We start from the raw sequence: 118,268 nt of genomic DNA on the forward strand, positions 1-118,268 counted from the left end.
CCTCAGAGGGCAGGGGATTACAGAGACGCTGGCCACTCGCACATTGTCTTCATGACTTTCCTTTGCTATATCAGTCAGTCTCCAATTAACAGGCTGCATTGTGTGCAGGATTACAGAGGCGGGACAAGCCCCACACTGGCCTACAGAGAGCTCTCAACAACTGGCACAGGCCTTAATCCGACTCGACATGTGCTGCAAAGGCCAACCAAGTGGGAATTTAAGCAGGTATCGCGTATCGCTGCCGTGGAGGGACTTGAACTCAGGAAGCAGCACTTGAGTGGAGGACTTGAGGAATGTGGACGAGGACCAGCTTGAGTGTTGATTTTGTTTTTAAGCCAATTTCACTGAATCCTGTACGGTTGTGTTTGAGTTGGATTGGCTAAAAGATTCATTCATTTGACTGTTTCTCTTCAACATTTAAACATTATGATTTTTAGCTGAATCCGAATCTTATTTCTTCATAATTCTTTTATTGAAAACATCAAGATCAATCACAGAACTTTTTTATTTTTATACAAGATTATATCATTTATATGCAGCATATAAACAAATATCAAATGGTTTTCTAACACATAATAAGCAGCCTGTCAAATGTGAATATTTTTGGTTCTTTTTGTCCTCCATGATAATATACTAAATATCTTTTTATTTTTTTATTGTATCGACAAAATAAGACATTTTCTGACATTTTAAAAGGCCAAACAGCCATTTGTTTGATAAAAAAAAACAACAATGGACATATTAATGGTTTATTAAAATAATTTCTTGGTGGTCATAATGGTGTATAAGAGTGCAATAAAGGATAAATAAGGATCATTTTCTTAACTGATTGCAGAAGCAACAAGGAGCTGTCAACTGCAAGGTTAGAGAACAAATGATGGTAGAAAAGGTCAAACAGTTTGAAAAAAAAATAAATGGATTTCACAAACATTCAAAATGAAAAATGACATGACTAAAACCACATTTCTGTATTTATGATGGTGATTCAAAATGCCCCAATAACTGCCAGGGTTATTCAGTTTACACAGACACATCCATTTATCAAATGAAGTTTAATTTGCATCAAAGTGAGTCACGGCGCTCTGGAAAAATACAAAAAAACTGCAAATCAGGATGCAAATGACGTACGACCTGAGGCACTGACAACTCAACACTGGATACCAGATGACCTTGTGTTCAAGAGATTTTAGGTCTAATCTCTGCAGCAGACTTTAAAAACTACTAGTTTTACATGTTCCTCCTAATATTTTACTACTTAAAGACATTTTGGTCTGTATCTGAATAAAAAAAAACAAAAAAACTCCACTCCAGCCTCGTATGAGCTGTGGGTTTGTGTGTTTGTTGTCACCTTGGTAAATTTACTGTCCCGTCTGTGAGCTGAGATAATGTGGTTAAAGCTCTCGTGGTTCAGTCTTGTTGGCGGCTGAACCACCGGATCGTGACAAACTCTTCCCACCGGAACAGAAGATGACTTTAAAATACCAGGAAGGGAAAGAAGAGGCGCTTTTGAGAAAGTCACAGTGAGCAGGAGTACAAACACAACACAAAAAAAAAAAAAAAAAAAAGAAAGAAGAGAAGAAGTGAGGAAAGGGATAACCATAAATCCCTCATTGGGAACGTGCTCCCTCTGACCGGTCGGGGTGATTTTATACAAAGGAGGAGGCGAGGTGTGAATAACACGAGCGCTGCCTCCCTCCCGGGACGCAGCTGCCTCCCCCCCACTTTCAATACAACTACAAGGCACGCCGACCGTCGCCAGATAGCAGAGAGCCCAGCATCTGTTATGACGTCATAATAATATATATATATAGAGGATGCTAAGCGTTAGCTCCCGTTAGCTTTATGAGACTGTTGTGTCAAAATATGTCAAACTTGTTGACCAAGCTAAACGTTTTTTATTTTTTTTTTACAGTTTTATTGATTTACCTTTTCCTTTGACGTGCTGTAGCAAAGCGGCTCAAAGTACTTGTTTCGGTTGGTATTAAAATGTCGGACTGATGACGATGATGACGAGTCTCCTCCGACCCCACGCGCATCAGCTCAACATCTGGGTTATTAAAATAACCCAGCAAAATTTTGTTTTTAGGGTGTGACAACTGTGTAGCCACTAGTTTCTTTTAAGGTTTAGATTTTGCATACAAAAATATGATAATGTTAAGACGCGTACTTAAAGGTGGAATTTAATTTAAGCAACTATTTGAGGATCAAGGGTGTAAAATTATCCAATGTCTCACAACAATGATGGAAAAATGTGAAGCAGGATTTTTTTATTTTTATTTTTTAATTTTTATGGAGCTTTATGGAGCTCTGTTACAAGTTCATTGTTTAACCGTCCTTCACACAACTTTACCTTTTTGGTTCTCTCTCACTGCTCCATTTGTGTTGCTTTTAGCGCAAGGCAGCTGTTTTCAGTTAAAAAAAATATAAATAAAATATAAATATAAAACACTATACACTGCCTGCTCAGCATAAACAGCAGACAGACGCAGTTAGCATTTATTTAGTGAACACAGATAAAAAAAAAAAAAAAAAGCCATAAATTTAACTCGGGAGATGGTGGACACCAAAAATGGAGATAAAAAAAAAAAAAAAAAAAAAAAAAAAAAAAAGAGTAAATACTGGTTTAACATTCACAACATTCACACCAACTTGACTCTAAATGCAGCATGTTGCGTCATCATTTCTGGATGTGTAAATAAGCAACCGTTTACTTTCCGCTCCGTCTCTGGTTGTCCCGCTGCTCGGACGTAAATGGAAACTACACGCAGAAAACATTTCAAACATTTATGGCATGCTTTGGAAAAAAAATGCTCGTCAGGCATGGAGACATTTTCTGTATTTACTAAAACGTGCAACACCATTTTGTGTTGATGTTCGACACCAGCATTGCATTTGGACCTGGTGTGAGAACCGGAAAGGTCTCATTCAGAGGGGCCGAGTCCGCCCCGTGAATCAGGCTGGTAAAACGGGCGCATGTTTAAATGCACGTCTGAGGTTTTAACTCTCTCGTGTGCCTCCTGGTCGAAATGCAGCTGTTTGGCATCGACCAGGCAGAGGAAGGAGGAGAGCCTTGGTGTGACCACCTGGCAGAGAGCCCAACCAGACTCTCAGGAAGTGTGTGTGTGTGTGTGTGGGGGGGGGGGGGGGGGGGGAGGGGGGGGGGTAGGTCAGGTCAGAGGGGGCAGGCACTCCCTCCCTCTCCATTCAGCTCCTCACCTCAAAGCATTAGTAATGCATTCCTCCAGTCCAGCAACAAGCAGGGTAATTCAATTTCCTCAACAGTGAGACCGTGTGAAATTTTATTTGCATCTCTGGATCTCTGTGTTGGACTCGGTTGTAAAAAAACAAACAAAAAAAACCCCCTCCTCTCCCTCCGTCATGCTTTCTTTGTTTACTGCTTTGTTTAGTATCGCCCCAACAATAAACAGCAGGGAGCCCAGCAGATTATATAATGTCTGTTTGAGCTTTGGGACTAGATATACCTGAAAATATGAGACGAAAACTACAATAATTGACAGAAAAAAATTCTGCAGTTTAAAATCTTGTGAGTCTTTTAACGAAAGATATGCATTTCGACTGACTGATAAACATTAAATATGAAGAAAATAGTAAATGTGGTTTCAAATGTGTTAAAACACAAGGAGTTTTACAAGACAGAAGTCTCCCATTATCAGTTTCATCCCTACAGACTTCCACATTAGCGGTCCATGCTTGGGGTGACAGCAGCTGGCTGGCGGGATGAAGGAAGTTGACAAAACCAGACTGGTGTCCCGATGTTGACACTGACCCCTCGCCTGCTGTCGGCTCAGAGAGGTCACAAACACAAGGCCTCCTTTCTGTGAGGCTCAAAGCGATCTGCATCCGCTCTGTCGTACGAGACAGAAATAAATACAGGCAGACTCAGAAATCTGGCACATTCTGTACAAAGGATAAGAAATACCGATTCTACAACTTTAGGAAAATGAGTTAAATATATTGAAATGCCTGGATGACATTTTCCATTACCATGTACGCTTCACCGTGCATCTTCCAACCCGCCTTTGTATTCTGAATGTGGGCTTTTAGCAGCTAAATACCACCTCAGTGTTCACTAGCTATTCACTCACCGTGTCTCTCTGCTGTTTGGAGCTGAGCAGGTTGCGTACTGACGGTTTCTGGAGCCTCTCTTCCAAAAACAGCTTCCTGTGGTGGCTGATACAACTCCAGAAAAGAGATGCGAGTCAAAACAATAAAGTTGCAGTTAAACAATTAGTTGAACGTTGTTACGAGGCTCAAGTAAAGAAGATTTCTGTGATAAACTGACATCGTTTTAACATCGTTGTTACTGTATACAATATTGATTACAGCCGCTTAAATCCAACCTGGGTTAAACTCCCGTTGACCTTTTGTAAAATGCTTTTATCCCGCTCACCCTGAACTTCACATGACAAATTTAATCTGGAAACGCTGCCTTTGTGTTACTAAAAATATCACTTTTAAAAATAGTCAAATTTCATCTCTTGTGTCTCTGAAATCCTGATAAGCTGGACTGTATATGATTGTTGTAAATTTAGAATGTGTTTTTTTTTAAATAAGAATGTATTTCCAATTATTTGTTTAAATAACTAATACAAACATTTAAGGCAACATTAAAATAAACTTCACATAGAACTGTAAAAAGCAAAAAACAGCATTTGCTGGAGTGCATGGGTTAAAAACTATTTTTGTGCCGTATCAAATATATAAAATTGTGATATATTGTACTGATTCACTCACAAACATTTGTTATTAATGCAATAGCCTATTTTAAAACACAAGAACATGATGTTAAAAATCAAAAGACACAATTGAACAGCCCGTCTGCAGTAAACCAGGGGAACAGCAGTGCAGTTCTGCTGCTACCTAGTGTCTGACCCGAGCCAAGATCTAAAACCAGAAAGAAATCCAACGAGCTGCTGCGCTACAGTTAAGGTTTCTTTAATTTTAAAACACAGCATTCAAGCTCAATATAACCACAGCTTTTACATGTACACAACTTAAGAGATTGCAAAAATGTATAAAATTAAAAAAAAAAAACGGATTACATCTAGTGATTTTTTTCCACCAAAATAAAAACAATGAAAAATTGGGAGTCTATTTACCATATTCACATTAATGAAGCAACACGTTGTGCTTGCTACAATTCTAAACTGAAAAAAAAAAAAAAAAATCTACACGCAAGTCAAAAAGAAGAATGCTTAAAAATGTGAAATAAGCTTTTTAAGAATTTAAAAATGTCAATTTCAGCAATTTTTTTTTCTTCATTTTGTAATTGTTTATCATCTTTACAAACAACAAAGAGAATATGACTACCACCCAAAAGGAGAAAGACTGCATCAGAGTAATAATGTTTAACAAAGTCAGGCTCATTTTCTCATTTGATTGATTGCTCGGTCAACCAGGAGCTGTCAACTGTACAAACTGAAGCAAAAGACATTTATAAAAAAAAAAAAAAAAAAAAAAGAGAGAGAGAAAGAGTTGTACTTCACTTGTTGGCACAATCTCAACATCACCTCTTGTACTGGTCACAAAGCACGTCTAAGAACAGCACGCTGACGCAGCAGAAGTACAAACATGTCACTCCACATTTTGAAGGTTGGTCATGCTTCAGGAACAGGAAAAGGAGCAGATACCCTTTGGGAGAATTTCCAGATTAGAGCCGAGTTGTCACAATCCCTTCACAGCATCCACTCACTCTTTTCTACTTCTTATTATAAATGCTAAAACACATTTGTGAGACACTGCATTGCCAATGCACAAAGTTTCTCCTGGAAATTCTCTTGAGATGTGAAGTTTCTTTTTTCAGACATTTAGGATTCAAATTCCTGTTGGGATATTTCTTTCAAAGAGGATGCTCTCTTTTGTAAAGAAGATCTTTGCTGGACAGAGTCAAGGATATGTGTGAGAGAGAGAGTGTCTGAGTAGATTCACAGTTCTGTTGAGGAAGATGAGGCTTAGAAGGAACACGGAGAGCATAACAAGCAGTTAGGTGAAGTCAGGGCACTGCAGATTATCTTAAGGTTGCAGAGGACAAAAATCGCACACCCCTCTGCTTCACCGTCGTCTGTAAGAAAAAAAAACCAAAAACGTTTATGCTTCCAGTAGTATAAAAAAATTCTCTTCTTTGTTGAACTCGCCAGTTTCGTTCCATTTTTTTTTTTTGATGAAACGTCATGGACCCGTTAGCTCATCGTTGTCCAAATCAAGTCACAGCTTCACATTTTACAGTCACTGCTGTGGAACAAGGGCTCAGCACACTATTTAAAAAAATTAAATAAAATGCCACAGGAAAGTAACAGTGTCCCGAGAAGAGAGACGATTTCTGTTTCAGACGACCGTAAAACGTGCAATTCTGCAGGAAAACTGGTCTCTTGACATCAGGTTTAAGACTAAATGCAGTCGACCGAGTGTGTTGTGGACACGTACAGTAAATCAACATTAACTTTAGAGATTTTGAGCTGTAAAACTAACCTATACTACGACACAGGTTGATCCGTGTTGGGCGTGTTACGTGAGGAATTATGTCCTTCTGTACGTACGTGTAAGGCATTTCTCTGAGCCTCGGACAGTAATGACAGAGTAGTACAGTACTTTACAAAACTAAAACAAGCAGTAGTAATCAGTGTTAGTCGACGAGCAACGTCCACAGACCTCAACACTGCAGTGCCTCGTGAGATGTGCCACTGTGCATGTCGTTGTGCGTTCGTGTGTAAAGAGGAAAAAGGAAAATTGGAGTGCGAGAGTCAGTTCAGGCTCTGTCATGTCAGAGCGGCAGTTTTTTTTTCCCTCCTAGCACCAATGAAGATTCCTGTAAAAGTAAACATCAGCCGAGGAGTGTGTAAAATCGGAGAAGTATCTGCACTCCTGTCGCATGAGATGAGATTTGATGGATGTCCTCAAGTTTTGCTTTAACCAGCCAGCGAAAAGCACGAGTGTTTTTTTTTTTTTTTTTTCTATTTTAAGTTAATGGTGACGAGAAGCAGTAGACTGAAGGAAAAAAAAAAAAAGATCTGACTGATGAGAGACTGGAGGGCTGAGAGACTTTAGAGACGTTAGAGCGGCAGACTGGCAGGAGTCCGGTGGGGGTCTAGCGCGCCGCAGGGCTGCTGGGTTCTGGTCGGCCGCTGGGTTCTGGTCGGCCGCTGGGTTCTGGTCGGCCGCTGGGTTCTGGTCGGCTGTTGGCCAGGTACTTCGCCCGCATGCTGGAGGTGTACTGTGGAGAGAAACACATAATGATGCATAGCAGAAAAATGTCATAATTTCACTTCTTACAGTCAAAAGAGTTAAACACAAGTAGAACAAACACAAGGTAAAATCACTTCTGTCTTTGACACAACACTTTCAAACAAGTTCCATGTAGGATTTTCTCATTGTCATGTGACCGAAATGCAAAGATGCTGTTTTTTTTGTTGTTGTTGTTCTTTTTCGAGCCCAGAATAATGTATCTGTTAAAACAGAAAACTGATTCAAAGCGCTTTGTCGAGTAAAACAAGATATCCTGTCAGAAGCAGCAGTGGAGGAGCATAAAAACATCCAGGCTGGACGTGCGCAACGGAGCACGATTCATTCACCAGATCAGAGAAAATCCCACACAAATTACCTTTCAGACAAGTTACTCTGCAGCGCCGGAGTCTAAAGGGATATCACGTGATTCAAATACAGAAACAACAAGACAGAAACAGCTACCGGAGACGAACACATCAGAGAACGAGGAGCTGCATAAACAGAAACCAGCTGTAGTTTAAAAATCATGTTTTTTTTGTTTTTTTTCTGTCAACCTTCGTGCACGTTGGCAATCGGACATTCAAATACATTTAGGATGCACCCATGCATTTTCTGAATACAGGTGGTTCAAGCAGAACAAAAAAAAAAAGAAAAAAAAAAAAAGGCTGCATCTCAGTCCGGTGGAAACACTACGTTGACGTGAAATAGATTTATGTCGTGATCACGCTTCAGAGCCATTTGGACAGCCTGCTGAGAATGTTTGCACCGAAACGCCGCGAATTACCTCACGCGTTGAAGACAAATATCATAAGTCGGGGCTGTGTAACTAAAAAGTCTTTTCATTCTCGATTTATCGAAACGTTATCGTCTCTATTGTAAATATTCTACAATAATAATAATAATATGTCACAAAATAGTGCAAAGTACTTGTTGTAATTTCCCACAGTTCAGGTCCTAAAAACTAATTTAGCCAACAGTGCGAAACCCAAAGATAAATATTTCAGATTAATTGTTGTAACTGTTTTAGAATATTTATTACATGGGTGTGAGTTTACAACTCGTATTTTGGGAAAATAAAACACTAAGCTTACACCCTCGCTAAACTGACAATTTATTGTGAAGGATTCTGCTATTCTGGGGAAACAAGTTTTATAGGCGACTCTGAAACCTCACATTTGTCATGACAAATTTCAAATGAGTGTTTTGACACCGAGTAACATCCATATTCACAGAGACCTGCCTCAATCATCCCTACGTTTATCAAGCTACTGACCACTGCAGTAAGGATTGCGGCTCATTAGAGGATTAATACATTAACCGACGGGTGGATTTGTCGATACCATCAAATGCGGTGGTGAAAAGACAGCTGAAAATAAGGTCATACCTTCAAGTAGTATTTTCCCTGCTTTACACAGCCATTACCTAAATCTTAAAGGCTTTAAAAAAAAAAAAAAAAAAAAAATACAACAGTGTCATATTTTACACTGGTAACCTCCGTGAGTTCACCTTCAAACCCAAGAATCAAGACGAAGCAGATCCACGTGATCAGCGAAACGGTTTAAGCTCTTTATAATTTCATGCTGACTTTGTCATTGACTAAAAGGTCAGGGTGAGTCTCAGGGCGTTGCAGCGTCATATGTTCCTCCCTATACATCTGTGGTGCAAAGGCGGGGGGGGGGGGGGAGGCGGACATGCAGCCCGGGGCCACAGGAAACAAACATCAGGTGAGACACTTAGCAAGAGTCAGGACGGAGGGAGAGTGGGGCAAATAAAGGGAGAGTAGAGCTGGGAGTTTGGGAGGTGGTACAAAGGAGGAACAGGCCAGCAGGTGGAGGAGGCGGGCATGTTTTGTACCTGTTAGCATAGCAGATGAGGTTACCAAAACGATCTTGAACTCTCCGAAGGCTTTAACTGCCAGCAGTGACCGCTGTTACTGTCGGCGGCAGTCAAATACAACTGTATGGATTCGTAGGAAAAAAAAAAGAAAAAAAAAAAGAAAAAAAAAAAAGAGAGTATAGAGAAGATGCATGAAGCAGTGTCGAGGTCCAGGCAGACACAGAGACACCAGGGAGAGCAGCATCTCCAGTGGAGGTTCAGGCCAGGTAGGCAGGAGGGAAAAACTGAGGTTGGCTCATGATACAAACTCTAACATCGTCTCAGCATCTCGTTTCAATTAATCTTTACTTGGGGGGGAGGGTAAGGGGGGGGGGGGGGAGGGGGGCAAAGACTCATAGACTCAGTTCATCACCTGAAAGACGTGTCAGTCCACCAGACAAAGTTCATACAGAAAAACAGCATCACAAATATGTATAGTGCTGCTTGAATAGTGCAATTTGGTGTCATGAATTTTGCCTGATGAAGCTCAGAGGACCAAAACGTCATCGACAAAGTGAGCACAAAGGATGCAGGGTTTTGTTTTTACTTTTTTTTTTTTTCCAACTGGCATCAAGTAAAAGACAGAAAACAATGTCATGTAAGAGATATATTATGTCAGGTGACTGTTTGACACTTTTTCTGATCCATCCATCAGCTTTACCATCTTATCCTTTTAAGTTCATGGAGGGGGTGGAGCCTATCCAAGCTGATACTGGGTGACAGTTCACCAGTCAATCACAGGGACGAACACACAGGGGCACACAACCGCTCATGCTCACATCCACACCTGTGGGAAATATAGTGCCGCCAAACAACCATCTGTCAAAACTTTAATGATCCACAGAGGGGAATAAAATGTTTTTGCTTCCCTTCCATAACAAAAGGCCAAGTACAGCACGACCAGAGCTGGGAGAGATAAGGAGGGTTGAGGCTCAGAAACAAGAGCTCTATACAAACAATGACCTTTAAATTCTAAAAGGCTTGTCCCTGTTCTTAAATTTCTGTTTCTCTGGCTTGTGAGGAAATAATAAGGTCTACTTATTAAGCACAGCGATATGAAATAGGGACCACAGTTTAGTGTAGTTAATTATTGCACTTTCACAGCAGGAACTTCTCCAGAACCTTTTGCCGAACTCAGGAACTAAACCTAATGGTTTCTGGTGGTTAAACCAAAGTTAGACTTTGTCGTCTGCTGAAACAGCTTTTAAAAACAAGAGAGTGTGTGAACAAGCCGAGCGCTTGAGTGGGCGAGAGAAAAGGAGCTGCGGTTTAGAGAGGGAGGGAGGTGCAATGAAGAAACAAACCAACTAAAATTAAACAGAACAATTTGCTAATAGTTTCCCCACTGTTATCTTCTAAAGTACAAATAAACAACCAATAAACAGTCAGTGGATCAGCGGCTGTGGAGACAGACGCTCGGCAGTTTTCAGTCCCTTTCCACCTTTTTACGTCCACTTTTAATTAATTCATATCAATATAAACAATACGACACTGCCATTGTTCATTTGAATCCATCATCAGTCTAGTTTCTTAATCCTGATGTTTCTTCTGATACGGTGGGAACCCGTTCTAGTTTAGTTCCTGAGTTTAGTCTCTGTGGTTCCAAAGAGCCTGAAATTATATTTTTTGGCCAGTAATGACTGAAAGTCAGTCCCTCAACAAAAGGCTGCCAAATGACCCAGAGGTGTTCCTACACTTGTGGGAAGTGAAACACTTACCGATGGGGGAGGAGACTCTCGTCCAATCAGAGGCGTGTTTTCACAGCGCGAGTTCTGGAAGTTGGCGTTTTGGGCCCTGTTGAATAAAACACACAGTGAGATCAAACACAAGCACAGTGTCCGTCCCAAAACACTGTTTTTGCTGGTATGAAACAATATACTGCACTCAATGAAACTCTTGCAAGTCAATTACCGAGGCTTCACAATACAGAGCCAGAAGCTGAGGGATAACCCCCGCCCCACATACACTGAGCTTCAATCATGAGTCAGAGTGGTTTGGGTTTCACAGGCATCACAGCTGGAAAGCAACAGCTGCATCTGCTGCACACAACATGACTTTCTATAGGAGAACTCAGCTTCTCCCTGGGGACGTGTGAACCGGCTCCTGAGCACATGAAGTGTCTGATATCGGCCTAAAATGTGCAGAAGTCGAAACTAATAAATGATCTCCCACTTCTGCCTTTATTTAAGTGCAGCCTTGTATTGAAATTCACAGCGGTTTGTCGCAGTGGCGTCTTACATGTACTCTGTGACGGGGGCATTGCTGACGGTGTGGGCTGCAGCAGGAATGGAGGTCTCGCTGCCATAGCTGCTGCCACAGCTGTACAGGCTGGGCATGTGGACCCGGTACAGGTTGTCATGGTTCTGTCTTCCTCCGTGGCTCAGAGACTCGTCCTCGCTGTCCTCGTCGCTCCTGCAAGCAACACACGCCGCTGTAAAACCCACCACCAGAGGGAACCCCTGTTCCATCTTACTGGATGACAAAGGAGGATAAAAATGCCACGTGGTCACGTTTTTTTTTTTTCATTTATCCTCAGTCACCTTTTGATTCAATCTCACCACTGCCTCAGGGGAGAAAACAAGCATTATCTGCTGTTTGAGGCAAAGACGAAAATAAGAATAATCAGCCGTTTGAAGCAAAGAAGATGCAGTTTTCCACAGACTTTCATGGAACTGAACAAAAACTGGAAAAACTAATATATGCAATTTCTACTAATTTTGTATGAGCACAATAAACATTTGTAACCATCAAATAAAAGCAGTGAAATTCTTCTTCAGAAAAAAATTGTGATTTCATCTGCTTCTTTTCAAACAACAAAGCTGCAAGACAACAACGATGCACTGAACATAGTCTGTCAAAACACAGCAACAATGACACCGACACCACGGAGCCTGTCTCCCTCTAGTGTTCATAGCAGCAACAGGCTTTTTGCCTTCATAACTAATGCATGACATCACGGAATCACAAAGAGTGCCCTACACAATACGTTCATTCATATCGGCATAGTAAGTGCCCTGTTAATTCATTGATATTAATAGCAGTTTTGAAACCTTTGAAAACAAAACCTAAATCTTGATAATAACTTTGGAGTTCAAGCCGTAATTCCAGATGGGGTAAAATAATTAGCTGGAAAGCATCATTACAACAGTGTAACGGAACAAGCCTAGCAGGGACCACTGAGAAAAACAGACTGGCGGTGTGTAAGCCTTTGCTTCCCGACAGGAAGCCCCAGCTGAGATCAAACTGATGAACATGCCCCCCAACGATAAGGAGGGATCAGTTAATTATGTGGAGCAGCTGAGCCGACGGCTGTGGCTGGGAAAACCGCTTCGCTCCTAGCTGTCCTGCGAACCTTATCAGCTGCTAATAGGACAAAGAAATCAGAACGATTTCACCTTTCTGCTGCGCAAAAACGACACCAGCTCAGCCAGTGGTCATGATAGATTTAGGCCAACGTGGCACAATTAGGCGGGATAACTGGAAGTAATCTTTTTGAGGACGCAGCTGTAGCCTTCTGGATTCGTCCTTGTGGTAAACACACAGCCGCAAACAAACATAAGTCTTACACAAAAAGAATAATGTTTCCATGTACGTTTTTTTTTTCCTCAATCACTTTGCTTCGTTCCAATGCCGTGTAAAGATATGAGGGCTAGAAGGAAATGCTGTGAAACCATTCATAATTAATGGGCTTTTCCTCTTAAATTATTTCTTACTGTATACACGGTCCTGAATATAAACTCGGCTTAAAAGCATTTGCGCCGCTTCCTGCGTGGCTGTGAGGTGGAGCGTGTGTTACCGTGCGAGGACAGTGGCTGTCTTACCGCTTGCCCCGCCAGTTGTGAGGCACGCTGCAAACAATCGAGGTGAACATGAGAGCGGTGATGAAGGAGAAGAGCAGCAGGTAGATGAAGCCTTCCAGTCCGTCATAACACAGTCCCGTCATAGCCTGGACGTAGTCCTGCAACAAAGGGAGGGGACACTTTTATTGCCGAAGTTACAGAGAGAGCAGTTCACAATCTAACGTGGAGGATTTTTTTTTTTTTCAACAAATGGAAGAGGGAAAGCGCAAAATGAAAAGCAGAGGTTGAAAAGGGTCTTTAAAATGCATCCACTGTGATTTCTCATTTAAAGTAGGTCAAACCGCTGAGCTCACAGTTGGCAAACGAGAGGGAGAGCGGTGCATTTCTACCTCGATTATGAAAAGAAGGACTTCCTTCTACATCATTATGACTGACAATTTCCATTCTGCATGCGCTGCACAGCAGAGAAAGACTCTGTGTTCTGCTGAAGACATATCTACTTTTCATGAAATAATTGTGGCGCTAACAGGGTAGCTGTTCGAGAGGGGAGGCAGACAAGAAAGCAACAAGAAAGTGCTACAGTTGCATGTGTGCACTTGGAATTTGGAAGCGACTGAGGGCCAATCCTCCGGAGCACAGCGAAAGCCAAGTACTTGTCATTCGGCCAGTTTCATAAATGGTACACAGCCAGCAGTAGTTGGACAAGAACTTGCATACAGGAAGGAAAATGCAATTCATGGTGACAGGTGTAGTCAGCTGCACAAGCACAAAAGACGGGCTGCTTTATACAACTAAGCTGCACTACAAAGATGTCACAACAAATCATTCCCACTGGCCCTTTTTTCCATCAGACATTGAGCCACCCTACAGTAACAATGTCTCAGTTTGTAAGTCTTCTCGTCCCTGCTCACCATGTGCAGGCTGCGACAGTCCACCAGCGCAGTGAGCTGATGCAGGCTGATCTCTGTGGTGTTCAGTATCCCCTGGATCTCCTCCAAACTTCCCTGAAAAATCAATGATGGAAATCACATCATTTACAATGTCAAAAACGGCTTAACTTGAAATCCTGCCCAGGGCACTTTGCAAACAACCAAGCGAAACAAAGAAAGTGGAAAAACAAAAGAAATCAGTGCAATTCTTATGGTCTACATGACAAAAATAAAACTAATGTAAGACTCCTTAATGGTTTAAACACTCCTGAATGAGATGATATGAACAAGTGGAAAATAAAAGCATGAGAAAAGTAAACCAATTTTTTTCTTGTGGTGATTAATTCACTGATTGGCCATACATAAAACATTCAACAGGGATGCGTCTCTCATCAATATACAGCAGTACACAGCGGCTAGAGCCGAAAAAGCAGATTTTAATGTATAATACATTTTAATGGACCATCTGCCTTTTTTTTTTTTTTTTTTCTCTTCTAGCTCCCGTTTCAGCTCTGGCAGAAAATACATCTGATTGACTGATAAAAAAAAAAAAAAATTAAATTAAAAAAAAGTTTCCACAACCTCAGCAAATTTCTCTGCGTGGGTATGTGAAGTGAAATATGCCTCTCTGTGTTCCCAATGTCAGCTCTCATTTAAGCCTCTGTCAACACAGTGTAAGGACCAACTCTGGACAATACCGCAGCGCTGTATTGACAAGGGCCAGTGAAAGCCTAATGCAGCTAAATGGACAATAATGCAGGTCCAGGGTGGGCTGTCAGCAGACCTCTGTGTGGACAGGTGCACTTCACTTATCTGCAGGTCAGCCTGGTCCCATTCACTGGGATACTTTGTCCTCACAAGCGGTTACGGCCACCCTGTAATGTGTTATTTCTAGTATATTGACGGGGCTGGAAACATACCTTGGTTTGCTTATATTCTCTGGTGGCAGAGCGTAGCAGTTCAGACACATCGTCCTGCATCTCCACTAACGCTTTGTGGCTCCCGGAAAGCTTCTGGAAAAAAAAAATGAGAGTAAAAAAAAAAGAAAAGTATGAATACTATAGCAGCCCAGCGCATCTGAAAAGATTTTCCATTTTTTTAAACCAGGACCAGAAGCCTTTAGTTGTCACCTGCTTTTGTAGTCATGTGGGCGTCTTATGAAATCACGCTGACAGTTTGTAGATATGAGCTTAAAAGGCTTATATATTGTACGTATAGCTTCCTTTTCTTTACAGCAGGACTAACAATAGATGCCTGAGCTTCAGCAGCACTCAGAAGTTGTAATTTATTCATGTGGTTTAAAAGACAACATGTCGGTAGAATCCATGAAAGCAAACCATAGATTCGCAGTAAAAGTGGCGTTCTACTTCTGTATATCTCTCGAGTCGAACACGTGCACTTTGAAGCGGACACGTATATCGCCATCGGCACGGAAAAGCTGCTCGGCATCAGTTTCCCTGCTGGCAGAATGGGAAGCTTTGTACTGTACACCATTGGAAAACATTCCCTCTTTGAGGCAATGGGCGTGACTCATCGTGCCCACTTGCATTCTTACTAATTACAAAGCCATACATCATGCAGGGAACATGTCTGTAATATTGTGTCTGCTGAGATTGGTCCGTTATAAGCATGACATGGTTTGATTTAACGTGTAAACAAATGTAATGATACATAACAAACCTGCTGGAAGGGGTTGGTTTGTTCCAAACTGCAACTAACGTAGTACGTCAGGATTTCTGAGAGAGAGAGAGAGACAGGGGGAACACAACAGGAAACGTTCACATGAAGGGCTACAACTGAAACAATCCTTTTTATTATGAAATAATCTGATGATTACCGTGTCTACTCAATTAATTGTTCAGTCTATGAAAATGTTGCAACTACTCGGAGCCCAACATAATGACGTGAAAGCGCTTGTGCTATTCAAACAACAGGCCAGAAACACACACGCAAAAAAAAATCCAACTTAATATCATATATGACAAAGAAAAGCAGGGAATTCCTACAAATCCCGTTCTAACCAGCTGTCACGAATACCCGACTTGATTGCGTCAAAGAACTGAGTCTGGAAATGGTCTGATTGCTGTTCATTGTGTTTATGGACTGATTGTTAACTGTGTCTGTCTGCTGTTCTGTGCAGGGCAGGAACTGTACAGTGGGTATTTTGTTGTTGCTGAAAACAGCTGCCTGTTGCAGCTGAAAACAATATGCAATCTAAGTGGACAGCGCGAACCAGACTTATAAAAGTTGTACGTGGAATCTTTACTATAAAGCCACGCTGCATTTTCAAGTGATGATTCTCTGGTTCAACACGGCAGGAAAGCGCTTTCACACTTTCACATTGTTTCCATGCTGTCGTTTGATATGTAATCATAAGAACAATTTCTTATAGCCACTTAAAAAAAAAACAGTTATGTCTTTTAACTCTGGTATCTCTTATTTTATGTGTCATTTTGTTCACGGGCCCCGAATCACTGGTTAAAGTCACTACAGTTTTTTTTTTTTTTTTTTTTCATTTTATGTTCTTGCTCTGTCATCTTGTGTTTCCTGCTGCCTAGTCAGAGACACTGCTGCTGTAGATATGCACCTGTGGAGCTAATCCCACGCTCTGAGGTGAAATGTTCCAAAAGAATAAAGTTCACACGTGCTGTAATAGTATGAATGAATGCGTTTCTCACTTGCAGGCGCAACGCTTGAGCATAAACAGAAAACGTAGTCAATGAGAGGCTCATGTATAACCCTTCTTACTGCACGCAGCCTCCTGGAAAACAACACATCAGAGAAGTTGCATCATCTCTGGAGCTATTGTTAAATTTACAGCATGACCAAACTTGGAGGGTGCCCGCATTACACCATGGACCAAAGAAGATTGGAATTAAGGTTTTGGACTTTTCACGTGCTTTTACTAGCCACTTCAGTTGGTTGAAACTCAAGGCAGCGAGAAGGAGTCGATGAGAAATCCTTCATATGTGAGCGGGTGACTCACAAAGCAAAGCTGTACGGCAACGTCCACAAATACAAGCTGTGAGAACACCACCACGGACCTGACACATGGTGTTAGTGACGTACAAGCTCACTGCTGTGTTGGGGAGCTTTTTTCTTTTTTCCACACACAGCTGAGCCGGAGAGGAGGATTTCCGGTATCATAAAAGTACATATCGCTCCCACAAATACACCCACACCCACAGAAATATCAGGAAGAGCATGTTTCCTGATGTCTCAGGATGAAGCTACTGATGCCTCATCGTGGGATCAGTTTATGTGTCATTCGGTATCAGCTGTGTTGACAAGCAACATTAAAAATAAAATTGCTGACAGTATACAATAATATATAACTCAATTGTAACCTAAATGATGAAACAAAAATAGATTTCAGGACGGAGTTTCATGCAGTTCTGTTGGCAATTTTCCACAAGGCAGAAAAAGAAAAATTAATTGTGTTCATGATTGATTGATGAATCATCAGAACAAAGGACGAGACAGTTTATGATCAGATTGTTTGACCAGTGAGCTGCTGCACCAGCCTACAGTCACAATATACTGCAACTTGTTTATTGGGCAGCGATTTTGGCTTCAAGTCATCGCACCAGGTTGGATTTTTGGCAGTCAGAACAAATGCAGTTCTAACACCTGATCTATCAGTATGTCGTTATCAGAGGTTTTCCAAACATGGATAAACTGCAGGCTACCAAACTGAACCAGCAAATATGCACGAGAGAAATCAACCTACTCCAAGCATGCCGAGTGAACAGATTCATAGATGGAGTTGTATTGATCGAGTTACAGTTTATGACTTCGAAAAATCGTCATCATTTGTAAAGCATCAGAGCGACAGAGACACAATAGGACAAACTGCACAGATTAAATTCTGCTCTCTGTTTGGACTCAGACCCAAACATCTGACAATGAGGAGAAAGCAGAGGAATACAAATTAACAGTGATGGATGTTAAAATGATGCATGTTCAGTAAAAATATAAGAGCCATCGAGGGGAGGAAACCAATAAATCCAGTGTTGTAAAAACACACTTTGTGGTACCCCGAGATTTCTCAGGATTAATTTCAGGACGGCAAAATATACTGGAAAGGAATCTCAAAGGCTGATGTGGGGGAAAGTACGACTAACCGAAAGGTAAAATAAAACAGTGTCTCGCGTTCTTTACTCTGAGCTATGCCTAAAAATGAATTTGCAATATCACCATAATAGCAAAAGATTCTTCAAGATTATTTGAACTGCTAAACAGTTAATATGTGCTTAAAGAAAGACCCCCCCCCCCCCCCCCCCCCCCCACACACACACACACCAGCCTCGGGGCCAAATACAGTGTTAGAGCGGCAGCATAATACAGCTCAGTGCTGTAAGTCAGCGCTCATTGTACAGATTAACGACACAACACCGCGTTTACAGCTGATGTCCTGATTCCTGCCTCAGAGCTGGGCTAGCTTCTATTCAACAATCACCATATTTCAAAGACGAGAGTGGGAAAAGACACATTTTGGTGAGTTGATGTTGAAAAAGAACATCATGTGAGCAAAGAGTCCTCCGTGGTGTTTTTATTTCTAAGCACCATCCTCTCAATTCATTTTTACAAGGACTTAGGAGGGATGCAGGAAATATATTGTGTCTCTGATCCTCTGCTCCACTGCTCTTATCTCCCTCATACTCTGCTTCACACACACACACACACCCACACACACACACACCCCAGGCACTCTAGGTTTTTTTTTTTCTCTCTTTCACGCATCCCATCATGGGACAGATTGGGCAATTACTAAAATGAGACGTGTTAGAGAGGCTTCTGTGCTGCTTAATAAGGCCGCCCGTTGACCTTTTGACCTCGCTGCAGTAGAGGCTTTTTTAAAAATTTTCTTTTTAAATGGGCCGTGGACAAGACCAAGCCCGGCCCTTTTGAACAATGTCGTCTCGCCGCTGCACAATAATCACCAGGACGGGAAATTAAACAATTCAAGCTCAATAGAATTTGAGATGACTGATATTCACCAGTTTAAAGAGCTGATTGAATCTTTACCACGCGATGCTTATTGAAAGGAATCGTACCTTGATTGACGACTCCATACTGGTGCGCCACTTTGGTGACGTACGTATCGGGAGCAACACAAAAGTCGCTGGAGGTCTAGAAAAACAGGAGAATAAAAACACAGCTGCAGTGACATCTCTGTTACATTCTCAAGTCAAACAACTTCACAAACACAACAGTACCGTCATCTTTGATCTAATGTGCGGGTAATTGATTGTGGCTTTAAAAAGGAACAATGTGACAGGCTGCCTCAATCTCAGCTGAGAGCAATCATACACACACACACGCACAAAAAATATTAAGCACATTTTAGGTGTGAGCAGGCTGACTCATCTGCAGGGGAGGAAATCCTCCACACGGATATTTAATTTGCATAAATAAAGATTAGCATTCATTGACATTTTTCATCCTCCTGGAAAATATTCTTAAAAATGTCTGTTTGAATTAAGTCATAAGAAAAACAATCAACAGAAATTCTGCATTTATTCTGGATTAAGCCGTTTTTGTATCCTCCACGAGGCTGCCAAATTTGCTGATTTCTCCTTCTGCGCAATAGAGCTGCAATCTTATGGCTACAATGCTAATCCCAGTTCTTTTGCTCGTGATCGGAGGTCTTAATCACCATCATTAGTGGTGGGGATTTCGAGAAAAAGCTGAGTGACCAGAAAAATAAACAAATCTGTTCACCGGAACACACGTCTGCATCAAATATGACACCTGTGAAACTTAATTAGTACAACCAGTAATTGCAGTTTCAACCAAAGGCTTCCTGTACTGTATTGCATCCCAAAGGTGTTTTATTTTTATGGTCACTCACTGTATAATACTTCACATTTTGCCGAGACTCTTTAACTTATTAGGCGAAATGAATTGCTGCTTCGCAGCCACATCCCGCAGACACTGGCTGTGCCCACAAAAACCGTATTATCCAATTACAGGCGATGAAGTGTGCCGCTCTACCTGGAAAACAGGATCATGCCCGGATGGAGACACTTACCGCAGAGACGGCCAACTCCAGCCCCAGAGAGATCCAGCTGATTACCAGAGCCACGACACCAAACAAGCACACCCTGAGGAGAGCCAGAGGAGGTGAGGACAACCTCTAATCAGCGGTGTCGTAACATTCACATGTGTGACAACAAGGTTACGAGCTTGATTATTTAGTGGGAAGTGTAGAGTGTAAAGCCAAGTGGACTCGATTTCTTGTTTAATCTCCAAACTGCAACTGTTGTTGGTTGGACAAAACAAGACAAGACTTTGGGCTGTGGGAAATTGTGATGATTGTCGTTTTCTGATTATAACACTATCAGGAAATACTTGCATACAAATAATCTGCAGAATTATCTGTATTTAAAACAATTTTTTCTGACTTAATCTTAAGAACAGAAGGAGGGAAGACGATAGAGCTCAGAAACAGAGTAAGGCAGATTACATAAATGATTCGATTTAGATGCAGCAAAATACTGATGTGCTCGAAAACATGTTGAAAAAGGAAAAAAACAAACTGAATGACCATACATGAATGTAGGCAATCATTACTTTGAGTGTAGCTTACTATGTGCAGCTTAACTCATGTCATATTTGGCATTGAGACGCTTTTTTTTGCCTGAATCTGCCAGCGCTGGATAAGATGATTAAAAGTGCCCAGAACTAAATGATAAGAAGGGTTACGCTCGTGTCATTTCCTTTGGAGGACTTTGCAGAAGTAACAGTATTGTATTTAATGTCCGTGATGCGTAAAAAGTCTATAAAATAAAAAGACAGCAACTAACAAAATAAGGACAAACCTCTCCAATTAAGTATGTCATAAAGTGTCATTAGTAATTATCAAAATACCGATCTGATCATGATGATTATGCGAAATGAATTGTGACCGGGCTGAAACTTTATAGAGCGTGAATTTATCCTGACTAAACTGTGATGACAAAGTGGCCCTGATGAGTTGGGGAACTCGAGTGCAGTAATTGGCTCTCAGCTAAAATTATTTTCTGCTGGCAGAATTGTTTTCCCTCAAGTGTTGTTGTGACCGTAATCTGGTGATGAGACTCACCCTATAAGTGTTCCCTTGGAGTTGCGAATGAGGCCAAAGAGCACCAGAAGGCAGATGAGGACGTCAAACAGTAGCAGCGACATGTAGCCCAACCACCTGTGAAGGCAAATGTCATTATCAACGAATGGCCGAGAGCAGCACTGCAAACCATCGCTCAGTGAAGAAAGAAGGAGTCACATTGATCTCAGCTTTTACAGCTTTGTTGTATAACATTCTAACGTGCATAAAAAAAATGACAATTAAGAGGACAGGTTTATGCTTTTTTTAAGTCCGTGTTAAAATAACACTGAAGCCTATTACTACAGCAGGCTGGCTGTAATCATTCCTTAATCAATAATCCCTTCTTAACGCTCAGTACGTCCAATGTCAGTGATGAAGGGCCACATCCACAATCACTGTTGCGTGCAAAAATACGTTCTAAGTTTATGTGACTTCATCAGTCTTTTTGTTTTCAGACTATTGTTGTGAGACAGACAGCGAACCTATTCATTAAATATAGTTCGTTGACTTAACTCACAATGCAAACCCCCCAATTTGTGTCACTTCTGGAAACTCCATAAAAATAAAAAACAATCACTGCGAGTCATTCGGTCTGCAGTCTCACTGGCATATTTATGATATAAGGCTTACATGTAAGCAAACTCAACGCAGCCCAGAGGGACTACTGTCTTCAATATAATCTAACAAACTTGGAAACTCAATGCAGGCTTGAGATTTCTGGCAACTCAGCGACCCATTGATGTGCTGAATAAGAACGAGTAATTACTTGTTGTCTGTGTCACCTCTACTTCCTGCTTTAGATTCACTAAGACGTGTTAATGCAGAAACACATCCAACAGAGCAGCAGCGGCACAACATTGTCTCACTTGGCAAGACACTTTTAAAGCTTTCAACAATATATGAGCAACAGTCCAAGGTGTGTCTGCATAAAAACTTGAATAAAGAGATGTAGCATTAGAAAAAGAAAAGTCATAGTCAATCTTTCTGCGATGCTCGCATGCTTTTTAACACTGCTGCTGCTGTCATCGCCATTATTAGTGAATGGACTCCACTATTACAGTCTTACCTGTACCAGTCGAACAGCTCAATGTTGACAGCCAACTCTTCCAGGGAGATGCTCGTGTTGTCCCAGAAGGGAATCTCCACCATCTGTCTGACCAGCTCATCCAGCTGGCCCTGCAGCTTTTGGATGATGGACAGGTAGTCCGCATGCTGCGCATACTGGGCCTCAAGCTGTTGCAGATCGTCATCGACTGTCTGGTTCAATGAGGATGTGCTGTCAAATACCTAGAGTCAACACAGGGCCAAACTCGGTCAGGATGGAGCTCGGAGACGGAGAGAGAAGGGGGATGCCCTCCAGAGCTCTAAAGAAACCAGGGATGCTCATGGCAGAAGGAGCCATGAATTATTTAAAAATGTCGGTATAATTCGTGGTCTTACCAGATTCTGCATCCCAGTGATTGTGCGGTTAGCATGGCGGAGGGAATACGTCAGCCGGTTCACTCCATCACAAGTCTCGCCGTTCCCATAGAAACCGACAGCAATGCCAGCGCTGAGGGGAGACAAAAGGAAGGGAGGGGAGACAGGGTGGTGAGGAAGAGGGATTAGCTAAAAAGACAGAGAGAAGACAGAAGTGAGCGAGTGAGGGGGGGGGGACAGCTAGGCAGGGAGAGAGGCGTGTGAACTCGATATTAACCCTGTCACTTCAGACCCCGGTCAACAGGCTCCTTTCAGCTGCAGCAGAAAGACCCCATACAGAACCATGGAAACACAGAGGAATGGACCAGCTATTCCCAAAACCCCACACTACGGCTGACAAAGGCTGTACTGAGGCAGGAGAGCAGCTCTCATTCGCACAGACAGGCCTAAAGTTTGCAGAAAAACAGCTCTGGCAACTGCATGGGCAACGGTTTCAAAAGGTGCATCAATAAATACCAAAAATATTCACAATTAATTGCTTGGAATTCACTCTAGTCACAGTAATATTGCTATTTTTCTCCCCTTATTTCAGTGACAAAAATAAAGTCGAAGAAAGGCTCAGCACCGATATCTCTTCCTGCTTTGCAGCGGCTGGTCTTCTTGGTAACTCCCATCCTATGCCAGAGAGGATTTTATCAAGTGGAATGATGATAAACGAATCACTTCAAGCTCAGTCTGACAGTGTTCAGCAAACAGCACTCAGTGAATCAATGGGTTTCCCCCTCTTCCTGGAGGCCTGCTAATCTCTTCCTCTCGCACTCTGCAGTGTGAAAAAGGTGAACAGGAGCAGCTCCACCGCAAAAAACAAACCAAACTTCCCGCTGTGACGTGAGCCTGTGGAAAGTCCACACTGCTCTTGAGTATTTGGGGAAAAAAAGCTGAGAAAACATTAAAAAGTCAAAATAAACCCTTTTTCTTTAAGTGGTGAGGTGCTCGGAGCAGCGATGTTGAGCACATACTCGCTGTCCATGAAAAAAAAAAAAAAGCAAAGCAAAGCACAGAAATTGTCTGATCTCTCCAACTTAGTTTTTCCCTGCTTTCACCAAAACACTTGTGCGTGGGTACGTACAAGCGCACGCACGCACGCACGCACACAGACACAGACACACAGACACAGATACAGATACAGTGATTGTAATGCAGTTCTTGTACTCATCAGGTCCCCGAGCTCTTTGTGCTACCCTGAATCAACTGTGATGGCTCTCCGGTGGCCCATCAACCAGAGCAGCAAAACAGGAAGTTAATACTGCGCTCAAGGACAGAAAGCATGAGCAGATGGTAAATTCTCACACTGTCTTCTTTATAAAACAAACATAACATAAAGCAGAAGCCAATCTGTATATAGAATTCATATTGGGCCTGAAGTATGCAGACGAACAGATATGAATTCCTGCAACACAACTGTTCTTTCCCAGCTGGAGGTTTTTTTTGTGATCCAAAATAGCAGTTTTATTTGAAGACTATGAGGCAGTTTAGACTTATTTGGTAAACTATGTACAAAAAAAATGTGGAGGCCATCTGTGGGTGAGAGTCCTGCCTTAGATGTTCAGTTTAAGGTAATAAAGTCCAATTGGGTTTATCACTGAAAATTTGATAGAATAAAATGTGATATATTTTGACCTGGGATCTTTTTGTGTTGTGGTGAGGTCATATGATGTCTCTGCAAGCACATAAAAAATACTGGTTGGGGGAGGGGGGAATGATGATGAACAAAATTACAAAACGGTGAGGATTTATTGAATTCTTAACTACCGTTTTATCTTTTATCTTTATTACAAAGTTCCTGAAGGGGTTGGTGGTTGGTTGGGTGTGTTCAGGACAACAAAAGGGCAGACAGTTTCAGAAGAGCTCTTGCCTCCCTATAAATGATTGTTATCAGTGTTGACCACGTAATTCACATTTTCAGCTAATAATAGTCAGTTGTTGGCGGAGGTCTTGCTTCTTTTATGTCTGCATTTCTAGTGTCAACAATACAAGTGGTAATGCCGCCTGCACAAAACGCTTACAGTGTGCGTCTTTAAGATCATCCCTGAGATACAGTTCCCTCAATCTCTTTGTTGATTCACTGGCAAGAAAACCAAAACACGACCTTCCAGGGAATATAAACCCTGCAGGAGACTTGTGGACAAATAATTCGGCGTGCATGTGGTGAAATCTAAACACTCAAAACATCAGGAGGAGTTTATACATCCTGATATCATGAGAAAATGAATCATGGCCAGTGTTTTAAATGAAAAGGACATGTCACCAAGCTTGGGGATCTGAACTCGGGGACTGAATCATCACCACCGCAATCCTGTGTATAGGCTCACCTGCAGACGAGTGTAGCGATGATGACACACCAGGCTGTGCAGCAGCAGTCATCATTAGGCTGCTCCTCATTTTTGTTCCGCCGGCAGCACAGACAAATGGAGTAGAAGAGCAGGAAGAGGAGGTCCAGAGCCAGACAGGCAAGAGCCACACCTCCCAGCAACAGGATGGACTGTTAGACAAAAGAACAGCGTTATGGGAACTTCATTGCTTTTTACTGCTTTTCACGGCAACAACAATGGAAATAATGAGTCCCACAGCGGGGAACCACACAGATAGACTCAAGAACTGAACTCCGAATATGTTACTTTCTTATCCGCCTACAACCATTTTTGTGATCTTTGCTGTGGGCACTTTTGTCGAAACACATCTGAATTTTGTCCTTAATTACCCTGAAAGTAAGTTTTGTGCACAAGTGCGATCGTCCTGGAACATCAGAAGAGAACATCTTTAAAACCAGCTGCCCCACTTTCCCTGTTATTTGATGAAGCTCTAAACAGTCTGTTCATTTAACGACTACAAATAAAGAGCTAATTGTGGACTTGATCGCCACAAGAGAAATGCAAAAAAGTAAAATGCTCATTTGAAGTGAGAGAATTACACAAACGCCGAGTGGAAAGTAAAGAGATAAATAGTCTCTGATCAACTCTAAAAGGAAAACATATAATCGTCTTCATATAAACCATTGTGATCACTATACCACACCGCCGGTATTTCAAAGCTAGCAGTATATACAGTGATGGTGAAACTGCTCAGCTACCAGCAGAGCTTCATATGTAGGTCAGACAGAGGGCCTCTGCGTTCACTGTACACTCCTGAGGATTCATGGCTGGAGGGGAGGGGAGAGGAGGGGTGGGATAGGGGGGATCGGGGGGGGGGGGGGCAGATTTTCATCCACTTTTGTTTTGTGAAAACCCCAGTGTTGTTCTATTTGTTCAGTTTCTTCAACAATGCAGTGAATGACACACCCCGATGTCCTTCACACGACAGTGAGTGAACCCAATCTCCACTGGACAAGTGAACAGGGCCCAAACCAAAGCCTCAACCACACAGTATTTGGTGAGACGATGATACACAGAAATGACAGTCATAATGCATATTCATTTTGGTGCGTCACTTCCATAACATCTGTGGAAAGTGTAAAAGTGATCAATTCAAAGGCAGTCGAGCTTGCGTCATGAGGACGTAGCGTCATAGTGAGCAGCATTAACAGCTCAGCCATCTGGACAAGTCAAGACTTCCCCCGAAGCCTAAATGGGAGCTCAGCATTGACAATAATTAGCAGCCTGTGAACACAGAAGGTTAATAGTTGTGATTTATAAGCTGGCCCAATGATGACCTCTTGTGCATTGCTGTTGTCAAGATAAATCTGGGAAAGGAGTGTGTGAGATAATATGATCAGACAGCTGGATTACCTCTGCATTACTCTAGTCAATTCCTGATTAATATCCTCATAAATGTTATTTTACACTGAACTTCTAGCTGTGCACACTGGGTGCCAAACACACACACACAGCTGCAGCCATTATCTAGCTAATGAACCCTTCCTGTATCCGACCAGGAAAAAGCACCCAATAGTATGTCAGAGAGCTGGACTATAACAACCATGTGGTGGTACAATCATGCCCTTTTTCACCAAATTAACTTAAATGCCACATTATATTCTTCAAAAAGCTCATTTTGTCTGAAATACAGTCCATCCTTCCCACTAAATCAGGAATTACGTAAAGAAAGCCGACAGCAAATATCCGACACCTACACATGTTAGTCTAAGCAAAACAAGGATGTGGGTCTTTTTACATCTTGGGTGCCTTTCATTTTCACAACTGAACGCCCACACACGATTTAGCACATCGCCATAAACTGCAGATGCATGTCTGGAACATCTTCCTGTTTTTCAGGAACCATGATTCACTTCTCGATTTTTACAAATTCACGGAAAAAGGGAAACGGAGTTATCTTGTGACTGTATTTGCAAAAAAAAAAAAATCCCCCCCCCCGTGTCTGCAGATTTTTCACTTGTGTTCATGTCTACCCTTTATGTTACTGCCTCTTCCTTAAATAGTCTGAAACCAACATGGTAAACACATACAGACTTCCTTTTAAAAGCCACAAAAGATTCAGTAATGACGCATTTTCAAACAGGAGAGACGTAAACAAGGTCCACAGCTTCTAATACCGCTGGTACATTTACCTCTTTACTGTCAAAATAAAGAAAAGCTCGCCATCTTCATACCAGACAACACAAAGTTCACCATAAAGTTGGATGAGCTGTTTCCGCATAATTTAAGGTGACTCAGTAAGACCCAACTTCTGACAGCATAGCTTTCACAGACGCTCAAAGATTTCTCTTTGTTGAACATGAATCCAAAATGAAGGCAATGTAAACCTAAGTTAGTGCTGTGCCATCTGACACTGAAGACAATCACTCTTCTAAAAGAAAAACAAAACAAAACCCTGCACCACAACAAAGGATGGCAGATCAAAAGATGAAGCAGCACTCGGCCAAAGATTCTATTTAATATTAACCATGCGAACAAATGGCATGCTGCTCTCCCCTCCCCCAGTCTCAGGCTGTGCACAGTCCTCCTTGATCCTTGCCACCACTTAAACCTCCTAAATTTGGGGTGTTTCAGTCGGTTTATTTTTTGCCAAGGCAAATCAGAGCCTCGACGCCCCTCCTCGGTGAAACAAACAGTGATTACGAGCGGATTGTGAGGGGAAAATAACATGTGGGGGAAATGTTGACGTAGGTCAGTTAAGGTGTCTTGGATCACATTATACACAGTGCCAGCAGACCTGAGAGGCTGGGAGAGTTTCAAGACACGGACATGACGGCTACACACAGATGGTGGCTTGGATCTAAAAAAAAAAAAAAGGTGAAGAGTGCAGACAGGTGCAGACAAGTCAGCTGTCACCAATAAAACTAATTAAAAAAAAATATATATATATCTTAAATTTAAGGGCTGCAGACCTGGACTGATTGCACACAAGCCCTGCTCATTAAGTTTAGTTTGAACTCAAAAATGATACTGAAACAACCATTTGATGTTATCCTACCCTCGCTCTCGGTATGTCTGGGAATCCCAAATAAAAATAAAAATAAAAAAAGGGTTAATATTTACCTGTTGATATGTCCAGTCCTCCGGTCGGAAATCACTGGTCGTCTGCTCGAATTTGAAGTTGAAATGTGGGAGTCTGTGCAGCAGGTTCACCCACCACGGTGGAGAGTAGCTGACCACCGCTGCCATGGCGAGTAAAGGTCAACCGAGATCCCCACTCAGCAGAGAAGCGAGAGAGAGGATGCTTTTAAACTGTAAAACAGGCAAAAAGGGGAAAAAAAAAAATCCACTTCATACAGTCGGTCTGTATCCGGCATGAAAGACAAAAAAAACAACAACAAAACAAAAGCAATGCTGATCTAGCACAAGGAAGCTAGCTAGTTTTTAGACTTAAAACCCGGTAAGAAGATGTCAATATTTACCTAAATGGCAACTTAAAAGCGAGTTGCCATTTAAAAAAAAAAAAAAAGAAAAAAAAAAAAGTAAGAATACACGTAACTAGTAGAACAGCTCGTCAACTTGACAAACATTGACGTAGCTCGTACCTTAACCAGTAGCTATAAGTTTAGCCGAAGCTAGTTACCTTGTTAACATGTCAACTTAACTGACGCGAACGTTGTGTCGCGAGCGGAGACCTTGCTGTGACGTCAGCGGTTAAACTCGCGAGCGCAGATTTAAATTCAGTTTAAAAAAACAAAAACAAAAAAAAAAACATATTCCGCTTTTTTCTTTCTTTTTATTTTAAAAAGCTAGTTGTACCCGTTATGTAGGTTAGCTCCCGGTAAATCCGCTAACGTTAGCCCCCGGTTTAGCCGCTAGTTAGTTCCGTCCGCCGAGACTCGGGCACGAAGGCGAATAACAACAAGAAGTGTCTTTTGTTCCTCTCGACATTGTTGTTTGTGGGCTTTGTTACATCTTTGGTTTTGGATGATTCACTTCACTTCTCTTCTCTTCTCTTCTCTTCTCTCGCGGTCTTATTCAGCTCAAAACCGGCCGCTCCGAGTGATTACATCCATCCGGTTTACAGTCGTCGGTGGGGGGGGGGGGGAAGCGCAGGAGACCGGAGCCAAAACACGGCGACCGTTCACGACAGTCAAACCCAGCTGGCAAGCGAACCCGACCCGGCCCGCGCACAGACCGTCTTAAACCCGCACGCAAAAAAAACCAAAACAACAACGACCCGACGTCGCCATCCAGAGGACGCCCTTCGTGCCGAGCCGGTGAGGCGTTCAAGGTCGCGTCGGAATTTATTTTTAACTGCTTGTTCGGCTGGTTTATCAAAACCAGGTGGTGAACACGATTAAGAAAGAGGGGGGGGATTTCTGAGATTTGATTTGGGATGAAAGCATGGAGTAGTCTCAACACGCAGTAGTAAAAAAAAAAGAAAAAAAAGTGACATAGCAACCATAAACAGGTAAATTAAGAAAGTTGTTCTTTTTTTTGGTGCTTATTCTGTAATGAAGTTGCACAACTTCATTTCAAAAGTGTGACAACTATTGTGCAGATACTCAAATCGCAACATTTGAATATCCAATTGGACAAGCTGTATTTACCTATAGAGATGTACGAGGAATAGTTGAAGGTATCATTAAGCTTGAAGAATAAGGAACAGAAAGTAAACCACAATTAACTTGCACAAGTGAAACCAGGAAATCAACAACTGTAAATAAGATAATATTTCTCATGTTATGTTTTGGTGGGATTGAAACTGCGTTATTCGTTTGACTGCTGCTGACTGAGGTACTGGGACATAAGCACACATTTAAACTTCCAAAACTATAAGATTACAGCAGTATCATGGCATACTCTTTAAATAGCAGTTCATATAAGTGTCAATTTATATTGCTCTGCTCCGGCCTTGGACTTCACCCAGCGCTCACTATAACTTTAAGAAATAAATGTCTTGCTTTTTCTTTTCTGCAGGAAATCACATGGAGGTGCCCTTGCGCTCACATGACAGTCTGAGCCATGGCAGGAGAGATCAATGAAGGTACAGTGCTTAAACTTTTTTTTTTTTATATCGTCGTTTTAAGACGATGTCGCCTGCTTATTTCCTTTAGTTTGTACTTCTTTGTTATATTTTTGCTCAGCGGTTGCAGTATTGAAAACGACGTGTTTGAAGTGCCGAGATTTCTGCTCGCTTGAAATCGCGTTGTGAACTAACCACTGGGAACTTTTGGGTACATTGTGATCAGAATGATGTTGCTCCATCTTAAAAGCCTTCACGAGCGGTTTATTTTTTAATTTTTTTTTTTACCCACCTGTTTATTCTTCCTTAACATCGGATGAGCTCCAGAAACTGTTATTATTTCTGGTAAAGATAATGTCAGAGGCGAAAAGTGTTGTTGGAAGTCTTGATGCCTTCCATGAGAAAAACTGTCACTTGGGCATTGCAATACTCACACAAGCCTCTACTGATTTCACCTGACATTATCTTTCTTATTCTTACCTACCACACACTTCTGTGAAACTCTTTTGATATATTCTGAATTTCTATGTTTTGACTTCTGAAAATATACAATTTGAGGGAAATCTTAAATGATTCAGAACAAAAGAGTAAAAATTTAGCCCGTGTTGGGATGACACCAAGTCATGTGAGTAGTCGTATAAAAGGTGAACAGGTTGTCATAAACTCGGCACCAATTTAAAAGTATGGTCATATATTGAAATGAAGTTTGATTATAAGTATCCTGCTGATAAAATATTTCTCATATCTGGGTAATTGTGATGCCATGTAGCTGCTGTTCCTTTTTTTTTTTCAGGCTCAGTTCCTGCCTATTACAGGGAAGTGCACGAAGCCATTCACTGCCGGACAGATGAGAGAGTGCAGGTGGAAGTTTTTCATCGGCTGCTCCAAAGGACGGATCTCTCTAAGCCTGCTCTAAACCAGGTAAGGGCTTCACACTGTGACACATCATCAAGAAAAAATGTCATCAAAATCTGTGTCTATATGGACAATATTTTCAAATAAGTATCGCTTTCAACTTTTTGACTTTTTAATGGGTTTTTGCTAGAAATGGCTCAGTATATGACATAATGGATGCATACGCCCGTCCATCCTCTCACTCATTATACCCACATATTAGCTCACATACACTCAAATGTTAGAGTTACATATGGCTGGAATCTAGAATATTTACTAAATGGTGAGTTGAAAAGGCTTCAATCAAAGGGATACATAAATAAGGCAAATATACTTGCTCAAATATTAGTTTTAGTTTGATAAAACATACTTTGTGAATTACTGTTAGGAGAAACAGATAGAGTAGATATTGGTGTATTGTCATATCCACAGGAAGCAACTGGAACAGAAGCTTTGAGTCTGTCAGATGTCTTTTTTTGTTTGTTGCTGAAACTGTACTTTAATGGCACAGCAGATCAATATTATGAAACTACTGTGTAATGTGCGTGGAGTGTTTCAAAGCCAGCTCATGTTTCAGTAGAATTTCCCTCTTCCTGACCTTTCATCATTTTTCATCAGAAAAAAAATTTCCCCTCGGGGATTAATAAAGTAAATACCTACCTACCTACCTACCTGCCATCATATTGTTGGCTTTGTGTCCAGTGAGCGGTTTTTTTTTCTTTTGTGCATGAGGAATGCAATGAGACTAAAACGTAGTGACCTTCAGTTCGTATTATCTTTGTCCCTCTCAGATTGCTGAGCACATTGACTCCACGGACGGATTCCTGAGCAAGTTGTCGTTCTACAAGGCGCTTGCTTTGATTGCTCTCGCTCAGCAGGGAAAGCAACCGAGCCCCAAACTCTTGGAGAACTGCATACAAGGTAGGTGACAGCGGTACAGTGACAGCGCTAAAGCTTTTGCTCAATGAGTAGCTTGGTCATTCTTCAGTGTGTCCAAGGGCAACGTCAGCTGTCCCTCTGCTGTTAAGATATTTCATGTGTGGATGGCAAATATCACTCTTTTATTGTATCACTTAAATGCAAGGCGTCATTGTTAAAAGAAGTCCTCTACGACAGTTTAGCACTTGAATATACCCACCTGTTGTTTTCAGGGAGATGCTGTATTCTACAAAGGGACATTTGGGGATATTTAGAAAAAATGTTGTAGCACAAAAACACAATTTTCACCGCATATGTTTTGGTTTCTTACACAGCAGAAGAAAAGCTACTATTTTGATTGAATTCAGCCTCATTTTGTTTCATTTTATTTTGGTAGGGAAGCCTCAGCTATGTTTAAGTGTTGCATTCTTTCACTAGTCCCACAGTGGGAAGATGATAGGGGCGAGTTTTATGGTTTTCATAGAGGTAGCTATTATGCTGGCTGGAGTTAGATTCATCCCTAACCTTCTGTGACTATTTCAGGCCCTCTCTTGTTATTTCAGGTGTGGCCAGTATGGCAGCTCGTTACATGCCACTTCCTCCTCTGCACCAGAACAAGTTTTCTGCATTTTGTCGTAGTACATTACAGTCAATTCATGCCTTTCTTGGAATGTCCTGGAAGGAAGCAATGAATAACCGGTCACATGAATACTCTGCACAATACTGGAGACAGATAGGGTGAAACGCATAGTGCTCAGTTGAAAAACAGAAAAGTGGTTTTAACATTAGCATTCCACACAGTTGTGAAATTCATGTGCCCTCCAGATGCACGGAGAACAAATATTAGACGTTGGTTCTGGTTGTGTGCTCGTCAGAGTTACCAAAACCTCAGCTCGGGGAGCCGAGGGCATTGAGCACACTGAGGATGCAGCCGGCGCAGGAGGACACGCTGACGATGTCGCAGACGCTGGACAAACTTCTGACTCGAGACACGGTCCAGGTGGAGCTCATACCGGAGAAGAAGGGCCTGTTCCTCAAACATGTGGAGTACCAGGTCACCAGCCAGGCAAGGCATCCCATAAAACCTGCCACACATAAATTATCGTGTTGGAATGAGATCAAAAGCAACCAACTTGTATTTATCTTTATGTGAAAAACTGTAGATTTATTTTCATCCAAGGTACTTTCAACTAAACAATCCCATGCAATTTACATGAAGAAAATTACTATGTAAAGCCTGCCTTTGCGCATTTCGTGAATATTTTCTTTTTGATTTTCAGCGTTATAAAATATCAGTTTACCGACGTTATACTGATTTTGACGTCTTCCATGAGGTCTTGCTTCAGAGGTTTGCCTACCGAGTCGTGCCGGCATTGCCACCTAAAAGGATGCTAAAGGGAGGTATGTTACTCTGTGTGAACGCTGCTGTGTTTTCTCTGTTCCCTTAGATCATTCATTTTTGATTCAATATTATTATTTTTAAACCTGATTTTAGCCTTGAGATCGGTGATGGAATTATTTTAGTTTAATTTCTTTACTGAAAAGCTGGCAAACATGTACATAACCCGAGGCCCCACTTGGAGAGTGGGATTTTTGGGGGAGGTTGATAAAGAATGAATGTTCATGAATAAAATGTTCAACTCCCGCAGGCCTCCTGTTGTTTTAAACCCAGTCATTGCAATCCATCAAAGTTATTGCCTGAAAGAAACAAAGAAACCAGTGGGGCATAAAATGAGCCTATTTGAGCTCACAATGACTTATTGTGGCTTTGGAGTGATAATTATGTCAGTTTACACACACTGGTGAGTCCTCACAAAAACACTCGATCAGACACGGCCTCATTTAGGTCTTAATCATGTGTAGAATTTGGTCAAAAAGGTACAAGTATGTGTGAATCCGCCACCCTGTCGTCTGAGCTCTTCTTTTCTAATTCTGCTGGTGTGCATTTGACAACATCAATTGAAGCTAAACGTGTATTTGACATTAGTTTATGTTAACCGTCTGCCCCTCTTATAGTTTATTGTCCTTGGCGTTCCCGCTCAAACTACTCAATCTGTTTTTCTGGCACATTTTTCTTCTCGAATTGAAATCATTCTTTTGTGTTTTTCCACAGTCCTGGCCTCCGTCTCTGAGCGCGAGTTCATCGAGGGCAGGAGACGCGCTCTTTGCAGATTTATTAACTTGGTGGCTCGGCATCCCTTCTTCTCCGAGGACGAGCTGATCAAGACCTTCCTCACCTTCAGCAGCTCCGTACGTAGCTTCTTCATCTCGCTCTCTGGTTCTGCTGTTGCACAATAAGCATGATAGTCACGATGACTGACCCTGCAATGCATCCTGTTTCAGCTGTGTCTCTGTCTTTTTCCACTTGCCCGCTCCTCACCCCTCTTCCCAAACAGGATGTTCAGACTAAGATGCGTGACACTTACAAGAAAACGGGTGATGAGTTCATGACCAACAGAATCGCAACCCAAGCAAAGGTTTGTCACAAATGTGTGATGACCAAATGACGTACTTCTAACAAATAGTGCTCTCACATGTTAGGACTCTTACTCGTATGGCGCTGGAATTTGAACAAGGTAGTGTTGTTTCAAACCGCACACTGCCGCTCTGTACTGACTGTAAATAACCTCAGCATGTGAATACGTTACGTGCCAAAATATGAACAGCTTCAAATATTTTAACCAGTTGTTGTGGTTTTTTTTGGTGCCCCTTTGTTTAACACACTCAATAAACACACTGATGGCTTCTGTCTAGCAGCAGAAGTGCAAAAGAAACACTTTTGTGTGGTGTTCAGGAACAGCTGCAGCTTCTTCAGATGCTTTAATTTGCTTGTCGGTGGTCCCGCCCCTTCCTCTATGCAGCCAAGATGGCGACCATTGAGTGTCAAGAGTTTCACACTTCTTTTTTGGTTTTGAATGCATCATCCTGGTACTTATGGTGCCCTGCATGTTCCTGTACTTGATGGTGTCAATGCACTCAAAACAGTGAGTGTTAGTTAACAACTACTCCATTTGGAACACGGCATAGGTCTACTTACTCTCTTAAATAACGACCTGCATTTGAACATCCAAACATCATGAAAGAGCTTTGTTTTTTGCAGGAGTATCTCCCAGCTGACATTCAGGCTCAGTTCTCCACAAGCAGAGAGCTGATTCGAAATATCCACAACTGCTTCCACAAGCTGCGGGACAGAGCGGAGAAAATGGCAGAGCGCTCGAAGGAGAACGCAACTGATCTCCTCATGTTTGGCAGAGAGCTCAGGTATTTTATTATTATGGGTTTAAAGTTAGTCATCCTCCCATCCAGAGTCTTTTTTTTTTTTTTTTTTTTTTTTTCTTTAATAAGATTCGAATCCTGTTGTGTTGTTGTGCTTCTTCGTGGCTGTTAACTTGAAATGAGTTTGGCAGCTAACACGCCACAATATTACATTCTATCTCTGCGATAATGTTGTTTTTCGGCAGCACGCTGGGCTCAGACGCCTCGTCTCTTCCCTCCCTGGCCTCTTCACAAAGCACCTGGGGGACCCTGCGTGCGTCTCTGAAGAGCCTGTCGGTGGAGTTCGCCGTGCTGTCCGATAAAGCTGCTCAGCAGGTAGAGCCCTCAGTCTTTCATGCCCGCCACCTGCTCTGCTGTGTTTGTCCAAAAAGCGACAGTGAGTAATAAATGTTGTTTTGTTGATGTCTTCAGGGCAGACGGGAAGAAGATGATGTTGTGGAAAAGCTGAATCTGTTCCTTGATTTGCTGCAGTCATACAGAGTGAGTGCATTTCAATTTTTGTGTTTTTTTTTTCCTGTGCTCATTTAATCCACCTCCGACTTTTTGTGACAAGTAATTTTAGTGTTGTCTCCCGTTTTCTGCGGGAGACACAATGAGGAGTTGTATAGTTACAGACAACCATGGATCATTTACTAACTAAATTCAGGGGATTATGTAAGGTTAAATTTTAACCTAACAAGTGTTTCTCACTTGAAAAGGTAGCTTTTAGTCACGGGTGGAGTTTTCACATTTAACAAGGCGACTGGTGGGTAGATAAAGTGGCATTTCCCAAAGCTCCTATTAAATCTGTCAACTGCAATATGGTAATATTATAATTCAAAACAATTCTGCCACCGCTGGCTGTGGTGTGCTGCCCTGCCATTATGAGGCAAATAAAAAGTGGCTATGTTGCCTGCGTTTTCGCCAGGATCTCTGCGAGCGCCACGAGAAGGGCGTGCTCCACGAGCACCAGAAAGCTCTGCACAAGTACGGCATGATGAAGAGGCAGATGATGAGCGCCACCGTGCAGCCCAAAGAGCAGGCGTCTGTGGAGCAGCTGGAGTCACGGATTGTTCAGGTGAAGCATTCGCTTTCGGTTTCTACTTCACACGGTTGTTGGTTACGCGCTCACTGATGAACTCGTTTATCCCTCGGTGAAGTAAATGCTACGTTGACCTGAGTGTTTCTGTTACAAATCCACTCCCCTTAAAACACACAGTGTGCTCATATCTTGTGTGCTCGCTCAGCTAGCCATGAACTCACATTTTCTTATAATATACTGACTCCAAGCATACAAATCACACATGGGTACATTTGTCAATGTGCTGTAGACGCTCATATCCTTGGTGGTTTTTATCTTGAGACTGCAGTTCCTCTTTGTCTTTGTCTGCATTTGGCATGTGGGCACAAATTTCAAGACCATTTTACTGAATATATAATACTTTAATTTATTAATACTGTAGTTTTCTGATTGAGTCACCCACAGTTTGGCCTCAGACAATTTTTTTTTTTTTTTTTATCTTTGGAGGACTTTTGTAAGTTCACCTTTTGTAGCTGTTTTTTCAGCTGTAATTCAGTCTGTTTCCATGAATTGAGATTACATCAGCAGACATTTCCGTCACTGAGTTTCTGTTCCTATGTTTTTTTTAAAGAGAATTTTATCACAAAAACCTCCAAGAATTTTTTTTTTACTGAGTTTAGGCAATTTGAAAATTAACTTGTAGATGCAGGTCCAGAAACTGTTTGCTGAAATCTTAACATTGATTTACAAGAAAGCCATCGGTCAACAACTGTGGGATCACAAAATATCCATTCTATATTAGTTGGGCTACATTATTCAGGAAATTCACGTCATAAAACAAAGATATTGGAAATTCTGACTGGATGAAGGTCCCAGATGAAAAATATCAAAATACAATTTACCTGAGTAGGAATATAAATTTATGCACCAAATATCTTGTCAATCCATGTGATAGTTAATAAGACATTTTACCAGAGATACAAATTTGAACCTCATGGTGGTTCTGGAGTGAAACATCGATCACCCATATCAGTGGGATTCATCCTCAGGGGAACATAACTGTACAAAACGGGCTGATTAAAATGACCAGTAGTATGGCTAAAAACACATAATGGTAATAGTAGACGAATATATCGGATACCTTTTTTTCTGGCTGGTGTTTTTTAATGTTTGTAAAGTCTGTAAATTGTGCCTGTTTCACATGTTTGCATGATTCAAGCTGCTTTGGTTTGGCTCCAGTGAAAGACACCAGTGTGGATGTCAGCAGCGAGGTGACGAGGATTAAACAATAGTTCTGTTTTCAATCATATCTAGAGCCAATTAAAATGTAATTAAATGATTTGTGAACCTCTTTTTGTTTTGGCAGTGAGAGCAGAGCTTTATCAGCCTCATCTTAACTCCCGTTATCATTATTTAACTCCACGACTTGATTATTTACAAAAGTAAGATTAGTTAATGGTTTCCTTATCTGATGTGTTTTGTTTCTGACTGTTGCCGTCATTTAATTATAATCTCCTCTTGTGGTTTTTCATTCTGATTACAGCAAGAAAACGCTATTCAGACCATGGAGCTGCGTAACTACTTCTCCCTGTTCTGCCTTCATCAAGAGACGCAGCTGATCTTCACCTACCTTCCAATCACCTCGCACATTCTCGGGGCTTTTGTCAACTCCCAGGTCCAAGGACACCGAGAGGTGAGACTGCATGTCTGGGAATAACTTTTCTCCAGACCCACATCTACGTCGAGGAGGGTCACATCAGTTTGAAATTGGGTTTTGAAGTCCAACAAAAGAACTAATATTGATTGATGATATCAGTAAATGGTTCATCTTTTCTCCCAGGATTTGAGCTAGCGTACATTTCACATGGACAAGCGAATGTCTTGTATACCTTTTTTCTTTTTTTTTTTTTATAAATACAGTGAAGCCAACAGTACAGGGTATATTCCTGTGGTTAGATACCTCTATCTGATCCGGTTTATTTTTCACTGAAATCCCCACACATACTTACATTCATAGAAGATCTCAAGAGTTTTATAGACAGGTTATTTTTTGCTTTCTTTCCAGATGGGAGCGGTGTGGAATGAACTCCAGCCAAAGCTCGGGTGTCTCTTTAATGGAAATAACGGATTGAAGGCTCCCATCTGAAACCTAAACACACACGCGCGAGATGAAGAAGAGAAACACTGCCACTGATGAAGATCACAAACTGGGAAATAAAAAGCTCTGTGAGCTAAAGCAAAAATGTGTAATGCACAACTTTTCCATTCCATTCAGTAAGAGTTTTTAATTCGTTGTTTCTAATGTTTTGGGTCTGATCATCAACCAAATCACCTGCAAGGGACAGCGGGATCATTTCATGTCATGTTATGCTCTGCTTGATGAGGATTGACTGTCCTTCTCAGAATCAGCTTTTGCAACAATCAACCAGGCTGGGAAGTCCTCTAATGGGTTATTTCAGAAGGGATACAAGGGTGACCGTATAGTCATGCATTTGAACTAATTTACTAAAGCACCCGTTTCTAACTTGTAAAACGTTTTACACACGAAGATAGTTGAGACCAACTGCGAGGGAAAGAAAGTTTGATTTTATTTAAGGATGGGATTATTTTAAATCTCCAGTCCTGAATATCTTTAGACCAATGTCATTTCTCATACAGATTTTAGTTCATCAGGATGTGTACCAGCATACTTTATATACTTTTTATGGACAATTGTGCTGTTTTTTTTTTTTTGTTTATTGTTTACTCTTATGCAAAGCAACATCTTAGCTTTATCTGCTTCAACTGTTTGCGATACTCTATTTTATTCTGTAAGCTATTTGAAAGGCCTGACCTCAGACTGTGGGATACTGCAAAGTCCAGGGATTTGAGATATAACGGTAAAATGACAATGTCAATATTAACACTATAAGCTATTGATTTGTCACCAAAGATAAATCTACCTAAATGCACTTGTGTGCTGTAAATTATGAGGATTTCTACATGGCTTCAATTTAAAAATGATCACCTTTATTTCTTCAACTTCACTAGAAAATTTGAGGCCATATCATGCTACACTAATTCCTCTTGTTTATCAGGACAATCACAGTTTGGATATTGTTGAATTATTTTTCCCTATATATTCAGAATTTTCAGATATTTATGTACATTTGTGTCTGTACACATACATTTTATTGTAACATTATATATTTTTGATTTAAAAAAAATTAAATAAATCAAAGGCACAATTTATGCTGTGGTTAAAAATGCCATCTCACAAACTGCCACCAACAGATTTAATCTCAAATACACTGAAATGACAGATACCAATAAACAAATCAGGATATGTGCACATACTTTAACATGTATTTTTGATGAAAAAAACCAAGTATGAAACATTTATTTTGGCATCAACTTGATTTGGGAATCAAATAAAGCTGCACACAATATGAAGCCCACTGAAATTAGACCTGTAGATATTGTAAATATTCCACTGAAGAAATCCTTGTTGAATTCTGTCAAATCAGTTATTGTGAAAATAAAATGACAAAATGGATATAGCTTACAGTACACTGCTTGCGTTGATTCATTTGGCATGACGTATAAAAAAAAAAAAATGACTTCAGAAGATTTACAGAAAAAGGGATTAATGTCAATTATGTTACAGTCATACATCATGTAAACACTCTTCATGCACAGGTGACATCGTTCCATTAAATCCACAGGATCTTCTGGCATCCGCCCAAACATGAACACTAACTGTGGGTTGTCACCAGAAGGCGTGGTCCACGACATTAACACCGTCAGCAGCTGTCAGGTAACTTCACATCAGAGCTTCTCCACCTCCTCCAGTGAGTGGTTGAGAATCACATCGTGACCCTGAAACTTGAAGTATCCAACAAATTTCTTCTTCTGGAGCATCAGAGGGAACCACAGGATGTCATCAGCCCACATCTGACCGAAAGGAACTTTGTCAATTTCAAACCACTGAGGCTTCATTTCTACAACAAAATTAAAAAAAAAAAAAACAAGGAAAAAGACAAAATAAATAGTCGGCCTACAGAGAATGAAACATCTGCCTCATTTTTTGCCACTTCTCAATTTCTGTCCAATGCATAATGGTAATTAAAATAGTTCATGCTGCTGGGCAAACACACTTGTGATCATTTTTACTGCAGTGCGGACAAAAACTCTTTAAAACTCCACTCCCGCTTTATCTTATCTGTTCCCTACAAATTTAATCGCTCACATAAACCACTTTAAATCAACAAACCTCAGACTTCGTTAATCCCCCAATTAATTATGATTACTTTGAGGTTTTGGTTCTCATCTTGTGAAATCAGTGTTAAACCCACATCATTCCGTTTTCTCTGACTTTCCCTCCGCTGGCTGTTGGACTTCCCCTCCCCTCCCCTCCCCTCCCCTCCCCTCTCTTTGCTTCGCTGCAGATGTCTGACTGCTTCAGGAGCTGAGGTTTGCTGTGCGTCTCTGGACTTCACCCAGCTGACCTCGGCTAAACTCTCAGGAAATACAGACAATTCACCGCAAGCTCCTCCTGCCGAGGGCCTCTGCTCTCTTCAGTTTATTTACAGTCGTTTAAACTCGACCACTGAGAGCCCACCTATAGATCCTTCCCCTTCACTAATATGTACTACTCGCTCAGAGGCACATCTTGCGTTGCAGTCGCTGCGCCCGGGAAGCAGTGGTGGAAACTACGCCGCTGTGAGAAAGTGATCGACCTCCTCCTGATTTCCTCTATTTTTGTGTGTCTCAATTTACGGTCAAGCATGCAGGTGACGGTGTGAAGCTGTGGGGATTGCAACTAAATTGAGGGAAACATGAATAGCGCTCTACACTCCTGAAGGAGTATATCAGGTCACCAGTCAGTGACTTGAAGCTCAGGTTGGCTAAGCTGAACACCGTTTCCACCCAAGAGAAGGTGGATATCTGAGTGTTCATCTTGTCAACAGACTGCACAAAACAAGTAAAGCTGAGACTGCAGAGGAAGAGACAGAGCAGACATGATGTTGAATATCTGCACCATCACAGTGCAAGATGTTTCCTCTTCCTTGTATTTTTTCCACTAGGTTACCATTTTCTAAATAAATCCTACCGTCCGACTCCGTCGGCTCTCCGTTGTAAGCGTCGGCTCTGAAAATGTGGACATCGAGGAGCTCCGTTTCTCCGACAAATTCAAATTTGATGTTTCCGACCTTCTCCAGCGCGTCCACTGTGAGGCCACTTTCTTCCTCAAGTTCTCTAAAAGGAAAAAACAACAAAAAAAACAACCATCAAATTAATTTTTGATGATATGTATCTTAGAAATAAGCTCACAGTACACTTCACACAGAGACTAAAAGCAACTAAAAATGGTAAAGTGATGATATCAGTGTTTTTTTCTGTCCTTCTCTTTACTCTTGCATATCTGACACACTTATGTTTGTGGTTACATAGAAATAGACACATAAATTCATCCTAAAATGGAAAACTAAAAGTTATGTCTTGGGAATTTGTTTTTTATTAATGCCTGACATAATACCCTGCAAGGCTTTGATGTGATAGTACGCACTGTGGAGATAATAAATAGATTCGGAATCAGCTACCTATTGTCAAACTTTAGTTTTACCCTCAAGCAGCTCTAAAAATCGTTAAAGTAAACAGAAATGTGAAAGCCAATAAAATGCTCCATATAAATTCTTGAAATAATCCCTTATTTCAAGCATTTTATATTTTGTATGACTCGTTACTTGTTTGTATTTAGGCATGGTCAAAAAAAAATATCTTCATCATATCATCAAACTGCACGACACCAAACAGCTGTCAGCTGTTATCCTTGCAAGCTGTCTGCTTCACACAAAGTACTTGTCTAAAAATGACTGGAAGTGTCCTCGCATGGAAAACAAGTGCTTTTACCTCCTGGCAGCATCTTCTATGGTTTCTCCGGGCTGAACTTTGCCCCCGAAGCCGTTCCACTTCCCCACTCCAAACCCCCTCTTCTTCATGCCCAGCAGCACTCTGCTCGGCTGGACCACCAGAACCAGCGTCAGCAGCTTGGAGCTCGGCATCTCAACCTGACTGACGGGAAAGAAACGCGCAATTGGAAACACTGTACAGCTTTAGCGACAAATTGCTGCAATCTAACCTGAGAATAATTTCTGTGGTAACGTCATTACCTGCTCAGATGAACTGTGACTTCTCGAAAAGCGAAATTAAATGTTGGATAATGACCAAAGAAAAAACAATAACTTTATTGTACAAGCACAGTGGACTTCACGTTGAATGACTCCCGCGTTCAGCTCTGCAGACGTCGTCACATGATGCGCAGATACGCAAGCGTATGGATTGGTCTAATTGACGTCAGACTGGGTTGACGGATTCAACCACATGCCTGCAAGATCAGTAGAACTTTCTCGGGGTGTCACATTGAAATACGTTCGACTAGAAACGACAGAGGGTTCGTGTAAAATAAGCACACGTGTGATTTGGGATGATTCACTGATGATAAAAAAAGAAAGAAAAATGGTTTATGTCAACATTTTTATACATTTTGGGAAACAGCTATTACATTTGGTCATATACACATCATGAACACATGCATTTGAAAAAGTTTCCTCATTAGAATTAATATACTGAGAAAGGTTGCAAGCATTTTTATTTTTAATAGATAAATTCCATTAAAGCCCATTTTCTCAAGTGATATAAAGGAAGCTAAAGCAACACTGGCTCTGTTTTTACAAAAAGTCCAAAATAGAAAATTACATGCAGTGATTTTATTGTAGTTGTCCAGATGGCATGAGATGACTGCACGAAAACTGTGTTAGAACTGTTTTCTGTCTTTGTGATATCGGCCTGAAAGAAACATAAAAGTCACAGGTCGGAACTATTGTTGTGTCAGTCTTTGCAGTGAAGGGACGCATATAGGACGGATGTCACGGACCAATGGGAAGTTGTGTTTCCACGCAAGCGCAGTTGAGCATGCGGCACACATGACCCTGCACAGTAAACAATGTGGCCCTTTTCCTTGCAGAGGAGATATTTACACTCCTCGTTGTGTTTAATGAAGAAGCTGAAGGGTAAAACTTCGGCGGAGCAGCGCTGGCTGCAGCGGCAGCTCAAAGACCCGTATGTCAAAGCTTCTCACGCCCAAAACTTTCGGTGCCGAAGCGCCTTCAAGCTGCTGGAGATAGACGACAAGTTCAGGCTGCTGCAACCTGGGTACAGCGTGGTGGACTGCGGGGCCGCACCTGGAGCCTGGAGCCAGGTGGCTGTCCAGAGGGTCAACTCAACCGGAACAGGTGAGAGGAAGGTGTCTGCCCACACAGTTGTTAGTTAACAAAAAACAACAACAACTATCAATAATAATAATAATAATAATAATAATGTAAAGCTTGTGGTTTTGGCAAAAAAAAAAAATGGTCAGGGAGGTCATGATTCAGCTTTGAGTTTAACATCTGAGATTTCATTGGGTGATATTTTGATTCCTCCATATTGGTTGGTGTTTCTGTTATTTTGCCCGCTTATATAATTCCAGGCATTAAGTCAGTGACCCATAGTTAGAATGGGCTACTAAGCTGCTGGTTTCCAAAAATGATCTTTTATTTATTTGTCAGTCTTTGAAAATGTAACATATCTTCTCTTGCTTTTTAAAGTTTGACAAAAGAGCCCCCCGTAGAAATCGTAGACTAGGTGAACTACACATTGGGGAGCTGTAGCTCTCTGTAATTAAAAGGGCACTTATGTGACTAAAGTACCCAACATTAACATTTTGCTCAACTGTCATATTGTTTTTTTTTACTCTCTAGTATGACAAGTTTTTATACGGTATAAGTATTGTTTCTCTATATGCTCATCTCTGCTCCAGTCATCTAATATGTGTTGTGTTGTTGTGGTGCTGTATGTAATTTCAGTTAAGAACAGTTTACAAAAGCTGCAGTAAGTCATATTGTTTAATGTAGTCATAATCCTTACTGTTATATTAATATTTGAAAAGAAAATGTTTCCACTCTAAAAAATAAAAATAAATATGGACAGTAACTTTTTGATGGCCTCCAAACGTGCAGGGAAAATCTCCGAAAGCCACATAATAAATACATGTAATGTAAAGTATGCAGTAGACGACACAGTTCGTGCCACACGTCTGTCTTGTTTTAGTCTATGTAATATAAACACTGTATTCTTTAACTGCTAAGTGAATTTTTTTAAGTGTACTGGTTCAGATTAATTTGTGTTTTTATTTTTCTGAGGTATAGTGTCAATATCAACAAGCAGACACCTGCAAGAATATCCAGCATGTCTGTGTTTATTCTGATCAAAGTTGGGTTGTTGTTGCTCAGTGATGCATCTGTTGGTGCAGATTGATTGCAAGAATCAGCACTGAATTCCCACGCAGCAAAAACCTTTACAAAAATAACAGCAGATGCAATCTTGATGTTTTTCCACTCTCATTAACGGTGAACTTGCTGCTTGGAGACAAAAATGAATTCCAAGAAAACTTGAAACACTTTGATTGGCTGAAATATAAAATGCTAATACCAAGTATGTTAACATATACAAGGAATTTGACTCTGGTTGTAACTTTTCTCTCAACGTGCAAAAAACTAAAACAGACGGACATAAATAGACATATAAAACATAAATAGACAGCTAAGAATGAAATTATATTTAAGAAGGAAATAGATTAAAGACAACTATAGTGGCTTAAAAGTGCAAACTAAACCACGAATTAAGGATTCGGCTCATTTCCAGGTTGGCAGTTTGCGTCGTTGTTCTATTGGCGACACTGAATTTAATCATCCAAAACCAAACCGCTGTACTTTAGAAGTTGTTTCTTTAAAAAATTTCAGTTTGTCACTTTAAAATCAAATGTTTTTTAACGGATAAAATTTGTGTGAATAGACTGTGATGAACATTGAGGTGTAGGAGGGAAATAGACTGACCTTCACAGAGATTTTCATTATTCTGCAGGAGCCTAATTTTAACTCAATTGAGCGGTCATATGTGAAGCATGATGGAAGTAACAGACAAAGAGATTCAGGTGGTCATCTTTCCTATTATCCTAGATCCAGAGTTATCCCGCGGTGCGGTTGTTGGCATTGATCTGCTGCACGTACCTCCTCTGGACGGCGCCCACTTCCTGTCCAGTCACGATGTCACGGACCCCGCCACACACACCAAGCTGCTGGAGCTGCTCCCCCACGGCAGGGCTCATGTCCTCCTGAGCGACATGGCGCCTAACGCCAGCGGTTTCAGGGAGATGGACCACGAGAAACTCATCACCATGTGTTTGTCTTTGATAGACTTGGCTGAGAAGATTTTGCGGCCCCAGGGCTCTCTGGTTTGTAAATACTGGGACGGGATCCTCACTCACAAACTCCAGGACAAACTCTCCAGCGTGTTTGGTAGCGTTCGGACTTTAAAGCCAGATGCCAGCAGGAAAGATTCTGCCGAGAGATATTTCCTTGCTAGAATGTACAGGAAGTCAGTAAGGTGATGATAATTGTGTTTTATTTTTCTTATGAGGGTCAGATTTACTGAACTGATCAGTGGGGAAGAGACTCACCTTATAGCTTTCATCAAAAGGTGGCACTGTTGAGGCACCAGTAAGGCTCACTGCTGCAGGCACAGACACATTAAATACTGTGATGCAGTTTTTTTTTTTTTTTTATCTCTGCAAACTTAAAACAGTAGCACCAGTGAATCCGTAATATGTAAACCTATGTGATATTCCTCAAGGCTCCCATTTTGTGTTTTCTCTGAAGTTATTGTTTGCCCTGAGTTTTTGTTTTACAACCTCAGTTTGGTATTTGCTTTGTTACAGAAAGTAATTTGCCAGTGGTGCTCATGCTAATAATTTGCACTGCCAGCCATGTAGAAATATGTAATCATTCTCTCATTGAGAGCTTATGAAGGGACAAGTAATGCTTAAGAGTCACATACAGTATGACTAATGGGAAGTGGGATGATAGTGAAGCTTGGCACGCACGCAAGTGTTGTTGGGCTCCGCTCTCTGACAGTGCTCATTTCCTGGGAAAATGTTTTTCAGCACGGTAGACAGATTTTCTTTCACAATTCTTCTTTAAATTGCTGCGTCAAACACTTTTGTATGTTTCTATGCTTTTTTTCATGCCTATTTATTTCTGGTCTGACCAGTTTAGAACCGCCGGTAATTAAATAAAAGGACATTTTAAAGTTGTATATTGAGTGTCACTGAAATCTGTATGCTGTAGGCATTCACAGAATAGAGCTTGCCAACATTATCTACCATGACATGCACATCATTGTTCTTCCCCCTTTCTGTTTTTGTGAATAATATACAACTTTTAGTGCGCACTTTATGCTTTTATCACAGTGACATATATATATATATATATATATATATATATATATAGAGAGAGAGAGAGAGAGAGAGAGAGAGAGAGAGAGAGAGAGAGAGAGTTGCAACAAAGACTTCCCTGCTGGACATGTACCAGATGTTTCTGTTCATGGTTGGTACCCTCAGGCCAACACCGCTCCACCATGTAAAAATAGCTCAATACCAACCAAATGCAATAATTAACAGAGTTGCAGGGTGGGTGAGTTATTTCAGGTGCCCCTGATTTTAAAAGAAGCTGGAAAACTTCAGCGTAGATCAGCATGAAAATGTCCCGGTAATTAATCAGTACTGAAGATGAAGTCCAGAAGAAGTAATTGTAAATCTTAAATTCTGAAACATTCAAAAAATTATGGATATAAGAAAGTAGTTACAATTTAGATTTCCCTTGTATCGCAAATATTTCCAGCGCTCCCAAATTTGTTCAACTGAATGCACGCTCCATTGAGCTTAACTGGAAATGTTTTAATTATTTATAAAAAACAAAATGAAAAAAGACTCCTTCAAATTACTGATCAATTACGATTATTATTGAACTAAAATGATTCTTAATAGATTTTTAAAGTCAGATCATTCTACAAAATGAAAATAAAAAGCCTAATCAAGCCTAAATTTGCATTTATGCTGCCAAGGAAGAGATGAGTCACATGAATGAATTAATAAGACTGCTGTTTGGCCTTTTTGTCTCGGGAGTGATGAGTAATACAGTTTGAACTGAAACATTCATGCCTCTTGGTAGAATTAACTGCACAGAAGGGGGACCGACCTCTAAAGTTGATTGTTTAGCATGAAAGGCAGCAGCCGCGCGTGTTGATGAAGCTGATAGCGAAAGATGTGAACAGATGACCAATTTTACTTCTCATTACTTGCTGATTATTCAACCCTTTGCTATTTAGATTTGAATTATTCCAAAATTACTGTGGGATTTATGGAGACCCCATTGGAGCCGAGCAACCGGAGCTCCGGATGAATGATGAGTCACTCAGGTTAATTCATTCTTCTACGGCCAGCTGCAGGTTCACATGTAAATATTAGTAAATTTAGAGAGGAAAACAGTCGGAGAGACAAATTTTTGAATCAGATTTGGCGCTGAGATGCCGTAATCACCTAATCTACCACATAAACACCTGTTTGACCTGCTTTGATTTGTTTCTATGGACTTTAATCACTCACTGCTACTCAGAATATCAAACTGGACACATGCTAATATCACTAATACAACACCATATTTGCTTTTGATTACCATTACTATATAATCAACATATTTAAATGGTAAAAAAACTAAAATACCATAAATTCCTTCTCTGTTTTCCGAGGTAGTGTACGATCAAACTACAAGGAAGAAGATGAGTACAATTAGTAGCGTCACCCAATACTTCCTGGAAATGTCAGTGTATGAACAGTCTGGGAGAAAAATATATTTTTTCTTAAAGGTTATTGTGAATAAAATTGTGTTCACATGAGTTACTTCTGAATACATACATACATACATGCACCTCCTCCCGTGCGCTCTGACATGATTTGCTCTATTGTCAAAGACCTGTGGAAGAAGTCAAAATAAAAATTTATTTTCAATCAGAATTGATTTGCACCACCAAATCCACGCCGTTATAAAAACTGTGTCTCCCGGACTCTGGAGGGACTTAGAAAATGTCATTGTATTGAGATGCAAACTAGCAAACGATGTTTATGAGAGGCAATAAAACTCTGGGTACATTTTGTAAAAGAAGGAAGGTTTGCTTTTTGAAAGTCGTTCTGTCTCACGGATAAAAACAAACATGGTCTCTGATATTAACACAGTGGAAGTGTCAAATTGACAGGAAATTAAAGAAATGGTAATATCATTTCTAACCATCGTGCCATTCATTCCTTTGGCTGACCTGTGTTGCCAAAATGAATCGCTCGTCTGACAACATTCATCATCCGCCCAGCCTGTCCCTGAATGTTAGCAGACTGAGCCAGGCAGGCATTCACTGACACAAAGTAATGACATGCTATTATGATGATAATTTCAGACCATCTTCACAGAAAAATGAATCTGAAATCTACGGATTGTGTGATGACTGCAACTCTTTTTTCATTGGTGCCACTTTCAGTTTATGATGTCAATGTTTTGGCAACCCATTTAACGTAATAGAAGTTTCTGGTAAACAACTTAGTTTCTAAAATAAATGTGGGCGTTGAAAATGAAGCATGCAATTAAAATATTCATGCCTGTTCAGATATGATATTGCAGCCAAAGTGCATCTGTGCATTTCACATAATATAACATTTTAAAGTCTGCCAAAGAAAAACAACAACAAAAAAAAAAACTTGGAGGTATTTTGTTTCTGCCTGTCTGGCAGTATCGCGCAAAAGGACACATGTCTGCGAATAACAAATCTGTCTCCCTTGAACTTTGTATTTTCAGGGTTGTGGCAGTTTTGCAGAAAAATGTCAGAAACATTATTGCAAACAGTGTGACGGTTGGCTGTGGTATCAGGGTTAAAACAACACGTGAAAAAAAAACAAAAAAACTCAGGCGACCAAGAACAAAGTGCAGGATTCAGTGGCACCATTTTGCATCCCCATATCTACTGACATTTACTAGGCAGAGCGGAAAATGGATGCAGATGGAAACTGAAAGCTAATAACTTCATATTATTGCCAGTATAAACATCCTTTAGGTAATTTATCTGACCCATGGCCCTACTTTTTCAAGAAAAGTAAAATGTCTGCCAGCATGGACAAATGATGTGTAAACTAATGTGAGGTAAAAGGAGGAAGAGGAGGATGAAGATTCATGGTGTTTGTCTTGATTTTTATCCAACATGTATTTAAAAAGAAAATCTTAAGTAGCATAAATTTGTTTCTGTCTCATATGCGGTTATAGACTCTTCCACACATTCTTGTTTCTTGCCCCGCCTCTGCATGGATAAGTGCAACACTTCATGAGCTGATGAAACATTATGCCCCAAAATGGCAGCTCTTAAAAAAAAAGAAAAAAAAAAAAGATCTTCAACACAAGTGTAGCTGTAAACCTACTGGAGCTCATGAATAATAATGATTCATTATTGCCATCAGCTATCCTTTCAAAACCTAAAACCACTTATGAGTCTTTGCAAACACTTAAAGCATCTGAATTGGTTCGATATCAGTATCATGAGGTTCCTATGAATCACTTCCTAAAAAGGAAGGCAGTGACAGCTCTGGAGAGGCTCAACTCTAGATTAAAAAGTAGGTTATTATCTAAACGCTCATCCAAACAAGGTCTGTGCTGAAATATTGGCAAATGCCTTGTTATACAAGTCTAAATTTGTGACCACAGTTAAAGCGTCATTAGGGAAAAAACTGGTCATTGGTTCAGTGACAATATGAACAGATGCAACATGAAGTTGTTACCAGTTACCAGGCTCAACAATACGGGGAAGCTGCTGTGCAAATCTGCAAGCTTAAAGCGCAAACAATATGTTTGAAATCTTTCTTTCAGCTTTAGTCTTTGTAACGTTCAAAACCCAGGACTTGGCTGAAGTGCTGGGACCACACAGGAGAGCTGATAAAATTAAAAAAAAAAAAAAAAAAAAAAAAAAATCCAAATCTTTACTTTCTATCCAGAGGTCAGTAAGGCAGTCAGAGTAGCGAATAAAACCAGAATGGAGGAGGCAAAAGACAGACATCTAAGAATGGGCAGAAAGGTCATATACAAGAACAAAGTACAAGGAAACCAATGGAAAACCTAATTTGAGGGAGGATGAAGACAATCTGGCAACTGGGAGGTGGAAAGGTTCGCATGTCTTCACACACTTGACAAGAAAACACAGCACAGGTGGACAGAAATTGGCAGGAAACTGAGCAATGGCAGGATGTACACGGCACCAAGGGTAGTTGACTCACAAAAATCAAACAGAGTCCATCATTATAGATTACTGTTTTAGGTTTGAATTTCATTTCATCTAGGACACTAAAAATGAATTAAAGTCCTTTCATTGTATTTGTCTTAATATTGAGATGTATACGAGGCTTCTCTGAAAATCCAACTCATTTCAAATCATGCTGTTCTCATGCTTTACCTTTTTGAGTAAAAGGTGTCTGACATGAAAAAGGAACACATAAAGAAAGAGGTTTCCAAGATTTTTTCAACTGGAATGCATCATCAGACAAGGAATACAGTAACGTGACATTATATGATGGATTTCATGTGAAATATGCACAGATCCGTTATGGATGACCTTTGAGGGACTCTGACCACCTCTATCTCCACAGATTATTCCACATTTGTCTTTTTTATTCATGACAACAAATCTGTCCATACAAGGTGATACATCTGAAGCCCTTTACATACATTTCTTTCTTTCTTTTGTCGATGCCAGGTCAAAAGCATCGATGTTGTGACATTTCTGAAGTGCTTTTGTCTTTACTGTTGTAATGAATAGTCGAGAAGTAACTGCAAATGATGGGAGAGATAGAAGGAATGTTGTGTAACAAAGGTCAGATTTGAGACGCACACGTTGCGATTACATGGTCAGTGTCTTAAAATCCCCAGGCTGCAAATAAAATGTACTTGGCTGGACAGGGATGCATCAATTTAATCATTATTTCACATGTCTGTTGTTACACTGTGTTTAATGCTTTGAGGGTATTTTTCCCAACTATGAAAAACAAATCGTTTTTGTGGCTGTTCACGCTTATGAAGGTCTTATGGTGAATCATCAGCATACTGAAAAATATAGCAGCATACTTATTTTGTCTTCTCTGAAACAGAGGAGACAAAATAAGTATGCTGCTATATTTTTCAGTTTCAGTATTCTTTGCAAAGATCAGAATTATTGAATGTAAATTTAAATTTTGTTTTCCATTTAATTAACTTGTCATAGGACAGGTGGGGAGCTGTTTTCTAGGGATCGTGGGGCCAATCTGTCTGCTGGTGGATAGACAAATGAGAAAATACAACTGGGATTGAAGGATGGGCAGAAGACAGATGGTGCGATGGCTAATCGTACGACATCTTTCTTCAAGTAACTGTTTAGGGGATCTTAAATTATCTGTATTGTGAGTTAGAAAGTGTAGAGTGGTCTGAGTTCTCCTAAAAAATAAGAAAAAAAACCCAAACAAACACAAAAATAGCTAAATAAACCACTTTTTTTTTTATTACTTGTTAATACAATTTCTCCCAGCTATATTTTTTTCATTTAATGTTGAAAAATGTTTCAGTTTTTGGGGCAAAGTCACATTTGTGTTGCAGATTATGTAAATCTGCTCAATTGTTATTATATAAATGAAAAATATTTATCAAATCCAAGACTTTGAAGTAAAATTCACCCACTTAGCGTCTCAGGTAATGAGTAAAACCCCGTGGATTACTTAGAAAGAAGAAACAGGGGAGTCTTTTGGAGTGGGCCTGCTCATTAATCTTTTTAAAGATGCTGAAGGCAGGACTTGACATGGTTGTACAGTGGGTGCCTCTTGGGTTCACGTCAGCACTGTACCGAGAGTCGGTTGTGCGACCGGAGGCGCTGTGTTGGGTTTTGTTTTTCTGAAGCAGGATGAAAAAAAAACAAAAAACGCAGCAACAAAAAAACAGATCGTATGAGCTGTCTGCGGGCTCCCACTGTTCGCCACTGGTTGTTATGGTTGACATGTCTCATTCCTGGAAGGTGCAAAACTTCACCTATTGGGGGAGTTGTCATTCTACCAGCAGGAGAGGAAGACAACACTTTTGGCAAGGCATCTAAAGCTCTCTCAGAGTGGAGAACAGCGGGAGGCTGATGAATGTAGAGGAAAAACATGTCCTCATTGTTATGCAAGAGGACTGAATTGTCGTCGTTATAGGTGCTGCATTTAGCTGATTCAAGCTGTGATTTCAAATATTCATATAATTTGCAAATATCTTGTGTTAATTTGAAGGGCTATTCAGTTTCAGGATGGTGTGGATTGTCAGTATCAGTGTTAAAATACAAACAAACATTTCACTCATGTACTGATTATAAAAAGCTACAATAGAACTCAAATATTTAGCTTTTATTCACTTATTTTTCAACTGTTTCTTAAATATATTTATCTGAAATGGTGCAAAAAAAAAAATCAATCCAGTGTTCGTCTCCAGGGAAAATAGTCACCTGGGATTTCAGAAGATACTCTGCATGTGTACAGTGGCTGCTCTGAGATATTTCTTGTTTTGCCTAATTGCAACAGGAATCTGCAACAAAAGGCTTTGAAGTGAAAGAATCTGCTTACGAGGCACTCACTACAATTAATCTGCAAAACAAGGAAAAGACGCTTTAGATTCGTTTACTTTTTTATTTTACAGCTTTTACTGAAACCGAAAAAAAACCCAAAAACATTCAAACACATCAATACAAAAGGTATGAAACGAGTCGACTGAAAGATGGATGTGTGCAGCAACCAGGACCGAGTCAGGTCTTCGGTCAGGAGGCGGAGAGAGGTGAGGGGCGGCCTGATGAGACAACGAGCAGCAGCTGAGTCCCATTAACTCTCTATATCTGTCCCTGTCCTTGTGCACAGTTACAACCTGTCTGCGCTGCCTCGCCATATGGTGGCTTCATCTTTCACTGTATGGGCTTTATTTTATGAAAATAATCTTTTGCTCCCTTCCCCGTGTTTTCATTTCTTTCTCCGGTGCAGGAGAGCCTCAGCGGGAGACGTTTTGAAAACTTCTCCATTGTGACAGGGCTCGCCTGCCCCTGCAGGAGGAGCAATCCCTTTGTTTCCCACTTTATTGTTCTGATTTTGTTTCAGAATTGCTCTATCAACCATTTTCCTCAGCCCGCCGGTAAATGAATGAACATCTCTTGCGATGGACCTTTTGGTTTCGGGGAAATATAAGAAGAAAGAAAGAGCAAAAGTCCTGCAAAAAAAATAACATATTGCTTGAAAATCAATACCTCTGGTATGTTGGGCTTGTTTCTGTGGGCCTCTTTTCCAACTGTGCTTGAGCAACATGGCCGAGATTGTAGAAGAAGGGAGAGAAGAGGGAAATCAAGTTCATTGTTATCAGATTATGAATATTAAAAGATACATAGGACACAACTACATGTGTAACTTTTGCTTGTAAAGAGGCAAATGAGGAGACTTATGTGTTAAGAACTGCATCACCCATCAGTGAACATAAGTGAACCTGGACAAAGACTGAAGTTTTTCACACATAAACGATATACTAATTCTCATAGTACACTAGTTTTGCGGCTTGTATAAAACAGTATCAGCATACATAACTTTTTCATTCTGACAAGAAATGATGTGTGATGTTGGATATGACTTAAACTACGACTTTAAAAAGCTTCTAACTTAAAAACATCAAAATGTTGTCCATTGAATTTAATATGTAAATTTTTTGTTATTCTGAGTTTATTTTTGAGGTGTTTCACCACCACCCACAGTCTGTTTTATATTTTCTTCAGCTGTGAGCAGCTCCTCCATTTCCTTTGTGTGGGAGAGGAGTCCATCAACTGCACTCAAACATCTTCTGTATTTAGCAGGCATGATGTCTGCTTTCAATATCCTTTATTTTGTCCCTTTTGCAGCGGAAATTCAGCGTAAACTCATCATTTCTGTAGAGACTCATTAAGTCTTATGGATTTGGGACACAACCTTGTGTATCATTGCCTGTTTAATGTTTTATTCAAAGTGTTTCTCACCTGGAATATGATGCTCCTTGAGCTGCAGGAAAGCTCATTTATCCAAATGCCTCACAGTCAAAGAAGTATGTTTCAGTTGGTACCATTTGAAACGTTGTAGTTTTAAGGGTGTTTATGTGTTCACTTTATTTCTTGGCGCACAACTACCGGGGCAAAGTGACTTCCTGGAGTCGTGTCATCAGCAAGGTTGCTAGGCAACCAGTGGAGAAGCTGCACAGAAGTGTTGGACTGACAAATAAATTGTTCGCCAAGAAGTTGCAGCACAGGAAATCCCTACAAATCACAAATTGTGGCTTCTTAATTTCTGTTTTTATCTGTAATCATAAATTTGCTTGTAAATAGAAATAATGTCAACATCCAAGATGTATTGATATGCTTTATAATACAGAAATGCCCGTAAAGCAGGAAAACATGTTAATTACACCAAGTGTAAGGGATACAACGTGATACACAGTCATTTTTATTCTCGCATGACCAACCCTCAAATCATACGCTGCGTTGAGCTGTTTGATGACGTGATCGTTCACAAGTCATTAACATATGTTCCGTTATATGGTGTGAATGCAGCATAAGCCAGGCTAATGGTTTTCCATCTCCAGCCGCATGACACGAGAGTGGCACAGTCTCATCTGCAGAAATCAAGTGAGTAAGCAGATTTCCCTAAAACGTGGTTGAACTATTAAAAATCTCCTTTTGAATCAGCCACTCACAGCTCGTCTTTCCACAGCCTGTCCTGTGTGGAGGTAGCTGAGTGGGACTCTAAGAGCATCTGCATTCCTACATGTATGTATGTGTGCATATAGATCACATGCCAATTAGTGCTATGGATTTGTCAGAGAAAACAGCAGGAATTCAGCATTTCTTACATATTGATAAGACTCTCATCCAAAACAGGCTTTTTTTTTGTTGTTGCCCTGTTTAGTCCTAAATCAATGTAAAGATTTGTAATGCTCTCAAAATAACATTTCTGTTATTCAGATTTATTTCCAAGCATATTAAGTTTCACCCCAGCACTATATTATGGTATTACAAAAGGCTTCCCACTCTATGTGACTTTCTTGGTTCCTCCAGAGCTTAAAATCTGTACCAACCTCTGGTAGGCCGGTTGTGTAACTGCCTCATCACCATTGCTCACATGCGGTGATGAAAAGATTATGCTGGATAATTCCCTTGATAAAGTCTCAAACTAAAACTAATGGAACCTAATAGTGAAAAATCACCATTGTCAAGGCAGGCAAAATTATATCATTTTGTATCATCACCACAATAAGTGCACAGGTCACTCTGTCCTTGTCTTTCTCTGCCATCCTTTTCCCCTCCAAATAAACAGACTCTCACATGCGCAGCAATGAAACACACAGCGTCTGCGAGAAGCTTATTTATTAGCATTAAGTGATATGTGATTCTCATTCAGCATGCGATGTGTTTATGTGTATAAATGTTTCTGAAATGAGCAAATGGAAATAATTACATGTCCAGTTTTCCAGGAAATTGTTTATTTTAAGGTCTGGCTTTGATGCTTTTATTCTCCTGTTCACTGTCCTTTCTGGTTGTGTTGATTCCTTTGCTTTATGTAATCTAAGTGTGCTGCAATTTTTCCCAGGGCCTTTTAATAAACAGACTCTCACCTTGGTTAGATAAAGGCAACATAAAAAAAAAAAAAAAAAAAAAAAAAAAAAAAAAAAAAAAAAAAAGAGTCTCCAAAAAAGAAGTTTGAAATCATTTTATACCTGGACACACCACAGGAGGAGATCTGTTTGTGCTAGTAAAGGCAGCTTAGCTCACAATGCTTCATCCCATAGTCAGATCAGTCTTTATAATCAATGTTTCTAACCAGCAGTGTGACCACAAATGCTTCTTGCCACTTAGAGTATGAGGTGCCAAGAGTTGGCTGAGCCAAGTATCTTCTCCTCAGTTGGACTCGAGACATGATGAACAACTGTGTAATACAATTTCCTGTTCTTTTATTGGGTTGGTTTATGCAGCAGGTGCAGGGACGTATCTGTCATTGTGCTCCTCAGGGTGAGTGCAAATACTGCTTTGTAGGAGGGGTCTGATTAATTATTCATGAGTGGGCTGCTGTGACATTGCGTTCATTACATAGGAGTACCTGCATTATATTCATAATTAATTCTTATTTCTTAGTCCCGCTGCTCTACTATAGATATGATACAATGAATATTAAACATACGATATAACTTAAACATAACACTGTTGCTGTTGGACTAAGTTCTCTTTTCCACGGAAATGGCACAGCTCTAGGGATGTCCAGATCCTAACTCTCAGCAGCAAACTGTGAAATAGCCTTTTAATTATCAACTGCAAAACGTTCACCTGGACTCAAAAATGAACTGATTAGAATTTGGTGGTCAAAGGTCACTGTGACCTAACAAAACATGTGTGTGCCCATAACTCAAGAATTCCTATGCTACCAAAGACACAATTTCACAGAATTGTCTAATGAGGTAAGTAATTACAGCTGATGTCCAAAAGGTTCAACTGAGTATGAAGTCATACTGTTCTAAAAAAAACACTTTACTAGCCATTATTCAATGCCATAGCAAGCTACATATTTTTTATGGCATTATATTTCACATCTTAAAAGAGATTTCAGACAGGTTAAAACTCAGTTTTGAACAAATTGTGTTTAGCTCTTAAGGGCAGATTGGATGGGACAAAATTTGGCAGACATCCATCACAGTTATAGGATCTTAATGATTTTTCATTTTGCAGCCCCAGCAGATCACGGCCTGCTGCTGGAGACCACAACTCTGATTTGTCCAACACCTGGTTTATCACCAAATAGTTATAAAACTGATAACATTCCCATCAGCCTCACCAAGTTCAACTTTGTGTTTCGTGGTAAATTGCAAATGTTGACAAGCTAAACATTTGGTGGTGAACATTTTGTGAAAAATTTCCCCTTGGGGATTAATAAAGTAACTATCTATCTATCTATCTATCTATCTATCTATCTATCTATCTATCTATCTATCTATCTATCTATCTATCTATCTATCTATCTATCTATCTATCTATCTATCTATCTATCTATCTATCTATCTATCTATCTATCTATCTATCTATCTATCTATCTATCTATCTATCTATAAATCTATCGCTCTCTCTCTCTCTCTCTCTCTCTCTCTCTCTCTCTCTCTCTCAAATAAAACACCTGCTTAAAATTTTCATTGTCAGCACATTACCCGCTGACGATAGATAGCAATTCTCTCAAGCCATGTCAATTGGCACAGCCTATCAGAGCTGCTGCTATGGCTCCTCTTAATCTTGTTTCTACAGCATCTTTAATGATGTCAACTTTTGTAAATTTTCATATTTATTGAAAAGTTGATTAAATATTTGTAATTTTTTAACCAACAAAAAGTAATAATTGTGAGTTTAAATGTAACCCTAAAAATTAACAACATGAAGACGGCAGTATCTTTGGTCACTTTGTTGTTGTGGTAATAACCACAAAAGATTTATCTCAGTGGTTAAAAACTGCAGTACGTTGGCTGCTTTTCTTTTAAGTCATGTTTGTGTTAAATCGACTGTCAGGAAAAAAGTATTTGCTGCATTTTGTGGTGTTCATGTGGAACAATTGGCTGTTTTTCTCAACAGGAGATGCTATTTGAATTTGAATTAATGACAACAAAAATCGACTAATGAAGCAAAAGATTTTGACCTCTGCTGGGAGAAGACCTGTTTGTCTGTCTGGATAAATGATCAGTGCAGGTTTGCTGTCAGTTTGCTCCGACAGACTTGATGGCCCGCTGCTGGAGGCCACAACCCTGATGTTTTGTCAGAACGTTGAAAAGTTAAATCCTTCTCCACTGCTGGAAAAATGGTCTTGTAGTGAGTAAGTGTGCAGTAATACATCTTTTCATTTCTGTCAGACAATTTTTAAATATGGCTTCAGTAAAATAGCATGATAGTAATTGATGAAAGAAAATTATTGTTTTTTTTAACCAGAAGCTAGTCTTTCTTCCCAGCCTCTCCGGCTACATCCATCTATCACAGTAACTGTTACTGACAATCGCTGTCAATGCAGCAGCTTAACAGTACTCGTGAGATTTGTGGCTCTGTTGTTTCAGCTAGAAGAGAGAAGAAGGGTCCACAACCGCACAGAAGAACTGGATCATTATGAAGTGAGGTCAGTCTGAAAGTCATGGGAATAACACGTCTCAATCCTGAATGAGGGTGGACTTTCTTTTGAATGCAGAGCTTGTCAAAGTAATTGTGCTGCTTTATTTCTTCTCTTTCACAATGAGACATTCATCAGTTGAAAAAAAAGACCAAAAGCGTGAGATTCAAACAGAACGGCGTGCTCAGAAATGGGAACTGCAATACAAGATTAAAGCTTTCAATTAAATCAAATTACACTGATTAAAAAAAAAAAAAAAAAAGTATGAGGGCCATTTTGGCTGTATAATATTGACAGTAGAAAAACCATAAGCAAGGTTATGATATATACTATTGCCATATGCCTGACATTTCTGTTTTTACATTATATAGCGTGCATAAGGAATTTACCACATAATCTAGAATCAGCATGGCAATACAATAAATTATTATGTTGCCGCTGCTAAAAATACAACACGGGATCATGTGACTGTTTAACGAACAGGAAGGGCATTGATTGGAGCTGGGACTGAAACAAGCCCACGAGAGTAGAGCCGAACGAAGTGAGTTCATCAAAGGAGCGGGTTGTTGACAGAACATCCATAGTATTGATGCTCCATAAATAAGAAGCATATATTTTAGCTTTTTGACAGGCTTCCTAGTTACTGAGCTGTTTCAGATAAAGAACAGTATTAGAGCAGGTCGGAATATAATACTGCTGGTACTTACTGACTGATGCTTTTCATTCATGACTTCATTCTCTATATGTTTAGAACAATGTGTGTGTGGCAGAACTTGTGATATATGGTCAACAACTAGGGCATGCGGAGACTATGTGACAAAGGGCCCCGGGGGCACAGACATGTACAAAGTGCCCAAAGCTTCCCACATAGGAGCAAGACTTGCAGTATTATGGAGTCATTTTGTGTCTATTGTGGTTGTTTTGTGTCTATGTTTGGTCGCCCGGTCTCTCTTTGTGGTAATTTTGTGTTTCTTTATCGTAATTTGTGTCTTCATGTCAAAGTTTGATTGACTTTCGTACAAGAGTTGTTAACGGTATCTGATGGTACTCAAAGAAAAGGATCTGGTCAAGGCGCAGCCTGCTGCCGTGGGCTCCTGGACTTCTGGGTATTCCATCTAAACCTGGTGTCACTTCTTGGCGCTAAATTATTGTGATAACAATATAATATTTAATTTGGGCCTGTCTTAAACATGAATACAGAAAACAATCCTTTATGTTTTTGTGGTACTACAAAGACAACAACAGTTTTTAATTTTCGGTTTCCCATATTAGTGGTTTTCAGCTCTGTGTTGTGGACAATGATGCACCTTCAGCCTGCTTGTCTGTCTTAAGCAGTTTCAGCTCCTGTTTTCATCAAATGTGACCAATAGAGGCTGGAATGAGGAAGCCTGAATCCTCCGGAGCCCACAGCCTCAATTTATGTTACATTGTTGAGAACTCTGCTAAAGCCCAATTCAATCCCTCATTTAGGATGTTTCTAAACAGTGGCTGTTCATTCCTGGAAAACGGCAAGTATTGGCTCACTGTGTGTTGATGAAACATTGCAGCCTGGGCCACTGATAGCAAACACAACAACACGATTTGCCTCATTAATTTGAAGCTTTATTACTCAAGAGTGAAAGTTTATATAGCTTGCAGTCATGGTGATAACACAATTGTTCCACTGTGGTGTGCAGAAATGGGACTTTTCAGTCAATAATGCCACATTTACTTCACATTGAATTCAGGAAAACACAGCTAATAGCTGCAGAAGAAATACTGATGAGAAACTAAAGTAAAACACAGTGTCGAGTGAAAAGTAAAAGTACAATGTTCATCATCAGTCAAACCCTTCCTCCTGTTTTGCTTTACACTTTCACACATGCATTGTATCACTGGCCTCATTGAACCAGCCACACACACACACACACACACACACACACACACACACACACACACACACACACACCCCAGTTCTATTCTTACAGGACAGCTGGCTGCATGAGTCACGGCTCAGTAGGACTAAACAACAAACAGCTACAGATTGTTTTTACATGGATGAAAAGCCATTACAGTATTGCATTAAACACTTGTGGTTAATATTGAGGCCACTTCAGCATCTGTGAGGTGGTTGTTAAACAATAAACTATTTCAACAGCAGTTTTGATTGATGAACAAATTTGATCAAATAAATTAGATCGATTCGATTTTTTTTAAGTGATTTGAAAAAAACAAAAACATGTTTGTTTTTACTGAATTCTTGTGGTTAAGGTTGAGCACCAACAAAACCTTTTTGGTTTTGGTTGAGGAAAGATTATTATTATGGTTAAAGGTCCAATATTGCATATTTTGCATACAGTGTATTATTTGGGGTCTTATTCTATCGATAAGATTAATTTTTTTGTGATTTTAATATTAGAAACCATCCCAATATAGTTTTATATCCAACGTTTTTATTTGGCGCTCTATCAAGATCAGGCTGTTTTGTGTCTGTTTCTTTAAGGCACATTGATATCAGTGATCCTTTCTTCTGATTGGCTGACACATGTCCAAACCAACCAACGGTTTAGTGCCAGTCTCGTTGCTTGTTAGCTCCGTGACAGAATGACTGGTCGCTGTTTTGTTCAACATAAGTTTGGTCAGCGGGCCGTGCTGAGGACAGACATATGATATAAGCGTGAGTTTGTGACATCACAAACCCATGGAAGTGTAAAAGGCAAAGCTGGTGAATAGAGGCTATGTACTCCATCGACTGAACCTTTTGACACTTACACAGTGTTTCTATGACACCTGGACCTGCTTTATAATAAAAAAAAAGTAATGTATGTGTGATTTTATACAATATGGGACCTTTAAATGTGAAAAGAAGAACAACCATCAGTAATTGAAAAGCTTGTTATGTAAGTTCGGCTCTGGCACACGTGGACATCAAAAGAAGGAGAAAGCTGCATCTTGGAGAAGCCAACAAAAGCTCAATCCTGATGTGTGCTGAAAATTTGATGACAAGAATTAACAAGACTAAGCAGGCATTCATGTGGAAAACAGCCCGGAGTGTGGTGGAGATGTGTTGTTTAAGTCCCCAGTCAGTTGTTTGAAACTCATGCACGTACAGTTTGAGTAAGAGATTAAAGCATCAAAAAGCTTATCAGACAGCAAAACGCTGCATAGTGATGTAGAATATTCACAGACAGGATTTTACCATTAACTCTGGAAAGTTATCACAATTCATCTTTCTGTTTTATCTTTAGTCCCAATTACCAGAAGGATAATAGACATTACACTGCAACAAAGGGTGAGCTTGGTTCAACTTCTTTGCTTGATGACCCTGTTTTTTTCTTGGAGCCTTCTGCATTGCACCACAAATATCTATACATAACTTCATGATAATCTTTCTTATAGTTTCACTGGACCAAAGTGGTGGACTGAATAAAAAGCCATTGTGGCTAGAAATTAAACAATCTCATTAATGTTATGACTTTGCGGTTCTCTCCGTCTTCCTGAAACATGAATTGTTAATGTGACACAGACGCTGATTTCCTGGTATCCACATCAGGTATCCACCTGCCTGCTTGCTAACACAAACATCTGCACCTCTTGTTTCCACCATGCAACATACCGTATGTCACAGTATTTCTCACATGGACTCTGGCTGCTGGCAGTTGAGGTAATTTGTGTCCTGCTGAATCACCCAATATGAACACAGAGTCATTTCTAAAGGGGCTGAGTGGGATTGCTGCAAATTAGTCTGCAGCGACAAACCAGTTCTCATCATGGAAAACTATCGATTGAGGATCCTGTCTTAGAGGCACATAAAAACTCAACAAGCAGCTCGACCGCAGGCCTGAACCAGGAAATAGCTGCATCCTCACAACAGGAAAACAGCAAAAATTCAGTTAAAATACCTCAAGTGCTGCTTCTTCTTCCGCAGGATGCCAGCACGTTTCCAAGTCATTCAGCTTGATTTGTGGTAGAAATGACTGAGCAGACTCATTGAACATTCTTGGCAAAAGTCTTGTGTGTTTTCATGAAGCAAGAAATCTGTCTCGGTGCCAGTGGTGTATCGGCGCTCAATGATATCCTGAGTCTGTGTGTTCATCCAAATAGGTGAGTCATGTAGCTGAAAGTTGTTACTCGTCAGCAACGGGCCGCCCAGGAGGTTATGCACGCACGCGCACGTACACGCACGCGCACGCACGCACACGCACACACACACACACACACACACACACACACACACACACACACACACACACACACACACACACACACACACACACACACACACACAATTCTGGTGTCCATCTTGTTTTGGGTTCTGCTGTCTATTGTTTATATTGTTGCACAGAAAGCAATTGCAAGTTCTGAAAAAAAAATATGAATGAAATGACACTATTAATCAGTGTAATTGTGGACACTGATAGAAGTAGAAGGAGATATAATGGATGATCGGGTGCCAAATGTGGGTGTGCTGGTGCCAAGCGTGAGTCAGTGTACGGCTAAGGCGGCGGGTGACTTTGCAGTTAAGATTTTATAACGTGTATTTGTTTTTAAATACCATGTCAGGGATGATTTATGTGGAGACTTTAATGGATATTTTGTTTAAATTCAGCAACATAAAATCAGGTGACATTTTCCATGACAAAATAGAAATTAGCTCATTCTCCGTCATCACACTGGATGTGCAATCACAGTGACAATGGATGAGTAACCTAGCATTAGGAAGCCAGTTTTAAACGGGGGGAGACAAAAACAAATCTACTCTGGTTGAGAAATTTTATGCATCATTTTAATTGCATTTCTAAGCCTTGTGAGGAGGCTCAATTCTTTTATGCTAATCTTTTTTGAAGACAGTTATTATTTAAAATAAAAAAAATATTTTTGGTATTACAGTACAAGGCAATAGAAACAACAGTATTCTCTGATGTCATATGACTTATATTTGTATTATGCCACTTTTTCCAATTCTAAGAAAGTTAAATTATGTTTTGACAGCTTGTCTGGGCTGTTATATTGGTGTGAGCAGTAATTACATTCTCAGGAATCTAAAGCAATAATGAGGCAGATTGATGGTCTAAGATGAGACATTTAAATTTCATGTCAGTCTCTGGCTCCTGTATTTATTTCTGTATTTATACATGTTCAGTCTTTAAAGGCTCAACTGAAGCAGGAGAGAAACTCTCAATTGACTGTCTCTTCAAAGTACAGACTATCCTTGGGCACATCCACAGGCATCAAACAGGTAAGTGAGCTGTCTGCTATAAATATACACATAAATTTTACATTTTAAATTTTTATATTTACAAAGGATCAAATAACTACCTGGGTATACAAACAAAGGAGTCACTTGTAATTATATACTCAGATATTTATGACCTAACTCTTTTTGAATTTTAGCATCTCATTAATTCATTGATTTTTTTTTTTTTCTTTACACCCCCTAACTGTACTGATTTTGTTCATTCTGAGCCTTATTTTTGGCTCCAGAGAAGAATTATTTCTTAAAAAGCCGTATATTTCTCTCAGGAGTTGATGGAGACAAAAATAGTGTAGATATTGAGTATTTATTTATCAGGGGAAAAAAAACACATATGACTGTGTGTAAATGAGCCACTGTTTGCTCACAAGTTTTTCATGTTGACTCTATAAAGTGATACAGTTTATCAAAGTTGTGTTCACGGTTTTAACAGTTGGCAAAAAAAAATAAAATAAAATCTGTTGATACAGATTTAAATGGAGGTACAGGACATTACACTGCAAAAAAAAAAAAAAAAAAAAAAAAAAAAAAAAATGTACGCTGAATATCAAAATAATGACATTTAGTATTGTTTATTCATATATTATCATTATTATTATCATACAGAGACAGCTTTAAGAGTTTCCTGGTGGCTTACAGTATTCACAAGTTGAACTTAATTAATCTTGATTAGTTGCATCTCCTTGTGAAGGAAACTCAGGACTAAGTCCATGAGCAGCAACACTTTGCCGGAGACATAACTTCATTTTCAGCCATTGGGGATTGTGAACTCGCCACTTGTTTAATAAAGTTATGAAACCTGTAACTCATCTGCTGCGCTGTATAGTCTCATTATATTACAGCTAACAAAATAATAATTCTCTAATCCTTCTTTATATGATTTTGGCTCGGGTTAATGAGAAGATACTGATTCTCATATTACAGAGATAGATTTGAATAACTACCATGTTCAGTCATTACAGTGAAGATAATTGCCATGTTATCTCTGATTATAGCAACCGAAGGACTCTGCTATTCCAGTTCTTGCTGTCTCCAGCAGGCCACAGTTCCTGTGGCGGTAGCAGATTTGGACTTTTATGTTTGACTCCAAATCCAATAAGGCCAGAAATTTATTTCTGCAATAACTAGAAGTACATAAAATGCTGCAACTTCGCAAAACATCTGCGCCTTCACTGTGAAACATTTAGTTATTGGTTAATTTGTTCTGTAATGAAATAAAACAGTAATTCACTCAATATGCAGTAGGTACCAGTCCTTTAGGGATAATTACAGCGTTAGTGGAAGAGCAGCACCTCATCACAAACTTTCAGCAAGAAAATCTGGTAAAAGCAAAGTCATCTGAAGGAGGGGAAACAAGTGTCTTCAGGCTGAGCTTAAATTTAAAGAATATTATATAAAAAAAAAATTAAAGCACCAGGTTTCTATCACATTACAACTTCCTTTACATCTGACATTGCAATCTGCGGCTCATTAAAACCTCAACAGCATAGTTACTCTCATGAGGTTAATATTCTTTCTAAAAAATGCTGTAAATCTCAATGCAAACTTCAGATTAACTTTTAAATGGATTAAAGATAATTAAATACAAATCATGTTCCTGAATTCTCTGTGGGCCTATTATGCTGACATTTTAAACCAGCAAAAATATAACATTAATTTCTGTAGGTTTTCTTTTTTCATTTCTACTTTCCAAATCAAACACTGCACTCTTTCATTCAAATGTTTTCTCTGTGATAATTCAGACTTGAGCATGAGTAAATAGCCTATATCAAAAGCCTGCAAACTAGATGAGACCAAAAAAACAACAACCAAACAAACAAAGGAAATCCAGGAAGTGCTCACTCGTGACCCCCTTTTATTCTGAAAGGCGGGAGATATTGAGTTCTGTCTGGACCTCCTCTTCTGGTTTGACCTGCTGTTGCACCTGAAGTATTTCAAACTACAACCTGTAAGTATCCAGCTGGTGGACGGAGTCACAGTCCAGCTCTTCACTGTTTGCAATACCTGAGCGGGACTTAAACCTTCTCTGAACCTGCTGTTCTCCAACTTTGGACCTCACCGCAATTCTTCAGAGGAAACTCTGGCTCCATTTAAGCAAGCTTAGTGCACTCATTTTCTTTTTATGCGAACACGTTTGTGTCTGTTTTCTGTGGTCTAAAAGCAATTTGAAAACTGGTGTTTTTCAACAAAACAGACGCTGCTTACAATTTAGCTTTTTTTTTCTTCTGAGCTTCTGAAGGGGAATGTTTGGAATTTAACAATTAGACTGAAATCGAGTTTTTGACCTGAAAACAATGAACTTTCAGTCTTTGTGCAGTGGGTTTGTTGGCTTGCTGCTAAGCTTTGGTGTTGCTGGGGTTGTTTTGTTTCTAATTGTGACATATTGTGTTGTGCTGGTCTATCTTAATTTGATTTTGGTTGTTTGGCAAGGTGATGCTTTCTTTAATTTATCCTATTATAGAGGTTTTTGTTTTGTTTGTTGTGCTAGTTTGGCTTTTTATTTTTATTTTTTTTTTTTTTAATTTTTTTTTTTTTACCTTTTGGTAGATGTTTTGGTATTCATTTGGTATTTGGTGTTCATGAATTCATCCTGTGACAGAGAGATTTTTTTCCTGATTGTTATGCTAGTTTGCCTTTTTTTTTTTTTTTTTTTTTTTACCTTTTGGTCAATGTTTGGGATTTGCATTGTGATGCGTTCCTGAATTCATCCTGTGACAGAAAGTATCTCTGCTGCTTCTTGTTTATGTTGTTTTTCATGCGTTTTTGTAGCAAACTTGAGTGAACTTTTTGCAGGAGGAACATTGTGCTTTAGCTTTAAGGATGTAAACATCATTATTTTTATGTAAACTTTCTATTGTCATACACAATTATCTTCTTGTCTTACTGGCTAACTCACCCTTGCTTATGTGGACAAGTGAGGCACTCAGATTGACATTTATTCCATACAGTTTAAACTCAGCTAATACTTTTTTTAAATAAAAAAAACAACAACATTTCAGTTAATAGGCTGATGTGACATTTCCTTGTTGTCATTCAGGTGGTAGGTAATAGGTTTCTGCTGATTATCATAACTACATACAGTTAATTTCATTAATAAAGATGTCTGCCATAAGTAAGGCTGCCACATACAGTAATAGCTGCTGTTGTGCTCTTCATTCAATGTAGTTCCGGGGCGTAGTTTGCTATCACTGTCTGAATTCAGATAATTATTCCATTCACTGTGAGTTGCCAAATGAAACTACAGTTAATGACCAATATTTAATATGTACTGAAATTATTTTAAATCTTTATTTATCATAGTTGCTTTTTCCCCCCAAATTTGCTGGATTGTTGTTTTGAAGACTGATTCATCTGCTGATGATTTTTCTCCATTAATTGATTCACTGTTCGGTCTATAAATTGTCAGAGTAAAAAAAAAAAATACCTCATGATTTTCCAGTGCCTAAGTGGACATATATTATCTGGTTTATTTGTCTGATATTCAGTTAAGATATTCAACTAACTGTCATTAATTGAGTCTAGCCAATCCTGACACACAAGAGGACAGAGCCCTTGACTGCATTTTAATGCCAATGCCCCGGCATCAACTTTGGTTGGATGCATTATGTTTCCAAGTTGTCTGTCTCATTCTCATCAATGTGATATCTCAGGAAAGCCCTGAGTGAATTTCTTTAAACTTGGCTCAAATTCCTACTTCAATTTAATGGCCAACAGATTAAAATTTCACTTCACAAAACACATTTCTGGCCATAAATCAATAATGCATGTGCTAATTATGAAAGTATTTAATCCAATTTTTTTAATAGGATAAAATAAAGACATTTTATGTTCAAAAGGTCAAAGGTCAATGTCACTGTGACATCGTAATTATCTGCAAGAACACTTTTTACTTTATTAAATTTATTTGTACAGAAAACATTTATCTCACACAAGGAAAAGAGAGTTGTTGTTCCAGATTTAGTTACTATAGCTTCCAAGTTGACACAAACGCCAATACTTAGTCATGCGGTACTGTGACAATTACTAAAATCCTTGCGTATACATTTTTTGGCAATTGTGTAATCACCTAATCATTTCAACTGTATATAATTTAATAAGTGCAATATAGAGATGGCCCTGAATGGATATAAGCAGTCATCCGGTATTTCTCTCTCTGTCATTCTTCTCTTTTTTCTGAAATGGCTATATTTTTAAACTCGAGACATTATTTTTTCCTTGCTGCCTTTGGTAGTCCATGACTACAACATGTACAGTGCAATGAGTGCACTCATGTAAGTGTCTCATAGGTGCAGGTACTGTAAAATTAGGGTGCATTTGTTTGTTTGTCTGTATTATATACAGATGCGGATTGATTTGTTGGTACCATTAACAGCTCATTGGAAAAATACTTTGTTCCCTCCAAAAAGTGGCCAATTTAAAATCTGTTTTCTCATCTGCTCCTACATGCCTTTGATATGTCACAGAGTAAAGCAAAAAAACACAGGTCAGGGTAATATGCGGACCAAAAGTTATATCCTTATATATTCCAACACACTTCTAACACATCTTTAAGTCCTGTATGGTCCCCATAACACATCCTTCAAACTCAGTTTTATTAAAACAAGCTTACAATTTGCACAGTTTTTTTTTCCTCCCAGCATTCCAGCAGGGTTTGAAAACCTGACATCAGAACATATATGTAAATACAGTTTCATGATTTTCTATTGAAGAAAACCATCTTCATGCTTTCATCATTGGCGTCTGTTTGAAAAGTGAGAGCCATCACAAAATTCTTCAATTTGTTGCTTTGAAGAATGACAACAATGTGTCTGGAAATGTGATTGAAACAACTTTAAACCCTCCTCCATATAATATCAGCGTTCTCATACAATGTAAATAACCCTGAAGATGGACTGATGTGGAAGTACTAAGTAATATTTTACTTTCATCTTTAAATTGGTTTATGGGGGGCATTTCGGTAAAAAAACAACAACAACAACAACCACGTGACTCGTAATTGATGAAAATACTTCTCTTTTTCTCGTTTTGCATTTGGAAATGTAATCATCTTTCTTGTGGTTTCTCACAAAGTTATTATGTAAATGTTTTGACACTGGTGGGCGGTGCAGTGGTTAGCATGGTCGCCTCACAGCAAAAAGGTTCCGGGTTTGAATCCGGGCCCGGGCCTTTCTTTGCGGAGTTTGCGTGTTCTCCCTGTGCCTGCGTGGGTTCTTTCCGGGTACTCCGGCTTCCTCCCACCATCCAAAAACATGCGCCTCAGGTTAATTGGTGGTTCTACAAATGTCCCTTAGGCGTGAATGAGAGCGTGAATGGTCTTTGTTTCCGTCTGTCTATGTGTTGGCCCTGTGATGGACTGGCGATCTGTCCAGGTTGTACCCTGCCTTCGCCCTAAGTGAGCTGGGATAGGCTCCAGCCCCCCCCCACCCCCGTGACCCTGTTCAGGATAAAACGGATATAGATAATGGATGGATGGATGTTTTGACACTGAAGAAATATCATTCATCTAGAAAAGAACAGGCACAGATCCAAATAATATCAATGACAAGATTTTTTTCAATGTGATCTCAGGAAGAAGAAACTATCACTAATGGATCAGTGGAACAGGAATGTACAGTATTCAGTCCAGCTACAGAAAACAGCCTGAAGGGTTTGTTTCCATAATTGCCTCCCAATTAATGAGCTAACAAAAATGGTGTGTCCTGCAGCAGTTGTCTGTGCTTTGTCCTCAAATTTGAGCCATATTAGGAGCCCAAATTCAAATGACACATGTCCTTTGGAAGACAAACATTCCCTTTATTAGTTTATGCTATCGGCCCAGTAATTGCTGCTTGCTGTTGTGTGAAACGGTCCCTGCTGTATTTACTCAGTAGTATCAGACAGGAACCATTTCATATTTTCAAATGCAAAATATGCAAAGGTCTTTTTAATAAAACATTTGTTGTTTAACAAAAAGACTTCAAACTCCCTCTTTCATATTCATTAAAGCTACACAGTGGGGACCTGCAAGTAAGAAAAGTGGCGACATGGTTGCTGGTTTAAGTACGAAGGTAAGGAGAGGTAACTGACAGCCTGTGGAAAATCAGTTGTTTGTGAAACTTTAACCTAAAACACAACAACAAATCAGAATCACTATAGTGTTCAAAGTGTAACTGGCTGATACATGTTAAAGCATTTTCTCAAAATTACACTGATTTAGCCAGTTTCTTGTGTTATAATAAATGTTGACATAATTTCACATAAACATGCGAGTGCATGACAAGTTTTGCTTGACTTAGTCAACCTTCCATTGGCATTAAAAATGTAGTGACAGCAAGTACTTATGTGGTTTCCCGCATGTATGGTAATATCTCAGGAATGTTGCATTATTTATTCCGGCCTTCTCATTACCTGTGCATTGGCTTTAATTTCTGAATTGTAATTCACAGGGGGACCAATATTTGCAGCACATCGCAGCTAACCAGCTTGTTTTTATTTTATATCTTATCTAGGGTTCAAACTTGTCTGCGGTATAAGCAAAAAAAAAAAACAAAACAAAAAAATCCCTAACTCCTCGAGTGTTTACAAAGATAACTGTAGGATTTCTAAAATTTCTGGGACAGACCAACTGAAAGTGATGCATGCTTGCTTGCGTCTTGTCCGATTAAGGTGGAAGGAGCAAATAAAAAGAGCTGGTATGTCCCTGAGAAAGAATCTGAACTTTCTTTTCAAGATGATAATGGATGAAAGCATTTGAACAAATCAGTGTTTTCTGTGACTGCAGCATGTAGGGATGGCTCATAACATTTTCAACAATGAATGGCCCTCGGTAATATTGAATTACTACTGGCAGAAGGGGGCAGTAATGCACCGAAAAACCTTTTATGAACTGTGTGGTGGTGGTGGTGGTGGTGGTGTGTGTGTGTGTGTGTGTGTGTGTGTGGGGGGGGGGGGGTTTATAAAATAATAGTTGAGTATTTGCTCCTTATATTTATGCTTGAAATGCCCATTCCTAGTTGATGGGGGACCTTTTTGGCTGACCAACAACTAAAAACCAAAAGATTTTTGGGGATATAATGACATAAATCATACTAAAGGAGCAATAGTTAGATTTAAAAACTTATAACCAGTAAATCTTTGCCATTTGTACACATAAATGGTTGTTCAAATAATCTCTATACATCTATAGCATCATTTACGAGCCACCAGGCTTTAAATAATAAGAGATAAGAAACATGAATCTCTTGTGACTGTGTGCTGCTGCAGCTTTGTGAAACATCTTTGTAAACTGTGATATGTTGTTGTCTGTTGGCATAGTGCATCATCTGACCACTAAGTGCAAGTTTGAAGGGGTCATTGTTGGTGTCACGCTTTTAGTACAGGTGACATGGAGCACTTAGTTGGTCAGAACCAACCAAGCAATAGGTTACACTTCTCTGAAGAAATGCGTGTTCAATGTCCCTGTGGAAAAAAGTCAATGTTGTACACAGAAAAATTACTTGAGAAAGGCTTCTTGCTCTTGAATGAGATCAAAGTTTTTTTTAATAGAAAAGCAAGTGCAGCGGCTTTAAACTATCTTATAGATCTTTGTGTTGATGTAGTGTTGGTCTCCAGCTTTGCGTTAGTGTGAGAAAGACAGTATATCCACAGCATGCTGCACTCTTGCATGATAAAGAGGAGGAGAGTCATAATACGTGCCTCAAGTAGAGGCATGAAAGACATGAAGTACAAGAATAAATGTTTCTTATCAGAGGTCGCAACATGAACAGATGTTGTTTTAGGTGGAGTTGTGTACAGCGTTTCTCAAGTATTAAAAAAAGAATAGCATAGTGCTTCACGGTCTGTGGTCTTTTTCCATAAAATGTCATAATTATGCAACATCATTGCTCCGCACAGGATCAATGACAAACACGGGTGGAGGTAGATGGAACGGGAACCACCTGTTGTGTGACATTTAACTGTTGATTTTTGTTTTAGCTTGTTTTCTGAGTAAATGTTAAACGTCTAACTTTCTTTTTAATTTACCACAAAGCTGAGTAAGCACCACATTTTGGGTGAAAAAAAAAATCCTCCAGGGATTCTCCACTGGACTGAGAGTCTACAGTAATCTTTTGAGGTTTCTGCCTGTCACATTTGTGTAATTCTTGATGGGATTCATATGCTGCAAAATATTCAGACTGAGCGTGTCAGTTCCAAAAAACTGCTACATCAAAGCTAAACGTCTAGTTGCTCCAGCTCGAACATATCCGAATTAGTGTCTGTTCCACACCTCTGAGATGTTAAACATTTGTGTGGGAGCTGAATGAAACAGGCCTGCGTTCCTTTCCCCCCCCCCTCAAGATTTTAGCAAATTGTGTATGAATCAGTGAAGAGGACAAAACCACTAAATAGCTAGAAGGAACAGAGGAAAGTATGCCTTAATACACAATTCAAAAATACAAAAGTGATTAGATGGGAAAAGTCTTTCCTGATATAGCCCTGGGATATGAACGACTTCAGCTAATTACTGCATTTAGAGACTCAGTTTGGTTGAGAAGAGGAGCACAATTGGAAGGAAAGCATCGGCTGCAGGTGCAGTGGAAAGTGTGACGTCTGTTTCCTTTTGTGAGAAGAAATGTCGCACTAAATGAAGTCTGTATTATCATCTCAATATCTACCAGTAAAGTAGTGCAGTCTCTCCTGTTAAACCATCCTGCTTTTCCCCTCAAATGATGCTGGAAAAAAGAAAAACGATCTGTCATGTGGGTGCTGAAATTGTAGGTGATTTTCCAGAGATAGCACGGGGTCTTTGACAGTCTTGTAAATTGGTCTTGTCAAAGGATAATAATGCAAACATCAGAGAAAATCCCCTCATCTGGTTTCGGTGCTTGAAATGTTTGTGCATGATGTTCGCATATGTTTGTGAATACATTATTTCATTTAAAAAACAAAGCAATTTACATTCAAGCTGTGTGGAGGATTATAGTGAGAAACACAGAGAGTAGAGACATTTTTTTCTTTCTTTTTTTCACGAAATATCATTTCAGTCTTTCATTTCCAGTTTCCAATGTTTTTAGCTCACTGCGGCAGTATGCAAAATTACAGCAGGTATCAGTAAGCTGTTTAACCATTTAGATAAATGATTGTATCATACCGACAGACCCTAGAGGTTCAATTACGTAAATCCATTCATCGTCTAAATGGAAAGTATTGATTGAATTGAATGCAGGGATGTTAGGGTATCTTCCAGAAGATTACCTGCAGAGAGAAATGAATGTTGAGACATACATATACCAAATAGATTCAAAAGTTATTTTCCTCCACAACTTTCTCTTTCTCACAGAATTGAGCTTTTTGTTTTGGGAAATTGACATATAGCACCTCTGGGATTAAGAGATGTGGTATTAAAAAAATCTGAAAATATAAATGTCCCTCATTTTTCTCTCCAATACAATTTGTCAAATGGAAGAAGAGGAGCTGTAGGATATGCTCTGAGTGGAAACAGGCAGAGTTGTGAGGCTTCAGGTGGTATTTCTTTCCCCTTTGTTTGGTAGTTAGATCCTCACTAATGAAACGGAAAAACAATTTGTTAAGACTGCAAAAATGTGTCGTCACTCATGAGTGCATATCTTAACAAACTGTGGGTTTAATGAGCAGTAACTCTCGCAGAAGAAAAAGGCACTGACACTGTGAATAAAAAGTAAAGAAATAAACACCTCATATCCATTTCGGAAAACCATCAGATTATTAAGACACTTTCAAAATGTAATGGGGTAAACAGGGAAATAGAAACCTGTCAAGGTCGTATTGTTTCCTTTAATCCCAACGGAACCGGCTGCTTTGTTAGCTTCTTCTGATGTTTACATAATTGGAATGAACTCGCCTCATTAAAGACAGAAGCAGTCGCTTTAAGCTTGATGACAAAGTGACACTCTTCTTGATAAATCAAAAGCCGAACATTTACAAGGTTGATATCAGCAGTCTGGAGTCGTAAATGACAGAGATGAAATGGTGAATATGAAACAGAGAGAGCTGTTTGAGATCCACAGGCTCATTAGTGTCACTGAAATCTTAAGAGTGAAAAGTAATGAACAACATTTGAGCAACAACTTGATCATAGAATAGCTGTAATGTAATTTTATACAATATAACATTGGTTAAACAAAAACTTAAAAACTGCATTTTTACATACAAGAAAATCTTAATGCTGTCATGATTTTTTTTTAATGATTTTTCGGCTACTTGGGGGCAGCACAATGAACTGAAAACACCAAACTGACATTATTGTATAAAGTTAATACTGAACTTGTCTATTTACACGTCCATCTGATAGATGTAAGTCAAATATTTACTCAGTTTTGGTCTCCACCAACTCCTGGGAAAAATAAATGGCTCTTAGATTTTAATTAAAAAAAAATTATATTCACCCGGTAGTTGCTAACTTTGTCTTTTGGTACTCGCTACATACAGTTTTATTTATTTTTTGTTAAACAGCTGCTTGTTACTGCTGTTAATGCATGTTGTTCATGATAATGTAGATTGAACCGAAACAGTAAAGCTGTGGCAGTAAAAAACAAAACAATACGTGTGAAAATGTTCAAATGCTCCGCAGTGTAAATGCAAACCGAAATGATAATTCTTTATGGATTCATTCCAACAAGTTACTTGTTCTGACTTTATGCATAGTAATGAGACTCACTGTTAACAACGTATTGATTACTGTTCACTAACAAGGAGAGCCTGACTGATTTAAATTGGTCTGTCACAGATATATCAGTATTGGCCAATGTGTTTTTGCGACAGGTACCGATATGAAAACTTTTTTTTTTGAAAGCATTATGCAGAAAAAACATGTTTAGGGTCATTTGAAAGTGGTTTCATCGCATATGTGGTCTAGAAGACCGAGCTCCACATTTTTACAATATTCTCAAGACTGTCAGCTGCAAATGTGGCAGAGAACACGTCACAGCTAGGTCCACATAATTGAGTTTAAAGCACGGCCATTGTATCATTAAATAACACCACCTATAATAAAATATTATGTGGAGCTCTACCAAGCAACCACATGTTTGTTCTCATCTCTTTTCAATAGATGCGTGGGAGGAGTTCATTGTTACAGGAAGAAAAAACAAAAAAACCCCTGTACTTACTGTTTCTAAGTCTTGTTGATGTTGGGTGTATGTTCCTGATTCCTTAAATGTTAAAAATACCTAACACAACAGGTAATTTTATTCTAAATAGATATAAAATGCTCGCTTCATGGAACTCCGGTTCGGACAGTAAAATTATAGACGACCAAATGGTGTTCTTTTCCGTGTCTGTAAACCTTTTCATACACAGCATCACAAGTGTATCATTAACTGGTAGGTCCCTCCAACATATTATCACACTGGTAGAGTGTTCTGAATAGATTATTCATAGAGCCTGATAACTGTGTGGGATGTCTGCGGAGGAGTGGGGACAGAAGCAGGATCCACTGAATTACGACGAACACGACTAACAGCAGCTAATGTAAGCTTCTCCATCGTTCTTAAGGTAAAGTGCGACAACTGAGGTGATCTGAATCACTCCTCTCACTGTAAACAAATCAACAAATCTAGGCAAGTCAGTAATGTTCAAAAATACACCTGTGCTGTTTCTACCCTTACAATGTGGCATGCAACTCATGATTTATTTTTCCTTTTTAGTGAATATATAGATATTTTTTAGGATGAATTGAGTCATCGTTGAATTTATTCAATGTCAAACATGAATGCTTCTTCAAAACTCAAAGATATTCTTTTTGCAATGATGTAAATCGGCAAAAACAGCACATTCTCATTTTTGAGAGGCTGGATTTGATACATTTTCACAGTTGTACTTCAATTACAAGCAATCAATCCATTGATGAAACAGTTATGTCAGGGCTACTGTATCTCTTAATTAAAACCTGACTAATAGTTGATTTTAGAGGTTGATACCAATATTGATCTATGAGTTACTTAAATATATAAACGATATACTGTACATATGTGCGTAAGATAAAATATTGGTACCACGTTGACCAACTTAGTTTAACTACTGCCTACTACCTGCTAATCAGTATTCATTATCGCTAAAGCTAATATGAAATATCAATAGTTTTGCCTGCAAGTAAGAGATTATAAACCGTCAAATGGCAAAGTATTGGTTAAATTAAAATGTATTAATTAGTATTGACCAAGAAAAAGGCAAGAGAAAAAGAAATGTCATCACCAAAGTCTTTACGACTCATCATCCTGAAACCTTGAATGTTTATGACAAATTTTGGTCGAGACCTTCGAATTTTCGATCAATTCCACACTATAAGTGAAAATCTTTACCTGTTGGTGATGCTAGAAGAAAAATTGGGATATCAGTAAAGTCACAGTGATTCATCACTTAACCTCTGAATGTAGAACTTCTTATGGCAATTCATCCATCAGTTGTTTATATTCTTCTGTCTGGACCACAGTGGATTAGCATGACAAATATTGCTGTTATGATGTTTATCGGAAGTCGAATAAAGACACTCCCTGAAGATGAAACAGCAAGCTAAAGGAGGTGGGTGACACCTAGAAGACCATGTAGGTGCATTAAGTCGCATATCAAGTATGCTAATGTTAAACAGAGCCCCGAAATTCTAATTGTATTCCTGTTAATCAACAAGCCTGACAACAGGCAGGGCACGCTCCTGAGGACTGGGAGGAAATCTATTAACATACAATATGCTGTTGTGCTCGTTAAAATAATGGAAAGGCTTTGGGGCGGGGGCGGCTCGGGTAGGTGCATTGTTCTCCTCGCTGTTGCATTAGTTAATTGCAAATCTGAACCCTTTAAAGCCGCATGGAAGTTTGTGCAGTTTGACAAGCTCCACGAAGACTCAAACTCCTCGCTCCCAATGAATTGTGTCTCTGGGTAATCCTAATTGAACATATATTGGCCATGTGGCTTAGGTTGTTTTGGCACTTATTAATAGCATTTTGAAAAGGAATTCTAATGTGGTTTCTACAATTGAAATGAGAGATAAACAAGAGTCCAGATTTCTTTGGCCGGCCGAGGCCAGTAACGCTTGACTTGTCACTACAACTCCTTTAATTGGGCCCTAGGTGAACACAGGATGGGGCTTTAGGGACTGCCTGGCTTTATTTTTCAGATCTATTCTTATAAAGCAATTGTGGTGCAGATTTGGATATCTTTGCTCTCTAATGAAAAACTACTACAGATTTCAGTTGGCCTTAGAGAATTCGTTTTTCCGCATCTGCAAGCATCGAAAAGCATCCAATTCAGTACTCTTGCTCTCAAAATAAAGAACAAAGTGCTAAATATTTTGAATCTCATTTAAAAAAATATCTTGGATTGTACAGTTGTCATAATATATTTTCTTGATATTTACTCTGGTGTTGCCAGACAGTTGCTCACAGCTTCAGGTTTCCTTGCTGTTAATAGTTTAGAAACCTTTGAAGGGCGAACCAATCAGAGAATATTTATTTTTGCCTGATAAAATTGAAATATATTGACTGATTAAAGTCTCTGCTGGAAAATATGTAACAGAGCAAACCGTACGTGATGTGGGTGCTCACTGCTTGCGACACAACATTCACAAGCCTGGGTCCCAGGGGTGCTGCGCGGGGAGGCTTCAACACTGTGCCTCGTTTTCTCTGCCGGCAGCAGAGAGTGGCAGCCCCGAGGGAGGGCCACTCAGTCCTGTCTGCTCACTCGACGAGGCACAGACATGTACTGTCAGATATGTCCTTTCATTGGGTAGCCAAACTTTATTGGGCACATGGGACTACACGACCTCTTTACCCCTTATCTCGGTAGACTTTAAATCTAGCATTTAATGCACCCTTTCAAATTTCTTTTCTATATTTATAATATGTAATTTAAGTAGAGGGAGGTATGAATATGGGAAATCTGTATTTTTACCTCATCCTTAAACCTAGAATAGACATTTCTGTACTGCTGTTCCTTGTTATCAGCCCACATTTACATTCCACAATATCTAAGCTGATACTGGACCAACTAGTCAAAACCAACCCAGTTATGAACATGTGTCTACTGCTTGTCTCCTCCGTACTCTGTATTTTGGGCCGCCGCCCCTATCAGTCGAAGTTGAACATTTCAGCTGTGCCATGCATTTTATTAATGTTACTTTGTTTGATTAAACTGATCCACTGTCAGATAAAAATAGTACACAGGACTTTATGTGACCGTCTTAAGTGCCGTAAAAGTAGGGCAGACGCCTGAGGAGGCTAAGTGTTTCATTAGTGTTGTAAAGTTGGTGCCTTCACTCACAGCTGCTTCATTGACATGGGCCCACAAGCCTCCATGAGACTCAGCATTTAATTGTGCCTCCTTCATTATCACGTGAGCTTTCATTCAAGTTGCAGTACACTTTATCTACGGCAGCGTATATTCCTTAAGGTTCAGAATTAGCCTGCGTCACAACTAATGAATCCCAAACTTAAAATTTATGTCAGCAACAGTGAACTGACAGGTAATGGGCTAATGACCCTGCTGATAAAAGGACCCAGTCAGCTGTAAAAGTACAGTTTAATAATGGTAGTTCTACCTGTCATCAGCCAGTTAGATAAATTTATCTTTTTAGAATAAATAAGTTTGTCTGAAAGTTCAGAAATTAGATAAGTAATTAAGTGACACTGTAGGTTTTTAACAATGCAGAGACTTGTCCTGCATTGTACAATAGAGGTAGGTGACAACTATAGACTCCTGCTGATACACCTGAACCATAAACATGGGAGGTCAAGGCAGCTATTATTAACTCTGACGTGTATTTTTACACTTCTGCCCCCAAACTCTTTCCTGGCTGTCTAACTTTGAGTTCAGACACCATCTAAGCTGAACATTTGTTGTGTAGTGCTAAACATTTTTTTTTTTTGTAAAGTTAGAGATAGACATCCTGTGAAGTTGCAGCTCATACATTAGTGAAATGAACACCACGACTGACAGGATCATAACCAATTCAGAGCAATGTCGTCGCACAGTGTGCCATTTCAGCAATTTTTATTTTTTTTTCAGCTTTTTGAAAATGTGTTACTTGATGTCAGTTAAACATCTCCGCTATGTAATCTTGCCAAAACCAATTAGGCTACGGTAAATCTGTATCAAGAATTCCCTCATCAAAATGGAAATGCTCTTCCGAGACACATGCTGGGACTGCAGAGTTAATTAATCCCTGCAATCAGAGGTCTGATGAAATAAGAGGTGAATGTTGCCCCTCCCAAGACAACTGTTAACAAAGCTGTTCAGCTCTTATTAGTTCTGTAAACTGCTTATCAGACAGATCCACACCTAAAGCCCTACACACCATTTTCAGTTAAGTGTTGCTCTTAGGAATTCAACTGATAGTCGGTTCGTGATCCAAATTATTCCACTCAGGACCACTGGATTGTAGCCCTGGTGGAACATCACTGATCAAGTTAGAGTTTACATGAGGAAACATGCAGAATATAAGTAGCCTTTGAACATCTCCTGCAATTGTACTGACTTGTAGCCTTACTTGCAGACGTTGGTGCAATTTTTTATTTATTTAAAAATCTTCACTTTGATCATTTACATCGTCATGTTCACTGATATTTGCCATTTTTGAAACCTACAATAAAAGTTGAATCTATGAATGTTTCACATCGTTATCATCGTAATAGATTTGTGCTTCAAATTGCAGTTCATACAAAATATTACCAAAATGCATACAGATTAGAGTAACATAGAAGACCTTTAAAATGAGTAAAATGACATTTCTATAAGTGCAGTTGGCTACCTAAAGTTTCTTGCAGTATTTGTTTTTGCAGTTTCCCCGTGGTTTTTTTGTTGAAATTTTGACTTTAGTTTTCTCTGTATTGGCAGATAGTACCAATTACTCATCAGTTAATAAGAATAGAAGAAAGATCGAACTACAATCATACTTGGCGCCGATAAAGCAATAACAAAAAAATAACAGAATTGTTCAAATCTTATTAGAGTTGATCTGTTATTTAGATTAATAATAATAACATTTGGAGACAAAATTAACGTGGTCATAACTGTAAGAACTCCAGTTGTATACTTTTAACATTTTGGAAGTAAGCACTTCCTGCTGTTTAGTGTCATTCACTAATTCACCGGGACTTGCTTTATCACTCGCCACGTATCCAGGAGGTGCTCCAGATAAAAAACAAACAAAAAACTTGGAACGAAAAGTAACTTTATCTCGTTGACAAATATTTCCACAAACATCAGCATTAACAAAGCAATTACCAGCTCTTAAACGGTCAAATCTGGCGGTTAGCACTTTGATATGAGTCTTTAAAGTTTGATGAGCTGACTAACCATGCTTCAAAGAGACCAAATCCTTTGTGTCAATTGCAGGTATATCTATTAATATCCTTCTAAATTGTCTAATACGCCAAGGAGAAAAGTCCTGATCAAAGTACATTCAGACAGTTAGCATCCGTAACGAGGAACAGAAAGTTAGAATTAACTGTCAGACATGTGATGGACGTCCACAGTAATTGCAAATGTTTCCGTGCACATCTGCCTGCAGTAGGTTCAGCAACGTGGGAACAGATCCTGTGAATGTGTTTCTTTTGATTTGAAGCTCCGCATGTCCCTGAGTGAAATGATGTTATTTGGATTCACTCAGTGACTCAGATGTTCGAAGCTGGCATAGGTGGGAGCTGACACCTGTATCCATGGTGACACGGGCGTAGGTTGAGTTTCAGAACTAGGGGGACGCAATAAAGTCAGAGAAGTATATTCTCCATATAGATGCAGTTATATAATTTATCTTATTTTGCTTTTCATTACAATATTATGATAAAAGAAGCCACAGAAATTGCTTCATAATAATAATAATAATCCAATTATAACAACATCAGTTTCTTAATGGAAAAGTGGTGCCTTATGATAAATTGGCATAATTGTTATTCTTATATTTTAGATTTTACAAAACATTCAGTCTGACGATTTGTCAACACTGAATCTTAAAAATGTTATTCTCTCCTAACTACACAGAGCACTATTAATTGCCTTTAATAATTCGTTCAGGGATCCTTTTAAAGTAAATTATTTGTTCATAAAAACAGCTTCTTTTTTTTAACCTCAAAATGCAGAGGAGTTGAGGGCACTTTATCAGTCCTCAGTAGTGTCTTCTGTCTTCCTCATGAATTGCATACAGCTTAAGACTGTATATCAGACAGTGACTCAGATATATGCATGTATAAACATATTGATCAATTCATAGGAGCTTCTCCCATCTGCATTTTGGCAGATGGAGAGTAACAAGAGTCTTTTTAGTGGTCTTTTTTTTTATTTTTATTTTTTTATTTTTTTTTTTTAACTAAAACTGAGAATGTAAGGGGAAAATAAAGTACTTACTTTACTAGTATGCAAACAGTCATGTCAGCAGGGACAATTAATCTACCATATCTCTTAATGTGACCCAACTTTGTAGCAGTGCTTCTCAGTGGTGATTTAGTTGGAGCTGTTAATTTGTCTACACCCATGTACTGGTACTACTGCAGTGTGCCCATCATCTGATTACAGAGCAGCTTGACCTGTGTGTGTGTTGCTCAAAGGCACCTTGGTAATACTTATTAAGAGGGGAAATGGTGTTCCTTTTACCATCACCACACCTTTTCCCAAATGGGGTTTGTTGCGAAAGTACAAAGCAAATAAAATATATTGCAAAAGCACATCACTGCCAGTGGTGCATGTAAAAAAGAAAAAAAAAAAAGCCTCCGGTTTGTAAATGACTGTGCATTTCTATCTCCTTGAACAATAGTACAAACTTCAGTAGTAAATTATAGGCCCCCCAAGAAGATCATAATGAAAGCTCCTGTAGACTATGTTTAGCATCCTATTCCCATAAGGCCAATGCTTTTCACGTGTCAGCAAGCTATTATTCTGAGCATAATTAGGATCAAGGTAGATGGAGATATCAATATTGGGCGTGCACGCTGAGAGGCAACAATAAAGCTCAATGAGCAACATGGCAGTGATAATTGTCTATTTCATCACTCTGCCGGGGTAACATGGTTTGGATGTATTAAACCAGATTCTTCTGTCTTTTGTTGTCTTAGTGTGGCTTTGGGACCAACATGCCAAAATGACAGCGCTGTAGCTGAAGACAATGTTCCAGTTAATTCTTACCTGCTATGTAATGCAGGAAACCTCTGGAAAGTAAAAACACTAAAGTCAAAAACAGTCTGGTTTGTGGCCAGACTGTCTCGGGTGTATTGGTTTGTTGTACCTGTCAGGGTTTTTCTTTTTTTTTTTTTTTTTTGAAAGACTTTCATTGTTCATGACATGAAGCACCTGGGGCTAAAGACATATATTTGTATCCTGAAAACAGTCCAACGAGGGAATCGTTTCCAAGCTGTGTTTCATTCTGTAGAGCAGTTAAACTTGAGATAAAGTACCTGAGGGAAGGGAAAAGCGTTTTTCTTTTTGTCTCAAGTGAAATAAAAAAAGATGTAATAGACAATGTTGTATCACTGTGCATGCAGTTATTACACATGCGTTCACCTCAAACAACCCCAGAAATGTTAACCTCCCAGTGATGCTGCAGGAAAAGTCAGACAAAGTTACTAGAGTTACTCCACTGGGAACCAGGAATGCATGCACAAAATATCATGGCAATCCATCCAATAGTTGTTGAGATATTTCCCTCTGGACCAAAGAGGTCAGTCAATTGGCTGACCGGCAGACCAACAGTCTAGCTGTCGGCTTCAGAGCGATGGCACCATTGTAGCTTAAATCGTTTTCAATATGTACAAAGTTCAATAACATATGTGACTCTCTTGGGTTATAGTATGGACGTTTAGTGTATGTTGCTGTCCAACATGCACACAATACAGCCATTTGATTAGGATAACTACAACAAATAAGCAACCATGATAACATTTATATTGCTCAAAGTCAGACTTCAAATGGCTGTTTTCAAACCTCAACTTTGGGTATCCAGCTCCTCCTGTCTCTCTTGCTCATGTTGGCTCTTTTCAATGCTCAAAACATTTCGTGACACCATAACTGTTGTTCTCAAACAACCATCAATCATTTCCACCACTCCTGGTATTAGTGAGTTGTTTGTTCACTTGTCCTTTGCTCAACCACAGAATAATTTATTCTGTTGTTGATTTAATTCACTGACTCGGCTGCTCAATCATCTTGGCAGGATTTTGTCACTCAGGAGGTGCTTGGACTCTCTTTCATCCAAGTATGGTACGCGTATTAAATCATCTTCAACCTGGAAGAGCTCATTTGTCATCTCTATTTACTCTTGACATGGCAAGACAACCATGACAAAATGTTGTTTGTTCTGTAAATTAGCAGCCAGTGCAACAGTCTAAGGGCCAGAGTTATACAAACCATAATCAAGCAGCCATATACAGAATGTCCACAATGAGATCAGGTTTTGGGTGGAAAATTAGGACATGGTTAATTTGTTACCCTGACAACTGCAGTTTTCTTAAGTGTTTCAAGATATTGATGTTTATTCTGATGTTGCCTTTTTCTGTAATTATCTCCATCAAATATGTATACATTTACTGAAATTTAAAGCCTGCCATATTGCTGTTCTTTTGGTCTTGTCATTTCCTTGTCGCCAGCAGTGCGAGGGCCCAGCAGGGGAGAGGAATCGAGTCCAGGACTCCTACCTATGCTTCAAGAAGGATGAAAATCAGACACTAAGGGCTCCCTCACATGCTTATCCTATTTATTCAATAATCAACCATTTATACCCCAATCTGTTTAAAGTGTTCTTGGCCTGTCTTAAAACATGTCTGCAGGGGATCTTTGAAATGTTTACTTATAATTGAACCACATGGACTATAATTTGTGTCTGTTCAGGTTTTTCCACCAAAAATCAACTGCTGGACACAAGATGTCTCTTACTTCATTGTAAAGAAGCTCTTCCCTGGTCTGTTCACACTGCAAATCAAATTCCTACATAACCTTGTGGAGTGCATAACCAGGACAAGCATAAAACACTAAAATCTTGCTTGATTTATGAGGCTCGTTGCACCAGGCAAATGTGCTTGCTCTAATGTGTATACGAAGCCAGGACACTTCACAATGTAACAGACTGTGTAAGTATGTCAGTAGTGAAGTAGGTTTAATGCCGCATTTAGGTCAGTTTGTTAGGACTGTAATTACAAGCATCTTGTCTTAAACAATTTTTCACTGAGGTTCAACCTCAATTTTAATTCAAGTAAGTTACAGTGCAGCTTCTCTAACTTAGTTCAACAAACTTTGTCCAAATAACCACTCCCGCTAGCAGTTGCATCAAATTAAGTATTCTAAAATCAGTGCAGCTGATGTTAAAGGAAACTCATTGTGCGTTTGATATGTGTTCAGCACTGGGGTGTTCACTTTTTCTCATCTGGGCTACTGGAGGAACTAGCGGGCAACACGGCGGGCCTCGTGCAAGAGCTCCCTATGCAGATATGAAGTGCTCCTTATAAGGTAATGAAAACACAACGATTCTTAGTTTAAGGTGATTATACATGAATGAAAAAGTAAATATGAATATTATACTCCATATCTACCAATAGATCCTGATGAATCCTACACACTGGACCTTTAAGCCTATATCGGGTATCTTCGTTGCATATTTGCACACATGGGTTTGCATGAACATGTGCAGGTGATAAAATGTATGTCATGCTGAGCCTTTACACACATGCCCCAGTATTCTGGCTTTGTGGCCGGCATTTGGTCCTTGCCAGGGGTGATATCAGAGTGTGTCAGGTTTTATTTAAATTTTTTTGCAGTAAGCATCATCAGGTCCTTGTTTGGTCCCAGCTCCCTGGTGGAGGGGGAAGATTGTGTCATTAAAGCATAAATAGTAAATGGAGGTAGGGCACTGCCATTGCAAAACACATTGTTTTTTAAGTGTGTGATTGTCAAACACATGCTGCTGATTGTTATCCTTTTTTCAGTATCCTTTTTTGCTTTGCACTGTTTGTGTTTGTAATGGAAGGCCACTTTCTTTCATGTATTGAATGACTGAAATGATTTCCCTTATGATCTGTTTATACTTTTGAAATTAAAAGGAATAACAGTCACAGGTTAAGATGTTTATTGACTCAGAAAGCTGTTCGAGTCACGATTTCTGGTCTGACATGATAACCAGCCAAGCTGATTGAGGGGGATGACCTTCACAAATGCTTATCCAAGGCTGGTGCCCAGGGCAACCTAATATTGGCATTGGATTATTCTTACATCCCTAATTAGTGCGCCTGGGCTCTGGATGAAGCAACCTCCATCAAGGAGCATTCATGCAATTATATTTATCACAAATCTAAATCTAACAGGCTGGTAGACATAAAGGTTGTTTGTTAAGAAAGGCTTTGGACGTGATATTGATCTTCTTAGTGAAAATATTGCCAGCAGGGAGAGAGCTGCCCGTATTGAAATAGAATTCAGTTTCTGACTTGGACCCTGAATTTAACGCCACTCAGTTCGGTTCTGACCAGAATTTTGACCACTGCTTCATTTTAAAGATACTGCACCTCCAATTTCAATGAGGTTGTGTGCAGCTCCGAGCGCTCTCCTCTGTGAACTGCACCTTGGCAAACAAAACACAAGCAACTCCATGGAGTAGTGATCCATGATGATGGGTGTAGGTTGAAAATAGAGCATATACCCAGACTTCTTTTGTTACATCATGAAACAAAATCAACAAATTACATGTGTGAGTGATCAGTGGCAAGATAGGATATCGCCAAAGGGATTGTTAAGCATTGTTCCTTAAAGGATTAGGATAGGATTTAATAGTAACAATATTTCTGCCATATGAAGCTGTAGGCAGTTATTATCTCATACTTTCAGTAAGTTTGAGGGCTAAATCCTCCCTGTGGATGAGAACTCTAGAACGGCCTTACTAATATAGTGAACCAAGAAGAATCACATATACTTGACCTTGTGGGGCTATTTTAATGAGGAGAACCTTTTGAAGAACTAGAGCTGCACTCCACTATTTCATTAAACTTAATTATGTCCTTTAATTGTGCTTAAAGGTTGAGCAACAGCCTGCTTAATCAATGGGATATTTTACTTCACAATAAGACTGTGAAGAACATGTTCAATCTACTGCTTAAAAACACGAAAATTAAAGCTGCAAATGGATGATGTTGATGGTAAATAACGAAAACAGACTCTACCAAGTCTACCAAGATAATTAGAAATTTAAATAGACACATTAAAGCCAAATTAAGATTCTTCAGCTTTCTGCAAATAAAAAGTGTAATTTAAAATAGTGCTATCCTGCAATGTAATCATCCTCTGCACCACTATTACTGCTTTGACTATATGTCACACATGAAAATGGAACCTGTACTTTTCAATAGTGATGCTAGTTTCTGTCCTGGGTTAATTTAGAGTTCTGACCAGTTTCCTCATTTGGTTAAACCTCCGACAGATATCCCTCTGCATCCAGAGAAGCAGTGTTGTATGGGATCTGTGCTACACTTCTCTGAGTCTGTTTGCCTTTGATCAATGTTTGTCAGATTGACTGAGTTAACAGTAGCCCGGAGTGTGCACCTGCGACTTGGCTGCAGAGATCATTTTATGTCGCTGTTCATTAGACCAGAACCATTAAAACCAGGAGGACTTGTCCAGTGCAACTCGTTCGTGCATTTAGCTCGCCTGCCACAGTTTTCTCAACACTGTAATATCACATTAACGTTCGATTGGTGGACACTTTGTCAAAATACTTAAGATAAGATGAGTGAAGAGCATGAGAAGCTTCTGCTGTTCTCATGTCTCCTTTGGTTTCTTGTGACAGTTCTGTTTTTTCTTTCACCTTTCTTGGGTTCTCTCGACTGTGCTGTCGTCATCAAAACTGGCGTTAAAGGGGGATCTCGTTGCTCCTGAACAATCTGTGTGGGTCTAGTGTAGAGCGGGACGTTTCCCATAAGGATTTACAAAGTAACATTAATGCAGGCAGGGCTTTTCATTTCTGAAAAATGATCACAAAAATACTGATCTAAAAATTTGTTCTCATGATAAATAGATGTGGTGCTAATGATTGTTTTCATTGCAGCTGATTATCTTTTCCATTGACCGATTATTCACTTGGATCTGGATGTAATTCTTCTGCACACATTGCCAAAAGAGCAACCTATTCTATAAATGACAGCTGTTCAGTGAACAATATCAACTTAATGAGTTTTATTACTGTGAAAGTTTCATCTTCACACCTGAGCTGCATATTTTCATACATCATAACTGCCATGCGACCACCAGACAATATCTTCCAGTGCCCATGTTAAGATCTAGCTGTCTTTATTTATTTTCAGTCTACTGGAACGTAAAGGCTATATTCATGCTTCAAATCGTGTCAATGGATTGCAGCTGACATTAGCTCATTTTTATTAAAAAGCAATGAATGCACCACCGAATATTTCATACATCCAGATTACCGCAGGGTTGAGTTCACTATACTTTTTTCTATACCAATTTTATAAATTACATTTCAAGAAAAATAAAATTACGTCACACTAAAATTGATTTGTTTCCATGCAGTTTGCGGGATTAGAGTGTAACCTAGATTGTTTTCTGTGGCTAAAATGAACAGATGTTCCTCACATTCTTATTCAAAACAATGTACAATTTCAGTCTTAAAATTATGCCAGTGGAGGCCATTGTATAAAGTTCTATCAATTATTGATTTTACTGTGGTTTTAAAGTCATTGATTTATCAAAACAAGTGATTAAAAAAAGTGCATTAAGTCTGGTGCAGCCACTAGTTCAACTCTAGAGCTGAATGCACCGCCGTGCTTCTCTCTGAGGATATATCCACTGAGGCTTCTCTACAACTCCGTTCAGAATAGCGTCTGCTCGGCCATCCCCTACATCAGAGTTGTTATTTCACTTGAGGACCACGGCCTCCATTTAATTTGTAGAACTCCAACAAACTGTCAAACACATCTTGGTGTTATCTCTTTCCACTTCACAGAGCTCCCTCCTACTTTGCCTGTTGCAGTAAACATCTCTGAGTTTGAGACTCTGCAATTTGGAGTTGCTCCCTGGTTGCACATTATGAGAGCAAAGCACACTGTTGTTTCTGCTGCTTTAATGTGATTTCAAGACAGTCTTTTCTGAGGATAAACACAACCAATAAAAGCAATGTCAACAAGAGTAATAGTCTTATTAAGTGCTTATAAATAAATAGAGACGTTTGCCTTTGATTTATTCAATTAATTGTCTCAAGCAGATGCATTCAACTTTAGATTATATGTGAGGAAATAAAAGGTAAGACTTAAGATATGTGGCTCTCAGAGGGGATCTCATTTTTGATCTTAGTTTGAATGCACCGCAGAGGACATGATTAATATTGGTGATTTTGGAGCATAAAACTTCTCCACATGCCTCTGCTGCTGTTAGAAGAGGCATATAGCAGATATTGCGTGACCATAAACCTGTTGAAGCAGCAACGGCTGGTACAACGAAGGGACAAGGGTTAGCTGCAAAACATATGCTGTTTGCTGTAGCTCAGGACTATGATGTCCAGAGGCCTTGTTCCAAGAGATTCAAGTACCAGACAGCCGTAGCCCCTCCGGCTGTTTGAGCTTTTGGATCTAATTCATGTGAAATTGATGTGCAGCAGACACTGATCCATGCTGAAATGGGACAACACCCGAAACAAATGTCAAAATCATTCTCATTTATGCCTCCCTCTATGTGCCACCATTTTTTTCCCCCCCACATCACTGGCAATTATGGGAGTTCAGGCATTTAAATTAAAGGGGCACATAAAGAGTAAAAGACCCAGTTGTAAGCAGCTTCACATGCTTCATAAATCATGGGCAAGCCAAGCACATAGATGAAAGGGGTGAGCTTCGTCCCTAGAGGGACATCTGGCAGGGATGGGAACGTGCGGCCATATCATTCCCCCCAGAGGACCCTTTCAGCTCCTACATTAGTATCAGAGTACAGCTGGACAAAACAACATGACATGTTATTTCTTCATCTAAAAACTGACATCTGTCCTTAAATGCTCTTTCATTTTACAGTGTCTCCGAAAGCACAGACCAAAAGTAGGACAGCCAAATCTGTAGTAGTTCATATTTTTCAGTGGCCTTTTTAAGAAAACTAACGTTTGAATTAAAATGAGGTATCATTGCGAGCAAGACCAAATTTTGACATATTTTCTCTTGTACTTGCTTTTGGCTTACCATCAAACATTTACGGGGTGCTCTTGACTTTGACAGGCAAGTCGATAAATCTTAAACTTGTAACTTTAACTCAACTCGTGAAAATTTCAGCTGAATCTGTCATCCGTAAAAAATAAACAAAGAATTATATTTCGGATTTACACTCTTTAGGAATCAGATGTCCATGTTAACCTTTTGCGCATATTCTCTCAGATGCCCATGTTTGTGTAGACTACCAAAGACTTGGAAACTACAGTGTGAGCCTTTTTAGCTCAGCTAGCAGTGAGGCTGCAGGGATTGAATTGTAAATCGGTTTGTAAATCATTCCACTATTTTGGTCCAGGTTACCAAGACATTTTTTACAGGCAATCGTGGCAGGCAAAATAGAAATTTGAACTTTATTGATCCCCGACTTTTACTCTGCATGTTTGTTCTTTAGAAAATTAGGCTAATAACTTAAATGATGTGTCTGACAAGGTGCAGATCCCAAATGGCGTTTAAGGGTAGTGTCAACAGACGGGCTGAAACTTGATTTATTAAACCGGGTCAATAAGTCGGTCAAATCAGGTGGCAACAGGAAATGAAACAGTGTTTGTTGGTTTTATATTGTTTTTCTTTCATTTACCCCAGTATGGTGGAAATACATAGCCTAAGCTATTACTACACCTTTTAAAAAGTCTATGCAGGAGGCTCTTTTTTTCTGTGGTGTTTATATAGTCTTTTCGTCCAGCGCCTTGTAATAGATAACAATGACTCAAAGCAACAGAATAATGAAAAAGTTTTAGACTAAGACTCTTCTTATTGACTTTTGTTTACTCAACCATTTGGGTGCATCCCTTTTAACATCCAAAAGTACGATTGTAAACACTAAATGTACTTAATATTAGCTTTTTAGCATTTTGAACCTAACCTTAACCTGAATACATCCTCACAGAGTCACTGTGGACTTGTTTTTCTTATTTTTTACATTCAAGCTTTAACTTGGTCACCATTAAAACACATACTGAATAAACACCACAATTAGCTGCTTCTTTTTAATTATAAATATACAATTAAATATGTTTCTACCCATTTTATAGGCTTAATACTATCAATTTGTATTCCATGTGCTCTTCCTAAGAGCTTCATTGGGCTCTATTGTTAAGCTTCAGTCTCCACTTACCACCTACCACCATTCACACTCAGTGACCCATTGAGTTCCCCTCGTCTGCATATGAACTGAATGTTTACCACCTGACCGCTTTTGTTTGACACCGTCTCAGTTTCATCCTAGCAAGTAATTTATACTCAGTGTGAAAACGCCCAGTGGATTCCAGCATATAACAAAACAAATGACTTACATGTAGTCTTGGCAACAAGCAAACTTTTAGGTGAGGTTTGGGAGTTCGGTTGACGAACAGACTTGTATAATTCTAAACTTCAGAAAAAGTATTTTCAAATGCCCACTTCCATGCCCAATACCATGTACATAAAATACAGTGAGAACTCATATTGGTAAATATGTTTTTCATCTAACCCATTTCGACTATGCATGTGTTATTTATATGTAAATACAAATAATGCCATTGCTATTTAAGACAGGCTGTAAGAAACCAGAGACACTTCTCTGTTGTTCAGAGAGAAAAAGAGAAAGCAATGTTTGCAGCCTGCTGTGTGGAAGCATTACCACAAGGATCTCAGTGCATGGCACAGTTTTCTGATGGAGTTGCCATTCCCTGAGAGCAATGATGCATTTTGCTGGAAAGCAACACTTTAGATAGTGGCGGCTGTATCAGCGGGCAGCAGTTGATAATCTTGCAGAGTCGATGTCTAAAAGGATAATCAAGTAGTTTATGGCCACCATGAGAGGGAACAATGCAAGAGGAGAGATGCAGAACCTTTTTAATTATTAATACTCTGGCAGCAGCCTTTTTCCATGTGGGCACCGTTAACCTGCTGCTCGGCCATTCACAGACAGACACCACAGGAGGTTCTCTTGCCCTAATGGCCTCTGTAAAGTGGCACCGCTCAGACCGCAGAGAAAATCCATTTTCATCATCATTTTAACAGGACTCATGCAAATTCTAGCTGGTAAAAATTGCCCCAGACACTTGTAAACTGCCATCTGGCCTAGTTGTCAACAATGTATAAAACAGAAAGTCATTTTGATTTCTTGTTTTCTTTTTTGTGGTCTCTTTGTTACATTTCTCTGGAAGCTTTTGACATGTCATCTTCAGGTCTTCATATTTACATACTATTCACAATATTTACATAAGTGAGCCTTGGTGACATCAGAAGTGTTTGATTTTTTTTCAGTGCAAAGACATTAGTTTGACCCAAAAACTGTGCTAATAGAAAAACAAATGCAGGTGACCATGAATAAAAATACAATTTATTAGTTGGGGCCAAGAAGGAAACCATTTAAAATCACATAACCTAGACTAAAGCAGAGTATTATCCACCTAACAGTCACTGCCTATTTTAATTAAAAAGACCAATAGCATGAGCGTGTTTTGTTTGTTTGATTCTTATGCTAAAAATAATTTGCAGCACTGTGATTCAACAAGTGTATAGGCAACCAAAAAGTTAAAAACTACCGTTTTGCTGTGTATACACTCTTATTACAAAGTAAGGACAATTGCTGTGGTATTGGCATTTTAAAGTGATTTGGGGGGGAAACACTTGGTTCTGTCCAAAGGTAGGAAAAAGTAGTTTATGAGCAACTCAACAGTTCACTAATGAACAGATAATTTCCTGTTTGTTCTATGTATCGGGACCTAGAAGTATTCACAGAACATACTGTTGGCAAAGAACAAAATTTATCAACTTGTTTCTCTGTTATTATTTTGCTTTTCTTGTCTTTTAATCTAATTCATCCTTCCCTAAAAGTACTCTTTAAAGGTTGTGAACAACAGCAATTGGATTACTTCAAGTTCACAGCTACAGTATTGAGCGAAGTGTGATGGAAAAACAGAGGCAGAGAGGAGCCTTTGACTGTGGTTTCGGGATGAAGCAGCTGCCACGCCGGCTGACCCTGCAGGGTTGCAGGACTCTTGGCCCCTGAGGTTAATTAGCCTGGACAGGCTAGTGGTCTATCATGCCTGGTGCAGCAGTTAGTAATCTCTCTGTCTCCCTGACAGTAGTCTAGCAGAATATTGACATAAATACACATCAGGATGTCCTTTGTTGTAAATGGTGTTAAAGTAAAATACAATACAATTCCTAAAGTCTGGAGCCAGCGAGAGGAGAAACATGAAAACCCTAGCGACAGCTCAATTATCCACACATCAATCAGCGGGGGATGTGATTGGTTCTGTAAATGGAGCTGAAGTGATGTGTTATGGTAGATCGATGGCCCAGCGGTCCATGTCTGAGACAAGTCATCATCACCTCCACCCCCTACAGAGCTGCTTGCATCCAGTTTCTTTTCATGCTGATGATTTTTTTTAAATAACACAGATTAGACTATAGAGCTTTCATTATATCATCTAGTGTCAAAATTAGAGATGTGTCTCTGGTGACGTGAGCTCATGCCGCACTTCAAAGTAAAAGGCCTGTTTGCTGCAAAGTTTACATGCAACACATTTCTACCCTTTGGACTCCAAATATACATAATCCACGATTATGATAATGTGTGGGTGTTTTTTCTGTGTTTGTTGTCTTTGTTACTGACATTTACAGACCCAGCATATACATGACCCAGTGATTATTAATCACAGTTGCATGTTTGTGGTTATTGCAGCATGGTTGAGGGTGTTGTGCACACTGCTACACTGCTGTTCGATTGAATATTTTTGTGGGAATTTTTTAAGGTGAAGTTGTTCTAACGCTGGACAATCTTTCAGAGAATCCATCAGCTTTTGGAGGAAAGTTGTAGCACCTCTCCCCTTTTCCCCAGCAGTGGCAACAACAGCTGAAGGCAGAGGTTGTCCAGTGGAGTGCATTGCTTGGGAGCTCTCTTAGGTCCCAAGTAGGAAGGGAGGCCTGTAAAACTACTTACTCATTCATAGCAGTAAGGTTGAAGCAGTAAGGTTCCCTCATTAGTCCTAACTTCTTTTGGGTCTTGCTACCTCTAACTGTGCCGTGACAGTTGTCGCATTTGCAGCACATATTGTCTGAGCGAGCTATTTTCCATGTATAAATTTAAAGTTGCATCAGCATATTGTGAGTAAAATGCTCTTATAGCCGAACATAAAAACTTAGTTTTTTTTTAATCATTTTAACACCAGAAAGATCTTAAAGACAAACAGTTGGAGTAATTCCAGGAAATGTAGGGCTTCAGTTAACAGGGTGTAATATAGTAGGTAGTACAGTAGGAAGCTAAAGAAACAAGGTGTGTATTTGGTAAAAAATTAAAACCATGTCTGCCATATAAATTAGTAATAGAAACATGACGATATGTTACAAGCCATAAAGGTTGGAAACCAGCGGCTTTAACTTTAACGTTGTTATTTTTTTGAACGTTCCTTTTTTCCTGCTGAATCTAAATCTATAAAGCTACTGTACAGGAACCTTTTTCTCCCTTGATCATATTTTTCTAAAGTGTGTTTACTGCTTTGTTGAGAGGTCTTCAAAATGTATAAACGGCACATAAAACCCAGCAGGGCATTCTCGGCGCAGGCCAGGAGTGCAGTGTAATGGGATATAGATATAGAGATAATATAGGTAAGAGGGAGCTGTAGTGATGGAAAGTTGGTTGCAACACCATTATCCATCATGTCTTCAAATGGAGAGCTCTCACACCCATTTTAATATTATGTACCTCTGAGTTTTCAACACCACTCTGATGTGCTCTCCTCCGTGTACATTAGAGAAAATAAGGGTGCTTTTAGGGAGTAATTTGCTGTGCACTGCCTTTTATTTCTTTCATATCTTGGACTCTGCTTGCAGTGACCCTGGACCTGCTACTTCTGTCTTCCACATTGTCTTCCTGTCTATGTTCATCTCTGATAATAGAGGGCACTGGGTTTTAATCTGAAATTGAACAAATAGTTCACGTCTCCCCACATTAGTCATCATACTCTTGCTTTGAATGCAACTCCTCCCTGTTAATCAACCTTGTTCATGCATGACGCTCCATCACTCAGCTGCCGCAGTAAGATAGGATGTGTAGAAAATGGCCTCATTAAATTTTACAACAGTCTCCATCAGTCGTGGCAACCGATTCAAACTCTTTGTTCCTGCTTCTTCATCGGAGAAAATGTAAATCTCCTCGAGAAATGAAATCTGTTTTGGACATAGTGTGTGGAGTTGAATGGCTTTATCGCACGGTTACTGTACCTGTTTGAATAGTTTTCAAATTAAGATTTTGATTTGGAGTTCGGGATGGTGTTTCCGCCTTTCTGTCTGTGATAATCAAATGCAGCAGGTGGTGAGGAAATGTGCATCTCAGCAATCATCTCCATTGACATGTGTTAATAGCTCATCAGTCTAAATTGTACTAATAACTGCTTTCAGGGATCATGATTGCACAGACTTCAAGGTTTTGATGCCTAATAGGGTTGTGTTTAATTCCTGAGCCATGCATCTATGAAATGTTTTTTTTTGAAAGTATGCTAAATGTCTGACAGATGATTGAAATGTAAACAGTGAAAAGTGATTTTGGTGCTGTTTGTGGTTACATCACTTCTCTTTAGCTTTCTCACAGTTATACAGCAACAGATGCAGTTTAAACCTCGTCCATGCCCGGTAGCTGCCTACTGTGTTTTCTGATTTAGTGGCTGTTGCACCTAATTCTGAATTTGGCCTTAAGCTGGTGAAGCAGGATGGTGTCATTTTCTCCATCCTTGCGGCTATGAGCCTCACACACCTGTGTTAGAGTTAGTAGAGTGGAAGCACTGCCAAAAAATATAATTTAATCGTTCAGGATTAGTCTTTAGCTTTTCCAGCTGTTTCCATAGCCAGGAAGGAACGTGAGCGACAAACTATGTACAGTTAAAGTATTCAGTGTATCTGCAACATACGGGCCTGAGGAAGGTTTTGGTTACCATTCTGTGGGTGTCAAGAACACAGAGGGCTTCATGGAAATTCACGATTCTTCAGTAAGGAAAGACGATGTTACTGTGAATCCTAGATGAGTTTGAAGATCCCCTCAAGACTTGGATTTAAGACATATAAGACTACACTCAAAACTTCAAAAGAAAAGCTGCAATAATAAGATTTCTTTTGGAGACTGAAAGGGGGGAAAGAGAAACTTTTCCCTTTAGGTTGCATGTAAAAACAGCACACTTTCAATATCTACACATTCAGTACATCTTTCTACACAATAATTGCCAAATATTCAGGTGAAGTAACAATAAGTAAAACTCATATTTGAGTAAAATAATTTAATCAATTATGAACACGTGCATATTAATATTTCATTAAACACATTTAAAAGCTCTCAGATTTGTTTTCGTTTCTTCCCCTTTTCCTCCCTTTCTCTTCAAAGTGGAAATGAAAAAAATCAACAGCAGATAAATATGCCAGAAATGCTAGCTGAACTGAGAAAAAGAGGACATTACATTACCCAAATATTAAATTATTCTTAATCATTATCATTAGATACTGCAGTCCTCCTCTATATATCATATTTAAACATAATGTTTTCATTTTAAATCAGATGAACACTTTCCACAGCAAGTGACTTTCTCACTTCCGCAACACAATCTGCTTTCATTAAGACAGAGTGGTGCTCTCCCTCTTCTACAGTAATTGACATGTGGGTGAGCGATGACTTACAGTGGAGAGTTTCACAAACAGGCCAGCTGAAGGGAGTATGAAGCAGTAATCAATATCGATAGCAAACAGCCCAAATTAGAAGAGCAGACGGTAGGGGGGGTTCCTGTTTAACAGTCTGCAGGCGAGGGCCGGGAGACTTAGTGGGTAGCACTGGGAGTTTTAATAACACAGAATCAATGAGCAGTACCTGCAAACCTTTCATGGTGAAGTTATTAATTGGCAAATGAACAATGCAAAACTGTCAATGTGCAGCTGTGGGTTTCCAGCAATTTAAATAGGGTCCATTTACCAGGACAGGAAAGATCCCTGCCTGCTTTTTACTAATGTTTTGCACTTTACTATCGCTGCTCACCCTGTTCTGTGCCATGGATTAGGAAGATGTTGAAAAAGTCAATCCATGGTCTCCTGTGGAAGATGAGAGACACATCTAGTAGCATCTTGTTAGTGGTTTACATGATCTAGAGGTGACAGAGTATGGGAGCTTTGTCCTCTGTTATCCTGTCAGCCCAGCATTACTCACCAAACAAAGCGCAGTGATTTATCTCAAAATCTATTATCAAAATGAGTAGGCAGAAACCAGGCCTTCATAATTCAACTGACACTTTATGGTGTGTGTTATTGGGAGCAGAGGGGTGGGAACACATGCAGCTAAAATATGACTGCTGACAGAGTCTCTAATAGAGCTATTGGCCTACAAAGTTAAAACACAGAGTGGCCTCACTTTGAATACATCCACCTAAGTGTGGACGAGAGAGACAAAGTAAATGAGCTGCTCGGCGTGTGCAAAGCTAAAAAAAAAAAAATCAGTCAGCTCACATACATATCCATGGACTGGTACTCGTAGATGTAAAAAGGGGGACGATAATATTTAGAGCATGTCGGCTAGTAATGCAGCTCGGCATAAAGCGAATGAGAAATGACCAGAGCACGGCATCTTATCATCGTGTTCTTTATCGTGGTGCAATCTGAAATCCTTGACCATCTGAGAACCGCTGCGATTCTGCTCATTTTATTTGTCACATTGGATTTAAGGCATTTCTCCAACGGTCCGCAGTAACATGTACACTGTAAAACACCCCACGAGGGAATGAGTTTCTTCCCTGAATGCTGCTAAAGCCAAGGATAGACTCGACTTAAATCCTGCGTGGTGAAGATATCCCAGAACTTTGTGCTTGAGATGCTTTTCACTCAAAAGACGAACACTCAGCAGAAGTAAAGGTGTTATACGATGAGCACAGGGGATGCAAATAACTATTTTCATTATTCATTAATCTGTCGATCATTTTCTCTATAAATCAATCAGCTGTTTGGTGTTTACAATGGTGCAAAATGGTGCAAAATGTGTTTCCCAAAACCCAAGGTGTGCTTAAAATGTTTTGTTTTAGTCCTGTCCAACAGTTCACAACCAAATATAGTTTAGTCCTCTATTATCTTGGGGGACTCGAGGAAGAACAAGAACAACTGGCGATCCCTGATGAATCTAATATAGATGTTTTTGTAGTTATTGCTGTTTTTTCACTTTTGTTTTTTTATTCTCAGAATCAGCTTTATTGGCCAGGCATGTTAACACATACAAGGAATTTGTCTCTGGTTGTAACTTGTTCTCTCAGTGTGCAAAAAACAAAAACAGACAGACATAAATAGACATACAAAACATAAATGGACACATATACAGCTAAGAAACAAATATACACATATATACACCTGTTGCAAATGGTGCTGATACGGTTGGGTGTCGTGCAAAACGTCAGTGTTGTTAAAGATGTTAAGTGTTGAGCAGAGTGACGGCCTGCGGATAAAAACTGCTCACATTTTCCTTTTTTTGTTGCTGTACATTTGTGAAAATTTGGTTATCATTGTAGATTACTATTGTTTTTGTTATATAACGTGTAGAGTAGTTTTACATTTTTTTGAGTTTTAGTTTGTTCCGTCTTTTTCTTTTTTGTTGATACAGGGTGATTTAACTTTTTTGGAAGACGAGAAACCCCTTAGCTAATGGGCCTCCAAATGAACAATAAATAAGGAATAATTAAGTAATCGATATAGTAATCGCTGCTGCTCTCATAAGCATTGTCCTGGTTTGTTTTATTCTTGGTTTGTTCCATCAAGTGGAGCTGCTTTTACAGTACATGTACGGCCTCACAGCGGGTGTCTTCTGGTTCTTGTACCACCTCACAAGTGTGACAATCAGTCTGACAATTAAATTTCCAGCCTCCTGCCAATCACAGTATAGATTAAGGTCAACATTAAAATCAATCTTAAAGTTGATCCCTGAAGAAAATCCCTGTTTGGACTCGAAAGATATAGAGTATATTATTGACATAACTTCATTGTCATCAAATTGTCATGTTGATAATGTGATTTGTTTCACACTTAAATTAATGAACAGTAAAAATAATCTAATTTAAATCCTCCCATGAAAATTATTGTTAAATCTAAGACCATTTCTATAATTTTCATTTCAAGAGTACTTGAAGGAGACTTTGCTATAATCATAATTGGCCTACCATGACAAGATGTGCCTCTTATATGGAGCATAGCATTAGCTCAGGCATAGCGTTAGAGTCATGCTGGTATTGGCTGATTGGCATCATTATAACCTGACTCTTCTACTCCACTGACAAGCTTTTGTCGATGCTGCTGCTCATTTGACCATCACAGCTCTTCCTCATGTGGTATTTTTGCCATGGCAGATTTAATTTAAGATTTATGTTCATGTATGTTTATTTATCGAAGGGTGTTAAGTTCTCCAGAAGAGTTCCCATTGTTGCTTGAATTCTTTAAAAGTTCCCTCGATAAGTGGAGACTTTTTCACCAAATATAACTGTATGAAATGGTGTCAGGTCAATTCCTTTTAAAACAATTTGTTTTTGTTTTTTTATCGTGCTTTGACTCTACATGTGAAGTGTTTTGATGTCAGGACAGCGTGTAAATAGAGCACACAGTCCCAACTGTGTAATTTCAGTGACTGATTAGAGATCTGTTATCTCATGTGAATTGGCCATTAACATTACAGATTTCCTGTGATAGAAATGACTTTGCAGACGTTGCACCGATGCCCCGATCTGTTCAGAGACGGTTTAAGATTAATATGAAGATCTGTGTCAGAGTTGTGTGTTAATGTTGTGTGCTTGCATTGATCTGTTTCCTAACTGAGGTGGGGTGCACCATCATGGCGGTGAACTCATTAATCTTCTTGAGTATGGTAATGAATGCAGCCTTACCGGCCTGCACTGTTTGATGTTCAAATAATTGGAAGAGGACTACGCCTAAAGTTCATGAAGCTTATTAGAACCATGATATTGAGTGTGTAGGATCCAATGCAGTTCACGTTTCATGAACGCTGACACTTGGCATTTCATCAGAGTGACACATTCCAATCAGGAGTGAGTACAGGTGTTGCTGGGGAGTCGCTGCGATGGCCGCCACGGCCCAGTCGGCTGCTGTACAAAGCCTGATGAACTAAATGGGCTTCAGGCTTCAGTCGCTCGGCAGATCTGTTGTTGAGAGTGACACCCAACAGAGGTGAGAGGGGTTGCAAGGAGTGCAACAGAGTTCAAATCCTGAGCTTAGAATAGAGCTTCAACATGAATTAATGCCACTGTGCTTAAGGGAGTATAATATAAATGGTTTTCATGAGGGCTGAAAAGGCCATTGCACAAAAAGTGGGCCAGCTGTGTGATGTTGAAACAACCTAGAGTAGTAATTTCCTGGGAGACATTGTACTTAAATGCAATGTGAATGTTCAGATAGTAAACATAATCGTATTGGCAGATTTGAAATGACTCCTGTGTAACTCAGGCATCTTAAAGGTCCCAGGAAATGAAAAATGTCTTTTCTGTGGTGTTACCCTGTGGCCTTGGGTGTGTTTTTCTGTTGCCCATTAATTATGTGCCCCCCTCCTAAAAAATAATGCTTGTTTGCTTTTTTTTTGTATCTAAACTTTTTTGACCCATTCTGTCCTGTGGGACCTGAACATAAATTCCCAAATGTGATTATAGACTTTAGGGTGAATGACAGAACACCTACAGGTCTACCTTCACTATAAAGTTCTTTAGAAGAGCAGACGGTAGGGGGGGGGGGGGGGGGGGGGGGGGGTTCATGCAGTCATGTAGGTAGGAGCTTTACTGTATCAGTTTCAAAATCATTGTTTCCATTTAAAGGGGATGACTATTTTGTCCCTCATACTTTTAAATTACTTATTAATATTCTAGTCCAGTATTTTTTTAAACACAAAGCCCACGCTAAAGATCCTGTTTAGTGGAAAAACACATTAAACCAAGAAGAAAAATTGATCTGTCCTCAAAGCCATTACATGAAATCTTTAATTTATTTAAAAATTTTTATTTATGAAACTACAATGTCAAAACAATGTGACGATGTCAAAGGTTGCCATATGTCTAAGGGGAGACCGACAAATATTTACACACAAAATGTGCATTGTTGGAAAAAAAAATCAACTGTAATAACATCATATAGCAAGAAGAATCTATGCAATAATGTGTGTAGTTTGTGTAGTTTCTCTTTAAGTCAAAAGGAAGGCTTCAATGGAAAACATAAATAATGCACAGGTCTTTATACATAGTTTTTATAAAATGAAACAGCCCGTACCCATACCTATAATTTTCATACAATCCCTTATTCACCTTGAATTACGTAATAGCCTGAAAGCAATTGTTTGAGCTAACCATGATTATTGTGCACAATCGTTAGAATCATTTCCATTAGTCTGCATAAAAACAGCTCGATGAAACAAACAGAAATGTCACATTTTCATCACTGTTTCCACATCGTTTTCCACCAAAATGGCGTCATCTTGTTGTGCTTTTTTTTCTTTCTATGATTTGATGGCTCATGAGTGTAGAATTAGTGCTAGAATACATTCATACATATAGGTTATTTGTTTATTGCTTCCTACTATTGTCAGTTAATTATTTGTATACATCAATAATAGGCTTTGTATAAATAATTGTCATATTTGCCAAGTGCAATTTCTGTTAAATAAAGCCTAAAAGTCAAACAGAAATTATTTTTTCATTTATATATTGCAAAATTCAATGACAGTAAATGGCTCCTCTTCATAAGATGTATGCATATTATTAAACTATGATTCAGCTTATACATAAAAAGAACAGAAAAATGAAAAATAAATCATTAATCGCAATTAATTTTATGGCAGTTAATCGTCAGCTAAAATTTCATGATCATGACAGCCCTGTGAAATGCTACTGTGATCATTTTTGTGAAAGCATATGCTGTTGCTCATTTTTCTGTTTTACATTATTATATACATTGTATTTTATTCTGTTAGAAATTCAGTCATTTAAATTAAACTTTGTCCACACTGTCTTTGTGAGGAGTGAGCCGTCTGAGCCCGTGTGCCCTTTCTGTAAGCAGTGTTGAGTTTTATATTCACACAGTTACACAATTTTACACCTGGGAGCTGCGAAAGAGAACCATTATTTTCTTATGTCTACTTTATACCAATTAGCAGCTCCACTGGAGCAGTTAGGGATGGCAATACTTTGCTCAAGGGCACTTCGACAATAGCCACGGAAGAAGAGAGTTTTTGCTTTTTTATTAGGCGGGGGTGGGGATTCAAATTTGTAACATTATCTAGCTGCCTGTAAGTTCCTACCTCATCCTTATTTATTACAGACTGCTTGGGACAAGAACACAACAACACATAGATCAATAACATATTGTTTATGCTGATGAGGACAATGTGAGCATGCAAAAATTTAATACAATACCTCAGGGCATTTTTTTTTTTTTTATAGTATTTCATACAATGAAATTATTTTATGGCTGCTGTAAATCATTATGGAGCCACTGATATTTTTTTTTATCTACGTAAATGCCAGAGGAGAATATTTTGTCACGACTTTAATGAAAATAAAACAAAATTTGGTTCATAGTTTCAGCATTATGTGATTTTTACATAATTTTCTAGGTTGCTGTTGATTGTCACTCCTGTCAAGTTCACGGCTCTGAAGTTGACAGCAAGAGTAAGTAGTGCCTCTAAAGCTATCATTTCAGGGAGGGAAATTACTGCCGTGTGCCAGTCAATGGCGAGAGTTACAACCACTCTGCAAGCACACACACACACACACACACACACACACACACACACACACACACACACACACACACACACACACACACACACACATTCAACTCAACTTAAGAAAACTGTTTTACTAGGGAGTTTGAGCATTTCAAAAGACACACCAACTTTAGAAACAAATAAGCACATTTAAAATGGTTACTTATGTGGTATTGTGTACACCCTACTTTTTATAGTTAATAATCACATCAACAATGATGACTTGTTTAGTTGAATCCAACATTTAATGGTTTTCATTTTTTATTATTTAAACATAGTTTATTATCAAGACAACCAATAAAAAAATATATGAAATGGTAATCAGTATATTGATGAGGTTTTAGACTTGGACTTTATTAATCCCACAGTGGGTAAATTTAGTACATTTAGTAGTTTTGAGGTAGTATCTATGTTTGAAAGTTATTTCTTACGGTGGGAGTCAGATGTTTGACAGAACAGTAGGCAGACAGTAATATGACACCTAACAACACAAACACTCTGATTACATTTAAGTAGAATAGTAAATTTAACCAAAGAAAATTCTTGGATTTCCTTTTTCCAATAGTAAAATGCTCCAGTGAAATGCCTGTATGAAATGAAAATCTTGGAAGTTTGTAGACAAATATCCCAGTGCATGATTAATCCAAACAGATTCGAAGAACAGAATGATATGTGGGTTGAACCACTATCATTAACTCAAACAGCTCTGTACAAACAAAAAAGATTGCTGTTGCTGAAGAAGTTATAGTTCAATCTAAAATATTGTATCCCACAGAGAAAGTGAGCACAGCACCAGCGCCAGGTCTCTCTCAGGCAGAAATTCAACATCCGTATCGTCTCTTTTACAGAAGCACAAAGAGACAGGCATGATTGAGGAATGAAAACGCAATAGCTGGGTCAGGAAACTGAATGCAGCAGACGAAAGACTGACATATCTTCGAAGATGCCCGGCAGCATTATGGGCTCAAGGCTGGCAGGAACCAGTGGGACCCTGGTACACACATCTGCTGTCCAAAGAAAACATCAAATCAGCTATACATGATAGAGCAAAAACTGGTGTGTAGAAAAGTGGCACCAAGTGCTCTGGACTGGAGCGTCAAAATTTGAAATATTTGACTCTTGAACAGTGCAGTTTGTTTACTGGAGGATGAGATTCTGCAGTAATAAGTGAAGCTTGGTGAAGGTTTCCTGAAGGTTTGGGGTTGTATTTCCACAAACAGAGTTGGGGATGTGGTCAAAAATCAGCGGTTTCCTCCATAATGAGAAGTACAAGCAGATTCTTATTGATCCTACAATAACATCAGGGGGGCTTCTGATAGATTTCTACAGACATTAGCATGGAAGGCTTTTTTTTTTTTTTTCTTTTATGGTGAAAGTAAACAAACATGAACTATAAAGAAAGAGATGAAAAATAACCTGAAAAAAAATCTGATGTTTTCATCTTGTCCTGTCTATCAGTTTTTGTGGGGGTGTATCTGCACATCTTTTGTTGCACCTTTGCCATTAAACAGGAACATACAGGGTGGTCAATAGTCTTGTTCCTATGAATGGCTGTGCTTTGCAGGGATACACAAGAGCTCACTTGTCTGGACAGCGTGACCTCAGTTTGGTTTGAACAAACACGTCTTGGACAGTCTCGATCTATTAAATACAAAGTACTCATTAACAAAAAAAAGGCGAGGGGATATTTTTCTACATTCCCACTGCTAAGTCATAATCAGTGTAGAGTAGAGCGAGTCTGTGGCTCTTCTGGTCTTTACCTATAGGCTCTCTTAAGTGGTGCCCTGAGGTCATCGTCTCAAACGAAAGAATCAGACAACCTTGTAATTTTCACTCCCCTCAGTTTTGATTGCTCAAGCTAAAGTTGCAAAAACCAGGCGGATGGAGCTTTTTCAGTTTGACAAGGTTGTCATTTTACCTGCTGGACCTTATCACAGATCTGTGCGGGTATTTGTCTCAAAGCAGGTTCTGTTCTCAGTACCTCCACCTCTGTCCCCATATATCCAATGATTTAATATCCCAGACTTTCATTATGGTGGGTGTTAGATTACGGTACAAGAGCACAAGGGAAATGTGGGAAATGGGCACAAAGCAAAAGTGAGGAACAAATCAAAGAGGCTGTAAAAAGACACGTGAGAAGTGTCCCCAGACTGTACTGGATCATGTCAGACAAATAACAGCTGTAAATCCTAAAAATCATCCCTATCTGTCACATAGAGATGAAATATAATTCTCTTTTGCTTGAACTTTTCCTCTATAACATCAGTCTTTGACAATGAATGCATGACTGATCGTCGTAGTGTAGTCACTCACAAGAAACTTTTTCTCGAGAGTGCTTGGACACACTCAGGGTTGTGATTCTCTTTTTCTTTTTAATGGCCTTGCATTATACTGTCATAAGTGCTTTGTCCATTTTAGGATGGCATCATGCTGCGCGATTTCCAGCTGTGGATGAGCCCCCTGTAGATCAAAGCCAAACGAAGCAAAATGAGTACTTTTTCATTTAATTGCGTTCTCATTTGCAATGGAAGGACTCAAATATTAAATGGAATCAACTCATACTTTGATCACTAATCCCTTTATCAGAAATACTCACGCTTTTAACTTTAAAGATACAATTATGAAAGCGAAATTATTATTTCCCCATGACTTTTACAACTTAATTGGTGTGTTTCATACGATACATTGAAAAAACTTGAGATATTCAATATTTCAGTTACCTATTAGATCATTATTTATTTTATTCCTTCTATTGATGAGCTTTTATAACTTGGTTTTCTATGTGGATGATGTTTTGATATTGTTACGTTCATTGAATAGCTCTCATACATTCATTGATTATTGCTGGGGCTGGACAATATATCAATATCGTAATATGAGACGCGGTATCATTTTAGATATTGGATTTTGTAATATTGTGATTTGGGGTAAGTGTTGCCTTTTCATGATTTCACAATTTATCACAATTTTACAGAGTAAATATTTTGTGAAAGCACCGATTGTCATCCCTACAATATTCTTGTAACATCAATATCATGGTGCTTGTAAAAAAAAAAGAAAAAAAGTTTGATTTTACCCATATCTCCTCATACACGTCTCTAATTTGTTGCATCTTTCCTTCATGTGTCAAAACAGATATCTAATCAATAAAATGGATAATTTTGCACTATGATGAGACCATGTCGAGGCTACGATTTGTCCAAGATTTTTTCAAACAATCTTAAAAACCCCTGAGAAAGTTTGCAGTCAAGCTTTGATCTCTGTACCCCCACAGGAGCTTTGCATGATGTCTGACGTCGCTGCACTATGACCACAAGCAGCAATACAGGACTAAACAACTGAGATGATAACTCCTAGTTTCTGTGATCTTATTTTGAAACCATGACACTGTGTCTATGGGTGCCCACCAGGGCTTGAAATTAGCACCTGCCCAACTTCCACTTAAGAAATATTTGTAGAAAGCAGTGTCATCAAATTACCAGGCCACTTGGCAGGTGATGAATTACTATATATTGAACATGTCTGCAGGTATTTCAACCTGAATATAATCTGCAATTGAGACTTTTCAACATGGAACATTATTTTCTGGATTCATGCGTGTTATTCGTCAGTCCTGTGCATCAGCTTGATGTCTGCACAGCATGCTTACATCCTATTGGAGTATTAATATGAAACGGTGATAAGACCACTCCGTCAAAGCTATATGCTCTTATCTGAAATTAATCAACACCCCTCGAGTCATTCAGCGACGAGAATTCATGGTATGAAAGTGTAATGAAATTTATTAGATCTAAAATGGGTCTGACCCTATAAGAATAATATCACAGTTATTGAGTTTTTCTTAAGCGTCTCAAAGGCTAGAAAAGGCTGTCTTTCCACCACAGAAATTTTACTTCCATTCGTCTCTGCTCCCACAGGCTTTGATCTTCGATGTACCTCACATCTCCCAGTCCCTACCCACTGCATTTACGACATTTAGGAAATATGTCTTTAGTTGTCATTAGTTACGGTCTGCAAGCAGGAACATAAAGGCAGCTTACGTATAAGATACAAAAGCTGGAGACATATTTGCTATATTTTGCACCTCAGTCCACTTACACTTTAAAAAAAAAAAGAGTGTTGCTAGGAGCCAAAATATGAAACTATACTGCTCAGAGAGCTGACAGAGGCAACAAAGCTGTCAGACTCAAAGCTCCTTAGTGACTGACATGCTGACCTGAACAATGAATTACCAGTAAATTGGTTTTCCATGGCTCTGTTTTAGAGACAGCCGACATTAATAAGAAGGATTTAGTCAATAGCTGCACATCATATCAGCAGAGGCCCTAACTCTGTGTTATTGTTGTTAATTAGCACTACCAGTGTAGTCGCCAGGCTTGTGCTTGCATATGTCAGTTGTTGTTATTGAAGTCATGGTGCGTTGTGGTGCATCTTGTTAAAATGTACTAGTGTTTGATCTATAACTCTTCTTAATGGTTTCAGGCTTTAGATAATGTTCCTTGTCAGAGTAAAAACTGGCCACTACTCCCTGTGCTAATTATCCCCAGTAATTACTGTAAACAGTTTTGAAATGCTATAAATGTAACGTGAACTGTGTTGAACACACGGAAGTCTGACTAAGTGGAGTGGAGTTCGGAGGTTCTGTTCGTGTCTGTGTTAGTTTCTTAGTTTCAGGTCCAGAAAGTCAGAGTTACAGAATCTAATCTGTCTTTCTGGCCACAGATGTGAAGGTGAACTCTTTGTCTTTGTTACATTTGTCACATACTGGCAATGTGTTTCCATCCTTTTGACTACTTTGTACCTGGATATTGTAGGGCCTTGACTTCTGTCATCCTATACAATAAATGGGGAGGATTGCCTTAGGATACTATTTTTCGAGAATGTCTTTTAAAGTTAAGCGACCTCCAGCGTTGTCGAATAACTTTTGGTGTCCCGGAGAAGTGACGCAGTTTAGATGACATATATAAAGGCCTGATATCAGTTTTTCCTTGTTAGGAGGCGGCGGTTTGGGTGGTTGGTTTGATATAACAGTAGGTGCACTTTGCTTCCTGTTTCCAACCATGAGTCGGGATAGTTTTTTTTAAAACCGCATTTACTGTTGCCATGATGGCAACATGTAAGTTAAGTTGCATAACTTCAAGAAAGTAATAACTTTAACAAACAACATGGTTCAAGTGAGTGTTTTACCCCAAAGGTTTCTCTTTCTCTAACCCTTTAATCAAGTGGTTTTCACGCCTAACCGAAGGCGTTAATTTAAGAAACAGTAGTGTGGTTAGGATTTGAGGCGAGGAACAAAAAACCTATAGACTTGTATGCGTTGGAGGACTTGGTTTTTCCCATCTGTGTTTGATTTTGGACTTTGTCTTGAGGCCAAATGGGTAGATTATTAATATTTTAAGGTCATGCAGCACAGCAGTCATTTATTAAACATTAAGAAAGCTCCCTTTGTCCCATAATTGTATTATTATTGTCTGTAGAAAGTCCCAAGCATATCAAACACTATCTTTTTAGTTCTTGTTCTTCTTTCTGCATGAGACAGTGTTACTGGCATTAAAGACTGACATTAATGAGGCTATTTTTAACAGTCAAGGTTAAAACACTATACAGATTGCCAAACATCCTGAATAAGTGGCACTTATATTCATTTTATATGGCAAAGTGAAAGAACAAGTATCTTTTATGATCTTTTAGCAGGTACTCTCTGTGGAAAACAGCATGGTTTTGACTAATAAATACTGACAATGTATTCACTGGTCTTCATCTGCTTTCCTAATAAATGTATGTCAGCTGTTTGTTAGTCTTGTGATGGGTAAAGTCATTATTGTCATGATTTAATCTGATATCACCATGTTCTTTTAATGCTTTTTATTTAAACAAACAACTGTAGTTGTCAAACTTTGACTTTCCCTTACGTGGCTGATTATATTTTTCATTTTTTATCCATCATATCCACCCTGTCTTGAGTCATAATAAGCCTCAAGGTGCAATACAGAGAACATCTTAGCTGTAAACAAATAATGTGTGCTCTGCTTTTGATACATCTGCAGTGATTGTGGCATTCAAGGCGTATCGGAAACAGCTGAAAAATCCATCATTTTATTTAATCGTTATTAAATAAAATGATGGATCATGATCAAGGCAACCATCTCTGATTTTAATGAATGTATGAAAACTGTTTGGCTCATTAGACCCCCTGGAGGTAAAGTAAACCTGCAGAAGATCAGACGGCACATGTAGCTTGAAACAGGGACTGTGTATGGATTTTTAAAGTATTTACTTACTTACTTGCTTACTGTAAGCCAGTATTTTGGATTTTCAGTATTTTGAAATGTTAAAAACGTTTGTGAAAATTTTCGGGTGACACAGAGCAACATAAATGGACAATGAGTGAATGAGACAGATTAACCACGGTCTCAAAATGAAGTCACTGAAAAATCTGCAGACGTGAGACTGATCATCTGCTGTGCAGCTGCTGTGACGCAGTCTGACTAAGTTCCAATATGGATACAGACTCAGAAATGACAGAGTCAACTGCCTAACAGTTGAGTGCAATTAGAGAGCTGCGTTATTGATTGGTACAGTAAAATGACATTACCTTTTACTCAGATTATTTTGATATGTCTCTAAAGGCTTGGATTAAAAGAATTGACATCAATTAACACTAAAACCACAACGCCTTTACTTCAAAGCAAGTTTTTAAATTTTAAGGTTTCACCAAAAACCCTTTAAAGCAACCGTATTATCCCTGATAATAGTGGCTAAGAATGTAAAAAATGTCTCAAGGTGTGCAGAAGGGAAGGAAATGTATTATTGTGACATATTTATACTTTTAAGGTGACATCTTTAATTTATTTTATTAAATCAATAGTCTAAAACTCAAATACATTCAGTTTAATATTATATAGGACAGAGGGAAGCACCAAAAGGCTGAAGCCATTTTATCCTGATAAATTGCATGCATAATTAATCATTTATTAAAATTGTTTGGAGTTAACTTTCTGACAACTAATCAATTAACCACCTAATCATTTCAGGGTTATTGTGGCCATGAAACTTAATGGGAATCTGCCCTTTAGATTATGTGCAGTGCTGAGGGTAGTGCTGGGGGGAAAGCTGAGTGAGTATCCAGATTGCAGATTCAAGGAGCTCCATACTTTTCATGACAAGTAGGTTGGTGGTGGGGGGGGCTGGAGGAAAGGTCATCCGATTGCCAAATTTCAGGAGAAATCCTCTGAGGATCGTGAATATCCTCAGGAAATTTAGACATTTGTTTTCAGGGAAAAAAATGGAAGAAATGAATCCAACAGATTTTTTTTTTTTTTTTTGGTGTCCCCACTTGGTCATCGTTTCTGCAGGCGTCCCCTGACCTGCCAGACAGGTCTCCATCTGTTTCTGAGCAGCAGGACAGACTGTACTGTCTGCACCACTTCATAGTAATGTAATGCTGGCCTGTTCTTAGTGAATATATCCCACGACAGATGGATACCTGACCCACTCACTGAGGCAGCCTATTCATGGAGCATTCACAAGCAACAGGGAAGTGTGAAAGTTTCAACCTCTGAGTGGGAGAATAAACCTGAACGCCTATCGAACTTGGAATCTCCAGGTAGGAAAGTGGGAGGTCTTTGAGAGCTCGAGAAGTGGGTTTGATATCATTTGACATGGCAGCGTTTGTGCTGAAAGGTAACAAATGTTCTTGCTTTGCACACAAAAATATGTGAAAAGACTGGAAAATATGTGAAAAGACTTCTCTAGCCCAGCCCACCTAGCTCGCTGTGTTAAATGTTAAAAATGCAGTCCATCAAACATGTAGAAATGTAGAGTGCAAATAAGATTGACCTCCTGAGCTCCATTTGCTCCGTATGTTGGTTTATAAGGACGATGATGAGGTTTTTTGTCACTCTTCTATTTTCTGATAGAAAAAATAGAGCAGATTTCCTGTGGGCGGTCATTTTGCCTGTTTGTTATCCTCATGAATTCTCTCAACTATGAAGTGGGACATTCCCAAATGGAAACTTTCCCGATTCCCAGCTGCCTGAACGCACTACTAGAATAGATTGGCCTGAAAAATGAGCCTCGAGCCTCAGCTCACTCAGAGCCGCTTGGTTTGGAACAACCGGGACGCCGGGGACAGCACAGAACAGGTGGATCTAATTGCCTTAATCACATCCTGTTTTGGCACCAGAGGCATTGAGCAGATTCAGTGTTTAGATTATTCTCACTTTACGTGACATAACTGCCTAAAGGAGTGATGTTTGTCTCAATTGTTTTCATTCATGTCATGTAGGTGTCCCTGTATGCCAGTGAGCCAGCATGCACAATACCAGAACATTTAAACTGGAATAGCTATGAAACTGATCCTGAATAATCTCATTTGGTCGTGTCTTGAAGTGACTAGAAAGGCACATTTTTGACATACTTTGTTTTTATTTTATTGTGAATTATCTGAGTGGTTAGGGATTAAAATCTGTCCACTCGCTGTAGATGAAAATGCAAAATTGGCACCAACTGGTGCCATTATCTTGATTTATTGTGGTTGTAGGTCGGACCTAATACTTGCCCAGATTTGGAACCTCCCCCAATGCAATGCAGCACTTTTATAGATAGCCATCGTACAAATTTTCACCTGTTCGTGAGGATGTAGAATTATAATCATTAAAGGTCTGAAATCTCAATTCACTCTGTACTAGAGAGCAAACTGAATTCATTATATATGGAGGAGTGAATGAGTGAATGAGAAAGTGACACGGCCCATGACAGTGAGCCAGCAAGCACGAAACAAAGGCCGTAAAACCGGTGCAGCTATATACTATTCAGCCTTTGATAATTTTAAGATTTACACCTGTACTTATTTCTATTACATGTTGAAATGTCTTTAATAAATAGCAGTTACTCACTAATCTGCTGCTTATGTTTACATAGAGTTAAATGAGTTACATGTAAACATCAGGTAGTCCCAAGACATTTTTAACCAGCAGCTGCCTCATCTAAGAAAATTATATTACCATACAGTAAATACAATTGAATGATGTGTAAATTCTTCTCCAAATAAATTAGCTGAACATCTGATTCTGAAAATGCCACCAAAAATAAACCTGCCAGATTTAACAACAACACTATTTTAAGAACTGTACAACTTTCAATAACACAGTAAGCGCTCCCATCAAGGTTGGCCTTGTCCTCATGGTTTATTTACACATTGTTTCTTCCTGTCCAGAGAAGCTTTTTAGTAAATGGGGGTAAATGTACCTAAACAAACACAACCGCAGGTACATACATAAAGCTGAGTTTTACAGAGATGCGGCGAGTCAATTTTGGCCTTTTATATACAGTATTTATATATTTTTCCATCTTCTTCAACTATTTTTGGACTACATGCCACCACTTTGTCACTCAATTGATATTTTCAATCATGAAGTTTGGCGAAGTACTAAAGTCGAGCCATGATGTTCAGTGGTGGAAATGTTGTTTTAACATGTGAGCAGGTCCTTTGAGAAAGACTTGTTTAAAGAAAAGAACAGTTAAATCAGACACGAACCTTATAAATCTATCAGCGTGAAATCTTGTCACTGTGCCAAAAGCATTTCAAGATATTTTAGAAGTCCTTATCCTCCGTCCAACCCTCATCCTGCTCAGGGTTGTGGGGGGTCTGAACCTATCCCAGCATGTAATCGCTGAGAGGTGGGATACACTGCTGCAGAGGTCGTCAGACCGTCACAGCGCTAATCCCTACAGACAGACAAACATCTTCACTCTCACATTCACACCTACAGGCAATTTAGAGTTTCTTTCACCTGACCTGCATGTCTTCAGACTGGTGGGAGGAAACCAGAGCAGTCACAGAACATAAAAACACCGCAGCTCACACCAAGAGAGATTAAATAAAACGAGTTCTCTCACTGGAAAAACTTGGCGTCTGTTCCATTATTGATTAACAGAAAACTGTGGGCGTTCTTTAAGATAATTGCACTTTCCATGCTTTGATTTTCTGAATTATGTATTTTTGGACTTTATTACTAGATAAAAATTCTGGCACTTTTTTTTTTTTATTTTTTTTATACAAAACATGAACACAATGTTGGGATCCCTGTGAAGCTTTTACTAGATGTAATGAATTTCTTCACAGCCACCTACAGCAGCTATACCCAAAGAATTCAGATATGCGTGCGTGCCAAGGCTGTAAAATGAAGAACAAAGCTTAATTTCAGGCCCAATGTATACCTCCCTGGTATGATGCATCTCATTCTCTATTCAGCATGAGTGTTGTTGATTTAGTCAAATGCAGAGGAGGCTCAGTCCAAATTATCACTATTTCTAATGAAATTATAACAAAATGATGCAAAACAACTACAATCATACACAAAAATACAAATATAAGCTTCTTATTGATTTCATATTGGATTAATTAATCACACTGAATAGATATTGCAACTATAAATATCCTACACTTTATTATTGCCAAGAAACGGAGGTGTGAACACATTTTTTCAAATTTTCTTTGGCGCTCACCCCCATTGTGACCCGTTTGCATGGAAAATTAATGGGTAAATAGACATTTGTTAACATGAATCCAAGTCCCGAACAGTTGCATCATATCTAATACAAATTGTAAGTCTCCTTCACTTTGACTCTGTGCAGATGTTCCATTCATGTTCATCAGCGTTTTTTATTTGCTAATGATTCTGCACTGCCGTCACACATTAATGTTTGGATTCACATGTTAAAAAAAAAAAAAAGAGAAGGGGAAACAGGAGTGTTTGGTGCAGAATATGCAGCAGCCTGCAGAGTGAGAGCTCGTGCTAATGAAAATCACGGCACTTCCTTCCTTTTGTGTGTGATTGAACAGTTACTACAATTGGGATGATAAATAATTGTTTCTCACCAAAAAGGGTAAAAGTGTCAAGTATTCAGAGAAATTCTGCTGTTGGGCATTAGTTGATGGTGGGTATAAGTGCCTTGCTGTGACAGTGAATGAATAATTACAATTTTGTACATGTCTTGAGAAATCATGTCATCATCATCATCAAAGCAATCAGTGAAACTTTCCAGTGACTTTGTGATTGCTGAACAGATTAGAGCACAGTAGTACACATCAGAGCCTCATACAGGAAATAATAAGAGCCTCAGCAATCAGAAATGTGTCTTTCGGAAAATAAAAATAAAAGACTTCACACTGAGGACATTTCTGTGGTGAATTCCCAGAATTCCAGCTCAAAATTAAAATGCATCTGAACTTCTGTTCAGCATACACTGTCCTTGCACAAAATCATGTAGTCTCAGTAAAATCTGATATGTTCCTGAACTGAGTTACATCAGAAAATCAAAGCATTCTTTATACTTCGCTCTGCACTATAAACTAGGTTATTGTAGACATACAACAACACTGTTAACATTCAGTTTTACCTACCAAACCCATTTCTGATGCCTAACAAACATGTTCAATCCATTTCCTTCCTTTTGCAAGGTATTTTTAATCCTGCATTGTTTAAATCCATGACACCTGCTTACTGCTACATCCCCTTTTTGGTGGGTGGGCTGTGTTTTTTGGCACGTTACCACCACTTGTGAATCAGTTGAATAGTGTGAAACCATTGGCAGGAATATGAATGGTACGATTGTGTGTGTGGATCCCTGTGCATGTGCACGAGAACACACAAAACACAGGGAACCGCTCATAAACAACATTTCCCCATCGTGTCACAAGTGGCCAAAAACTTCACAGGGTTAATATGTTTAATGGATCCCTGCAGCTAATGGCTCTGAAATGAACTCTAATTAAGTTACCTGATGAATAAAACATTGTTTCCAGAACAACTTTATTAAAGTCTCAGCACAGTCACACATGTTATTGTGGATAATATATAGCCAAGCAATCTGTTTTAACTCGGCAATTGTACAGAACATGTTACATTTTCTGTGACAAAGCATCAAATTACAGCAAATGTTTGGCATTTTAGCTTGACTAAAATTAAAAAAAGAACTAATAATTGATTATAACAATGGTTGCAGATATATTTCTTGATGATCCACTAATTGATTGAGCAATTAATCACTGCAGCTCTCGTGGTGACTGAACCAGTAAGAATGATAAAGTTGTTGCCTCACCTACTCTAACAAGTGAACTAATAAATGAGATGGCAGTCGAGCACAATCTGAACGCACCAACACCGTCTTCAGACGAGTCTATCCAGGCAAAATATAAGCCAGCGTGGACCACGTGTATAAGGCCTTACAATTGAACAGTTAAGCACTTCTTTATTTTAAAATCAAGTCGCATTAGTACTCTTGCTTCCAGTGATGAGATGCACATGTATACGTGAGTGAAACGTCGGTGGGGGTGTAATTACATGGGAGGATTTCATTCCTCTGATTTGAGTGGATCACTTGAAAATGAGCACGTCTCGGTGAATATGGAGCTGAAGCTGCCACCCACGAGGGTGGGGAGGTGTTCCCCACCCTCGTCGTTTCACCAGGTGAAGGAGAAGAAAGAGGGAGAAAAGAAAAAAATAGACCAGATCAACACGTTTTGACCCTTAACATTGCTCTGCTCACTACCCACAAATGATCAAGAGCAGGTTTGTGTGATCCACACACCAGTGTCCAGTTGCCAAAATCACATTTGACTTGAAAATTTAGTCATGAAAAAATAAGCTCATCCCGAAATTGGCTTTTTTGATCAATTTGGACAAGCAAACACTTTACCCTCTCACCTACAGATACGGCAATATACTTGAGTACAACCAGAAGAAAAAAAAAAAAAAAAAAAAAAAAATCGCTTTTTCATTTGTTTCATTTATTGAGCACGTCATATTCTTCTGTGGAAAAAAAAAAAACACCCTTGGCTTCGGAAGCTAGTATTTACCCCTTTTGCAGAAATAACTTCTTTTAGCTTTTTTGCATAATTGTCCATCAGTCTCTGCCATTAGCTTGCTGAACTTTTTGATCAATAATCCATGCATAATTCCTTCAGTGGCGGAAGATGTGTGAAAGTTTTCTTACAAGTATCGCCCGTTTCAATATTTCAAAGGGCTCTTTTTCTCTCGACTTACCATTGTCCAACCGTCCATTTCATTGTTTTCTTGATTAGGATAATCAACCTGTTGAAAGTCCAGTTCCGGGTCAACCTTTCAGACAGCTTATTGTCAAGTAAGATATATCCTGCGTACATCTTTTTGCATTTTTTTTCTCCACGGGATGTACTTACCTTTTTTAAACGATTCCATGTTCCCTTAAGTTTATGATCAATCATGAAATATACTTGAATATTTTACTGGAAGAGAGATTTTTTACCTGCATAAAACTACAGATCATTTAATTAGTTTAAGTCAGAGAAACTGGTTCAATTTTAAGGAAAATGGTATTTATGTATGGAAAAAAAAAAATTTCATCAATAAATGTGATGACACAATTAAATCATTGTCTAAAAATGACTGTTTCACTGTAAAAAAAAAAAAAATCACTTGCCATCTAAAAAAGAAGTAGAGTTCCTCTGATCTTTTCTCGGTCCATGTTCTTTTACACCTTTTGGAGAGAGACACGTAATGTGTGTTATTGGGAACATCTGATCCCTCTTCTCTTTCCATGAGTCGGTGTAGAGAGAGAAAACGAGAATCCACTGGATGTGAGGCCATCTGGTAGTCTTCTCCATGCAGGCTATTCTATCTACTCGTATCCTTTTATCCAATACCTTTATTGTAGTTTTTCACACTGTGACATGTCAAAAATGGCTATGATTGATTCCAATCCATGCAATATTTGTACATAATCCAATACACAACAATATTTACACTTTACTTGATGACGGACTTACAGAAAGGTTTTCTTTTTTCTTACTGGCTCCTTTATGTTTTTTTTTTTTATAATATTATTTTTTAACAAATTATATTGGACATTGTTTACAAAGGAAAACAAAAAAGAAAAATACATGTTTTTTTTTTGTGGCTTATTTTGTGTATATGTTACCTATGAAGTATACAGTTATGATTCAAAAGATTCCCAGTCTTTAATACAGGCAAATCATTAACATGCTATTTTAAACATGGTGATTATTGTTCAAGGGAGTCCTCACCTCTGAATTGAGTAGCAAGAAAATTCATAAAGTGACAAGGGGGAAATAATTAAAGCCTAAAAGCTTTTTATCTTCCACACGAATGGAACCATAGATTTTTTTTTTTTCTTAATTTTTTTTTTTTGTTCAGCCTCCTCACGTTTGTACTCGGCTATGATCAGAGGAGTCTTTGTTTGGTGGAAAAAAAGAAGAAGAGGGCCAAAGATGTGGGGAAGAGGCAGGCTTGCTCATTATCGCCAGAAGCAAAAGTTCCGGGAACAAAAGTCATGTGACCTGTGTGGGCACACTTCTTATATTTTCTAGTGTGAGAAGACTCTTTGATTCGCTCTCACTTTCATATCATAATGAGCCGCTCAGTCTCCCCTGCTCCTGCATGTAGTATGCTCAGCAGTTCCTCTTTTCTTCATTGCCAGTAGTGTTGACTGGTTGTCCCTGTGACCTGCCTCAGCACAGCTCTCATTTGAAGGATCATTCACTTGTTCTGCTTGGCGATCACGGGAGCTCTCGTCTTCAGCTGCTGTGCTGTGTATTAATGAGTGCGTCCGGGGTTTTTTTTGGCTCCAGAAACATCCATCAGCATAAATCTACTTTAACAAGAGTGCAGAGTTTCTGCCCATCAACATGAAGGTGCTCATAGATCACAGGCTTTAACACCCTTTGGTAAAAACATGATAAATCCCTTCATAATGCTCTTTCTTTGGTAATAAGCCACACTAGTCAGTGATTCAGCCATCTAGCTGTGAAAAAGCTACTGGTGAACAACTGTGAATGAAGTACTCAGATCCTTCACTTAAGCACTAATACCACAATGTAAAAATATCCCATTGTGAGGAAACTGTCCCCTGGGATTCATCAATATATACAGTAGAACTCGACGCTGACAGTCTGATCCTGGGGGATGGGACACAACAAAGAAAATCACAAGTGTGCATTTGGTTGTGCTCTTGACCTGATGTGCCTTCTTCAGTCTTGGACAGTGACGTTCTGCCTCTTTTTGAAACAGGTCTCGATTGACGATTTCTCGAGTTTGACCCAGGGTTTGATGTACGCTTTCTGCTCTAGTTTGAGGTCCAGGGTGACATCACAAATGCTAGTGGTTACAAAAACATGTGCAATGAAGTTGCTGATGCTAATCAAGCGACATGACTTGGAATGCTTACTCATGAAAGTTACTGTATTGCCTCCCCCTGTTCAATGCGCACAATGATGCTGCGCTCCATTCATGCGCAGAAAGAATAGAATCAGAACTTTTTGATTACACCTCGTGTTGGAATGGTATTATAAGGTTTACTGTACTCAAGTAAAGATCAACAACTTCAATACATTTCTTGAAGAAATTCCTTTCCACAGCTGCTTCCAAATGCAGTTTTTTCATAGCTATTTTTCAATTTTAGTTCCAATTTTCCTCTGAGACGCTGCCGGTCTCTGTCTTTGCTAGGAATGCTATTATCTCATTTCATCACCCTCCAAAGCAGTTTAATACAAGCTCAATCTGTTAATTATACCAGCTACTTGAACTTTGATCTTTGTGCAGATCTCATTTTACAGCCCGCTCTGATGCTCTGTTCTTCTTAGTCAATCACCCATAACCAATTAGACATTGAATTTGACAAGAGCCAAGGAAATTTGGTGTTTCCTCTCATCAAAAACTTTAAAGCCAGAGCTTCGGAGCTCTTCTGACAGCTGATTAATGGACTCTGCCATGTCCAGGGATGGAGGGTGTCCATCGCTAGGCCTCAGAAAGGATGACAGGGAGGGTAATTATGTGCATGAAGCAATTGTGCTTATGGTTCTATAGATTTTGTTTTGAGGCTCTTGTTCCACAGTGCCACCTCGACTAAAGGCATGATATTTTGTGCTTTCATAATGTCGCTTTTCTCGGAAAGAAAACAGAAAACATCATAAACAAAAGCGTTGAGGACTAGGTAGACCTTTTTTTTTTTCCATTAATATCTAGCTGCTATACTGTATGCCCGAAAGTATTTGTTTGCTCAGGATCAACGTCAACCCTTAGGTAAATCCCCATAGTGTGATTTCTAATGACAGAGTCTCTACCTCCACCTGAGTTCAGAAATCACTCACTAGTTAATTGTTCCCTACATAATAAACACTTAGTGGACTATTTGTTACAGAGCCAGCACTTTTTTACTTTTATGAATCATCTTCCGTTATCCTGAAAAGCATCTTTGTTGGTTGTGGGAAGAAGAGTTGAGCCTTTGTAATAAAGCACCCACCCCGAGCAGATCTACCCGACCAGGCAGCAATCACTGCTCATGCTTTAGTCTTAAAAATAGAATTTGATTGTTGCAAACCATCCTCACTGCTGGCCCTGTTGCATTTGGTTTTTAGCCGTGCTCGCAGTGTTTCTGGAGTTTCGATCGACCAGATGGTTGGTCATTTTACAGTTTTGGTTCAGAATGAAATGTCCCACAATCGACTTGCTAACTACTGCTAATTAGCAAATGTTAGCATGCTCAAACGTACATTTTTTTTTTGATGACATGTTAATAGCTCAACGTCCCGCTGTGCTCAAGTGTAGCCGCAGAGCCTCTTGTCTTGTCTTGTTAAACTGAAGAATGTGCCTGTGTCTACGAAGACTCCCTCGTTAACTTATTCCCTAAACAGTAGACACTGAATAGATTATTCATTAGAGAGCGATAAATTAAGATTTCAGACACTCACTAATCATCATCACTTTGCATCGTCACAAAAACAGGTGTTGAGTTGCACAACAGCAAGTTTTGCATCAATACAATTGACACTAGTTGTTGTTGCCATTTGTTTCATTTAAAAAATTGAGCTGCAGAGACTTGAAACTTGGTAGAGTGGGTAAAATCAATAACAGTGAGCAGGAGTTCCGCTTTTTTGTCAAAGCTACTTCATCATAATTAGTAATATTAAAACCCACCATCAACAAACAACATGCATACAGCCATAAAACCTTCAGCTTCTAGCGGTCCGTGCTTCTGCCATACAAGTATTACTGGAAGGAATTATGGGTGGAGTTTGTGTGTAATTTCTGCCCTAATGCTAATCTCTGTTGTTCAGTGATGTGGGAAAAAAAAACCAAATCAAAATAGACC

The 118,268-nt window shown here is 39.2% G+C and overlaps 4 protein-coding genes across 9 annotated transcripts; 2 read left to right on the forward strand and 2 right to left on the reverse strand.

Moving 5' to 3' along the window:
- Positions 1–4,940: 4,940 nt before the first annotated feature.
- On the reverse strand, positions 4,941–28,634 carry ttyh3a (tweety family member 3a). Of its 4 annotated transcripts, XM_069148733.1 has the most exons (16): positions 28,544–28,634; positions 27,848–28,036; positions 24,725–24,894; positions 22,374–22,485; positions 22,000–22,220; positions 20,934–21,029; positions 19,881–19,953; positions 18,904–18,979; positions 15,527–15,582; positions 14,767–14,859; positions 13,829–13,921; positions 12,939–13,075; positions 11,356–11,529; positions 10,836–10,911; positions 9,097–9,198; positions 7,143–7,231 (listed from the first exon to the last, which is right to left on the reverse strand). In XM_069148733.1, exons 2-15 carry the CDS (start codon positions 27,971–27,973, stop codon positions 9,118–9,120), a joined length of 1,584 nt encoding a protein of 527 aa, XP_069004834.1. In that variant the 5' UTR covers positions 27,974–28,036; positions 28,544–28,634; the 3' UTR covers positions 7,143–7,231; positions 9,097–9,117. The 4 variants fall into 4 exon arrangements, with proteins under 4 accessions (XP_069004831.1, XP_069004832.1, XP_069004833.1 ...); XM_069148730.1 differs by lacking the exon at positions 9,097–9,198 and having other exon boundaries at positions 4,941–7,231; XM_069148731.1 differs by lacking the exons at positions 9,097–9,198; positions 28,544–28,634 and adding an exon at positions 28,368–28,474 and having other exon boundaries at positions 4,941–7,231.
- Positions 28,635–28,921: 287 nt separating this feature from the next.
- On the forward strand, positions 28,922–39,032 carry snx8a (sorting nexin 8a). Of its 2 annotated transcripts, none has more exons than XM_069148734.1 (14): positions 28,922–29,004; positions 29,708–29,774; positions 30,547–30,674; positions 31,439–31,568; positions 32,441–32,631; positions 32,846–32,966; positions 33,679–33,815; positions 33,962–34,042; positions 34,666–34,826; positions 35,027–35,156; positions 35,253–35,321; positions 35,749–35,898; positions 37,385–37,534; positions 37,907–39,032. In XM_069148734.1, the coding sequence occupies exons 2-14, from the start codon at positions 29,753–29,755 to the stop codon at positions 37,985–37,987; spliced, it is 1,551 nt and encodes a 516-aa protein (XP_069004835.1). In that variant the 5' UTR covers positions 28,922–29,004; positions 29,708–29,752; the 3' UTR covers positions 37,988–39,032. The 2 variants fall into 2 exon arrangements, with proteins under 2 accessions (XP_069004835.1, XP_069004837.1); XM_069148736.1 differs by lacking the exon at positions 28,922–29,004 and adding an exon at positions 29,085–29,198.
- A 70-nt stretch (positions 39,033–39,102) lies between these two features.
- Positions 39,103–42,213, reverse strand: nudt1 (nudix (nucleoside diphosphate linked moiety X)-type motif 1). 2 transcript variants are annotated; one of them, XM_069148738.1, is made up of 4 exons: positions 41,994–42,213; positions 41,734–41,891; positions 40,934–41,079; positions 39,103–39,821 (listed from the first exon to the last, which is right to left on the reverse strand). In XM_069148738.1, the coding sequence occupies exons 2-4, from the start codon at positions 41,883–41,885 to the stop codon at positions 39,649–39,651; spliced, it is 471 nt and encodes a 156-aa protein (XP_069004839.1). In that variant the 5' UTR covers positions 41,886–41,891; positions 41,994–42,213; the 3' UTR covers positions 39,103–39,648. The 2 variants fall into 2 exon arrangements, with proteins under 2 accessions (XP_069004839.1, XP_069004838.1); XM_069148737.1 differs by having other exon boundaries at positions 41,734–41,895.
- A 607-nt stretch (positions 42,214–42,820) lies between these two features.
- Positions 42,821–46,014, forward strand: mrm2 (mitochondrial rRNA methyltransferase 2). The gene is made up of 2 exons (XM_069148492.1): positions 42,821–43,115; positions 44,880–46,014. The coding sequence occupies exons 1-2, from the start codon at positions 42,827–42,829 to the stop codon at positions 45,308–45,310; spliced, it is 720 nt and encodes a 239-aa protein (XP_069004593.1). The 5' UTR covers positions 42,821–42,826; the 3' UTR covers positions 45,311–46,014.
- Positions 46,015–118,268: the final 72,254 nt, after the last annotated feature.

This window comes from Embiotoca jacksoni, unplaced genomic scaffold (genome assembly GCF_022577435.1).
Source record: "Embiotoca jacksoni isolate LCO1_2020_lvr unplaced genomic scaffold, fEmbJac1.0.p SCAF_15, whole genome shotgun sequence".
Taxonomy (NCBI): Eukaryota; Metazoa; Chordata; class Actinopteri; family Embiotocidae; genus Embiotoca; species Embiotoca jacksoni.

Bases quoted from the DNA above. Each gene is read 5' to 3' on its own strand.
- ttyh3a (XM_069148730.1), bottom strand. From the start codon at position 27,973: ATGGCAGCGGTGGTCAGCTACTCTCCACCGTGGTGGGTGAACCTGCTG. The intron at 22,221-22,373 runs GTAAGACCACGA...TGTTGACTCTAG, and splicing joins TCACTGGGATGCAGAATCTG to GTATTTGACAGCACATCCTC. The intron at 10,912-11,355 runs GTAAGACGCCAC...TTTATTCAACAG, and splicing joins GCCCCCGTCACAGAGTACAT to GGCCCAAAACGCCAACTTCC.
- snx8a (XM_069148734.1), top strand. From the start codon at position 29,753: ATGGCAGGAGAGATCAATGAAG. The intron at 33,816-33,961 runs GTACGTAGCTTC...CTTCCCAAACAG, and splicing joins TCCTCACCTTCAGCAGCTCC to GATGTTCAGACTAAGATGCG. The intron at 35,157-35,252 runs GTAGAGCCCTCA...TGATGTCTTCAG, and splicing joins CCGATAAAGCTGCTCAGCAG to GGCAGACGGGAAGAAGATGA.
- nudt1 (XM_069148738.1), bottom strand. From the start codon at position 41,885: ATGCCGAGCTCCAAGCTGCTGACGCTGGTTCTGGTGGTCCAGCCGAGC. The intron at 41,080-41,733 runs GTAAAAGCACTT...TTTTCCTTTTAG, and splicing joins ATAGAAGATGCTGCCAGGAG to AGAACTTGAGGAAGAAAGTG. The intron at 39,822-40,933 runs GTAGGATTTATT...ATTTTGTTGTAG, and splicing joins AGAGCCGACGGAGTCGGACG to AAATGAAGCCTCAGTGGTTT.
- mrm2 (XM_069148492.1), top strand. From the start codon at position 42,827: ATGTGGCCCTTTTCCTTGCAGAGGAGATATTTACACTCCTCGTTGTGT. The intron at 43,116-44,879 runs GTGAGAGGAAGG...CTATTATCCTAG, and splicing joins GGTCAACTCAACCGGAACAG to ATCCAGAGTTATCCCGCGGT.